Source organism: Xiphophorus hellerii, chromosome 20 (assembly GCF_003331165.1).
Source record: "Xiphophorus hellerii strain 12219 chromosome 20, Xiphophorus_hellerii-4.1, whole genome shotgun sequence".
NCBI lineage: Eukaryota > Metazoa > Chordata > Actinopteri > Cyprinodontiformes > Poeciliidae > Xiphophorus > Xiphophorus hellerii.
Window position 1 is genome coordinate 16,002,684 of NC_045691.1, and position 130,271 is coordinate 16,132,954.

At 36.9% G+C, this 130,271-nt stretch overlaps 3 protein-coding genes across 16 annotated transcripts; 1 reads left to right on the forward strand and 2 right to left on the reverse strand.

The window, feature by feature from the left end:
- Positions 1-811: 811 nt before the first annotated feature.
- Positions 812-92,939, reverse strand: cadpsb (Ca2+-dependent activator protein for secretion b). 14 transcript variants are annotated; one of them, XM_032549644.1, is made up of 32 exons: positions 92,318-92,930; positions 73,409-73,522; positions 71,029-71,361; positions 56,989-57,069; positions 56,462-56,695; positions 54,030-54,151; positions 48,850-48,961; positions 47,322-47,461; positions 46,876-46,942; positions 46,168-46,276; positions 45,867-46,079; positions 41,424-41,435; positions 35,341-35,477; positions 35,053-35,240; positions 33,585-33,686; positions 33,442-33,505; positions 33,225-33,348; positions 31,364-31,432; positions 25,696-25,802; positions 24,468-24,497; positions 23,931-23,939; positions 20,554-20,710; positions 20,317-20,458; positions 19,480-19,641; positions 17,009-17,164; positions 15,966-16,113; positions 15,784-15,858; positions 15,599-15,682; positions 14,532-14,564; positions 14,283-14,390; positions 2,219-2,323; positions 812-2,135 (listed from the first exon to the last, which is right to left on the reverse strand). In XM_032549644.1, exons 1-32 carry the CDS (start codon positions 92,648-92,650, stop codon positions 1,962-1,964), a joined length of 4,044 nt encoding a protein of 1,347 aa, XP_032405535.1. In that variant the 5' UTR covers positions 92,651-92,930; the 3' UTR covers positions 812-1,961. The 14 variants fall into 14 exon arrangements, with proteins under 14 accessions (XP_032405535.1, XP_032405538.1, XP_032405544.1 ...); XM_032549647.1 differs by lacking the exon at positions 31,364-31,432 and adding an exon at positions 30,509-30,541 and having other exon boundaries at positions 92,318-92,928; XM_032549653.1 differs by lacking the exon at positions 19,480-19,641 and having other exon boundaries at positions 92,318-92,939.
- Positions 92,940-104,562: 11,623 nt separating this feature from the next.
- Positions 104,563-109,436, forward strand: synprb (synaptoporin b). The gene is made up of 5 exons (XM_032548412.1): positions 104,563-104,663; positions 105,171-105,295; positions 106,411-106,609; positions 106,730-106,921; positions 106,991-109,436. Exons 1-5 carry the CDS (start codon positions 104,640-104,642, stop codon positions 107,360-107,362), a joined length of 912 nt encoding a protein of 303 aa, XP_032404303.1. The 5' UTR covers positions 104,563-104,639; the 3' UTR covers positions 107,363-109,436.
- Positions 109,437-113,178: 3,742 nt separating this feature from the next.
- On the reverse strand, positions 113,179-115,253 carry LOC116711173 (green-sensitive opsin). The gene is made up of 5 exons (XM_032550557.1): positions 114,778-115,253; positions 114,518-114,686; positions 114,192-114,357; positions 113,853-114,092; positions 113,179-113,766 (listed from the first exon to the last, which is right to left on the reverse strand). The coding sequence occupies exons 1-5, from the start codon at positions 115,160-115,162 to the stop codon at positions 113,668-113,670; spliced, it is 1,059 nt and encodes a 352-aa protein (XP_032406448.1). The 5' UTR covers positions 115,163-115,253; the 3' UTR covers positions 113,179-113,667.
- Positions 115,254-130,271: the final 15,018 nt, after the last annotated feature.

Consider the following 130,271-nt stretch of genomic DNA (forward strand, 5'->3'; position numbering starts at 1 on the left):
GTGCAGGATCCAAGCGTATCAATAAAAAGTTTAGTGGAAGTAAGAAGTGTTTCAGAAAATGGGGTTTCGAGCAAAATTAAGCTTGATGGACGTGTTATTTTTCTCCCGGTAGAAACTTGCATACACTGCCAAACATAATATACTGTATATACTACCTAGTTAATAACTTTGGTCATTAACTAACCTAAACTGACCTACTCTTTCAAAGGAAGATTAGAGACACAAACTTGACAGCTGCTATTAAAGCAACATGTGCTTTCTTACTTCAGCAGACATAAATGCTAATCACTTCCATGTCTTGTTGCACTGATACAGTAACTCATGAAAAAGCAGCCCCAAACTGTAGCATGATTTGCAGAATTTTTGTAAGCTGACATGTCTATTTAAAAAAGGCTGTAAAGTAGAAAGAAGTGCACAAGCAACAGGTAAAAGAATAACAGTCCTGATATGAATGTGAAGCAACCAAGTCTGTTATGTAATTAAAATGAATTTAAAAAAGTGTGGTTATTAAATTAAGCTTAATAATTTTACCAGTAACAATCTTAACCTAAAAAAATGTGTCCATCTCTATTAACTTTCTGTGATGGCTGGCAAAACTTGTTCAACTGTTGATAAATGCTTGGTGACAGAATAATTCCTGGGGCTGCAAATGTTCCCCAGCTGCACTCTGGACTCCCCACAAATGAGTTTCACTTTTTCAAATAAATTACTTTAAAAGATTCCATTTTCTCTCAAGCTATTCTAATGTACTGATGTACAACTGGTTCAGTCTGCAGTTGCGTTTGGCAAAGCTGTTAATCAGGACAGAAGATGCACATGTACAGTAATTTTTATTTAGAGGCCACAGCTCTTGCATATTACAACTGTTGGCTTTCATAAGGCAAAAAAGCAAGAATGAATCCACCAGCTAGTTCACACAGAAAACAGAAAGCATTTAGGGAGAGGGTAGGAACCCACAGGCATGCAGCGATGGCTCAGAATGCAATGTACAGCATTTTTATATTTATATATATTTATATAATATATACAAAACAACAGTGAGACCCAAACAAATGCCAGACATCTCATTCTACACAATTACAGAACAAAGACAGACCAACTTTTTTTTTTCAATAAAAAAAATTCTTTTTGCTCTTTTTTTGTCTGTAAAAGTGCAACTCAATTAAAATAGAACCTGTTTCCACGCCTTTTTTAAATGTTGAAATAAAAATAGAATCTTCCAAGTTATCAAAATGGATCTATGGGCATATTGCATCTCCTGAACACCCACTCGAAATTCAAGATTCCTGTCGGAGAGCGTCTAATTTAGTAATCGAGGTGAGACCACGTAGCGTCGACACGATAGGAAATGCAGGTCTGGACTTACTGTCGGAGGAGCAACAGTGAGCAGACGACACTTCATCTGGATCAGCCGTAAACAGATACAGTTTATTTTTTTTTTATTATTTTCAGTTCAAAGCAGTTGGCATTCACTTAAAAACGGACAAGACAAAGAAAAGGGTCCACACACTCATCATCACGACAATGTACCATTAATGAATGTAGAATACGACAAAGAAGCGCCATATAGGTTTGCATTGGACAGGGACACACCAATTAATCTCACTCAACATTGTCAAACAAATGGTTCTCCATATTGCTTAGTTAACACATAGAAATGAATTTAGAAATGAATGAAGACCAAAGATAGGTGCTATCTTTATTATGACACAGCTAAACTGCCAATCATGGTTATTTTTAACATTTTTATTTAGACTTTTTTTCTGTATAATTTCTATCTTTATATTTAATAGTTCCTTCAGAGGCAAGTCGAGCTGACAAAGAGGTCCTAGAGTGGCTATCTGAGTTGGTACATGCATCAGTAACCAGACTAAAGTCAAAAGTGTGAAAGGGAGGGGGGTGGAAGGGAGAGACGGGCGGTTTTGGACAGACAGACGGGCTTGGGGGTTGGTGCGCAGCCTCTAGTCCTCTTCATCCTCCTCGTCGCTGTCCTTCATCGAGATGCCCTGCATGCCTCCTTCCCTCACTGAAGCAGTGGCCTCCTCCACGGTCAGCCTGTTGCGCACCGTCTCGTACATCTTGCTGTTCAGGGTGGAGTCCAAGACACCCTGTAGACGGAAGTCTCTGTACTTTTTCTGCGGGGCGAAAAGAGATCCGTCAGCTCGGAGCGCCACTGATTTCCGGGCATTTGACCAACACTAGGTGTTTTTGGTCTCACCTTTGTGATCCTGATGAGGATCTTGAGCTGGTAGACGTGGAGCTGCTGATCCATGCGTTCGGTGAGCCAGGTCCCCAGCAGGTTCATAGTGGCAGTGTACCATTGCTGAAACACATAAACACAACACTCTCCAGCAAAACACACACCCACACACATGCTCAAGACACCATGATGACATAGAACTAACCTTTAAGACACATGGAAACATCTACAACTATACACATACAGTATACATTACAAGATTAATGGTCAAGTGCACACATTTTTATTTCTTAACATTTTTCTACATTGTGCCAAATTATAAGCACAAACTTCAATGTATTTTGTCTTGACTTTATAGATATGCCAACAATAACAAGCGGACAATTGTAAAGTGGAAGATAAAGTATAGTTTCAAAATTGTTTAGCTAAATTAAGATCTAGAAAGTGTTGCTTGCATTTGCATTCAGCTCCCACAACTCAATACTTTGTAGAACCAACATCAGTTGCAATTACAGCCCAAGGCGTTGGGGTGTGTTCCTAACAAATTTGCACTACTAATTTGTTGTTTGTCATTGTTGGTCATTTTTATTTGCAATTGTGCCAAGTGTTTAGCATCCGCTAACACTTTTAGCACAATCCATCTATTATCAACTTTGAGCAGCTTCCCTATCCCTGTTGAAGAAAAGCATCCCCAGAGCATGATGCTGCCTCCACTATGTTACACCATGGGGATGGTGCATTCATAAGGATGTGCAGTGTTATTTTTCTTCTGCACATGTATTCCAAAATGTTGAAGATTGGTTTCCTCAGACCAGAATTACCAGATCTTTACTGGGCTTCCCCTATGACTCAGGCAGAACCATGAGGTACATGGTGGTGGCTAAATCATGCTGTAGGGATGCTTTTCTTCAAATAATAAAATTATTCCAATACTTAAAATAGTAATAAAATACATTGAAGTATGTTGTAATGTGACAAAGTCTGAAAACGTTCAAAGGGTCTAAATACTTCTGCAGGCCACTTTATGTGTGATTTAATAAAACCTCAGACTGTAAATAGTGAAAAAACAAAAGAAGGGACTCTTACAAGAAATATACTCTCTCTGTTAATCTATTACCAAAAATATAAGACTTAAACCTTTACTATCTGAATTCACTTACATTTACATGAAAAGCTATGTTCTTGCTTTTAAGCTAATGCTAATTTAAGTAAAGATTGTTAATTTGAAAATAGAACAAACAATTTATGTAAATTTGCATATTTATTATGCCTGATTGGGGATAACTGTGTTTTTCTGACTCATGTACTTACAGAGTTTCCAGTCTGATTCTTGGTACATGTAGAATATGAACCAACAGACTTTAACACCACCTTGGCTGCATGAGGACTGGATGCAGTTTGAGGTGAATTTGCACAATATGCTTAACAGGTGATTCTAATGTTCACTTTTGGTAAAGATTATTGTTAGAGTTTATCCTGAGCTGCCTCTGTAGGCTGGTGGACATATTGCTCACATTGCCCATTTTGCTATGTTCTCCTCTTTATGCACATTATTTGATATTATTGCTGATTTTACATGTATTTCCTGGCTTTGCATAGAAGGCTCATCTATTGTAGTGTTTCTGTCCTCAGCTGTGACTTTCCTGACAGAAACCACTGAATAAAGCTGTTGCTACAATAAGCCATGATTACTCTCTTTGTTCCTCTTTATCAGAGAAAATACTATTTTCTCAGGCTGTTTGTGTTTTCCTTTCTCTGTTCAATCCTCCCTGACTGTAACCAGGCTTACTTAGCCTGTAACCAGGCTTACTTAGCCTTAGTTACAGGCTAAGGCTTACTTAGCCTGTAACTAAGCCTGGTTACTTAGTAAGCTAAGTAACCAGGCTTACTTAGCCTGGTTACAGTCAGGGAGGATTGTTAAACTTTCTGTACACTGAACAATGAGCTCAGTTTCACTTCAGAGTTTTATATATTTTTAAAGTTCCTTAATATCAAGGTTGAACGACATATTGCAAGCATCATCATCGCAATATCGAGGTGCAATATTCATATCACAAAGGATTGTTTGAAGTGCAATAATTGTTGTGTCGTATATTCCAACTGTTATATAATTTTATATTACATATTAATGTGAAACTTAGTCCAACTAAACTCAGTCTCATGGGAGCATAATGCTCACACTGGACACACGGACATTGAATAAAATGCTGAAGAGTGATAGAAGCACAGATTAGAAAGAGAGGAAAGAAGAAAATAGGCTTATTTCCACACCTGATATTGACATTGGTGAATTTACTAATATTATCTCCATTGCAAGATTTCTAATGTCCTGCAGCCCAACTTTAGAAAACAAATTGTTGTGAATTGGTGCTATGTGAATGAAGGAAACTGATTAGAAATTAGCCACAATTAGATGCAGCATTGTCATTACAAGAAGAAACCACAGAAAACTAAAAAACAACACATGCTAAAACTAAAGTAAATTACAAAAATTCGGGACAAATGGCATCTTGGAAAAAATGTAAAGAATCTCAAGAAGTTCAAGTTAGCTGCTGTGTCTCATTGTTGTCATCTTGACATCTTGTTGTCATGTTGAGAACATTTTTTTTCATAATCTGTTACTTTGTTCTCAGGGAGCTGGGCTTCAAAGCAGAATTAGTGGTTTATCCAGATAAAGTCAGGATTTTCAGTATTACAACACCATTGGTTCACCTCTTAGCTGGCTTTGTTACTATGGTAACTAAACTACTCTGGATCAGGGCAATTTAAATGTAATATAAGTCTGGATGGCAATAAAAATAACTAAAAGACAATGCACTTGCTTTTTGGACTGCTTTGGTTTTACCTTTGTTGATAATTTAAGTTAATTTATTTGGTAGAGACTATGCACATTAATTAACATTTTTTCTAAATAGGCCATAATTACCCAAAAGGTCATTTTTCATCTGTTGTCCCTGTGCAAAGAAGATTTAAAGCAGCCGGAATTAGTACGAGAATCACTCTTCATGTGTTCCCATTATGAATGGTGCATATGGGTAAGAATCATTCATAATATTCCTCTGTCAAAATGCTCCTTTTGCTGTGACATCACTGAGCCATTATTTTCTTTTTTTATTTAAAGATTAACTTTCTGTCCTAGAATAAATATCTGCAACTGGTCAGAAAATTCTTAACCAAATTGATGAAAAGGTAAATAAAGTTATCAGTTGTAATTCCACTTTCAAGCATCCAGCATGATGAAGTAAATTAATATTCATCAGCACAGACTGTGCATTTCTCTTGTCTTGTTCTTATTCAGGAGCGGCCGTGTAAATGCTGTGGCAAAGGTCCCACATGTGCGATGCAAATGACATGTCAGAGCTGCAATGTTTATGTGACAGAATCTTTTCAAAATATCCCAAAATATCTGTTGCAGCTCAGCTTCTGCAGTGACAAATGCCTGGTAAAGCAGTGACAGAGAATTATCATTTGAGTTGGTTTTGAGTTGCCAAAACCAACTCAAACATCATTTAATGTTTGAGTTGGTTTTGGCATATCTCTTTTAAAAAATTGAGATATGTTGAACCAACTTTGTAGTATAGGGTAAGTGTTATCTCCTATAGAAGATCAGCCATTTCTGTGGATCATCAAATTTTACCTAACTGCTAAACAAGATAGATTGATCTTATTCAGAGTTTGCAGAAACATCAAAAGGTTCTGCGTGGAGAGTTGCGCTAACGGCTAATCAGCGTACAGCTAGTTCCAGAACAGATTTCAGGTACCTTATGACAACTACAACTCATTTCAATGTTATGTTTATGTTCTGATCAAGGAATCCAGATTGATTCAAATTAAATTATATTCCAAAATGTCAGAAAATGATTTCTATCCAAGAAAACCAACATATTGGATCAAATATTAACTCTAGCGTAGGTAACATCATTTTCAGGCATAGAGCCAAAGTATACTGCAGGTAAGATGTTGCCTGCTGATTCTAAGTCTCAGATCAACGTCTGTCTCCATTTGCTATCAACATGGACAATTCCTAAAATCTGTTTATATGTATGACTTGTACTTATTTACTATCACTGCTGCAATGTTTGAGTAGTAAAGAAATTATTATTAAATGGACAGGGTAAAAATTCAGTGCATCTGCACATTGAGTGCTGGGTGCAGGAAACTGCTCACTTTGTACCAACAAGACAGAAATTTCTCAAGGAAACTGCTGAACCTACTCCATCTTTGTTGTAAACTTGAAGCACAGGATTAGCTGTATTTCAAGAAACAGCATGTTTGGTTCATTTTGATAAATTAGAAGATGCTGAAGCTCTGATCCCTGGTGCTTTTAGGTGGCTTAGTTTGAGCCCAGCTCTGCCCAAAAAGTAACAAAATCCTTCCAGAAGCTTGCAGTTTCTTTGATCCATTCCATACAGTCTCCAAGGAAGAAGCTCCAGATTGTTACTCAGAAATAGTTCAGCGCAGCAGTGATTACACAATAAGAGCTTACGGCCCAGTTGGAGGATTTGGTTACTGCTGGGTGGAGACAGATTGGCCATTTTCTTGTTTATGTATGTATGCTAAACTAAGCCAGTGTGTCCTGGATCCAGCCTCGGATATAAGACAGACAGAAGTCGAGGAGAGTATATATAATCCGGCTCAGAAATATGTGCATTTTAAAAATGTCAAAGTGATTCTTTCATGGAATCTTAAGTCTGATTGAGCAGCTACTGAAAATGATTTAACTGAAGATTTTAGCGAATACCAATGAAATTTAAAAACTAAAACATTGGAAAATGATACAGTCACAACGCCTGCCTACACTTATTGACACCTCTGGTAAGGATATGAATAGCAAACCTTAAAATGAATTCATCTTTAATTGCAGTATGATGATTTTATAATGAAAACACTTTAAACATTTAATTTGAGTACGGTAATTCACTTAGAAAATCCATCGTCATTTTAAAAAAACTGGTAGCACACTTATTAGCCTCCCTAATAATTCCTATCTAGTAAATGCAACTGAATTGTCAGTAATTTGGTCTTCACTTTATTTAGGTTTAAAAGAGAGTTTGAAATGGTTCATTAATAATTTTTACCATACTATTCAATTACACTGACATATTGCAGAATATTATGCAACCTAGCAAAGTTTCAAAATGGGAAAGACCAGAGAACATTCTATTTAAGTAAGACAGGTGTGTGTTGCTCACTGTGGGTCAGGAAATAATGACAAGAAATAAGACACTCATCCAAATGTGCCCTTTCCTACAGTTAGACCAATAATTAAAACATCTATAAACTGGAATGTGGCAAACAAGGCTGGACAAAAACCCAAATGTATCTTTCTGAAGCACACAATAAGCAGCAATGTAAAGGAGGTAAAGAAATCTTCAAATCTCATTATAGGAACACTAAAATCTCTTGCATGGAAAAGAAGAAAGTTAGTTTAGACTTTTAGAGGACACCTCCATAATAAGCCTTTCTGCTTTCTGTCAGTGGAGTCCCTTCGTTTGTATTACGGATACTTTAAGGTTTTCAAAACATAAAAATAAAATAAAATAAATAAATAACTTATTTTCATGTGGAACAGACAACCACCAAACAAGTACTGGTTTGTGTTCTGGTATGTTGAAACTGCAGCAAAGAGTGGCATCTTGAATTTACACAACCTCCATATACTATCCAAGTATCCAAACACTATTTCCATACTAACTATTGGATTGGTAAGCATGCCAAGAAACAATTCTCTTTGTCTGATCATTACAAACAAAACCATTTGGAGTTAGCTAAAAGCTACTTAGCTCACCAGGACACCAGGTCCTGATCTACCAGGTTCCTGGTAGATCAGGTTTGATCCAAAAGATGAAAATGTGTAAGCGAATCCCGTTCCCTTTGTTAAGCATGGACTGAGGATCTGTGATGCTGAGGGCCTGTTTACCTTCCAAAGTCTCTAGAGTCCATGGCATCATGAGCTCTTTGAAATGCCAGGAGAATTTAAATACAGTTCTGGTGGACTCTAACAGAAAAACTGAAAGCAGGTAATTATCGGGTAATTTACATTGCAGTGATCCAAATCATGATGAAAATGCTTCACCAGACATAAAATCAACCTTCTTCCTTAGCCTTTATTTTTCTTCAATCTTGTAGAAAAACAGTGAGACACAAGCTTAACAGCAGGTGCAGGCTGATGGTCATTCTAGTCAATTTGTAAAAAATAAATTTCTCCTTTATGGTCCCACCTTGTGAAATGTTACTGATGAAAAAAATAAACACCAGTGAAACATATTCATAGTGTATACATAATCTGATATTTTAAAAGAATTATGTTTCTTAATATAAGATTTATATTTCCATGTAGAGTAAAAGAACATTAAAATACTGCAATAAAAACCATATTTATTTAAAAGCTGATCTTCACATCTTTTCCAGGGTTGTCAACAACTGTAAAGAATGTTCTACGCCAACTGCAGACAACTTACAAAAAAACTCGACTGTCTATCAGCTGCTACTGCAAATAAAACTGGTTGTTCTAGTTATTATTTCCCAAAGAAACCCTCACAGATGACTCAGAAAGAGCTTCTTAAAGGTGCTCACTGATTCTGCACCTGCTGGAGGGAGCTAGTAAAACAAAAGCAAGTCATAAAGTGCTAAAAGAATTATGTGTTTTAAACTGCAATTACCTTTTGAACTCCTAGAAAATGTTGAAATCAATATTTAGTAAAAAAAAAAAAAAAAAATCTGCATGGCCCATCTATTACTGAAGGCAATTACTTAGCCTTTATTTATAATTTATTCAAGTGGAAACGCCCGACACAGCAGATACGAAACAACTGCGGGGGAAAATGAAATTATACTCGTGATAGGAGTTCATTAGCGAAAGAAAATAGGATGAGAGTGAGTAAATGGTTAGCAGGCAGAGGGGAGCAGGGTGCTGTTTTCTTGGAGCTTTTTTTCTGCGGTTTGCTTCGGCTCATTGCTTCCCAGAGAACAGCACACATCTCTGATAGAAACAGTAAATCATACCTTTAAGAAAAATCAACTTTAAACCTGTGAGTAGGCAGGAATGCAGGAGCGGAAAGGCCCAAATTAGAAGTGTGTGGAGTTAGCAGGTTGTCAGGTAGCATGTTTTTGTTTAGCTGAAGGTTTTGTTTAGATCAGGTGCAGATGCCTGTCCACTTCACAGTCGAGTTGAGCATGCAGTGCATGCAGACCTCGCAGAATACGTGCTAAGGAAGGCTGCTCTATGTGCAAATGAGGCAGAGCTCTGAGGAGGAGGGTCATGCTAGAAGATGTACACAGGAAGATTATTTGACTCTAAAAATCATGCCAACCAACATAATGTGATAAAACAACGCAACGCAACACTAGAGATAAGTGCCACTTTTTTTTTCCTTTACAGAAGGAGGCAGCAGGAATGGTGTTAATCAGAAAAGAGGAGATTAAAAAGGATTGAAATAAATTAGTGAAAGAAAGACAGATAAAGTAGAGCCTTTGCAGCAACAAGGAATGACTTTTCTGTGCATGCAGATGAATCGAGAGGCATGCATCTAATTCAAAAGAGGAGCAAAAAAAACAGAAAAGCTTAGTTAACATGCAGTTTAAATTTGCCATAACTGACATGTTCACAGCTTAGAGAAATCTTTTGACTCAACATGACAGTGCTCGGTGGGACTTCAGAGCACTCTGGGGCCACACAGAGGACACAAAGGGTAAAACGCCACATTTAAAGAAAACAGTGATGAAACACAGAGAGACATGGTAACCCCGTGGGGACCTCAAAGACGAAAAGCAGACCCACTTCACAACAGCTTTATGCCTTGTGCCAGGACAAAAAACAAAACACAACTAAAAAACAAAACAAAAACAAAAAAACTATCAAGTTTGTCTGGCACAGGACTCCTTCTTCTACAGCCAACACAGAAATAGAAAACCAAAGGGGGCCTTCTGAGCGTCTGTCAGACATTAAACGTCCACGCCACTGCCTCACAGAGAAAAGTGTCTACCCACAGAGCTGTCACACACCTGAGCAGACGCTGCTCTGTACAAACAGTCACTGAATGACATGAAGCACACACGTCACAGCAGTATGTGTCAACCAAAATCACACATGGAGGACACATTTCTGCCAATGTATCCCGTCAGGATTATGTTTGTTAAGACAGTGCTCTCTCTGCTAGACACTGGTTCCCAACTCTTTCGGCTTGTGTCGAGTTTCCATTGAACCTTCTCCACATTTTGTTACATAATAACAGCAAAGTTTGATTTATTTTATTAGATTTTAATGTGACGTACCATCACAATGTATTGCATGGCAGTGACATTATCATGCTCTGGGGATGTTTTTTTCAGCTGAGACAGATTGAATGCTCTAGTTAGGTGAAAGTAAAACATAACTTTTTGGCTGCTATGCAGAAGAAAGCTCTTGTCACTTTCTTTGTCGTTCTTCTTGCTGCTTTTCCATGAAGGCCAAAGTTGTGGAGTGCACTGTTGGCCTGCCAACAGATTCTCCCAGCTACGTACAGCTTTACAGTTGGTCCAAAACAATAAATCATCATTAGAAAAACATTAAGCTTTGAGACCATAGTGTGACAAATCGTGAAATAATTTAAGGCATAAAAACTTTTACAAGTTTTTATGCCTTGTAAAACAGAACAGAATAAGTCTGTTCTGTTTTATAATCTTTAATCTGAGTGTAGGTTCCTATTTCAAATGGCCTTAGTTTAATTTTAAAGCACAGCTGGGGGCCAGTGGGGCAATTTGTTCAAAACAACAGAAAAAAGTAATCTCTTTATATTTTCCCAGGGAGTCAGACTTTCATGTAATCTTATAAAGTGTTTAGGATCGATATTTCTTCTGGCTTTCTGAAAATCTTTCTGTTTGTCTTGAATAGCTCTCTGTTTTTTCGTATTTAGTTCAGCACCTGACCCTTTTATTTATTAAGGCACTTAACTCTGACCTATGAATCATTCAGGCATTAAAAGAAGAGCCAACATTTTGTCCACAGACAACCTCACAAAGAGTCAAGTTTAAATTGGATCTTTAGACTTTTAGTTAGCAGCAGCCTGTCACAAAGGCACACTTTATTCCCATTTCTTTAGTTGAATATATGAAGTAAACAAGTCTGACAGACATAATGGAGTATTTTAACACCAACAAGGTCGTTCTTAAATGCCACATTGGAAGAAATCTTGACAAATGACTGTGGAATGAAGAATATCTTTGCTGGAGATTTTTTATCTTATATATTTTTTTAAAGACATGCCCTTCAGATACTTTTCTTCTGCTTTAGCATTTATGCCTGACATATTTTCTTTTTGTTCTCCATTTGTCAGATTGTCTTATTCTTTTAAGCATGACATGCTGCCACATTCAGGTGCTTGGACTGTAAATCAGGGAAAGAGCTACCACAAAAAACTTTAAAGGAATCATAGCAAGAAGTTTTGGAAAAACAAACATAAATAAATAGTGGTCTAAAATGTTTGTGAAAACTGCATCTACCTGTACTCAACTAAAAAAAACAATTATTTTGATATTCTGCACTATAAAATATTAAAAATACCAAATAATGTAACAATAAAATTCACAATTAACTGGAAATGCTAAAAAATATTTCCATAGTTAGTTTTAGAGAAAAAGAGTAAAAATGTAGAACCGACTGACATCTCCTTACTGCACCAGGCATCCTGATGAATGGGCAAAACACAAGACTGCAGCTCCTAGAGGGCGGACTGAATTAACTACATACTTAAATATTTAAAGCACAGTTTCAGAAACTTAATTGTACCTATTAATAAACATGTCTATGTGCATGGATGGGCATATATTGCAGAATTTAAAATCTGGACATTCTTTCAGCAGATCAGGTTCAACTGGTTCTTAAATAAACATTTACAGTACATAAGCATGCTATATGGTCTTCCATATAGAAATATTTTCTCTTTGGAGCAACAGGTGTGTTTTTCTGTGTACACATAATTTATTCATTTGGAACCTGCAGGCGGTGAATAGGTGAGAGGCCAGCTGCTAAAACATAGAGGAGGGTTTTCAGCTCAGAGTGAGCTGACAAATGTAAAACAGAGAACTCTGGAAACTATTTTGTTGAACTTTAAATCGTGTTTATTCAGGGGAAGGCTGTATCAAATATCAAATCAAATATTTTGAGACGAACAGGAGTTCATCAAGAGTGTGTATCTTACTTTCTGTGTTGCATAAGATGCTTTTATTCATTAGTTCATTGTCTTTCATTGATGTTTTTGCAGTTACAGTTGGAGTAAGCATGACGGGTATCTAATATTTCACTCTGTCCACATAATAAATTGGATCAGGATGCCAATAAAGCCATTTTTAAATCTATCTATGTTGCCCCCTGGATTAACCTCAAAACCTGATGTTGGTGTATATATAGTCTTTGATTTTATGTCAGAAACACACACAGTGTTATTATGCTCAACTAACAGCTACATTTTGTGCAGCTAACATTTTAAAACCCCTATTTTTGTGTATACTGTTTACATACCTGTGCTGTAGAAGATATACATTTTAATCAAGCTGTGTTTTCCTTAAAAATAAAAAAACAACGAGTGTTCCTATATTTAGAGTGAAATAGAGACTGTGTAAACTGATGTATCTCCTCGCCTCTCAGGGTCATGAGATGGCTACCAATGTTTTCGTCGCACATCGTTCAGAGAAAAATGCTAAATTCATCAAGTAGAACAACATTTTCCTCATGTTTTTTCACAAACCATTAACAGGAACTGCACTGAAATATGTTTCAAGCCAAATTATTAATGAGTTGTCATAAAAAATGGATCAAGCACATCAGTATAACACCACATATGTTGTCTTTAATTGATGGCAATTTTGTTTGCTGATGTGTTTTCAAAAAACAAGATTTTATGAAGGAATGTGTTTTTAAAAGACAAGATTTTATGAAGGAACTCTTTAAGTTTGATAATAACTACAAATGTAGTCTTAATGGATGACCTTATGCTATGAATTCCTTACGTTTATTTTGTTTTTTGATGACAGGAACATTAAAATATCTAAGTAAGAGCAACTTCTGGAATTACAAGAACTTATGTAAACTAAGAAAACATAAACCAATTAAACTGATACGAAAAAGCTGGCAAAGACCAAGTAATTATTTTTTTTATTTCAACCCGAGTGAAATGAATTTAGAACTGATCCTTGTTAATGGTAAAAAGCATTTTTATGTTTGGAAACAAATCAAGAAGCTGTAAACTATTGATTTAAGTGGTGCATTGTCTGGACAGCAAAAGATTAAAATGTGCTGTCCAGAGATGACAGGATTAGAAATGTTATGGTAGAGTAATCTAGGTGCTGTAGAATTATAGCATAAATATAATAGATATAAAATTCACAAAATGTAGAGATTTTACTGCACTTTAAAGCTACTGAATCTTTAGACATTTATTATACATGGCACTGATTTCTATAAAGCCTCAGACTGGGACTCACTAGTACCCTGCATTCCTTTCTCCTGTATTTCCTGCTTTAATGACCATTTATATAATATATTTGGAGCCTCGGGTTGGGAACCATTGCTCTGACAGATAAAGGCTGCCAGATATGTTAGCCTCTGAATAGGCCACCATTATGTGAGACACCCTGCAGTGTCACCTAATATAATTCGTGCCATAATGTTTGAAACCTGGGAGTGTTGGAGTGAAAGAAAATCGTATCTATTAGTTGGTGTTCTGGCATTAGAGCACTAAAGAGAGTTCTGTTTTTTTTTCCCCACAGAGAGCACTGCTTCAGATAATCCTTTTTTAGATGATGCTTTTATGGACTCTTTGTAAGTAAAGATTTTTTTTCTTTTTTTTAAATACACAAAGGCCCAAAAGCACTGTGGCAATGCACATCAGAATGCAGAGGGCAGCTGTGATTTACAGAGAAAAGAGACAGAAAAAGAGAGAGAAGTAGAGAAGAGAAGTAGAGAGGATCAGAAAAAGCCTCTTCCACCAGGCTGAAGCACACTTCCTGGTCTCAAAATGGGACTTATCCCTCTCTGCCCTGTTGTTTTGCCACATTTTGGTAGGTCCCTCCCTTTACTGAGAGGAGGAGACGGCATCTTACTTACATCAAATAACCTTTCTATATACACCTCCTCATTGACCTTTTCACGGAGCATGTCCTGAGAGTGGCGCATAAAGGTCACGTAGCCATCTGCCACGTCCATCCCAGGTTTCTGTGAAAACAGAGGCACAACACTGTCATGACTCAGCAGACGACGCCACACTGAAACACAACGGGTGCCACTGGACGGTTTTCAGAGAGGCAGCAACAGCATAAACTTATAAACATAAAATGGTGATGCTACTGAACTTACAGGTACATCCACATATTTTGAGGCAGCTTTCACCTGAAATAAGAACAAAATGTGTCAGACTGTTGGCATTGAGAATGTTGGCATTATCGTTTGTGTTGCACTAGTTTGAAAACTATGAACATAGTTTTAACAAACCCTCCGTTCTCTAACAACAAATACCAGAGATCTTACAAATATCTTACACGTCCAAAGGTGCAAAAGGCAACAAATCTTATTTTAAGTGTTGGACAATTTGCAGAAAATTTGCACTTGGTCTCATTTACATAAATAAAAACACCTGTGGGCTTTTTCCAGAAGTTAGCAATTGATAACAGAGTCAGTTTCTTCAATTGACAAAACTAGAAGGAAGAATTGTGTGACTTTTTTTAATCTTTCCTGAAGAAATTACTGCTGGTGGAGTGTTTGTCTTTATTCTTGATTGAAATTCCTGCCAGGGCTACTGCTAAAATTAGGCTTGTGGATAATTTGTTTGTAAACATTTTTCCTCAATCAAAAATACTTTAGACACTGTTTCTGTTTAGATATGTCTCTTTCCTACATAGAGTCCATCACTTTGTGCATTTTCCCAAACAAATACTTCCCAAGTAGTTTTGCTAAACAGTCTTTCCTAGACTTTTAGTTTTTCTTAGCTTTGTGTTATGGTTTCTCTGCTTTCTCTCTTGCCGTCAGACCGTCAGTTCCCAAAACAACAGGAAAAAAAAACTCTTAAAAGCTTGTGGGGTCCAAATAACCCCATCTAAATTCAACTGAACAGCTTTTAATTTACTTCTATGGTGGCTTCATTACTTGTGAAATAATTTCCTGACTTGGTTCACTACTTGTTTTTCCACGTTAGGTTTGATGTATCCAGTTTAAAAACAACAACACTTAAAAAAACTAATAACTTTTGTTGTGCTTTACACTTCAGAGCAGGAAATAGTTTATTGACTACATGTTGGACATAACTTCTTGCATGTGATATGTGGTGCTTTTATCTTGCAAAATAAAATCAGGCGTCTATGTTTTCAATGTTATTCTTTGTGAGGAGTAAAACAGTTTGAAGTGTTGGAGATAGAGCCTCATCTCACCGTGAAAGAGAGGAAAGAAGAAAAAAGGGTTCCTTCATCATATCTGGAAATTTTGGCCAACACTCCCTCTAGAATAGCAACAAACTGACAAACAAAAAGAGAAGATTTACAAGCATTTTAAAATAAACTTTCTTAGTTTTTCTATATGCCCACATTGTTTACAAAATAATAAATGAATTCTGTACCTTTGCAACCAGAAGTTGGATCATGTCCTTCACACTCTCCTCAATCAATTCATCTATCTGGGAGTGTAATTGTTTCTACATAAAATAAAATACAAATAATAAAAAAATAATAATTAAAGTGGACTCAGAACACAGAACATGACCCTTCAACATCTCATGAATATATCAGTGGGAGGTTTTACCTCTTGGCCCATTTCCATGGCACATAGTTTGGCTGATTGGTCCTTAGCGTCCACCATCACATTGAACATGGTGCATAAAGATGGAGAAATACGGAAGTCTGTGGACTTACTACTCTTTGTCAGCTTGGACTCAAATGCCATCCTGGTCCTGAAATGCAAGCAAAAGACAACGTACTTGATTAATATGCTGATGTGTATAACTCAGTGCCTTGCAAACATGTTTAAATCCCTTTAGCACTTTTCCATTCTGTCACATTACAACCACAAAATTCTATCTCAAGTATTTTATATAGATTTTATGTGACCACAAATATACAATAAGAGTTACAACTGAATTGCTTAGAGCAAAGCATATTAATGTGTTAGAATGGCCCAGTCAAAGTCCCGACCTCAATGTGAACAAGAATCTATAGCAAGACTAGGGAAATGCTATTCACAGGTGCTCTCCAGCCAATCTGCCTGAACTTTAGTGATTCTTACTGTGGTATTTTCTGTATTTCTTCATTTTCTATGCTTTTGTATCATCATCCTTCATATTTGTGTGGTTTTTTTTTTTTTTGGGTGCCATTTGACTTTTTTGTCTGTGTCAGATTATAACTTCAGACATGGCTGAACGAACATAGGAAGTAATACTACCCTTAGAGAACTCCTGTGGCTTTAGCTCTCGGCATATTTCAGCAGTCAGTGTCAACTTGTTTGACTTTGGCTGTTTTTTTCACCACAGCTCAATTAAACTGTTCCTCAATCAATGCAAGGTGTCTCATGGGATTATCTAAGATGAGGGAAAATCATCATTAGAGCTAATTTGCAAAGAAAGTGCTAAGCTAGTATCAGACCTACAGCAAAAGTTGATTTTACACAATCTTTGCAAAGAGAGATCAAATAGAAATGCCAAAATATTCCAGAAATTATGCATAACTTTTGGTTTCACTTCATAGTTGTGAACTTTTTTGTTGTCCCATCCCATTAAATCCCAATAAAACTCACACTTTCGCTGTTAAATGAAAAAGCACATATTTATAAAGCATTGCAAGTCTTCTTACCTCTTGACGCAGTTCTCTATCATGTTGCTCGACATGAGCCTGATGCGGTTCTCGAGGTGTTTGGCAAACTCCTCCTCCGGCCAGTGCAAGTCTCTGATGAAAGTCTGAAGGGCGTCGAGCTTCCAGAAGAGATCCTCTGATGTCCCGGAGCCGTTACTGCCATCAAGCCAAACACACATCAGTCAGAAGGTAAAGGATGTGCTGCAGCAAGCGGCTCTAAAACTGACAAGCGGAAGGGGATTTGTTGTGGCAGGTGCAGAGGAGGATGCTGTTCCTGTACATCCAAAGATTTTACTCTCACCATACACCGACTGCTCCATCCAGATGTCTACGTCACCTTCTGCTGGCTCAGATGTGTTTGGACAGTCAGTGTATGGGTGAAAAGGTGTGGGTAGGGTTTACGGCAACAAATCAATAACCACACTGTACAGCATGATTATTGATTGATATATGAAGAGGTAACATGCAGGTAAAATCACTGCAGATACAGCCGCTGTTAACACTGTAAGACATAGAGGAAGGGAAATGTAGATGTGAGAGAGGGTAAGAAAATGTTCAGGAAAAAAAAAAAACTGAAGTTGTACTTATCAGAGGCCCTCTCTCAACATCCATTACCCTGGACTATTGATGCCCCTGAAACAAACCATGCAGACCTTTCTGTTCTGGAGCAGAACTGATTGGGAATCAGGAAACGTTTTGAGGCGAGAGGGAGATGTGATAAAATGGAGAGGTTTGAACTCTTGGCTCAGAGCCTCCCTGCTATATCATCTCCAATCAATGGCTAGGTCACTTCATCCCAATCAGACCACTAGCAGATGGTAAAGGTCAGAGATGGACCTATGGCCATGTTGCTGAGCATTGCTGTTATGCTCCTCTGCATCCCAGATGTGCCCCTGTTTGTGCTACAACCTGTCTTAACTGGCTGCAGTGGATAGTACTTTTTTTTAATTAAATACACATTTTAGTTGTATAAATTGTGCACCTGTTTAATTTTTACATAGCAGTCCATGAGCCATGTTGTAGCAGTCCTCAGGGGGGAATGTCTGTGGATGTCATTTTAGAGGAGAAATGTTGTTTGTAGAGTGGAGATTTAGACTTATTGTCTTTGGTATCTTTGTTTCTGCACTCATTGTAAATCCTGAATTTACAGCAACCTCCACATATAGACACATTACTAAAGATCTATAAAGAAACATAACCTTAAAAAATAATCTTTTGTTGCAGCTGATAAATGTGGAAAAGTCCAACCTTTGATTTGGGTCTATTTACTCAGCGGGCTAAAAATTCCCCCACAAAGAAACAGTTATTTTGTTTTGCTTAACAAAATAGATCTTTGAAAAATACTTACAAAAATAACAAACAATCCCAACTGTTCATCTTGCCACAATACTGAGTTTAACTGTCCACCACGCAAAGAGAATTATTAGAAAGGTAAAACAAACACAAAAAATCAGAAGTCTGGCTTTATGGCAGCAACATGTCAGGAAGGAAAAAATGAGTTTTTATTCTTTCACCACAAACTTAAAAATGTAAATTTTATGCTAGGGTTACAGGTGAGGTATGTGCTTACATTAGGTGAGTTTGAGCTTTCTGGCAACAAACAGTGGAAAATAAGGGATGCTGGAAAGCACCAGGACATTTAAAAAATATATTGTTTTCTCTGCCAGAGTACTGAAAATGACTCATCCCTGGGGTTTTCAACAGGATAATTATCCATAACACATGTGCAAATAAACACAGAATAGGCTCACCAGACAAAAAAAAAAACAACTTTTTATATCTCTACAAACATATTCTCATATTTTTTTAAATCTCTGCAAACAAGAAATCTTTGGAATGAGCTGAGTGAAGACACTATGAGAGGGAATCTTTTCATCTATTGAGGAATGGTCAAATATCCTTCTGCATTCTCCAGGTTCATAAAATATTATAGGTGAAGAGTAAGCACCTTCTTTTTTGGCACAAAGTAGTTGTGCAGTGTCATTATCAATAACTATGGTATATATCACTTAATGTAAAAAAATGCAATTCATATAGAAATACTTTGCCCCCACTAAGTAAATGAGCTCAGATTCAGCATATGCAACTGCAATAAAAGATCAATTTCTTTATGGCTTAATTAATCGTAACCAAGTGTGGTAATTGTGGACAGTGCTGCACATCTACATGTTTCTTTTTGTTTTCGTCTTTATCTCCACACCTCAGCTCAGCAGCATGCATGTTGAGACAAATGAGAGCCTTGCAGCCTCTCATTTCAGGAAGCAGAATCCCATCTACTCTAACTCAGAGGTACCTTGGCATGAACATGAACTTTATCGAAAAGAACTGACATCAAGGAAAACAGGTTTAATTTTTCATTTTGTGAATTTGATGCATATTGAAATATAATCGAGAAAAAAAAAAAGTCATCTTCATACCAAGTCGCTCTCTGCTTGCTCTACAAATCTAGAGTGAACTAGTTGAATACACACTCAGAGTCATATATAGCAGCCATCCATGACGGGGTTGAAAAGCTAGGCATTTGTGGAAGGTTAACTGATAGTCCTGCTACTGGCACTGGCAGATTTGGTACTTTGGGAATTTGGAGGTTCACATTTGGTAGATTCACATTGGGCAGATTACTTGTTAAACTCCTGCAGAAAAGACAGACAAAAAGAAACAAAAAAAAGAATCCATAACAGTGGTGTGGGAGCTTTAAAAAGCCATGTAACACTCATCATAAAAGTAAAATCTGAAAATAGGAGAAGGAAGAAAGTAGAACGCATAAACTAATATCAAAGAGACAATATACGGAAATACCCATGAGTCAAGAGAGCTGGACACAAACATGTGATGTAGTAAAAGTAAGAAAAAGAAAGGAAAAGTAAAAATATCTTATTTAATAATATTTGGCGTAAAGCGATAAAATGCAACATTTAACATGTTTAAGCCACGGCAAATAAATTATAACAGAAACAAAACAGACCGAAAAAGCACATATTATGAAGATTAGTTTACAGACAAAACAGAAATATTACATGTTGTTCTGATCCCAATGTGCTTGAAAAAAAAAAAAAGACTAATGGCACATGCATTAATCAAGAACTACTTCCAGAAATAAATAACCTATTTCTTTCAAAGAAAAAAATAGGTTTTTCAGCCCACTCTTGGCTCATTTTTTAACAGTGAACCTAAAGGAAGTCAGAGGGAACATTATAGCTGCTCTTTGAGATTTTTCAGCCTCCACACGGTCATTCTGTTGTCTGAATATAAAAGCGTTGCATGTGCAAGCATCCTACAGCCTTGCAATAAAGACACAGGCTCCTTACTTAACAGGCTCCCAGGACTCCCTCTCAAAGCCCTTATGGATAGACTGTGCGATGGAGGACTCCATCAGATCCACATATCTAACCACCAGAGGAGCATACAGATCCTGGAGGTGTTTGTGGAACTTTCCATTGCACAGATAATCTAAGACGAGGGAAATAAGATGCAACATAAGAGTATTAGGACCTTAAATTTAGATAAAAGTGTCTAAAGATAAATGAGCAAAGGCTGGAGCTCACAGTCTGTCCGTAGGAAATCATTGAGGAGTTGGAAAAGAGGAAAGCTGTCCCAGCTCTCAGGTGACTGGATCTCCAGGGCAGCATCCATGTCGATGCCATAGAGGGCCAGGAAGTTTTCAGCGTGCTCCACCATAAGGTCTGTCCACCATGCAAATGCCTAGAGACACAGCAGAAGGATGAGAAACATGGTGAATACAGCCTCTGAACGAGCTACAGGAGGAGGAACAAAGATTCTCAAGTGAAAACACCAGAGGTGTGTTAAAATATATGTGTATTCTCTGATTAAACTTGACATCACTGGGATTTCATTGAGCTTCCTTGCTTAGACCTGACACTTCTTTCACCTCTCTTCTTCAAATATGAAACTAAATCCAGCAGCTGGTTTGCTTGGCATAACATGGTTGTTCACTGTCAGCTCAGCTAACTTCTCCAGTTTTTATTGAACTTTTGTTAAGCTTAAAGAAACATGCTGAAATCTGGAAGCCCTTTAAACCTTGTTTCTGTTTAGTCATCTAGTAAAAGTTAGAGAAATTGTTTTAACTAAATGGGAAATTACTTTACCATTAAAATTAACATTAGAAGCCAATTCTTAAATAAAGTGTCCACTTGTTCTCTCAAAAATAATTAAACAATGTGTTAAATACAATGCAAATCTTTAAAATTTAAAGGTGCCACTTGGTGCGCACTTGACCAGCACCATTGTTTTTTATTTCTGAAGTAGATCCAAAATGCATTGGTTTGAGGCTTTCAAGCAAATTTGGAAATGTGTGGATACCTATTTTTGTACTTAATTGAACATAGAAAAAACACAGCTTTTATCTCAATATTAGCAAAGACCCTTACATAGCTGTGTTTCTATCAACAGCAAACATTGTCAAGTCTTATTTTCACTTATGCCAATGTTCTGGTTTTAGCAAATAAGCAACTAGAAACATATTAGCCAAAAAGTAGTTTACGCTTTATACGCAACTGTTACCAGCAGGTATTGCAAGTATTGACTAAAATACTATCACTAACTAAACGGTTAACAATATAAAGTTAAATACAACAAACAATGTGTACTCCTAAAGAAAAGCAATCTTTTAAAATAAGTGGTTTCATTCCATGCTAGTCTTAACCAGCTGTTCTCTGTGTTTTAAGTCTTAAAAGGCGCTAATAACAGTATGAAGCTAGGTTGGTGTAATTTGTTTTACATCTTACTGCATGAAAACCTTGCTTATTAAACCCTCATTCAATCTGTTGGCTTATGTGTGGTATATTGAGAATGCTTGTCATTACATATTGCAGTGAGTAATTCCAACATAACTGGTAGGAATTTATTGATGCAAAAATATTTGACAGATTTGCAAAGTTGTGTTGCATGAACAGTGCTTTGCAAAAGTATAAACACCACTTGAACACATTTTGTCATAATATAACCTCACACTTATCAAGATTTTTCAAAATCAGCCATTCACAAAGTAGTACAAACCTGATTAGTGGAAGGAAAGACACATGTTGTGTAACATTTGCTTTATATAAAGCTATGAAGAGGTTTGGGTAGAGCCTGTAAGTCTTTTAGGATCTTGACAGATTGACATTTCCCCACATTCTCCTTCACAAAATAACTCAATCTCGGGCAGATCAACAAAGAGCTATTTTTCAAGCCTTGCAACATATTCTTTACCTGGAGTTAGGTCTGGACTTTATCTGGGGCATTGTAACACTTAACTTGAAGCAAAATTTGTATGAGGACCTCATACAAATTTTGTATTTCTGTCAAGAGTGACTTTTGTCTTGCCACTTAATCAAAATAAGATTTGTAAACAGCTGGAGGTTGCATGTTATTCTGCAACCTCAAGCAAGAACACAACCTTGTGTTGTTTTTATGACTTTGTATTTTGGAGTGTTTATAATATAAAGCACTTTCAACTGCTTTGTTGCTTAAGTGCTATACAAATTAACTTAACTGATTTGATAGAATATTGCACATTAACAGCTGTTTTTAGTTTCACCAGAGTTACCACTCTTGCCTGCTTTCATGCTACTCTTGCCCAGCCTGTAAGCATATGCAGATGACCATGGCTTGATAGGTTAGCAGAAGTGCCATAAACAGTGTTAAAAGCTTGGGATGCTGTTTTATAATCTAATCCTGGTGTACACAAGTTTATCCCTGACAATTGAATCGAGTCAGTATTGAGTATTGAGGTAACTTCTGAGTACAATTTGTTACTCTGGATTTTTTTGAGTTGTATCATAGTAAAATGGCACTGAATGCAAATGGATGCCCTTTCAGATTAATAGTAAAAACATTACAGAACCATGTATCTTTTCCCCTCCACTTCACAGTCATGTCCAACTTTTTCTGGATCTGTCACAGAGTGACAGTAAAATAAGTTGAAGTTTGTGGTTTTAATGTGACAAAATGTCACGATGTTCAACAGGTATGACTACCTGTGCAAAGGACTGTGGTATGACTACCTGTGCAAAGGACTGTATGTATCTTATCTTCAGGACGGCTTCTATAGTATCAAAGGCAAAAGTGCTTTTCTCATGCAAACGTGGATCTCTCTGCATGCTTTTCTCTGAAGCTAAAAAAATGAGGGGGTCCACCATTCACATCAGCAACAGTCTCACAACCCACTAGATGTGAATGTGACTCATGCACATCTTTATATATAGGCACACCAAAGACTGCAGCCCACAGCATGTCTCCACTTGAAGAATGGCTTTTCCAATTAGTTAAGTAAAGTCTTTGAGATTCAGATGACAATTTTCTGGCATGGTCAGAATCTCCTCACCCTTTGACAGTAGTTGCTTAGCTGGCAGTCTTGGTTTATTTGCTTATCATTCAGGATAACATGTTGCCAAATTCAGAAGCTTAATCCTTTCAAATTGTTCTGCATGCTTTACTTTTAACATCTCACTGTAAAGGTAAAATTACCACCTGGAATAACGATGGCAGACAGACCCACTTACCCACCAACTTACCTGCCCATTCCTAGAATTAAAAAAAAGCATGAAAGCTCTATTGATTAGAAATAAAAAAAGGCAGCAAACAAGCCTTTCTCCACCACAGTCAAGGAAAAATACTCTCATGAAAGTTGAATGAGAGGATGGTCAAATTTGTGTCAGGTTAGGGAGAGAAAAACGCTGAAAGGTAGTGTAGCCTCCAGCCTTTGATAGTGGTTGAGAGACGCAAACAGGACTCTGAGAAGTCTATGTCATACTGAGAGTTCAGGCACAAGGACTGCAATCCTGTATCAGTCAAACAGTGTTAAAGGACCAGTCCAGAGGGGGGTGTATTGATGCTGAGGGGGTACGATATGTGGAATCATCTGCTTTGACATGCACAGAGCATTATGGGGGAGGGGCTCTCATTCAGCTTGGCTACATACCTCTTTTCCCTGCTCGGACAGTCACCAATCATTAGACAGTAAAAACACAGGAAGATGTACAGGACAATAATGTACTTTGAGTCATTTGTTTGAAAAGGTTTTATATGTTAAGAACAGATAGCAGAAAGGGATGGAGGAGGAGAAGCTGGAAAAGAAATGCTTGAACAAGTGTGGACTGTGAAATCAATTGTCAGATGGAGAGGGAACAAATGTTCACGGTGGATCAAACTTCAAAGGTTCATATGGAGCATACTTTGGGAAATTTTCTGGTTTGGCATGCTTGGAGAAAAAGGAAACCTCTTTATGGCCTGATGAGCATGCTTAATGATCACAATCATGTTGTGAAAGCTAATGTGCTTCTAGTTTTTAGATTTTTATACAAGCTTGCTCTCTTATCTTTGCCTTAAAACCCACCCAGAGCTACAGCAGCTATGAGTTCAATCTCTGCCTGGAACGTGCCTCTTGCCATAGTGGCTCATGCCATACAAGGGGGTTGTGATGGGGACTGAAGAGGAGAAAGAAATATAAATACTGTACCGATTGATCTCCAGAACTTGTGACTGCCGCCTGTCAAGCATATTCAGAGAGATACAATAAATCTGCTTTATCTGAATATTCTAAGACCATACTGGATCACCTGCAGATCTACACAGCTACACATAGTCATGTTGTTCTCTAGCAAATATTTTAGAGGAAAAAGTTGAACAATAATAGAGCTTATTCTATGTTTTAAAGCAATAATATTTATCTTATACTTAAAAATTACATTGAGAAATACTGCAATTTCTAATTAACTGTGTATTTTTCAAATATTTTTGCTTGTCAGATTAAAACTACCTCTAGTAAAGACAACCTATTATGCTGATCTTTATTGTATATAATTTGTGGAATAATAATCAGTGTTTATGATGAACATGGACAAAGCATGTGCAACTCAAATGCAACAATTTGTCATTCTACAGCCATCAGCTGGTAAGACAGGCCCACAAATTTAAGTTTGTTCTCAGAAGTACTCATTTATTAAATATATTTAGTTTTAATCAAATCCTCACTGCATAATATTAGTAGCCTAAATCCACACCACCAAAAATACAAAAGGTAACAAGTATTTATTAAAAACTTGGAACATAAAGAGATCAAATCTAAAAATGTGTTTTTATAGAAAAATTGATAAACAAAAAGCTTGATAAAAGGTCTGTAAACATTTTTTTATCCGCAAATTAGGCTGCATCAGAGTTTGAGAACCATTAATTTAAATGATTTTAGGAGTCCTAAACAAGACACAATCTCAAACAAAAAGTATAATTTATTCTTACTTAATGCTTCTTTGGATAAAAAATATGCTTAGTATTAATAATGATATCTTTTTTCTTTAAAAAGATACCGTAAAGAGCTAGAGCACTATAATTGGCATATTCAAAAGCAAAAAAATATATTTTTGTTAATTTTTTTATCAGCTACAATAATTACTGAGCAGCAATATATATATATATATATATATATATGACTAATCTACAGTACATCTAAACTTAAGCTATGATTTTTTTTTGTCTTATTCTGTTCAATGCTAATTAAAGCTTTCCTCTATTAAATTCATGCAGGATTTTTTTTTTTTTTGCTACCCATAGATGAAAGCAGCTTTATTTATAGCTGGCTGACTATTATGACACTAACTCTCTGAAGTGGGACGAGTGGGATAAGAGTGAGGAGTAAAGAGGGGGAAGTGCTTTGAGGAGAGGAGGAGGAGGAGAGGGTTCTCACTCACCTCCGCATGGTGTTCCTGGTTCTGCTGGAGGACCTCTATGACTAACTCCGCCAGGCGAATTGTTTCCTCCAGCTTTTTGGCAGGCGTGACTAAGCGGCCTGCGTTTTCTGAGACAAAAGGATGAGGGTGAGGGATGAGCGGTTAGTCAAGCAAAGAGAAGCATTCCAAGGGGGGTTTTATGACTATATGGGATAATTTTTTTCCCTTTATTTTATTCAATTTAGCAAAAAGCATAAACACAGTGTTTACACTGTGATGTTTACCCACTTATATCCCTTAAAGCAAGTAATGTATAGATTTTTTCATTTTACAGCACCCTAAACCCCTATTGTCTCCCCTAGTGAAGATGTGTGAAAAGCCTTAAACTATATTGTGATAAAGCAGCATAATCTCACACTAAATTTTGAAAAAAAATCTTACTTTTATATGTTGTAAGTTTATTTGTTCGAGGGAAAAATGTTTTTTTATGAAGATAATCAGTGCAACACTTATTGATACCCAGACAGGTCTTATGAAATTAATATTTTAAAGTATGTTTTACATTTTTTTTCTCTGATAACTATGAAACTTCCTGTTTTCTGGTTTACAGATATGGCACAAATCCCATTTGTCCTAGCTCCTCATCAAAACAAGAAGGATAAAATATGTCATTTAAAAAAGTAGATTTTCTGTACTTGGTAGCTTTTAAAAGAAAGTACAAGATGACAAACTTCCCTGCAAGAGAGATTTGTAGTGCACCGCTACAGTAAAAAGTGGCACTCCAGGGTCACAAAGTCTACAATATATGGCGTCTACTAAACTCTACTGGGACTTTAACTGGAATTGTGTGCTGGAGTCAGATTAAACCTTGACTGAGCTTTTGGCATCAAACACTCAAAGGTGGGCCTGGTGAGACTCAGAGAACAAGTCATAAATATCTGGAAAAGATCATCACGTCTTTCGTTAAGTACGGTGGATGATCTGTGTTGCTACGGGGCTGTTTCAATTCCACAAGTTTTGAGAACCTTGTTAGAGTGCTACTTGAAATCGTAGATTTCACCTAACAGTATTTTGTTGTATTTTATTGGGGCTTTAGTAGCATAATGGCCTCATCAAATACAAACATAGTTCACCAGACACAGACTGAATTACCAAAACTGTACAGAGATCCTGAGCCATGGGCTGAGGAGAAAACAGTATAAAGCAAAACCCAGGAAAAAGGGTGACCTGAAGATTTTGTGCAAAGAGGAATGGATTTTGTATCCTCTAAACTTGCGAAATCTTAAGAGAGAAGACTAAACACTGTCTTAGTAGCAGGAGGGGCTGGCAAGAAAGTAATAAAAACAGAGGTGTGAATTAGTGCGGCACCAGTGTTTGGTAAAAATATATATTTCTTCAGACTGATTTTTTTTTCAACTCAGAGTGAATGTCTTCCCATTTTAATGTGCGATTATGCTACTGCAATAAGAGCTTTTAAAACATCTTTACCAAGGGTACCAGCAAGTGTGGGATGCATGACATGGAGCAACAAAGCTGATGTGTTTGCAGGATAGTCAGAGTTATGTTGCAAGAGTATCAGACAAAAGAATAGTGGCACTGAGATGGAGGTGCAATGTGGCATCAAAAACATGCATTTTGTGAACAGGTTTAGAATAAGCCATTTGTATAAGGAGCTGTCGCACGGCTTACTTGAAAATACTCCATTAACACACTGTAAAAATGTTTCAGTACTCATAGAAGTTATCCATCAAGTAAAACAGGGTTTTTAGGCCAACATGTTCTACGCTAAATCTGTGAAATGTAAGGAACGGAATGCTTACTACGAATAATTACTGGAGTCGCTGTGACTGAAATGACATGGAAATAATAACATATATTTCTTTATAAACTTGAAAGCTTTTAAATAACTTTTATAGCTTTTTATTATTTTGTATCATTGCCCTTTTCTAATTGTTGCTGAATGTTATCCGATTTTGAGACTTTGGATTATTCTTCTTAACCTTAGTTTAAAATCCTGTAGCTGATTTAAATTGCTGCTCCTAGTTGCTTGATGAGGTTACTTCAGAGCTGTTTAACCAGTATTTTTACAGTGTGCTGGTGCTGGATTTGACAACAAATTAATGTTTCTTTGTGTTTAATTTTTTTATGTATCCCTTAGCTCATCAACCAGTAATCTTCAAAACACTTGAAGAAGGCACAAAATTGATGTACCTTTATTGGCAACATAGTCTAAAAAGACGGGTACAAGTCGTGAAATGGAAGTTTTAAAACAGCATAACAATGTTTGCTCAAATGGGTACAATTTCAACATGGGACTGGATGGTAACAGAAATCTTAAATCAAAAGCACATAAATGTGTAACTACATAAAACAGGAAGAGTTTTGTTGTAACAGTTTATTGGCTTGGGTCTGTGTTTTACAGAGCTGTTGCTTGTTCTGAGATGCAGTTAAACCCAAAGCTAATTATTTCTGTGGCGGCTCTAGGTTTAAAGCAACTTTTTAATTTATCCAACATGTTCTTTCTGACTCAAAGTAATATTAATGTTATAGATTAGCCTAGCCAGAGTGGAAGGAGCTAAAAATTAGAGTGATGGCAAAAGTTGTTGCAGTCTCTAAGACTTGGAGCTCATCATCAAATATAATAGTCAAAACACCAGAAGAAACATAAAAAAAAGCTGGTAAATTTAAGATTATGTTTTTTTATTTTCTGCTTTATTGTCAGTAAATATTTAAATCAATATTTTAGAGAAAGGTATAAATCATTTTTATCATGCCATTTTAAAAGTCAAATTTAGATATTTGCCTAAGCGTTCATATGCCGTTCCTATACTTATTTTATAGAAGGAATGTTTTCCTCTCTCCATCCCTCCCTCTTCGACATGCATACACCTACACATATAATGTAGAGTTGTACGTATTTCCAAATTCCAGAAATGGCAGCGTATTTTTCTGCCAACTGCTGAGTATCCTTCCCCAGGGCATTTCAGCTTTTAGACTGGAAAAGCTGAAGATCAAACAGCAACCAATCTATTTACTGAGCCACAGGCATTTTAAGATAACTGACAAAAGTGATAATTATCTGCAAATGGTTGGATGTTATGTGTGTTTTATTTTTAAATGTAGGTCTCACTTGAGAATGAGACAAATGGCTGCAGTGTGCGAGATAAACTTTGCTGAAGTTAGGCTGAAAATGTAATGAAACCATCTCAAGGCCTGGAGCAAGGTTTTATTTGCTTATATTGAGAATAACAGCTAATCTTCTACTACTTCTAAGTCACCAGCACATTCGACTTTAAAATATGACCAGAGTATTATATCATATGAAAACTATTTGTATTGTATTTTTTTTCAGATTTGCATTGAGAAAAGTGTATTGGAGATTGTATATAGTAAGACCTTTATTGAAAGTTTGTATTATGTTATGATTTTCATGGTTTCTCAGAATGATACCAAAATATTCATGTATTACTTTTGCTATAATCAGTGCATCTGTAGCCAAGATGCAGTTTATGAGAACAGGTTATGTGTCTTGGAAAGGTTCAGGCTTGAAATATAAAGTAGTACAATCACCATATTTGCTTAATAAAAAAGCATACTGATGTAAGCATACTAATGTTCGGATATTGTGAAGTACTACTGGAATGATGTGCTACAGATGAATGATTTGTCAACAAAGTGCTTCACTATTTCATTAAATATTTTACATGATTTGCATTACATTCAGAAATGTTTTGATCTTATAGGGAGGTATGTGATGAACCAACTCAAAACACATGTTTACCTATTCCTCTTCTCAAAGGATCTCAAGTTCAGTCAGATTGGAGCCACAGATTCCCAAACTGGACTTAGATCTAGACTTTGACTAGACCGATAGTGCCCAAGGTCGGTCCTCAAGGGCCGGCTTCCTGCATGTTTTAGTTCTCTCCCTGGTTTAGAGCACCTGGATCAAATGATGTCTCATTAGAAGGTCTAAGGAGAACATTGACCTGCTGAATAGGTTGTTACTACCACCAGGGAGAGAACTAAAACATGCAGGATGCTGGCCCTCGCGGACCGACTTTGGACTAGACCTTTCTAACAGTTGAATCTATTCTGACTTAAGCTGTCCTGTTTTCAAACCGGCAGTATTTTATAACTCAGCTAGATCGATAACCTACAGGCATTCTCAAGTCTTTAGCAGCTTGTAACTTCTTCGTGTTCAAGGATTCCTCTGTAATTAGTTTCTCCCACCAACTACTATCTTCCTATCAACTCTAGTTCCCATGACCTCCTTTAATAATCGCTTTACTCCTACTTTGACAAATCGCTATTGTGTCAAAATAGTCTCCAAAGTAGCTGTGAAACTCAACAGCTGCTCCAAAAATAATATCTTTCTTTGAAAAATGCCTCTTAGTATAGATAAACAGACAAGATTTGCAGTTTTGAAAAACTTTCAATCTCTTGATGATGGACTAAAAAGTTGCTTTAAACTTTTTTATAACTTTATTCCCAACCCACTGAACTACATTTACTAACTAGCTGACTCCTTAGGCAACTAGTCACATTAATTGTAATTTGGTGGGATCAGAGAAAGAGGGCTGAATACAAAAGAGTGCCACACTTTTCAGATATTAATTTGTAAGAAAAAATGTTGAAAAACATGCATCATTATCTACCGCAATTATAAACTACTATGTGTTGGTTTATCACATAGAATACATTGAGAATTCTTTGTTTTTCATGTGATAAAATAGTAAATAGTTCATGTGGAATGAAAATATATGTCTAAGAGAAGGGATTGTGTGTCTGTATTTGTGTGCATTGTAGCTAAACCACAAGCTAAACGTAGCATCACCTGGATCCTTCTGATCCTTTTGACCTTTCTCAACTTCGGCAAGAAAAAAAGGGGAGAGAAAAGATAAAAAGCAGATGTTTAGAGTCAGTACATCTCTGTGATTAGTTTCACGGTACTTTGGGACTCAGAGGTGTTGTTCTGCTCGGGTGGTTTCAGCTGCAGGAGGTGAGATTTCTGAGACGGACAGACGTCACACAGTTAAAAATAAATATAAAAAATAGAAACACAGAAAGCCTGTGGAAAACAGGAAATTAAAAAAAGTGGCAATATGCTTGTTAAACAGACAAAGCGTGAACTATTGTAAACAGACAGGACACATGTAAAAGTACTGTGATCACAGACAGGACACTTAAAGCAACTTGATATGATTGAAGTTAAGTTAAGATAAAAGTGAAGCTCTTGAATCCACACACTGGACTGTATTCCCCATTCGAAAGCTCAGTCGACAGACGCTCCTTCACTATAGCTGGTGCCACCGAGAGGAAATAAAAAAAGAAGCCTACCTGTTTGGCAAAAGCACTGACATGATCAGACCAAATGACTGCAGGAGATAACAATGTAAGCAGTCTAAAAATGCATTCAAGTCAAAGGAATGGGCGTCCAACCAAAAGAAAGAAGCTACACAGACCAGACTGCTCATTCATTTCCATCACAAACAGACGGTGCCTAAAAGAGGACCCCCGACCGATTCAAGCGCGGCACTTCACAGATTTCTGGACTGGTGTGCTCTCCACTCACTCCGACACATAAAGGCACAGATAAAAGCAAGCATGGCGGGAGGAGCAGCATCTTTGAAGGAGAAGAGGAGGCCGTAGAGGGATGAAAGAGCGGGGAGAGGATGATCAGGGTACTCACGGATGGTTAAATCCATCACTTGAGAGGCCAAGCAGAAGACAGGGTGCTCATACATTTCCCTCTTTTTCCCTATAAAAAACAGGATTGTAGCATGCAAGAGGCTAGGGTCAGAAGTGGGAGGGCTGGAGTTCAGAAGCCAATGGGAGGAGGGCTGTCCAGGTGAAACTGGCATTGTGCTGGGCAGCAAGCCCAGCAGTTAAATGAAACATCTGGTTTATTTTGAGCCAGGCGTCTCACAAGGAAAGGAGGGGAAGTAAATTCTCACAGCATGAAAAGATAGTAAGGATTGAAGCCTTAGTATCTTTAGCACCCTGGGGGATTTCTTTCAAGGTACAAACAATGTTAAAGTTTGACTTTTTATGTGTAAGTCAAATGTTTGACATGGGAAGAGACTGTAAGTCACCACTGTGCAAAAGTCTTAATTTGTCCTTTCTGCTTGTACATTTAATTTTCAAAAGGCTACAGTTTGCTTTCATGTGTAAAAAGGTATTTCTCACTTTACACATTTTCTCCATTTTTGCATATCAGATTATCAAACAAATTTCACATAGGTGAATAAGCAAATGTGCGTATCAGATAAAAAGGTAATTTTAGTAAATAAAAAAAGTAGACCACCAATATTTGTGGGAGTTACTAACCACATGAAATCCATAGAAAAATTTAGATAAACTTCTGGAAAACTTGAAGAACTACAGTTGAACAAGACTTCTATATATAACAAGAAAGCCAGTTTCTTTGGTAGGAGCATATAAAGAAATGAGGGGTGACATAATTTTTGCACAGCACTGATAAATTAAGCCTTAATGTTGTCTTTCTTCATAATAGCTCATGCCAATAAAGAAAGGTCACATTGTTATGTCTCAAAGCACATGCAGGTGGGTGATGCTGGTTTGGATAATGTTGTTCAAATGTTTGTAAACCCCTCATAAGTGTGTACATTTCTGCTTACATTTGACTTAAAACATTCAGAGTTTATACTTCAATAATTAAACTGAATATTCTAATTAAGAGATATTGTCCAGTTTTATATTTCTAAGAATGGCAAATAGAAAATCCAGATAATTTATGTATTTTTGGAAAACTCCTGCAGGGCTGACAAACTCTGAAACCACCACTTTTTCTGCAATCCCAGCATTTCTTTTAAATAAGCTAAATAAAACATGTTATTGTAGGTATTTAAAGCAATATCTGTGGAAGAAGAGAGAAAAGCATAGCAGACAGCAAAGGACAGAGAGCAGAAGATTGTGATCTTAAGCAGGATCATTGAACAAAGATGAAGGGGGGGGGGGAGGGACGCAAAATCAGCTTGAGGAATCATAGATATTAAGAGAGAAAGTGGGAGGGATGGGGAAGATGCATCGACTGGGAACTGGGAGTCAGAGTGGACACTAAGTCAAGCTGAGATACTGGTCCAGCCATCTAATATCAGGTTAGAATACTCAAGGCACAATGAGAAATCAGCACATCAACAGATTTCAGGGCTTTGGATTTGAATGCATTTTTACTCACACACCTCTACACAAAAGCCAACTTGACCTACAGAACAGCACAGAGCTAAAGAAGGCCTGAAACAAAGGAGAGAGTTATTGAACGGAGAGACAGAAAGTGATGGCACACTATTAAATAAAAATCATCAGCGTGCCATGAATCATTTGGAATATGGACTCAAAATGGCCATATATCAAGTGAATTCAACAAGTGTAAATAATATAGCTAGCAGTGACAGGAGGGTCTCAAAATGTAGTAAGAAAAAGGAAGATGAAGGGAATTAAACCATGTGTGTTCAATGTGTTTTTCTACTTTCTACTTCGTTTTCTCCAAAAGCCACTACGCTTTGCTCAAATATATTTTTTCTGGTTACCTTCAATTTTAGCATAGTCTTTGATCCGCTGGTAGTTGAGTTGAGCAGCCTGCTCCAAATTTTTGCGAATCACTCCTTTAACTTCTTCAGGTGGAACTGGAGTCACGATATCCTTCATCAGAACCTAAATGAGAAAGCAAATATTCAGCCCAGATACATCAATTACATAATAATTGTTATTTCTCAGTTATATGGTGATTTTTGTGTATCTACAAACCCTCTCCAGCAAAGACAAAGTGGCTTTCAGCGCACCCTCTGGACGACCAAAGGGGAAAAAATATCTGCAAGGCAAGACCAAATGTTAAATGAAAGCACAAAAAACATGTGTAGGTATTGTTCAATTGCTAAACGATTAATTACCTGAAATGTACAATGTGGTTCTCCAAAATGACGCGCAACTTTTCTTTAATGTCCTCAAAGCGCTCCTTCTCATCCACTTTCACTGTACTCAGTCCGTCCGGCCTGTGAGGATCACACCCATCCACTTTTACCCAGCTGAAGTGCTTAAGATGCTCCACTGATTAAGCATACTCTCATCTGACTTTAGTGATATAAAACTCTGGTGGACCACTACCAGCTCTCTAAAAGCCAACAGCAAAGCCTTTTGAGATGACTTTTCTCTCCAATCTCACCTTTTGTCGCTCTGAAAGGACTTCTTTCTTTGCTTAAACTTGAATATGCATGCTCGCCTAGCAGCAGCCTGAGGATCTGGGCTTTGGGCGATCTGTGGGGAAACCAGAGCCTCGTAGCCCAGCGGCCCCCAGTAACTGCTGCCCTCTCTGACTTTTACGGACGCATGGGAGGATGAATAATATGGACAGTGAGAGACTATGCAACAAAGGACAGAGAAGAAAGGAAAAACAAAGAAAATGGTAGAAAACAAGAATATATGTAGACACAAAATTGATAACATAAAATACATAAAATAAACAAAATAACTTAAATATAAGCAAACTTAAAGATGGCAAAAAAAATATACTAGAGGAAAAAAAAAGGTGAAGGTTTATCTCCGCTCATGTAGAGTAGCACCCCTCCCCCAGCTGTTGCTGTGTTTTGTGAGAAATTAACTGTTCTCCTTAAAACATTTTGTTGTTTGAAGAAAAAAACACAGATAGTAAAAGTTTTTATATCAAAGGGGCTTTGATATCAAAAGCCCCTTTTTGAAAGGGGAAAAAAAAATAACTAGTTAGCATTTTCTTTTGAGTTAAAGCAAATAATCATCTGATATATTTTTTATGTGCTGTCATTTTGAAATTTTAATATAATACTTGGAAAACATTTTTTTTTTGTCAGATCACGATAAGGAAATAAGTTCAAGGATTTATTTCTGTTGTTTTCTTCTTTTCTGACTTGATTCTAAAACATAAGAGGTTATACCAAAAGATTTAAGAGGCTGAGTGATTCAGCTGACCCAAAAACAGGATAGGTATTTGAAAGGATATGTTGATGAAATCCAAGCGGCGTGCATTGGCAGACGCAGGTGGAGGTCCAAACTCTTTACTCTGACTTTTTCTGTTTATCCAAACTAATATTTCTGAATGTTGGCAGGTAAGATATTGACTGGAGATAGAGAAGCCCATTCATAAAACTCTACCTTCTCCTACAAAATACCTTTGCATAATGAATAGTTCTATTTGAAACAAATGTGTTTCCAATATAGAAAGTACATATTTGGTTCATGATCCAGGAATCCAAAACCAGATTTGCTCAATTAAGCAAAAATATAATTCCAAGTTTTCATTTAGAAATACAAGAAAACATTCCTTTTTTTTTTTTTAAATGCCAAACTTGGTAAATGTGGCTTGCAGGTCAAAAGAAGAGTGCACACCTGTTCCCATGGACATGGGATGCACAAAAAGCAAAGCTGTAGTGCAGAAGAGTGGGGTCGATAATAGCCCCGTTTTCTGCCCGTTCCAGGAGATCGCGTAGGTAACAGAGATGTCGGTGACAACCTCGAACTCCGTTCCTTGCACAGTATTCATCCAGGACAAACACTTGCCCCGGGCTGAACCATCCCTGCAAAACACACAAGCATGTGGAGACTAAAAGACTACACAGCAGCAAACTTCCCCCCCCATTGTCATGTAAGCATGATACCTGACAGAGAGTCACTCACCAAGCAGCAGAAGGTGTCATTGAGCCTGTGGTCCAGTGTGAGCCGCTGCAACATCTCAAAAAGCGAGGCGTGGTCATAGCTACAGGGGTTAGCGGAGATAAACTCATCCATGCCATGTTTCTGAGCTCTGTCAGCGTCTATCCAGCCAAACGGCACAAGGAAAAACACACGGTTCAGAGGAGATGACATCAGTGAGGTGAAGGAAAACAGCGACACGTCAGTACAACTCTACAAGACTGTTCAGCTACTTCTAAGGGCAAATTATAACAATTACAGCTTACATTGTCAACTTGCATTGTGTTGGACAGCGTAAAGAGTGCATTAATGCCTACAATTTTTCTATTAGTGGATAAACCTATCAATCTGAAGCTAAGCTCAAAGGGATGGTGCTTCGACTATTTGTGCATGCATGCTGCTTTGTTACATTGCCTCTTGTTTTATAGAAGAAAGAAATCATTTAAGATTTAAAAGATGTTTGAAGAAATACTGGATGAAATTTAATAAACAATTTGTCTGTATGCATTCAATAGATTCTGCCATTCTCAAAGGTTGCCACCCAGGTCCTGACAAAAATGTGTGCTAGTGAAAAAAACCTCAACAAAAAGCCAGAAAGACTAATTATTTTAAGTTGTGGTATAACCAGAGAAACATTACAAGAGCAATATTTTTAAGAGTTCTACAAATCTAAAATTTGTTGTTTGTTCTGCATAATGGATTCATAAACTTGTCTTGCTGTTTTCAAGAGAAACATACACATTTTTAAAAATTGTGTTAGAAAAGGAAAAAAAGACCACTAAAACATTAAGCTTGGTCTGTGAAACCTAATAAATACAAAAACATTTTGAGATTGAAATGTGCTAAAAAAAAAGAAAAAAAAAAGATTATTTTTTTCAAAGTTTAAATGCTCCCTGAAAATTTCCACATTTTGGCACCTTACAATCACAATCTTTAATGTACTGAAATGTATGCGAAAAGTCAACACAAGAGAGCACACAATTGTGAACTAGAACCAAAAATAAAAAGAAATGGGTTTCAAAGTTTTTACAAATACCTGAAAGTTAGGTTGAGTAAATTGGATGCAGCTTAATCCCAGTATAAATATAACTGTTCTGTGAAGATCTCTGAGATAAGTTAAAGAACATTAGTGAAGAAACAGCATCATGAAAACCAAGTAAAACAGCAGACAGATCAGATGTAACGTTCTGAAGACGTTTAAAGCAAAATTAACCCCTTGAACACCTCATCAACTCAGTCTGTCATCATAAAAAGAAACATTATTGCACAACTACAAACCTACCAAGATATGGCCATCCACCTAAACTAACAGACTGTGCAAGGAGAATCAGATCGTTAATCAGAGAAACAGTAAAAAATGTGTCCATATGATATGATAACTCCCTATCACATTTCTAGCATTCATGAAAGACAAGATAGCCATTGTTGGAGAACAAGCTCAAGACGTCTTGTTTAAAATTTGCCACACAGTATGTAGGGGCACATCACAGAAGTGAGATAATTGGCTCTGGTCAAGACTTATTTTTTTCTGGCTAACATACAAATGCAAGGTGAGGCGGAAAACTGACGCCTCACATCACCCTGAACATACCGACCCTACAGTGAAACATGGTGGTGGCTGCATCATGCCTTAAGAATGCTTTTATTCTGCTAGGACAGGGAAGCTGTTCACACTTGATGAGATGAATGGAGCTAAATAAGTTCGAACAGAACAACTACCCTAAACATACAACCAGAAACACTTGTCAGAATGGCCTAGTCAAAGTCCAAGTAAAAATGTAATTCAAAATCCACAGTAAAGCTTGTACAATAATGTTCTCAATTCAGTCTGATTGAGTTTTCTGTACTTTGCAGACAAAATGGGCAAAAATCAGTTCAAGATGTGCAAAGCTGAGATAAACTCCAAGAGACAACAAGCTAACAAGATATAAGTACAGCATAGGATGGTTCAGCATAGTAGTGACTCCATGAACCTGAATAAGACAAATTTTACTTACTTTCCACTTCACAATCATGCACTACCTCATGTCAGTCCATTATACAAAATCAAAAGAAAATTCATTGAAGTTTGTGGCAAAATGTGAAAAGTTCAAGGAGTGTGAATACTTTTGCAAAGCATTGCAACTCAGTAAATTTGGAGAAATTAACCACTGGTGAGTTTGTTTACACTACTGCATTTACAAATAATATATATTTTTTATATTGTAAATATTGTAACAGGCTGAGAGACAATGATACAGTGATGGAGATCAGAGGTACAGTCATGTCCTCTGTGGGAGTGACAGGTTTCACATTCAGGAGACGCTGACAATGAGTGATGGCAATTCAGTGGAGGAATGTGGGAAGTGGAGACCTGATCTCGTCAGGACTGAGATACACAACAGGGCACAACTGTCACCCTAGGGGTCAGAGAGAGGGTGTCATCCTGGCTTGATATAAGAAGGAACCCTACAGAGTTACACTCATCTTTAAGTCATTTTCACTTCAGTCTGAGAAGGAAAACATGAGACAAGTAGAAACTGACGATGGCAGTAAGAGACAGAGGGAAAAAAAAGAAAAAAGCATAGTGAGTCATAATGTAAAAAGGAAATATCTGGACAGAAACACTTAATGCTTGTAAACACTGAAGAAGATGCATTGGAGGTGAGAAAGAGAATCTGGTTGGTTGGACAGGTTTTTTGAGGGGGACAGTGAGAAAGAAAAGAGTTGTTAAAGTGTGAAAGCAACAGTCACTTTAGGACAAGAGAATTGATCTTGTAGTGGAAGAATGAAATGATGAGAAAACATCAAAGAGGGTTATGAAAGTGTGTGCAAGGTTGAAATATGAGAGACATCAAATAGGATTCATTCTCTTTTAGTTTAGTTAAATGACATGTAAATCAAAAACATTGAACATAACTCACATAAATGTGTTCATAATAACTTCAACCACAAATAAATAAAACAAAAAAATCACCAAAGTGAATATGATATTACTTTTGCATACATTTATAGGTTCCAACATGCTGGAGTTCGGAGTTTTCAATACGCTTGTAATCGTCATGCACATCTGCAGACCCCTTTTGAAATTTGCATTTTATCTTCTTTTCTTTTTTAATTTGCATTCCCTTTTTTTCCTATTCTCTACGCATCTGCAAGTTGACAATACTTGAGTATGTTGCAGTGTATTCATGATCTCTAAGGAGCACACTAACAGGCATACCACTACCGGAGAACTCTAAAAGGGCAAAAGCATTACAATTTGGTGCAAGTACATGGGTAAATATAGCATGAAGCCGACAGAGGCAGAACTGTTATCATTCTCTGGGAGATGAGGGGGAGGAATGGATGAAAAATTCTCCGTTTTGTACAGAAGTATGGACACATGACACGGGTGTTGTCCTACATCAAGCAAAACAAGGGCAGTCAAAAGAAATCATAGTGATGCCTCTCCTTTTATGGGAAGCGTAACACCGGTCTAGCCTCTATGTCTACAGGCCCATCTACAGTAAGAGGGAGAAGGAAGGAGGGGGTCCGGAGTATTTTAACTGGAAGAAGGGGCGGCAGTGGCTACTCCTTGTCTTTGGCATTCAGAATACTCCGCATACATATTTGCCAACTCTCATCAAGGAAAGCTCAAAGAAAAAATAATTAAAAGTAATTGAGCCCTCAGAAATAAAGCATAAAAATGAACACTTACTATGCATCGGATACATTTTTCAAACAACACTGCATCTGTATTGCCTCTCCTCACATAAATAAATGTCCCCAAATAGTTTGGAAATATTATTTAAGACAATCATTTCTCACATACATTTAAACAAATGGGTTATGTTTTAATCAGATTTAGTCACCTTTACTTCTATTTCTTTTGCATTTTGTAAAGAAAATGCACAATGACAAAAGCAGCAAAGCTAAATGTGGGATGTGTAAAAGTCTCTTGCAATATTCTCCTGTTTTTAGTAGGATTAGATGATTGTTTTTCTAGGAAAAAGGAAAATCCTGCATAAATATCAGTCATTTGTAATAGTTAATTCATTTTACTTCAGTAACTCCAACAGCCCAAACAAGATCCATACAAAGTAGAGCTTTACTGAATATTAAATTTCAAAGGTTATTACTATTTTGATGTGAGCAATATCACAAAAGACTCATTTGATGAAAATTTTTGAAGGTTATAGTACTTCAAGAACAATGTATTAAAACCTCGCTGACCAATAACATACATCTGATATTGATCTAAGTTAGCAAGTTGATTATGATGAAAAACAGAAAAGATTGAGGAATCTTTTGCTGGTTAACCACGATAGAGATCACATCAGTCAGCAACAATATAGCAATTTCAGATTTTCCTCATATTGTGTAATCTTAACAGCCAGCGTGCCATGCCAATCTTTAACCAGCAGTTGCTGAATGTACCTGTGTTATTGCTCATTCACACATAAAGCAGACCTGAACCGTTCCTACAATTTCCTCCACTTCTGAACATAGTCTGTGATGATCCTGACTTTGTGGCTTTGGCATTTCCTGTCTTTTTCACTTTTAGACACTTTCTGGTCTTTTATATTTTATGTAAATTTTTTACTGTCATTTCTTTTCTCTTCCTGCTTCAGGGGAGAACTGTAGACTCTATTTAGAAAGTAATGCTACCCTTAAAAAACAACTGTGTCTCAAGTTCTCTGAATACGTTTTTCAAAATTAAATAGTTCTGTATGGTACCTATAAACAGTTCATACATGTAGAACTAGATTATTTCATGTGTAGGGTTAGAATATAAGGAAGATAAAGCTAGAACAACTCATTTGTCCCACATCCAGCCAATAAGATCTTCATTGGCTGCAGAATTTTATTGCGATTTCTCAGCGCATGAAGACTTTAGTTACTGATGGACAGGTTTTGAATTGACTGTAGGAAAGACATTTCCTCACACCATGACACTTCCTCATTGAAAGATGTCACACAATCAGTGTAGCAATTCTCCATGCCATCTCCATACTTTGAGTAGTTCATCACTTAATGTGACATTGCCTCACATTCTTTCTCTCGTTCCACTAGTAGTGCAGTTGTCATCCCTGCAAATAAGTCACATGATGAAAGGGCAGTTCTTGTTTTCCTAATCAGTGATGCTGTTGTACAAAATTTGAATGTGAATCTCAAGAACAAAGCTTACAGGTTTTTTTTCTAGCAGATGTAAAGGGACCAGTCTGTTTGGGCTTTTCCTTGGTTTCCCAACTCTAGGACGTCTGACTTTGACATGACCAGTCTCACAAAAGTTGGTCATAGGTAACAACTCCCAGTTGCCGTATTATTCTAAAGGTATAAACATAGCATGAAGCACACTCAAACTCAAAAAACGTCTGGTCCCATGAACTGATCAGTCAATAAGTTAGCAATGAAGTTGAACAAGAGTTAATACCAGTGATAGAATAATGCATTGGAATTTGCTATATTTTTGTGTTATGCTGCACCAACAATTACCTGTGTAGCTCATTTCACGGATGCATGATTGTTACAAGCTGTATCTTGTTGTAAAGGTGACTAATCAGATTTTACAATTATTGACCTAAAGAATATTTCCAGACTCTTTTTTGCTGAGTTTACATATAGATTTTGAATCGTTTTAATGGTACAATAGGATATATTTTTATGTTTTTGCTCGGCAAATAAATCTGCTTGTTTCCCCTTCCTCATAACCACAAAATAGCTTACCATCTAAACTTTGAATCAAGTTTTATTACAGGGTAGCTTTACTCTGAGGGATCCAGCCACCAATAAGAAAAAAGAGAGAAGGCAATTATGCAGAAACAGCTTTAATATAAACGTCAATCATTACTGAGTCAAATAATAAGTTCTTAGATATAAAATACATGCATCCTATACGGGCACGAATGGATGCTTCTACTTTGATCCTCAAGCTGAGGTTATTAAAAACAAAAAAATTAATCAGCTAATGTCTAAGACATGAAGCGAGACGTGAAAAAGGAGAAGAAGAGGAAGAAGAAGAGGGAGAGAAGAGAGAAAGAACGTTGCATTTGTCAGATAATCGCCGGGGATTATCTGAGCAGTGCCGGCTACAAGGAAGCACTTACCCTTGAGTCCAGCTAGAAGACAGCAGGGTAAGAAGGGACAAACCAGAATAACATAAAGACTAGCAACAAGGCTGGAGGAGAGCAAATCACGAGAGACCCTGACCTAGCAGCTGCAATTTACTAAAGAAGGGTCCAGGCAAAGCATGAAGAAGATAAAAACACAACTGAAAAAACAACAGCCTATAACTAACACGAGAGTGTGTTGGGCGGTGGTGTGTGAGCACATGTGAGGATGTGTGAACAACAGATGTCCAGGTATATTAAAAGAGACGAAGAGGAAGACAGGCAGAGAGAGAAGAAGAAGAGAGACAGAGAGTAGAAGACAGTTTACGATCCTCATCACTCCACTGCAGTTAGTTTCTTCTGGGAAAAAAGACGAGTACTTAAAGGAGCTGAGAGCTGTATGTTAAGTACTGTCAGTTTGATCAAACACAAATGTTACTGTAAAAAGGGAAACTGGCGAGAACACAAGAACATAAAGTATCAACAAAAGGTAGTCCTTTCCAGCTGTAGGAAGTACACCCCAAATGCACTAACACGCAAGGCTAGAATTACTGCTTTTCATATAAAAAACAACACAAAGTACTCAGAATATCCCAGTCCTACTTAAAGTACTGTGGGTATATGGAATCTCATACCTCTGACCTTTTCCAGCTCTGTAGGACACTGATTGAACTGGAGTCATTATTTATTCCACAGATTATGTTTTTGATACTTTCAAAAAGCAACCAGAAAGTAGTAATGAAAAAATATGTATTTAGATGTATGTCAATATTGGCCTCTATAATGCATGTCTTTAAGGCAATCAATGTTATTAGACTTGATTGAAACTTTCAAATGGTGTTATATGTTATTTTGTCTCCTGTGTCTCAATTAAAATGTACACTGCAATCTACTGCAATGTAGCAAATACTTGTTAAATTTCTCTTCTGGAGTTTTTTATTTTTATTTTACTTTTTTTTTTGTTACCAAAATATCCTACACCACATAGAAAAATTTTAAATATATGTATTTTTTAGATGATGCGTCGAAATGTTGGTAATTTTAATAAACCAAACTTCGCAAGATCACTGGAGGTATTTAGTTATTTATTTGTTTAGTGTTAAAAATAGTGCTTGTTACGCTGACCTTTAAGGCAGATACAGCATCTCCAATGACTCAGACATAAGGTCTAAATCAAGAAATCCTTACTACTTACTGTTCTATTTTAACAAAAGCACCTGGCATTTGTCTATCCTGGCACGCTCTGGTGGATCATAATATTTCATAAGCGGTGTGCCAACCAGCAGATTGGAAAAATGGATCGATAGAGCCTCTGCTACTGCAGCCAGTATCAGAGCTTTCATGTGAAATAATTTAACTGATAAATCTGTGTTTTTGAAGCGTATAACAGGACTGCCCTCGCTATTGCTGCTCTTAACGCAGCACATCCATTAGATATACTACCTAGCCTCACCCTTTCTAATGGAGAAAAGTCAGACGTTACAATCTGAATGAAACATTATGAAGAGAAATTAATTTCCTGAACTACTTGTTTATTCTATGTTTGAAAGTCAGTCATGATGCTGTCTAACTAGAACAACTCTGCGCCAAACTCTCACAGCAAACTGGGATCTTTTTGTAAACCCACTGAAAGGGCTGTGGCTTCTTGAACAGTATGAGCCAATAACGCCTACCTATAAGCATCTTATCTTATAGGTAGGATTTAAAGTGTCCCACTCCCGTCGTGTGACATATATCTCATGCAATTCAACTGAAAACAAACAAACGTGTTAGAAGAGAACATATACCAATTAAAAAAGGTGTAGTAAGCATCATTGATGGTGAATCTGGTAAAACTAAAGTAAGGTTTTGATTTCCCAGTAGGATTTTTCTGACACTTTCTCATGCATGCCCTGTAACTAAGGCTGCAGAGGTCTGTGAAGTGCATGGAAGGGATCAAAATAATCTCCTTGTGCAAAGGTATCAGAAGAAGCTGCTAAAGCGTCAAGAGGCCAATAGGAACACTGAAGGAGCTGCATGAATTTTCAACAAATTTTGGTTGTGTTGTACTGTAGATGTGACAGCAATTTGATGAGTTCTCCTTATGTCTGGATTAAGGAGTAAGGCTAGAAGACACAAGCCTTTTCCCTCAACAGAAAACCCCCAGCCTGCCTAAAATCTAATTAAACCTTGTGGGAGAATGTTTTATGGCTTGAAGGAACCAAACTGGAACTTGTCAACCCACAGTTCCAAAAAAGGTGTTCTTTAACCAGGAGTAATGCAGAGCATTACCAAAATAGTCCAAAGTCATCAAGGTGGATGGAATAGTAAGCAATCAGTCGAGTTCTGACCCAAAATTTTCAGGTCTCCATTAGAAAATGTAACATATGAGTGAAAACTTGGTTGCGAGTTATTTGCATTTAATGATCACATTTTTAGCACTTGCTAGTCCAAGTATGCATTTCAATTAACACAATAATAACTTCACCAGAAAAACAGTAATGTTTTCCAACATGAGTGCAATACTAAAACTGACAGAACATGTGTCAGCTCTTCTGAAAACTGAGTTCGACAAGAGATGTCTGCCTAATCTGAAAGATTTGGAGAACGTTTGTAAGATAAAATGTGCTTGTTATTTCAGTTGAATAGCTCAGAAATTGTGTCACATTAAACATACAAAAATGTTGGAAGATATGTTTTTATTTGTGCACACCGTTTAGAGCACAGGTGTCAAACTCCAGTTCTCAAGGGCCGCAGTCCTGCAGTTTTTAGATGTGACACAGGTACAAAACACTGGAATGAAATGGCTACATTACCCCCTCCTTGTGTAGATCAGTTTTCCAGAGCCTTGCTAATGACCTAATTATTCTATTCAGGTGTGGTGCAGCAGAGGCACGTCTAAAAGTTGCAGGGCACCGGCCCTTGAGGACTGGAGTTTGACACCCCTGGTTTAGAGGCACTAAACCAGAAACTAAATGTGGTCTGTTGCTATTGTTTATCTATATCAAACAAAAACTTTGCATCTTTGTTGCATTTGTTTAGTGTCTCCTTTAAATATATTTTCTCAACTGTATAAAAGAAAATTTAATTTATCCTATTAACTTTATAAATAACACTGTGTTATGCCATTGTGGTAAAAAGATGTAAATATTTTGTCAAAATTAGATTAAGAAAACAAACATTTCCCTTTTCTACAGATAAATTTTGATGTGCAATGTGCACCAGAAAATTGATAAATACAAATTGTGGAGTCTTCATATGACTCTCACTTCTTTATTTAGGTGTCCACTGCAGCAGGGTAAGGAGGGTTGTGCATGTAAAATGATCCCAGTGCCATTCAAGACCACCAGGGGGTGAAACATGTACGTGTGGTGGTATTGCCACAATGTTTCGGGAAGGAGGGGAGTCTGTGCCGCTGTGAGGAGGCTTTTTGAATGGCAGACAGCTGGCAGCAGAGGAATCAACTAACCACAACAAGGATCACGTACTGGACGAAAAATAAACAATGGAGAAACAACAGAGAATCTTACGTGACAGGATTTTGTGTAACTTAACTATTTTGAGTCTTATACAGTCAAAAACATTGGAATAAGCATGTTTTATTATTGTTACTACTAATATTAGTGCAAAACTTAGCCAATTATTTTTCTGCATTTCCTCTTGATAAAAATTGTATTTAATACATTTGAAAAAGAATGATGCACACAAAAAGATTTTTTTTTTTCTGAATAGCAGGATCTATTATTGGGGGATTGTTAATATGTATCATTAATTCTGATAGGTAGGAGGTCTGTTTAGTGCAGGTTATTGTGGGTTAGAATGATAAGAAAGCAATGAGTGCAAGGGTCAAAACCAACCTGAGTAAGCTGTAATCTATTTCAGGGAAGGAAATTGCTGCTGTTAAAATCGATTACCTTCTCAAATTGGGGTGAGGGTTGGGAGGACACAAGAGACATTTAAAACAAAAGTTGGTACAGACGGCACACTGTTTAGACAGCCTTACCTTCCCTTTGCTACCTGACCTGGAGACCGCTTAGGAATACAAGTACAGTCACAGATTTATTAGAATCTATTTCATGTCTGGAAAAAACTTGATTTAACCAGGGCGCTGGTCTGAATATTTGAATCCTATGTGTGATGACTCTACAGGTCATAGCCATAGCATCTGGATGCTGACTTCTCTTTCAGGTTGGTTGTTCCTAATGAACCGACTGATGGAGTAGCATGGAGGTGCGCCGTTAAACACGGAGGGAGTGGTGACAATGAGTGGAAGTCCATCAGATGCTGGAGGAAAACCCGTGAGAGATCAATGCATTTGTGCGCGTGCTTGTGTGTTAGCTCTACGGGAATGTTTTGTAGCTGCAGGAGGGGTGGGGAGCACATGGTGTGACACATTTATGGGTTAGAGCATTGGAAACTGCTTTCTGCCTAACCAAATATTTTGCGCAATGGGTTACTTACAGAACTGAGAAATGGGAGCATCCATTTGGGCTGAAGCCCCCCCTTTGGAGTTTAGTTTCTGGACCTGAGTGGGTGGGACGGGCTTGTGGGACTGGCCAGTAGCACGGTACATGGCCTGGACCCATAGGATGCGGTCCTGCTCGTCGTCACTGGCAAAGATCACAGTGTCGCCCTCCTTCACGGCGTTGAAGAAAGCCCTGCCTCCATCCAGGCCTTTGAGAAGTCAAAGAACATTAAAAATGAATAAAATACCTGTATGTTTGCTTGCAGTTTTATTCTATTTTCCCCTGTGCATTCTTACCAGGTTGGGGGTCACTGTAGTCCACAGTATACCCATCCAGCTGCAGAAGCTCCTGTGGTTCAGATTTTTTCTCTCTGTAGCTGCACATGGCAAAGGTATACTGACTCACCTAGAGACAAAGTTAAAGAGCTCACATTAAGCAGACAAAAAACAGGTAAATTTTTATTGTTATTTACACACTGGGTAACAACATCAAGAATGATTTTGACATTACTTATAACCAATTTATAAATCCAAAACTTAAATTTGTTTTTTATAGTTTCATAATCTTATATTGCAAAAAAAGTTGAAAATCCAACTTGTAAAACATTTATTTTTTTGTTATTCCACAAAATCCTAAAATATAAATGGAAAGAATTGATTTATTTAACATTTTATGTTAGTTAGATCAAAATGTCAAAGAACTAATTATTAATCCATATCTTCCTAATTCTATGTGGTATAAATATGACATAACACAGAGGTCTATTTCTTTTAGTTACTCCTCAAAAGGGGAAAGACAGTGAACATGCCATTCAAGTTAGACATAGGTCTGATGATGTCCATAGTTCAGGATATAGCTACAAGAAAATGGTATCTCTCCTAAGCTTACTCAAATCTACACTCAGAAAAGCAATATACAGTGTATATACTGTAGGTATATCAATGACAACAGCTTCAGTAATGACCATCAGGTTGACTAAACATAATTTTTCAGAAAGAGCCCACCTGCACAAGAACAAAGAAACGTTTCTTCCAGCGTTTCCACACGTTCTTCCCAAAAGCCCATAGATACCTGTGGCAGCAGTAAAGGTGATGACAGATCAGAACACACTTTGAACTTTGAACAAGCCTTTTAACATAGACCTTTAATACAACAAATCTGAATAACAAAAAATGAAAAAATTGGATAGTGATAAAAATTCTGTGCATTTTGCTCTGTTTACAAAAAAAATAAATAAAACAAACATACACATAGATAGATATCCATATATAAGCTACACACTGTCATCCACCAGGGGGAGTTGTATACTTCACAGTATTTTTCCACAGCACGTGAAAAGAAATGAGGCCAAGGAGCTGAGAAGGGTTGGAGTTTTACAGGAAAGGCACAGAAATTAAATCCTCATAAGAACATCCCTGTGTGTCTTATTTAGCTGCTGACTTTCTCTTACCCGCAGTGCTTCATGTTCTGTGGTTTGTCCATGCGAATAGCCAGCTTTATTTTAAGATCTTGGTCAGGGCAAGCCTTTGTCACAGTCATCTTATGGAGCTCAGACTGTTTGGGACTGTTAGGTGTTGGGTGGAGGACAACCTGCATACAAAGACACCACAAATGGCAAAAAAAAAAAAATTACTGATCTCTTCTGATTTTCTGCTGGAGAGTCTTTATTTTGTCTTTCTGTGCAGCATTCAGGAGCAACCGTTAGTCTTTGCAGAGGCTGGTGATTATGTGTGTTTGCCTCTAGTGAAATATTAAATTGCGATGCGGTGAAGCAACAGAAGAACACTGTTTCTCTGCCTCGAAGAAGAAGAAGAAAAAGAGGAGGCCTAATCTCTCTTTGCTGACTTAAAGAGCTTTGAGGAAGCCTGCTTTCCTGCCAACTCTCTTGCAGTAGGAGATCAAAGAACTCTGTCTCAGACAAGGTCACTGTCACTACAGGGACATCTGAGGCACCATTGGCCCAACACATACCAGCAAAACTACCTCTGTTAGGTACCTGTCACTTTTAGGCATGACAATACAAGGTAGTTTTACACATTCCTGTTTTCCTTCATGACATTTATATCAAATTGAGTCAAATGAGATTTAAATAAAATACATATTTGAATCCAGAATATTTCCTTTGTAAAAGCTATGATGGGCCACAACTTTCTACGTCTCTATGGAGCATAAAGTAATGCTGTCCCTCCTCTACCTGTTGCTGAGCACTCTGTCACTTCGCACAAAAAAGATATCACATCATATATGTATAAATTGATTATGGAGTAATGCAGTACTTCCCCTCTTCCACCACTTGCTGCTGCTGAAAATGTTTCTCTTGGTTACAAGAAACCAAATGAAACAGCTTGGACAGGAGTTTTTCCACTGCAAAATGAAGCATGGAGTAACACAGAGCTGCCCCTTACCCTCATGTCACTGCACAATGCTTTTCAGCTTGCTTTAAGAAAGCTTAATGAAATATGAATTTGGCTGTTTGAAAATATTTCTGGCAGCAAAAAACATGGACAGTTAAGGCATCAGCACCATTTATCAGTCGGGTTAAGCTAACATTGTTTTAAAATTACAACTGATAATATAGACATAGCAAATCATTGACAAATTCGACTGCAGGGTCTACTTGAGCTGATAGCTGAACCAACTAACATCTACAGTAATTATCCAACTAAGATACTATTTATTACTATGTTTCTGTGTAATACCAAAAAAAAAAAACAGTTAACCCAACTGCATCTATGAGAATATTTTGGAAGTTGTATGAATAACTCTCATCTTCCTGGTTGATAAATGTACTGAAAACCTTTGTTGTCAGTTATTGCATAAATAGTCTGTTATTGTGAAACCATGGTGTTTTTATTCAAGGTGATCGTACTCCAAGACTTTAAGCGTACTGTTGCATGTCTGTTTTCATTTTTGGTTATCACTGGCATGATCCTTGATCTTCTGTAATTGCTAAAATTGTCAGTAAACAGAGGTATTACCCTGCCCAGCTCTTTGTCTTCCAGCGCCAGCACGCCTGTACTCTCTGTAAACAGTTTCACCTTGACAGCAGGCAAAGGGTGTGTAGTGGTGAAGTCCCCCTGGGTTCCCCAGCTGAAAGACAAAACAGAAAACACTCAAGAGGTTATTTTCCATGACAGTATAACACAGTGATCTCATCTGTTGAACAGTCGATAAAAAAAGTAAGTCTTCATCCCATTGTTTGCCCCTGAATATTTACAACAGTTACAACAAGCTTGGGCATATCATTCCAAATTTTTGATTTTTATGTGAAACATATTTCTGTTATCATAGGAGAAAGACAGTTAAAGATTTAAACAGCTTAAAACACACAAATGATGATTCTTGAAATGCACTATTGCTGTTTTTATAACTCATGAGCAGGTCTTGGATTTCAAAACATGGTATTCATTTGTGTGGAAAGTGAGGCTTGCAGGGCTGAAGGGTTGGCTGAAGGACATTGACTGTAAACAAACAGCTTTCAGAAGAAGCAGGGAAACAACACTGTATTTTTTTATAAACAGAACTTCTCACAGTAATAATGACAGATGAGACACTCTTATAGATCACAGAAAAATAACAATATGGCTTCCTAAGACTAGTAGTTCCAGTTCTTGTGCTTGTATGGCATCTTATCAAGTCCGAGGATTCTAAAGAACTGCACACTATTTTCAATCATTCTCACACACACTGATGAGGTGAGCTACAATGTAGCCACAGCTGCCCTGGGGTAGACTGACACAAGCAAGGTTGCCATTCACTCACCACCACCAGCAGACAAGGTGGGTGGAGTGTTTGGATTATTTATCGGAATAAATAATCCATTGAGGCAGTTCTTAGCGATTGAAGTATTGCATATATATAATAATGAAAACTGCGATTCAAATTGCTGTGTTGTTATTGTACTTTATACAAACCAGTTTCTAAGGTCCTGAATTATAATTGAGAACATTATGCTTTCTCCTTTTAATTTTTCACAAATGATTCAAATCTTGAATTTCATTGGATTTTACCCTATAATGTCTAAAATATAATTTATAAAACCCATCTTTATTAGCGCCCTGTGATGGTCCAGGGTGTACCCCGCCTCTTGCCCGAAATGCCTCGTTGGAGCAATATAACTGTGTAATTTCTGTTACAGTTTTATATTCATATATTTGTATATGGATACAAAAAGGAAACTTTGGCAGAACAGGAAAACAACTGAGAAATCCAAGTAATGTTTAAATTGCAATGTTCTTGTCCTAAGAGGGCACATCTACACCCAGCACATTGGGTGTTGAAGCTGCTGCCCTCGAGCCGCAGAACCAGAGTCCTGAGGTCTCACACTGATGACTCAAGAACAGCTTTTACAATAGTTCTATAATTCTAATCAATATGTCGCCTCTTTGAAGGACATGTGCAATACAACTGTGTAATTTTTCATTTATTTGTTCTTATTTATGGCTCTACTATGAATGCACTCCATGTTTTATCCCAGCATTTCTCTTTGCACCTTGCATGGGTCAGTAGACTGATTTGTTGTACTGCTACACATTGTTTGTTGGTACAGTGAGGATGTATCAAACACTTTGAAAACATGTCTGTAAGACTTCTGTTCATTGCTACTAGCTTTCACAAACAGTTACTACTCATGTCCTACTCTAAGGAAACAGTTATGAGAGTCGTGACTCCATTAAATATCATCAACCAGCAGGCGGTTGCACACTATAATTTAGGTTTGATCAGAAGTCATAATCTGTAATTTTTCATTTGTCAACTAATCCAAACGGGATTTGATTCACAGCCATTAAAATTGGGCTCTTATGTAAAATATTCATGTATTCAAATATATAACTCTGAAGACAAATAAGCTGAAGCAAAAAAGGCAGTGATTGGGTAACGTAAATTTGGGTAAGTATTGGGAAATTGACTCAAATCCCATGTGGATACATATTTGATTGTTTTTTGTTTGCTATTTTGCCATTTTCTCTGAAAATTAGTAATCAATGCCATACTCTTAATGACTTGGTTCAAAGTCCTGCAACACAAGATCAATGTGTTTGTTGTGATTTCTTTTTTCACAAAAGTTTTATTTTACTGGTTTTATCCATTAATTAAAGTTTCCCTTTGATTTCCAAGATTTTAATCAGATGAAGGGAGAAAGACTAACAAGAGAAATAGTAGGAAGTGATGGTTGAGCTGCAAAACAGAACTGTGACTTTTTTCAGTAACTGGGCGAAAGCAAAAACCGATTCAGTGCTGTTATTGGTATTGATGCAAACATCACCAATGAAATTCCCTTTTCAATCATAATTAACATCGACTGATCATTCTTTAACAAAAATGACACAACAATATTCATGTTTTGTTGAAAATGTTTGCTTAAACCAAACTTTTATCCTATTTCTAAGCACTGGACCAGACAGAACAATCAACTGTCGTAAAATGACTGCCTCTACTTTTGGACATGAAGGAAGGAAACTATGCAGATTTTAATAACAAAGTGTGCATAGAAAGAAAAATTGACAACATATTTTGGCTCCAGGGGGACTCGAATGAAATCTCATAACCTATTTTATTAGAGTCAATTGAAATAAATAGCATTTTAAAAATGAACAAACAAACATAAAATCATAACACAATACCTGAGGGATTATGGAGTAGTAACAAAGAAATTTTCTAATAGACTAGCTCCTCAGATCCATTTAAAACACAGAAATACACAGAGAACAAGTTGAAATGTGCAATACTGTAGCCATGAGAGCTTAAGAGACAAGATTCTTTTTTAAATATTCAATATTAAGCTTCCAGTATTGTAATTCTAAACTTTTGCAGCCTTCACAGTTTGGTTAAATGCTTAAAATCTTGTCTTGTAAGGACAAATTAAAATTCTAACATGTTAATTTCTATCCAAAGAAAGAATTTTCCTCCCTCAAAATTTTTCATAATCAACTGCTGCTGCTCTTGAAAATTAGAGAGGGAGCAGAGAGACCGCTGACAGACAGCGGGTAGTCAGTGGTGAGTTGTGTTGGTTTCACGTGCAAATATCGTTCTGGCATGAAGGTGACCTTGTCGCTAAATGGAAGGTCTAATAATGGACGTGACAGCAGTTCTTGGAGCTCCTCCTGCAAAATGGGTCAAATCCTCTGCATGCTAAATCTGCTTGCAGTTGTACTGTATATACAAAAAAAAAAAAAATCAACCCTTCTATCAAGTCATCAAAGTTCAATGTTAATTCATAACAGTAATTTGAATGTCAGCCTGAGTGCACGGTGGCTGAGCACGCTTAATTAATGTTTGTGAATAACCAGCAGCAGTCTGAAGGGTAACATTCATCTTGTGTGACTTCATTTGTGTGTATGCAAGTGCATGTACGCTCTTTACATAGAAACACTCAACCCATCATGCAGCCTGTCAAGAAACTGTCATTCAAAGTTTGTAACATTTACTTTCCAAAGGCTGAACCTTAAATGCAGCGTAGATCCAAACTATTTTGCTACATCTTTCAATTCAGTAATTTAAGTTGGCGTAAAGCGGTTGTCTTAACAGAGTGTTCACTGACTTTTCTCTTCTAGATCCTGTCCTCATCGCTGTCTTAACCCTTCCTCAAAATTTATCTCTTGTATTAGCAGGATCAATAGAAGACGTTTGGGGGTAAAAATAGCTTATATTACTGTATATGAATATTTCATGGGTGGCTCTTTAATAGCTTGAGTTGTACGATTCTGGAATCTGAGATTAATGGAGAAGCTATTTTAAGGAGAGGATAGATTTATCTAAATTTGGACATTGCAGATGTGATGAATGAGGTCCAATGAGCTACATTAATAACCAGTACAGTCTCTTGCAAAACCTTTTTACATTTTATCACATCACATCCAGAAACATAGATGGAGAATTTTATAGACCAACACAATAAAATGCATAACTTTGATGTGAAAGGAGAATGACACAAGATTTTCAAACACTTTTACAAATCAAAATCTAAAAAGTGTGCATTTTTATTTAGGCTCCTTTAATAATCTTAAAGAAAATCGAGCCCAGTTACCTTTGGAAATCATCTTATTAAGACAAGTGCAGCTGTCCTTTGAGGGAATCCAATGTTTGTTAGTGAACAAATAGAATCATAAAGACCAACGGAGACAGCAGAAAGTTCAGGGTGGAGGTGTGAAAGTGTTTATAGCCAGGACACTTCCACACAGGGATATGTTACAATGTTCCTATTGTAAGATTGGAGAAATGATTGATATCTAGCATTACTGCTAATCTACGAAAACCTGTCCACTTACCTAAATTAACAGGCAGCATCATCATGCTCCTCCTTAAATAAACTTTACAATTATACACAACTTTATATTTCTTTTTATTTTATTCTTTTTAACACACAATTCCAGTTAAATAGAGTGATTATATTATGACAAAAGAGGAAAACGTAAAGAAACCGGAATACTTTTCCAATGTTGGACAGAGTTAAACAATCAATTTCCACTTCCTGATTAAAAATGACCAGGCTGAAATAGTTTGGTTCAGATAGAGAATCTCAGAAATTATAACAGCTTAAGCAAATCAGGGTCATTAAAGGGTTGTCTTTAAATATTTAGAAATTCCCACCTAAAACAACATTTTTAGTACCAGAATAATTAGGGTAAAACTAGATTATGTGTTTCAGTTACACCAGATTATTCTGCTTTGGACCAAATAATTAACAGATTTAAAGGAAATTAATAAAAAATAAAGTATTGTGCAAGTGCACAGTCCAATTTCTTTTAAATGTTGTAATTTACATGCAAAGTGCTTTTGAGAGGAAATGAGGCATCTGAGAGCCCCTGAAGAGCGCTGGAAATGTATCGCTGCAAGCTGAGAAACCACTGAGATGTGGGAGAGTTTGGCAACAGAGGCTTACTTTAAGTTTTAAGTGCATCTTAAAAGCCAATTCATTTAGATAAGTTTCTTCTAGGATCTTATTCACAAAACTGAAATGGTTTATTGAAAGAAAACAGCAATAGTCAGCAATTTAATTAGTTTTATCTTCCATGTAAATGGAGTTTGTTTTCTGCCCTAACAAACGGTTGTGAGTCTTGAAATGTAGAGGCAATATAAATAGCAGACTGTGTATTTTACAAACATCATTGTTTGTTAAATGCCTGTGGTAAACAAACATCCATGTGTGCTCACTCACGTCGGCTTGGATGCCTCTGCTTGGTCGGTCTGGAGCTTCTCGCCTCCCTCCACCTCCATGGTGCAGTAAACAATCCTGTTTGGAGCCAGAGACTTCAGCCCCACCACTTCCATGATCACCACCTGGGAAGAAGAATAGCCTTAGAGAAGATTGTCGAGAAGTGACTCATCTCTTTAGAGAGGTCAGAGAACAAGAGAGTCAAAAGCAGAGGAGCAGGCAGAAAATCCATCCAGAAATACTACTAGAGCAACAATGAGTGTTTACACTCACAGCTTCTGTCTTTGCTGTACAATAGATTCTGGGTGATTTTCCACTGAAATAGACTGTGAAAACTGCTACTATCCTCGAAGGAGCCTGCAACTCCCAATCCCTCAAAACTGCTTGCAGACATAATCTGCCACATAAAGTCTTATACCTCCTCTTTATAAGCTCAGTGCCTACATTGTAGCTCTGCCATGGCCGAGGGTAACTGTGATACTGCAACCATGAAATTCAGTGGGACAGCCTGAAGCGGAAAAATGTGCTGTCAGGATTGGAGTCAACTTTCAATAAAATATTCAGCTCAATACTGTCGATGTGATGCCTGCAAAGTTTGTTACCTGCTACTGAATATTATCCTGTTAAGCCATTCTACAGACATAACTGTGTGTGACAATAAGTCAAGTACATCATGGTAATATTTAATGTCTTTTAAGTGTCTTTCAAAACCATGAACGTTTGAATATATTACTTCAAGGAAATTCCACATTGATTCTGACACAAACATATAATTTTTCAAAAGGTTAGAGTAGAATATTCTTTTTTTTTTCGTTTAAATAAATGCAATCAGAAATTTAAATGTCACATTCTAAGTTACACAATTGTAAGAAATGTCTCATCAGTTAATGTCCTGGAGTTTTGTAAAAATAAATAGAAATAAAAATGAAAAGCAAATAAACATTTTCATATATTTCTGATGACTTCATTTAATCTATTAGCTCAAGAAAGGCTAACTGGGACCTGATGCAATTTGCTCCCATCAGGTGTATTTTTGCTCCAGCATGTATTTAGTGTAACGCACTTTGTGAATCCACTGCAGAATCCAAGCAAATAGCTCGTGCAAGGCAGCAGCAAAAAGAAAATGTTGGACTGCTTTGTGAATTTTCACCATGTTGGCATTAAAAGATGGGTTGAGAGCTACACAATATGTACTCTATAACACATACAGAGCAGGTCTGCTGCTATATGCATTTCATCACAGGTGAGACCCTTGGTTGTTGCTCATGGAGCTTTGCTTAGATGTCTGAGTAGTGCAAGATGTGGGCTGTAACCAACATTGCCCCAGGTCGGCCTGAAGGTTTTCAGCTGTTTTACATAGCTCTCCAACTTGGATCAAAACTTTGATAGATTTCGCTCACACAGTTTCTTGTCTCTGAATAATTTTTGGATGCATCAGGAAAGTACTCTGCAATAGAAAAGTTCTTGAAAACATTCACATTGCTGAAACTTGAATGCCTTTGTATTTGAGATTCAACAAATTACTGAATACATCTCTGAAGGTCTAGCATCAGAAATATTGTATAAATATTAAAAAGATAGTTTTTCAGAAAACAGTTATTATTCTGGCTCACTTATCAAGAATGAAATCTCAGGCTCTGTCTTAATTTAGATTTCCTTCTCAAAATGTTCAATTTTGCCAAATTTCTGCAACAATTTAAAGTTGATTTCACAACAGGGGAATGCACTTGGGCACATTTTGTCAATTTTTTGTGCATCAATTAACAGCTTTAACATACATTGGACTAATTTTGGTCAAGTTACACCAAGAAAACCATTTATAGAATAATATAATATTTTTTATATGCATCTAATACACCAGCTAGGTCTAAAGCCTGGCATGATGGTTTTAGAACCATAATTATTGAATATCTGCTTATGTCATTTATAAATCAAATAGATGTCAGCGCAAACCTGTCCACCAAATTTGGCAGGTGTTGTGAGGTTTAATGTTTTCTTTCATGTTATTAATGAATATTTATTTCAACATTGTACTGAAGTAAGTCTGAGGCCATTATGAACTCACTGACTGAAATAGCACTGCATCATAAGGAGGAGAGGTGTGATTGCTCTCTGTTCTGTGGTGATAACTCATCTGAGACAAGCTGATAACAAGATGAGTCACATTTCCCATTAAGGAGCAGGTAAATAGGTTTTTATGCACACGTGTGTGCGTCAGTCTGTTCTTCACACAGCGTCTGGTGGACCGTCTGAACAGGTGTGCTGTCTGTTTCTATTCTTAGTGTGGAGCAGGGAAGTGTTTCTCATCGGTTTTGATTTCTAGTCCCGCTGAGGCAGACTGTAGATTTGCATCCCTTTAAGATGTTTCATGAACATCTTAAAGGGGTAATATTTGTAGCACTTGGCTAAAGCTGGTAAACCAAAATATATAGTACCTCCAAAGTAAAAGAGAGAACCACATCAGACTTGGAGAGATTGTTCTCGTCCTCCTGGCCCATATCGATGATGGAGGTGTTGTGGCCTCGCTTCAGCTTCTGGAGTTTAAACTCTCCACCTTTGGACACAGGCATGCTTTCCAGGTTGGCCATAAGCTGATTCACGGAGGACTTGAGCTCCTCGATGTACATGGCCTCCATCTCTTTAGACACAAATTTAGGGAACTTGCCGCCCTGTTGGGGAGAACAGAAAAGAATCAGATATTTCTAAGCGTGAAATCAAAAGCTTGACAATTTAAAGCTTCTTAAGACCAGGTCATATAATTTCACTTCAAAAACACAAATTGCCCTTCGCAATCATCCACATCTACTGAAGTATAGAATACTCTTTCATTCATTTTTCCTTATTTGTGGCCTGAAGCTCACACCATGGTGTCCATACTAGTGACACCATATTTCTGAAATATTAACTATATAACAAAGCATATTAAAACCAATCTGAGTGCTCCCTGCAGAGTCTGACTCACCCTGGCAATCTGGTCTGCCATCTGAAGACGACCATCAAGCTCTCTTCTGATCTGTGCAGCCTGCTCGTCCAGATTGTCCAGCTATTGATAAACAAAGAGGAAGAGGTCATTCGAGTCATTTAAGGAGAATGAAATACTTTCTAATCCCAAGTTTTGTTCACACAGAAATAATGTCTGCATCAAATATGAAATAAAATCCTTATCTACACATATTGTTGATATAAAAATGTAGTAAATTTTGACTAAAAACAAAAGTTTATGTACTAAAATATGCACATAAACTTTTAGCTTCTTACACAAGGATTGTACAAAGTTGTGTAGTAACAATATTTTAATAGGATACTGCCTAAATCGATTTGTTTCACTAGTCACATTGTAGAAGTGCTTTTGTACCAAATTAATTCCATCTGCCCGGTAAAATATTGTGCACAAATGGACAAACCTAAAAGGTCTGCTCAGTACAGCAGATTTAAGGCAGATTTATTTTCTCTTCACTGTTTGAAGTTACAATCCACAGTGGTTTATACACTTTGGAGATGAAACTGAATTATGGTGTGTCAGAATTATTTGAGACAGCTTTTTTATATTGAATCACAAGTCCACAAAGACTTAATCTTGTATACACAATTAGAGCTGCTGTGGGTCTTGGGGGTATCCCATACTGAAATCCACATTGATGCATCCCCAAATCAGCAAGAACACAATCCTACACAAATTTCTCTACGCTACTCACATTTCATGAATAAGAATCAAAGTTTCACCTTATACAATAATACATAATACATCTGCAGCCTTGAAACCCATTTTTCTTTTTAAGTTGTTGAGCACTTACTATTAATCATTATTGTTTTTACTTTGATGCAAAATTGCATGCTGAGCAGAATAGAGTTATAATGGCTTTATAGAACTGAATTACAGAAAATAGGATTAGCAGCTAAAAATAAAAAACTGAGAGGACCAGTGAATCTCAGTGAATGTACAATAGTCTTTGGGAGCTTTTGAATGTTTAATGACGTAACCTTGATGTGGGCAATGTCTCCATAACCTCACTCATGTTTTCAGCTGCAGCTGCCGGCACCGGAATAAATTGAAGAAACTTCTGAACTCGTACAAGAGAAATAAGCCCTTCATCAAAAAAGCAATTAGTTCCTACATGAGTAACTCAATAGTTTTCCCCTCTTCATATTCAGTGTATCGCCTTTTTCCTTCCAGCAGCTGTGCAAATGATTCTGAATCAGTTATTCATGTGCTAGTTAATTATTCAAAGAAATCTTTCTGTTACTACATCTATAAAAATAATCTTTCTTTGTTTATTACGTTTATAACAACCAATTTTTTTTAATGCAAGAAAGGTCATGAAAACAGTCTTCATAAAACAATCTAATTTTGCTCACAATTATTTTTTAATTTCAGAATAGTGTTTTATTATTTCACATTCATCTTTCTTTTTCCAACACACCAAATAGGGACATGGGTAAATGATTTAACTAAAGGCTTTTTTGCAAATCTTATCCAAATGCTTGTTTGCAAGCTTGGTTCCTAAACAAATTAAATACAACACACAGATAGTATTCAGGGGAATAGCAAATATAGCTTTGTACAATGCTATGATTTTTTTGATTAACTTTTTTACACATCCATCCAACCATTATCTAAAACGCTTATCCCTAATGGAAAAGCTTGCCATCTACACAGCATTTGGATAAGAGTTGTCTTGTTTAAACTTCAAACCTTACTTGTTTGATGTTCTTCTGCCTCAGGCTCCCAGAAAGCATACTGTAGCATCTTGCTTGATGCTACAGTATGACAAAGGTTTAAAGACGAATTTGAAATAAGCCAGCCCACTGGAAAATAGTCTCCAAATGGAGGACCTTCATAACAATGGCAATCTGTCCAAACCTGGCAGTCCAAGAAAGTTCTCGCTGAAAGCAGACCATAGCATGCTAAAAACCTGACAAAAATCCAAAAATGTCATCATGGGACCTACAGTGAGCTCTTTTGGGTGTTTATATGAAAGTGCATGCCTTCATAATAAGAAAGAAACCTTCTAAATGTCACTTAGTGTAAAATGTTCAAATAGGAAAAGATCGTTCTCTTAATCAGAGAGAAGTCTGCCATAGAGAAAATAGACAGCAAAACAGATTTCTGGACTGATGTTCATGTACAGAATAGTCTGTACTGAATAATCTGGCCATCAGAACATAGGACAAGGCTGGCATAAACCAAATACAGTATTCCAGCAAAAGAATCTCCTAACAACTATGAAGAACTGAGGTGGAAATGTCATGGTTTGGGGATGCTTTGCTGCAGCAAGACCTTACCAGTTCACCATCATAAAATCTCCCTAAGTACTCAACAGACTCAGCAGATATAAATAACCAACACATTCTCACTCCCGACTCGTCATATATTGACGAGTCGGGACGATTTCTGACCATGCGTCACATATTGACGCGAAGGGATACCCTTCGCATCAATAGTTGACGACTTGGGCAGGGTCCTTCAGCGTCACATGTTGACGTTTTGGGTAGGTCACATGTTTTACGTGGATTATTGACACGAAGGGTTCTAGAAACCGCTGCCGAACCTTCAAAACCCGACGATTTGGTTAGGTTTAGGGCAAAAATTACAGTAAGGCATAGGGTAAAACCCCTCGCGTCACATATTGACACGAAAGGGGTACCCTGCGCGTCAATATGTGACGAGGACGGACCGTCCGATGCGTCAATATATGACAAGTTGGGAGTGAGAATGGGTTGAAATAACACTACAACCCTACTGTACAAACAAGTCTCACCTCAACATAAAGTGTGTGTCTATGTCTCGTGCATGTTTGACTATATGTTTTGTCCTCATTCAGTGAAGTAAATGGCCGGTATCTAGTCCAGAAGACTAGAACGCTAAGCTGCCACACACTGGCTCCACCAGGCCGTATGACCAACATCAGCAGGCAAAGCAGATTAAGTGTCTTGCCACAACAGATATAGACAGAGACAGAGGGGGGGTTGAACCAACAGCCAGATGAGCTCCTACCACCTGAGCCTACTTATAGAGAGCAGTGAATCCAGACGTTTTACTTAAATGAGAAGAATATCTCATAGTACTACTCAAGTAAAAGTAAAACATACACTGAAGCAAAATTACTCCTAAAAGTACATTTCTTTCCAAAAGTTACTACATGTAATTGAACAAATGTGACTTGTTACTACCACCTCTGTACATAAACAGTGTCTGCTGCAACTGCAGTGACAGGTGCAGAAATGCCTCTAATAGGATGGCATTTTCCCAAAGGATTTGATTTTGTTATTTTAAATATAAAAAGGAAATCCAATCAAAATGTAATCTCACATCCATTTTTGTAACACCAAGAAGAAAGATCGTTTGTATATTAATTGTTATTTTGTATTTTAAATGAAAATCAATAACTGTTTCATTTTTGGTTTTCATAGCTGGCTTCGGAGAAGAAAATACAACTACCAAGCATTCATGGATTCAAAGTCTCTGCAAGCTCTTTAATAAAGACTTTCTAACTTTACATTCAATTTAAAGTTTCAGATTTAAATGCTTCAGTCAAACTAGTCTTGTTACCAGTAGAAAAAAATATTAGTTGCAGGGTTTTTTTTCCAGCTGGCATTTTAACAGTGGCAACCTGGCTTTTTGCAACTAATGATTTAATGGCTTAAAAGGGTCCATTATAAAAGCATAGTGACTGGAATTACCGTCATCAAAATCACTGAAAAGCGGCGGTCAAGGTAAATATGATGTGCAGTCTTAAAGAGTCTCGCACAGATTAGCGGATATGAAAAATAGTGGAGCATGACTATAAAAAGACCAATCAGCACTCCAGTTTCTTTCCAACTGACTGCAATCACAGAAGCACGATGTGGCATCGCACATGAAAAGATCGAAATCAAAAGCGATTTCTGCCTTGGTGCATAGAAAATATGTTGCTATCACTGCAGGCAACCTGAAAGAACCACATAACTTTTCTGGGGATTTTTTTTTGGAAGTGTCCAGTGTTTTGAACTTTCCCTTTTCCTATTGGTTTCAATCAGCAGAGTTAAAAGCATTTTTCAATAATGGCAAAGCTCAAGCAACCACTAAAAATAAAACAAATGTCAATGACAAATATAAGAAAAGCTTTGACTTCAATTGGATTTGTGTTGAAGTCAGTGTTTATTAGATTTCTGTGTGCTAACTTAAAATTATTTTCTGTGGCACAATGTTTACTGATTTTTAGCTTAAAATCTTCACTCTGAAATTGAAATGTATTTTTCTCCACATCAATGATGAAAAAGTGTTTCAGATTAGCTGACAATGAACTAGTGGATGCCTGATGTCTGTGTTTTGCTCTACACTTCTCTATGTTTCGTATTTCTTCTGTTGTTCTCTCAGCCAAAACATCTCATTCCTGTCACATTTGATGCTGTGAGTCACCAGTCACCAACATGTTCTGTGTGAGATGATTAGGACAAATCTCCACCACAGTTGCACCTAAGGAGACATGGACCATTTCAGAGAGCAGCATGGTCTGAGTTCACACTAAAAAATAAATTGTGGCTTGTGTTAAAATTGTGAAATCATTTATATTTTTTGTTTTGTTATATTACCTGTAAAACAGTCAAAAAATTACCCTGATAGTGACGGTGATGACTTTTTTAAGTGTTATGGTGTATATTGATTAAATTCTTTCTCAAATGAAAGAACATAAGTAATGCAGGATAAGTTAAACCCTTTTCTGTGCTTTTAAATTTCTAGAACCATCAGCAAAGCTTGACAAAGGCCACTTTATGGCCATTCTATTCCAACATGACTGTTGACAAATGCACAAAACAAAGTTCCATAAAGACATGGATGACTGAGTTTGGCATGGGAAAAACATGACTAGCCTGCAGAGAGTGCTGACCTCTTACATATCACACATTTTATGTAGCTTTTGTAGTAAATATATAATGAATTGCTACTTTGAAATATTTCATTGGCATAAAAGCTCAAATAAAAGTTTGATACTCACAGGCTTTGCCCCCAGGCGGAAGTAGAGCAAACCTCAGACAAACAAACAGTGTTATAATGGAAGACATTTTTGCCTTATAAGCCAACACTGAGGCAAAGACACAGACAAAAAAATTCTCCAACAAGTCCTACATCAGGTCTGTAAAGTTGTTTGCGAAAAACAACAGAGAAGTCAGACGTTAAACGTCAATTACTAACCAGAGAAAAAAATGAGGGGCACAAAGTCTCATTGGATGCGAGAGTGAAAGCTGCGTCGGACGCATTTTGCACGTGCAAACCGGGTGAGTACTGACTTAAATAACACATGCTTGTGAAAATCCGCCTTCCGGAAAGTGCTTAAAAATATTTGCATAAAAAGTTGCTTAAATGTAAATACTACAGTTACTGCAGCCTATGTTATCATGCTGCCATAGAAATGCCATTGGAATTTACACACATAAAATCAAGTATTACTACGTCCACTTAATGAGCTATGATTTGACTATCAATACCTATCGTTATGAAAAAAATGGGATGTTTACTACCAGTTACCTTTGGGCAGATGCAAATGTGGTAGTTGCTGTTAAAGTTTCCTTAAACTGGACATGAGGTTGGCTGCAGGCCTTGATCTATTTCTTGCATTATTCCTGACTCTGTTTGGGTTTTGGAAATATAATAAATTGTTTTCCGCCCTCTACACGCTCTGGATTTTAGCTGTCGGGATTGCATGTTCCCTACAGACTTCCTATTTTCTTCAAAACCTTCATGACTGCAGCGCTTTAGCAATGACGAACCCCGGCTAAGGGGCGTGTACTTCGGGACAAATAGCAACCGCCGATTGGTCAGTTGCTGGCAAACCCTAGAATGACTGTCAGGTGGCGTCATGTCAAAACCTTTATGGTTTAATTTTATCTAACAGGTACATGAAGAGAAGTGCCAGCCTCCTCACAAAGAATGAAGGACATTATCTAAGATTCTTTTGCAGAATAATGCATTCCAGTCCCATAAAAAACACATAAAATAGTTTCTCTATTCTAAGCAACAAGTTAGGGGCAGCTGCTTAGAATACAGGGTGCCCACTCTCCACTGACTGCAATAGAACAAAAGCTACTGTAAATATGTTCAAGGTGCAACTACCAGATAGTTGTTTTTTTATATATATTGTATTTTTGCATCTTTTCTGATGTCATCTAGGGCAATTGTCCAAAAATCCCTAACCCAGTCCACTGACCTCTGGATTGCAACTATACGAACACGATAGTTCATATAGTTTGTGATAAAAAGAATTTATCACAAATTTAGAAACAACTGAAGACATGTAAAATAAAAATAAAAACTTCTTGCATTGTTCCTGCAGCTTAGCACCTGATTCTATTTTGAATGCAATGTACTCTAAACTCCTCTGGCCTCGTGCTGGTGGGACACATGCCAGAACTGACCTCCCTCAGCCTCTGGGTACTCCACCTATTCCTATTACATTAACAGGCCTTGTCTCTCAACCTTTACCATATTGATTTTCTGCCCATTCCAGCAATCCCTCTTAAGAGAGAATGAGCCAAAGTGCACATACAGTCAGGGGAGGAGTACAGTATGTTACAAACACAAGGGGAAAAAGTCAAACAGATGCAGTGTTGGATCTTATTGAAACTGGGCAAAATCAGATCATGTGCAACATTTGTTTTAGGTGAAAAGCAGAGAATCATGTTCTTATTGTCATCTTATCTACCACCTTGGGCTTGATTCTGTTCACTGGTCTGCAGAATATGAACTTATGTTAGCCAGATGCCTCTTAAATAAAGGACAGCAAGCATAGACAGTTAAGTCTAATGCGCTACCAGCACTGGCCACTAAACAGCCACCCTGCTATATAACCCAGAGTTCCTGTTTAGTAGAGCACATAATCAGACTTTGCCACCAGCAGCAGCAGCAGAATGTCTGCATTGGAAGCACAGTGGTATTCAGCACAGATCACAGATTGTTGCTTAAATAAAATATGGAAAAACAGAAAGAACGCAAAGACAAAATTATGCTGAAATAATGGGGCAAATTGAATTCCTGCCTCAGTTCTGCCTCAGCTGCCTATTTCCCACTGTTGTTAGCAATCTTATGTCAAAACAATGAGATAAAAGAACTCCACTGGACTATGGTGCAACTGACATCTGACATGTGCACTCCCATAAGAACTGTCAGTACCAAGTTTGGATATCAGCAGCTTGGCCTGTCAGCATCTGACAGTGCATTTTTACTGTCCCATCTGTGCACCTCCCTCTCCAGCAAACATGACAAACCTAAGACCATATGTCCAAGAAAACTTAAGACTGAAGTAGGTGGCAGGAGAAAAAACTGGTTCAGTGTAGTCACATCTATATCATAGCTCTTCAGCAAAATTTCTGAAATGAGAGTAATGAGTATGAAGTGTGAAATGTAAAGAGAAGTGTAGCCTGTTTCTATAGCTACAGTCTGAACGGAATCAAAAGTTAAATATTGTCCTTAGAATGACATAAACTTTCAGCCACGGAACCTCATAGTACCCTCTGAAACTGAAAGGTCAATGCTCTCTATAAGGGAACATTTTGGTGCCCACAATAACAAACTCAAAAACGTATTTAAAAATGTGCATTTATTACTGATTAGAGCTGCAGAAATGTAATGCAGGTTAGATTACTTTAGTGTTAGCCGAGATGACAGCAGGTTAGAGGCAGGTGGGTATTTAACAGCCCAGCTGATGACACATTCCCAGGTGGCTGCTGGGACATTAGCAGCAGACAGAAAACATGACTGGGGTGAGTTTTTCTGAAGAACACAGACCGGACAGCAGGGTATGATTTAACATGGAGGAGCTGAGGCAAAGAGCTATATTTAGATGTGCTGAGAGTGCATGTGTGTATGCTAAAATATGCAGTGTGGGATAGAAGATATATGTGTGAATGTAGCATCTCTGCATGGTCTTCTCAGTATGCATTTTAATTTCTCCACATCTTAATTTCTAACAGTTTAATGCTGCCTAAAATATCTCTTGATATAAAATGACAACTGATGCAATTACACAAAATCTAAGACAAAATCACTCACGCATTTCTCTTCATCTCTGTGGAGCACAAATATTTGATCACCTTCACTGCTCTATTTGCACTGCAGATTAAAATGCTATTTAAAGTGGAGTAGCAAAGGACTGAGCTTTTACATCAGTGTTTTGAGGCTGCCCTTAAACCAGACAGCCAAAAACCAAATACACAAAATCTTAATTTTCTCTTAAAGGGGCAGCATCATGTACTTTCCAGGCATAAAATTCCATTTTATAGCATAATAAAATGTCTATAAAAATGTTGTTATAAAAATGCTATATATATATATATCAAACATAAAGAAATTTGTCGTTTTGAAATTGGCCTCTATCTTGTTAAGAAGGTCTTGTTCTTCCTGACATTCTGCCTTTAGCATGTCATCTCAACAATGCTTCTTCCATTATGTAGTTTACATCTGTTCTTAGGAGCAATTTCCGATAATAAGCTCAGCAGACTGATTGCTGCTGGCTAGTCTAAAGGAAAAGAAAGGGGTTGGAGTCATTAGATGTGACACCAAAGTGACTCTCACACTTTCCTGTTCTTCTCCACCTTCAGCCTTTTCTGGCTCTCTTCCTTTTTAAGTCAGAGAAAAAGCAAAAGACTGAGCAGACTGTTCAACATGGCTTCCTTGTCCTGATTGTTGTATTGTATTTTTGTTCACTACAGATCGCCTGGTACTACTTTTTGGATTCTGGGACGACCCATTATAAGACGACCAGCCCACTAGAGCTGTTGCTCAATTATAATGGAAAACTACCTGAACTGTGTTGATAGTGATTTTTAATCATATTTGTAGAGGACTTCATTTACGGTACAGTGATCAAGGATACATTTCAGTTAAATGTTTATGACTGCAAACATTGTCCAGAGTCAGAGGCAGTTTCTCCATGCAGTGCAGCACCACGGCTCTTTCAGTGAAGAGGTAGTTCGGCAGGCATAGCAATGCCCTCATCCTCTCCCAATCCTCTGTGCAGTGAAGAGGCTCCATTACGCAATTATATCAGCTACAGGCTAAGCCAGGGAGAACTCAGGCCTCATTTCCCAACTAACAGTTGCTGACAAGACAAATTATAGAGGAAAAGGAGGAGCCTTCTTTCAGTGCTGATGGGAGGATGGTTTGCCAGTTAGGGATGTGCGACAGACCATGATTTATGGCTGTGCAGGGTGGAAAGCGTGATCCTGATGTGCTTGTGCTTTACTTTGACACTCAGGCTGGGGTAATACAATCACCCATTTGAGACTCAGGGAATAATTTTATGTGAGGAAGAGTCAAATGGGGTGACTAAATATCGCAAGTTGAAAAAAAATCAGAGAATAAAAATCTGAGAAGTGTTTACTGTGCTCATAGGAAAATGATTTCAAAGTTGGTTGAAATGAAATGCCTCTGCCATCGTGGTTCCTCATGGCTCATTGCTGATTGGTTTGGATTCGTGATTTTGTTTACTAGATCTGACAGTGAGCGAAAACATGACATGCTTTCTGATTATCATCAGGGGAAAAAAATATATATAATAATTATCAGTTCTGCAATGAGGGCTTCATTATTTCTCATTTCTTAAAGATGAAAGACATAGAAAAATAATACCAAAGCACTGTGAACATTTTAAATGTGCTGCTAAACACAGTCAGCAAATGCCACCACTGTTTTGTTACAGTATGACCTAAGAACAGAATGATCCTGCCCTCAGAGCTTTATCTACCCCCTTACCTTAACATGTGGTCCAAGCAACAAAGCTCCCATGACCCTTTTAGCATGAACTAAGAACATCCCTCAGTTATACACCATTATGCATTTACTGTAAAAGGAAAGGACATCAAAATGTCTCAACTTAGAGCCACTGAATTGCAAATAAACTTTAATAACATATACTTTGATACACACATGGGGATAATTTAATAATTAAACCACCAAACTCTTGAGTTGTAAATTTACAATTTACAGTCCTGTGTCCTGGGTTTAAATCTGTGGCAATTTTTGCTCTCAATTTTCTTGCACAGGTTTTCTAAAAGTACTCTGGCTTCATCCTAAAATCCAAATAAATACACTTTACGTGTAAGCGAGGATGCTAAATTGCCCTCAGGTGTGAGGGCAGGAATGACTGTCTGCACTGTTTGTCTCTGTGTTGGCTCTGTGATGGACTACTATCTGTATGCCTCTTGGCCATTGATCGGCAGAGACAGCCCACAACTCTGAATGGAATTAAGTGGGTAGGAAAAAAGGATACCTGAACCATTAATCTTAAAAGAGCAGCATTCCATTGAGAAGTCATTTAGTGAGCAGAGGAGTGACTTCGCTTTAAATCTGGCTGATAAGAAAAAAGCTATAAAATATGGTGAAAAAATACATTTTTCAGAGCAATATGGTTTAAAAAATTGTGAACAATAACAATTAAATATTTCTCTTTGCAGTAAGTAGAAGTAAATTGCGATATATTACAGTAAGAAGAGATAAAATGATATCTATATATATATATATATATATATAAAAACATAGACAATGGTGATGTTAGACTTTGCCAAAAACTCTGGATGTTGTTTATGGTGATAATGTCTCTACAGTCCTGGAGTAAACTCAAGGACACCTGTGAAGTAACAAACTGGGGGGGGCGGTCCCCCTTGTTTTTAATAAACAGCGAGAGTCTTTCAGTTACTAAAAAATCAGCATTAAACCTATTGCTGAACCTCAGATTAAGGAAAAGCTATGTAGTTTTTGTCCTGGTCTTGATACAATGGACTACATCTTCACTTTGGAGTTTGATTGTATGGTACACATGTTTTGAGGAACTACAGAAGGCTTATGAGCTACTCAACGAAGGCTGATAAACTTTAATGGTCAGATGTTAGAATTGTCAAACACATTGCCACAGATAATGAAAAAAAAAACACATCTCTCATGCACCATGTAAAAAAGCCCACTTTCACCAGTGCTATAGAATCTAATCAACTGTGCCTCAAACACTGCACCCAATAATCTCATGCTATACTGTGCAAACACTTCATTAATCATAGCAAGCTGGATGTTTGAAACTGGAAGTTGAAGCTTATAATTTTCTGATTGTTTTGGCTAATGACTCTCTGAAAACTTGTATTTATAAAGCATTACAATGTAACTTACATAAGGTCAATTGATATTTAAATGTGGAAAAGCATGAAACAGTGATGTCGCCACAGAGGAAGACATTCCATCCTGACATAGCTGAATATTATGAATTCCACATCCTCGATCCCAACATACATATACTATTCAGAATGAAAGCACACACAAATTTTAAAAGACATGGCAAGACTTCATGTTCAACAAAATCCCCCTAATTTCCTCACATATAACATATTTTTCAATTTGTCAGCAATCATGCCAACATAGGAAAACTGTGGGACATCATTTTGAGGATTTTCTAGATTTTTAAAAATGCATTTTGCTTTGAAATGTAATTTTAAAAGAACTGCTTCAAAAGTACATATTTTTGAGAAAAGAATTTCAGTGTATAAACATATTTTTACAGTTTTCTGCACCAAAAAGCAAGCAGTGGAGCCATCAGGGAGTAGCGGCTGGTTGGCACAGCAGCTGTCTCTACCAGTCTAATCAGTCTGTTAGTCATTTCCAGGGGTGATTTTACTTCAGCATGAGACAGAAATAGAACAGTGCTTCCTTCTGACAATTTAGGATGTAACTGCAAAAAATAGTAATTCCCCAGAGACAACATCTAAGAAAGTTGGCCTCTGAGTGAAAGCCAATCCAAGAACAGCTCGGTAGCATGCTGACTGGGATGTCACATGTCCTATATAAAGAGCATTTTATCACTGAGTTGAGACACCCATATATGACTAAATATATTATTTAAAGATATCATCACCAGTAAAGACTTGATATATTCATTACTGCAGCAAATTAAATTGAGATGATACATAGAACATTTGGAGAAGTACTACATGTAAAAAAGAAAGAAGGTCTCTACTTTCTCTTCTTTGAAATAAATGTGTTTCTTCTCACAGTCATGATCCATATTCCATTTCTTACACCACTGGGCAAATCACATAGCAAAACTTCACATACATTTTGCACCATATATAATGCATTATTCATTGCTCAGAGCATGGCATGTTCAGAGAAATGGTGTTGTGTTCTGCATCCAGATTCCTAACCTGTGGTAACACTTGCAGCCAGCATACAAAAGGAAGCAAAAAAAAAAAACTAGGTTAGGGAACCTCAAAGGACTGGGAGAAAAAATACACAATGGATATGAGGGCTGTGGTGATGTATTGCACCTCTGCATTAGAAGGTTCACACTAATGAACACTCATGCAGAACAGAACCTATATTGATTTTTGCCAACTGAGACATTCAAACAATACTGAACCATCTAATTTGTTTAACAGCAGCTTGTGCCATCCACCTCAATATAATCAGCTGCTGACAGGAAACAAGAAAAATCTGTGATTAAAAAACAAACAAACTAGGCCTTGGAATGTGTGTCAAGTGTTAAGGTGTCCGAGGTTTTCTCCGCATCCTGTTTGTATAAGAGTTTTAATCAATCTGTAGTAGTAAGATAACAGTAGGGCTGCTTTCAGCACACCCACAGAGAGCAGTAAAGACAGCAAGCGAAGGAGAGTTATGTCTGACACAAGCACCCCAGAGTCCACTATTATCTTCCAGTAATCTCAACATATGTCCCCCATGATAAAGTATTACTGGCCTGGTAGTAGGGGATGCATCTCAAGATACCAATTTGATTTTATAGTATCTCTGTTTAACATCACAGCCAAGATGGGAGAAAGAGTAAGGAATGTAATATGTAATACCGTAAATTAGAAACAGGACATAATAATGCAAACACTGGCCAGATTTGGGATCATTTGACTGGAGGTGAACCCGATTCATTTATTACTCGAAAAAGCGCTCATGTTGTCTTGCAAAAGTATTTATTTCTCCTACCTTTTTCACATTTTGTCATGTGAAAACTTCAATGGATCTTGCTGATCTTTTGGGTGATTAACACACCCAAGGCGGTACATAACTGAAGTTGCTGGAGAAAGAAGCATCTAAGAAAAAAATAAGTGTAGTGTACTTTTGTAGAACCACATTTTGATACAATTACATCTACAAGTCTGGAATGTCTTACTACCGTTACCCATCTAGACACTTAGGATGTTGTAACAATTATTTTGTAATTGAGTAATCTATCAATTATTCAGGCAATTAATTGAGGAGTTGAATAAAAATTTTGATCAAATGAAATACTGGTAAATACTGTCTAATATTTAGACAATATTTCATATCAGTGCATCACTAACAATTACTTTGCTGTTGCTTAGAAAACTTGTAATAATAATAGTTAATTTTTTAAGTCAACCTGGACCAAAATTTAAAAAACAAAATCTGAAATTATATTAAATTTAATAATAAATAATAAAGCAGCAGTTTTGGGCTGCAAGAAAGTCCTGGGTTCGATTTCCGACTTCTGATCTTTCTGCATGGAGTTTGTATGTTCTCCCTGTGGATGTGTGGGTTCTGTCCAGGTACTCCAGCTTCCTCACACAGTTAAAAAAAATGACTGCTAGCATAACGGTGCTACCACCATGTTTCACCATGATAGCATTTAGGGTGATGTAGAGTATTAGTTATTTACCACATGTAGTGTGCCAAATCAGTTGTGTCTCCTCTCACCAGAACAGAGTCTTCCACGTTTCATGTGCTCACCATACAAATGCTAAATCTGACTTCTTCTGGCTTTCTTTCAACAATAGCATAAAGGTTTGTTATAATATTTACTAATTAGGTGATTGATTGCTGTTGCTTGCACTGGATTTTACTTGGGACTGTTTAAAGTGGGTAGATACTTGCAACACTTTTCACATTATTTTAACATAAAATCCCTACAAAATACGTTGATGTTTGTGGTTGTAATGTGACAAAATACAAATAACTGCTTTGCATTGCACTGTAGGCCTGTAGGATGTGCCACATAGAACAGATAGAGCCTACCTGACAGGCTTGATAAAGCAGCTGATGCTCAAACTTCTTGATGCCAAGGATATTTTGGAACATCTCATATAGCTGGTCCTTGCTCAGGATTAGCTCAGAAGCGGCGCTGGCGGTCATGCGTTGCTGAGCCTTTCGTGGATCTTCGTCACCACGGTAGATGGTGTCAAATTTGGCCATCCAGGAGCTCAGAACTGTCTCCTTACTGAGACCGTCAATCTCCGGGAGGCTTCGCACTCGTTTCTCGATGTGCCTCTTGAAGACTTCCCTGAAATCGTTGGCTGAGAAGCCGCCACTCTGCACCATCTTAGCCACGCGGTCACTCTTCAGGAACACCTGGACATGTAAAAGACACATGTTAGACTTTAATATTTATCTTGCTGATATATGTAAATAAATGCTGGATTGTCTCTGAAGATGATCTCTGATTTGCATATTTAAAATTAATGTTTCAATAAACTTGGAGACAACACATCCCAAATTAAACATTTAGTGCAGAGGTGATATGGTATGGCAAAACGGACAAAGTATTTTATTAGATGATCATGTAGGCAAGTGTGTGTTTATGTGCATGTTGTGATTTAGTAAGAGGCGGAAAGCCTGTGGTAACAACAAGCTAACACGGACAGAGTCAGGCAAGACAATACTGTCACTGCATCAAGGGAAACAGCCATCCAAGCTGACAGCATTTGTCAATGTGACAGTCACATTTTGTTCTTCACTTCCATTCTGGTTACAAAGCAGCAGCTTCTGAAACATCACAGCACAGGAGTACATTATCATTGTTTTTTTTATGCATCTTTTCACTAAACAACAAAGGTTTGCTGTGTGAAACAGATGTTAAGTCAGCCGTTTTGGTTTTCTTTGTTATTAAGGTACTTTTTTTAAATAAAAAAACCCACACAAACACAAAAGTAGAAACGTTACTTTTTCAACAATAACGGTTTATTGTTTTTGGCATCATCGTGCTTATGACACTATGATGCCATCATAATTTGTCAAGTAATTTAATTAAAGTAATCTTAATGTATGCAAAATTTTGCATTTAAAGAAAGCATAAAAAATAATCTCTAATAATTAATCTCTCCCATTATTCTGGTATTTAACAAACAAGTAACTTTGGTTATGCCAACTGACATAAAACAGGCTACATTTACACTTAACTAATGCCATAATGTCATTACTTTGAATCTTTTATGCAGTGTATTTAGAAATCTGATTTTCCATGTATTGCGGGCAAGAATTATTGCACATGAAGAGTCCTACTTGTGAATATAAATGCAATTTAGCACTGCTTATAGTCTTTTTCAGCACCCACTTTCCCACGCCCACACCTGTAGATTTGTGGTGATTTCTAGATGTAATGGGGTTCTTGTACTGTGTAAAAGTAACCAAGAAACCACTACACTGTAATAAAAAAAATACATTATGTTACATTACGCAATGTCCTTTCTTTTAGATTTTTTCTAACTTTCAACCTTTGATGCAGTCGTGTTATGATCTGAAGTCAAGCAGTTATGTAACTGTGTGACTTTTGTTATCCCAAACACTGGGTTGTATTTGCAACTGATAGGATTCAGTACATTTCAGAGCTTCATGTTGATCGCTATATTTTAATTTTGTTTTTATCATATTTTCCAAGAAAGTGATCTCAAGAAGAAACCATGTTCAACCATGTAAAGAAATATATTTCCCTTTAAGTTTAATTTCAGGTTGATAGTGATTTAAAAATTTGCCATAAATCATATTAAACTGCAGGCATTATGTACTGTATGTCTCCTTTCTGGCTCCCTACTGCATCTCGTCTCACAATAACTTTAAATATTACAGGCAGGCTCCTGTTTAGTTGTCTTCTAAAAACAGAAACAATAACAGTGACCAGCTCTCATCATTTAGTTTAATACAGTGGCTTGTTTTTCTATCTTGTAATTAGCTGTTAAGGTTTTGAATGCCGTTCTTTTCAGTGTTGCATGCATGGCAGTAATGACTTTTGCAGATCAAATTGTGAGCCTGGAAAAAATGGCTGTGTCAACCACACGCTCTGACTCATAATCTGTGCAGTGAAAAGCTTCCGCCACCATTTTACCACACAACCCCTCTCAATTCAGGCATTTTGACAAGGAACAGCTGAAGGATGTGGAGTTCTGTCTGACATTTTTCATTCAACAATACTTTAACATTTACTAAGAAAATAAATCAAATATACAATACATTAACAATGGCTTAAAATATTAGAAAATTAGGTTTGTTTTATTGCAAAAGTGTAGAATGTTACATCAAAAGAGATGTGTAACAACAATGTAAAAACACAAAAACTCATTTTAAAGCATTAAGCTCCTGTGCTTCAATGAGTAGTTTTAAGTGGACTACCGTGTCTTACTACCTCAGAGTAGCTCTGAACGGCGTTGATGAATGCTTCATCAGCTACAATTTGCGTCTCTCCATTAAGGAAGGCCTGGAAGCGGTCCTTGGTCTGCTGGAGCTGCTGCTTGGAGATCTTTGGAAGCAAGGAGAAAACAGAACACAAAAATATGTCAGACTTATTCTCTTTAAAATAAAAATCCAACGTCATATTTAAAAGTGTTTAAAAAACAGCAAGTGGTTTCACTTTTTGTCCCTAAATGGGTTTCTATATATTAACCTTTTACATTTCATTTTAGATGATAATCATCCAGCATTTGAATAATGAATTGCCTTCAGCTATAAAATTGTGCAAAGTTTAGGAAGCTAATTTCAGGAGATTACAACCCCAAGACTCATTATTTTTAGTAATAAAAAAAATTATTTTTCATCCTTTGTCATTTATAAGGCAGAATTTACATATTGTCTTTTAATATAGACAGTCATACAATCAAGTTGCCTGAAATCGTCCATATGGGTGACCTCTTTAACTCTAGCCTGAACTAAGCAACTCAACAGTCTACACATATGATGCTCAGTTGAAAACAACTCTTTTGGGCATTTTATATCATGGTCCAATGAAGCTGAAAAAAAGCCACAAATAGAAGACATGCCACCCTAACATCACCCTACTGAAAACCTCCAGGCCTCAGTTGTACTTTGACTTTCTTCTCATGAGAACTGTAATCACAGGAAGTCAAGTCATGCTCAGCAGTCTCAACAAGAGAGAGAGAAGACCAAACACATCAAATACTTTGACTTTGTGAACTTATTCTATTCCTGCTGAGCCATTTTTTTTATTTAATCCACGTTTGCGGTTTATTCGATCTACTAGTTAGTAAAACTTAAATGATATACTTTTTGTAAAGATTTAATGTTCAAATTTTCAGTTTTTAAATCATAATTTAATATAAACGAGTTTCTGGCCCAACCTGGCCCTGTGTGAAAAATGAAAAATAACTGGTTGTGTGTACTTGGTGGTTTGCAAAAACTGGTAGGAGGAGGACCATTGGCCACTCTTTTTTGAAGAATTGTTTTAGTTCAGCCACATTAGAGGTTTGGAGAGTTTCCAGAAAGAACAGACTTTTATGGTCACATCATAACATCTTAAACAGAGTTAATTTATAATTTTAATTAGGCCAGCTCAAAGCCTTCAGTTTTTGCAGCCAGCCTGCTAGTATGTTCATAATTCAATAACAGTTGCAGTTACAAAAAGGACCAAGTTGTTTTGGGTCTAGTCAGTGGGTACTATGCAAATGTACACATAAAGGTAAAGCTATGCTCATAAATAATTAATGACTAGAAAAGCATATTTCTGAGGGGTGTTTTCCTAGATGTAGTAGCTTTTCATCCAATTTTACAAACATTTGCAACCCTTTCAGCTAAGTAGTTCACAGGAGCAGTGTGACAAATTACTATTATGTTTTGAAGTGGCCCTCAAACCTCACTTGAGGATTTTATAGATTGTTACTATATATAGATTTAGCAAGGGAGACTGGACACAAAACTAACAAATAGGGAGGGCTACATAAAGCATCTGGTTGGAAATGAAATTATGAAACCCAGAGTAACCATCAGGTGTGAAAGACCTGAAAGAAATAAGAGGAAAGAATGAGGGTGGGACAAGTCAAGTGTAAGCCTGCTTGCTGGCTGTCAGAGTAATGTGACCAAAAGGGTTCCCGTTTTTGAGTAAGGTAGATGATTAGTCTATGCAGAAAAATTTGAAAAATCCCACATCATTTTAATAGACAATAAAACTGTCCAGCTCCAACTTTAGCTCTACAGCTAGCGGACTTCTATAACCTCTATATTAACCTTGTTCACATGAAGGTGACAAATAACTACAAAACCGTGAGTCAAATCATGAAATAGATGGAACTTTGAGTTCCATCACTGACAGGATATATTTGTGTTTCATCAGCGAGTTTTACTATGAAAGGTCAAAACTATTAATAATTCGGATTCTGCTGACAGTTTCACTTGACCTAACTGACTTTATGTGACAACACAGCAAGCTGTTAAATGTGTGACTGTGTGAATGAGAGTTCAAGCAGCACATTGCAATGAGCCAGGTGGATACTGTGCACTTCCTCAACAAAGCACACTTCAAATGCATTAAGTATTTATGACTTTCAGCTTCAGTGCTTTTCATTTCACTGCTAATTAGAGAACTGTGGTGATTAGTAACCAAGGTGATAGATGAGGAAAAATGCCTTCATTTTCATCTGCGAAGTCAGACTCTGAGGACACACTTTCCTGCTTTGCTCATATTGATCGACTCTCTGAAGCTCTTATCAAGATTGCAGTGTTACGAAGTGATTCATTTGCCTGCAATGAAGTAGACATTAATCACCCTTCACATATCAATGGAGAAGCAATGCATATGTAGTGTAATTTCTTTTCAATTTAAACTATGAAAAGATAGTTTAAACTATGGATTTCAGTCTGCACCTTGCAGGTAGTAGTTTTCACATTAAATATTCTATTTATATATAGGACTTAACTTGTTAGAAATGTCATTCTAGCGAAGTCAGATGCCTTAAATTCCAGGCTTTATGGGTCTGGTGTCCTGAGGTCCATAAAGGGGCTGTTTCTGCTTCAACAAGCCTGAATTAAATAATTAATATCCTGAATGGAAGTTAAGGACATAATTCCTGTGATTCAGGTGCGTTAAACATCTAAAAGTTGCAGAACACCAGCTTATGAAACTTATGAAAGACTGAGACCTCTAGTTGCACTTCTATGAGGAGACCTCTGTGGCTTTGGATTAAAATGGAGATCAGTCAGCGTGCAGTCATAGTGTAAAAACACTATAAAAACAATCCCCTCTGACCAGTTTATTACCATACAGGTTAAAAAAAATTATTTAATTCCAATTATTGTATATGTGGAGGAATTTCACTATTTATAAAGAACTTTAAAAACAGCCAAAATGCTGTGCAATAAAACATGGTAATGAATTATTTACTATTTGAATTTTCTTTGTCTAGTAACATATGTATATTTTCTATTTATGCAGATATAATGCAGATGTATCAATTATATGTGTAACAGCACTTTAAGATGCTGCTTTTTGTTTCACTTTTTTTTTAAATTTGAAATAGTTTTTATTATTTTTCTTGGAAATGTAGGTTTTCTCATTTCTATAATTCCAACTGTTAGCTTTATTGGCTTTCAAATGTCCATTTTTCCAGTCGTTTTTGGCTGGATTAAAATTTTTGTGATGCCCTTTAGTTGACCTTTTATTATAAACAAGCTTTATCATAAAATTTGGTTACATTAAAAAAAGAAAACTTATTTTCTGTTGGCGTAGACAGCATTGTCATATCTCACATGACGTTCTAAACTGTTCTTGTGCAACTGCAAATCTCAGTGCATTTTATTGGGATTTTATGTGATACCTCCACACAAGTTGTCAATTGCAAGGAAAAGGATGCATGGTTTCCTAACTGGCCTATTGAAGTGCCAACCCAATAAAACAAACAGAAGTTTGTTGTAACCTCATATAATGTGCAAATGTTCAAGAGGTGTGGATACTGTCTCAAAGCCCTGTATGGTACAGTGTGATAAACAAAAAAGGTGCATAGTATGCTCAGCATCCCTTACCTTTTTCTACATCCCGAGTTGTGTTTAAACTGTTCTCTTCTCCATTATATCATGTTCCACATCCACAGCACTAAGCAGGGTAGCGAGGTGTTTTTACATTTCTAACAATATTTGAGTGCCACTTCATAATTATGTGCTGCTCATTGGCAGAATTCTTTTTCATATAAATAAACACCTGCATGACTCACAGGAATACATGCCTAAGTCTAAGGTGAGGGGTAGCTTGCTTTTACTGTTTTTGCCTGATAAGTCCTTCATAACACTGGCATGATTCATCACTCCAGAGAACATGTCTACGCTGCACTCTAGAGTCCATCGCTAGTGTGCGAAAACACCACTGCAAGCTGCTTGCCAAGGGAAACCAACTCCTTAAGCCTCTATACAGACTGTTCCTGAGCTAATATGAACGCCACATGCAATATGGTTTTTACCTTTTGACTGATTTTCTATTGTTCTCGATGGGTTTTTTTTTAACTTTATTATAATACCACATTTAACTGGGAAATATTAGACACAATGATTTCTCGCATTTTCTGTAATAGAAGTTTGTTTGCTATCCATTTATGCTTAAAATGCAAGCTTCAAACCACAGTGAAACGACACATTTTTTAAGCTAAAAGTACCGTATTTTCCAGACTATAGAGTGCACCATACTATAAGCCGCACTTACAATAAAAAAAACAAAACTGGAAAGGTACATATATAAGCCGCACCGGGCTATAAGTCGCTGATCTCTCCACTGCTCTCGGTTTTCCTAATAAATCTGCTGGAATTATTAAGGATGCATCCCTGCATCTCCAACGCCAAACCATGGATTCGTTCATGCTGAGCTCTATTTCCCTCCTGTACTGCCAGATCGGTAGCCTTCATCTTAAAAGCTGCATCATATGAGTTTTAAGAAGTTTCTCCGTCAGGACTGCTGCTAGCAGCATTTTCTTCTTTGATTTCTAATTTTGACTTCCAATGATTCACTTCCTGCTAAAGAGCCCCCTGGCGGTTGAAGAAAAATCCGCAGAAAAGCCGCACCGGGCTATAAGCCACATGGTTCAAAGTGAAAAAAGTGGCGGCTTATAGTTTGAAAAATGCAGTAATCATCATAGCAGTGATGAGATAATTTTTTAACAGGTTTCCCCTTCGCTGTGGAGCACAGCACGAAATGAATAATATCTACATGTCCAAGTTTGATTGAGTGAACGGAAATAGTCTTTTTGCCCTCCAGCGTCGTCCACATGCGCGCAATTTCCTTACATAAACAATAACATGCAGGGGGTCTATATTTGTAAATCTGAATATGATTAATTTTGACCAATAAATTCTTCAAGTGGCATGCACTTCTATCACTTTATCAGATGGCTTTTTTTGTGAGTAGTGAAATTTATGAAAAACTCTGAAAATTGTTTGACAGTGCACTGCAGCAATATCAATGAAGATCAGGTTTTAAGCTCACAAAATTTTAGTTTAGAGAAATTTAAACCTCAATTCTTATAATACAGATGTAAAGTGTGGTGCACAACTATACATTTCTGGATTGATTTGTAAATTAAAATGATCAAAAGGGCTTTCAAATTTTGCTTTTCTTTCTTGGTTTTGAATCCACATGTAATGAACCTGTGAGAAAGCGTTTCAGCTGCCCTTGCAGTGCTGTGAAGAGTAGAGTCATTAGCTAATTGAATGCAGCGTACAGGGAGCTGTAGCAACTGCATGTTGGTGCAGTAAAGCCTCTGCTGTGCTGACTCACACTTGAGGTTCTTCTGGAATTATATAAAGCTAAGAGGGTACGTTAAATTAGGTTGTTTTCCAAAATTAATGGTCTAGATGCTTGGGATTGGACTGGCAAATACAGCATTTACTGACTAATAGTAAAAAATATATATATATAAATATTCAAGGTAGAATTGGAGGTCAACCTCCACAATTTATTTAGGAGAACATTTACCATACTATCTGTATTAACATCATTGAAAGGGTATCTTACAAACCAACTGCTCCCATTGTGTGTAAATCAGTCTGCACCGGTGGTGTTCAGCAAACATGGTGTCATTGGATCGACAACACAAACAAATAGCATTTTATTGTAGACAATAGCAGAGGCCCACATCTGATTACACACTGAGTACCAGAACAAGTGCTGCATGGCAGCTGCAAAAAGTCCACCAGCAGCCAGTCTGTTCAAACAAACACAAAAAAACCCCACCAGGATTGTGGAGTGACTGCTTCTGCAATCTAGTATTGTATAAATACAGATGCACAAGCTATTATCCCCAGTCAAACTAGCATTCACAAAACACACAAACGCAATGAGAGCAAATACCTGTCCGTTTTGTTAATAAACAGCCAAGTGTATGTTTTGAGCAAAGCTTGATACACTGCAAGCATGGATAAAACAGAGAGACGCTGGCGCTTTACAACCAACCTTCACACTACTGTCATCGTTGTCACTGTGGCACCGCTGTTACATCCTGGAGAACACTGTGTTCATATCAAGCAAAGCGCCGTCTTATAACAGTCATCCATAATCACACCACCGACTTGCTGCCAGGAGCTCAGCGGCTTCCTCTCTATCAGCACTCAGTGACAGTGTGCAAAACAGAAAGAAGTTCATAGAGTTGTAGAATGAAAAGCTGCAGGAAATTTTGTACAAATTTGGTTCAAAACAGTAAAATCTGTCCTTTCTGTACCAAACCTGGCATATGCAAATGAAATGTTGTAGCCAGAACATTTTCTAGCACACATCCATGCACTGAGTGATTGCATGTGTAAAATAAATTTGCTCATCAAAGTAAAACTTGTTCATTTTATATACACAGCGATACATAGTATGTATTCATCTATATTACTTTTGAAGAATGTTGCTTACAGCTGATAAAAACCCAAAGTTCAATTTTTTGTTTTAAATTCGAGTATTACATTAAAAAAGCATATTTTAAATACAGAAACTTTATGTTATGAACATTTTATAAATAACACAAAGAAAGAGAAGATTTAGAAGACTGTTATCCCATGGAAAGTGACTGAAGCAATACGCAGTCACTGCTAGAGAAGCTGGCTGTGCAGAGAATGCTATATTGAAGCAGTTTAATAAAAATTAAGTTGAAGGAAAAAGTATATTTGAAAAAGGTTGCTATTTAAAAGGTTTTTGTGGCACTAGTTGGCCTTTGTTCAACAGTAGATGGACAGGAATACAGGCAGAAAGAAGGGAAAAACGTGCAGTAATAACTGGGAATCGAACCAGTGACAACTACATTGTGGACTGTAGCCTCTGTATATGATGTGCCTGATCCACCACTGAGCTATGCAGCACCCACACTTTACTCCAGTCCTTTTTTTTTTCTTTTGCTCTTTAATTCACGTGGATTTGAGGTTTTGCAGAAATGCCTGCAGATTTGAAAAGTTCAACTCCCGATATATGTAAGCAACTTTTAAAAGTGCAAGCATTACCAGCTAAATTCCCATAAGCAGCAAAGCCTTCAAGCAAACATCAGAAAATGTCTCAACATTTTGCTCCTTTGATAAAAAAGAAAAAGAGGACAGAACATTTCAGGAGTATACCGAGGATGAAACATCAACAGAGAAACTGCAGGAAACTGCCCCTGGTGCAAATATCAAGAATAAAAACAAGGAAACAAGCATACTATTCTTTCTTTTCCTGTGGCTCCTTCATTACAACTGAGTCAGTTCTGCTGGAAAGAAAGAATTTGGTCATTTTTCTGAATGCATAACATAGGAAAATTGCTTTTATATACATTTGATGAAAAAAAGTCACAGGTGAATGAACATTTTCTTAATGGGAAAAATAAATTAAACGTATCTTTGTTAGGATACTTAGGAGGCAACAGAATATATATAATTACTGAGCTATGTCAACTTTTTGATTTAATAACATTACTTCTTCTAGAAGAATCTTCCTAACAGCCCCTTGAAGAGTTTGCTTAATTTTGCATGAAACAAAAAGAATGATACCAGTGATATGACTGTATTTTTTAATAAAACATAAAGCTGACTCTGAGTTCTTGTTTCCATCGCTACCACATTACTCCATCCTCCCTTTTTTCACTTTTCTTTAAAATCCAATTGGTTTTCCATCTTTCCCCTCTTGTGCTCTCTGTTTTTATGCATGATTATCTCTAGTAGTTGCTGGATTGTGTGAAAAAGGTTCATGACTGAGTATTAAGAAGTGAGAGATCTGTTGAAAAAAGCTTTCTTTCTGACAGCAATAGACTTTTTTGGGAAACAGATTTATTTTTATTGATAACAAGAACTACATACTGAATATAAAACATTAAGACAATTTTATCCTGTGATAAAAAAGGCTGTAGTTTTCAAAACCATGACATTTAATCCTGTTCAGCAGTCCATAAATATGGACTGTAAAAGTGTAGCCTCTTAAATGTTTATGAAATCATAATCAGTGCTTGAGCTATTTCCCACTAACCACATATGGACAATATTAAGTCGCTCACTTTATGTTTTTGTGTGATTCAGAAGTTTCTCTATCACACAGTTAGCAGGACATTTCTACTCTTTATGGATTGTAAAAATCCATAAAGATAAAAAAGACAATGAACCTTTTTTTTTGGTGCATGTCTCATTTTGGGGGTTATGTAACTCTCTATTAAAGGTAATGCTGACATTTCAAAAGTAATGGTTCACAAAAACCATTAAATCTTACCAAAATCATAATTGCCAGCTATGTTAGGGTAAAATGACAACACAATCTGAATAATAATTCAAGCAATAGATTTACAGCTTTATTCTGTAAGAGAAATCTTCTTGATCTGATCTTTCTCTCTTCCTTTTTTCCCCATCATTATTCCTATGTGTTCTTGGACACATGTTTGGTCAATAGTATTTCCTCACCCAATGCTAGAGATCAAAGCTGTGAGCCTGAGTAAAATCAAAGTGCTTCTGAACTGGAACACTGTTATGTTAAAAGTCTGTCAGAGGCAGAGTGCTGCTTGGTGACTTTGTTCAAAGGAGTTGTGACACGAACATGTGAAGCTCAGGACAGATGACTCTTGCTGAGCGTCTACCTGACATTCAGCCTCGTGCCAGCTCGGCAGCCGCTCTTTGTGTTCTTCATGCCTCAGTGAGAGCCATCAGAGTGAGAGGCAGAGAGGATTGCAGTAATGGCCATGTCCCGGCTCCTCTGTCTTTAATGTGGAAAATCGCCACAACAAATCTCCCTCACAATCTCTTTCCTCTTTGTCCTCTACTTTCCATGCTTTAGGCAGCTTTTCTTTTGAATCAGTGTTCCATAACACTGCCCATGATCGCAAAAATAATTCTTGAGCCTTTAATTTCCCCTAAAAGGCAGTGAGATGAAATCAACTTGAAAGAGACATAAATTCCCAACAGATTCACGAGTTGTACCCAAACGTATCCATTAAGAAACAATTTGTTGAACGTGTTGAGCACAAGTGCTTTCCACTTTTTTTTTTTATCTGGCAAGTGTAAGCTCACTGTTTTGAAGTTAAATGACCTTCCTTTGGATAGCCAACACGTGTTGTAAAATGAGTCACTTTTGCATAAACTGAAACTCTTCCCAGAGTAGAAAATTGTTTAAAATTTCCTCTTAAAAACAGGTTCTGGTTGTCCTCTGTGTGCATGCCAAGGGTTTAGTCTGGCACACAAGCATCTCTGTGGACCACTAACTTTGTGGCATTGCATATTTTTCAGTCTAACATTAAGTTTGATGATGGACATTGAAAAATCAATTTCAATGACTTGTACCAAGCTGTTCCTGCATGGCAGGTTCGGCAAGCATCCTAATCGACTGTGGTCCATCCAGATCTCAGCATTCTGAGAAAAGAAGGGGGAAGTATGAAGAAAAATCTTGAGTTCTTCATTTCTAATTTATGTCTTGGACCTTTGTACATTTAAATACAGCTAAAGTATTGGGACACCTTATGTATTAGTTTAAATTTGTGCAAATGTAGTCAGCTGATGTGCTGAAAGGAGCTGGATTTTTTTAGGAAAGGGCATCACCCCCAAAATATTTAAAATGTTGTCTTAATAAGTCACTTTTACACACACACACACACACCCCCACACACCCCCACACGCCCACACACCTCCACAAACACATGCACACAATATCAGATGGTTTGTCCTTTCTAAAAAAAAAATGTGAATGATTAATAATGAATTCTTGAAAAAATAGAGTACATGTGCCCAGAAAAATATGAGTAACATATATGAAGTCAAACAACTATTACAAATTTGACAAAGTATAATTTAAATACAAATTAAATGAGTACAAACTGGATCCTTTTGAAGCTGTAAATAAAGTGAACTGTGAACATTAACTAATTCAGTGCTAACCTGTATCACATTTTGTGAGTAGGTTCTTGCAAAGTAGGATCTTGTGCAACAATACACACAAAGTACATGTGTAAGTGCTGTATTAATCAAAAATAATGAAAATGAGAAACCTGTGTATTACATTATGTGAACCAAAATACCACACTGCCCATATGAAAAGATAACATAATGTAGCCACTAGAGAAAAATTTAACATGATGCTAATTTAATTCTAATTAGCTTTTATTTGAAATATGGGTTTGCTTTTTTGCAGTTGAGTTTTGAATGTTCTGCATGTGCATATGTGGGTTCTCCAAAGGTACTCTGGCTTCCTCCCATAGTCCAAAAACATGAAGGTTAACTTTACTCGTCTCTCTAAATTTGCTCTTAAGTATGAATATGAGTGTGTGTGCATTTTTGTTTGTCCTGTATGTCTCTGATTTTCCCCATGACTGCCCAGGGCTTAACTTGCCTTTTACCCAGGTACCACTGAATATAGCCACCAATCACATAATGTGGACCATAAAGGATAAGGGTATGGTAGGTCTAATTATTAGTTTCAAGTATGCACAACTAATCCACCGTTGTCTTGACCCCATTCATATAAAAAGTAGTGTCTAAAACATGAATATCATCACTCTCAGACAAACTTTGTATCTCCAACAGTGTAATGTTTCATGAAGAGAATATCTTCTTCATATATCCAAATTCAAACAGTTTAGTGAAAGACAAAGTTACTTTAGGATACTTTTATTGGAAAAAGATTGTCATTTAAGTAGACAGATGTGAGGAGAGTTGATCAAGAGAGTTGATTTAAAAAAAAAAAAAGACTAATAATAGAAATGCAAGAAGTTTGCCCAATGACTACCAAATCATTCTACGTAGGATTCACATAACTATGAAATTTCCTGTTATGTAAACTTTGATGTGAAGCTAAATGTTTTTGTCAGAAAGTCCCCAACTAACAGGCAGAATCTATGTATTGCAGAATTAACTTTTCCTGCATTTAATAAATGCTAAATTATTAATCTTTTGCTCTTTCAGTTATTCTATTTACTTGACTAATATAAGGCCCCATCTCTTCAATACATGCCATTCGCCATTCACCAGCAGAGCTATCCATTTTTCATCTACTCACTATCAGCATCTGTTGAATCAGCAATCAAGTCTCCTCTGTGTTGTGTAAAGAGGAGTATTTTCCTTTCTCACTGTAAATCTCACTTTGGAAAGGAGCCCTCAAGTACTCAATGTAATTAAAAATGGACAAGAAAGGCGATCAGGAAACTCCTCGGTCTTTGAGGCCTTTGCTTGCTAAGCGAAGCTGTATGTTAAATAGATGGATACTTTCTCTTGGTCTTATCAAATGCTTTGGACTAGAGAAAATAGTAACAGGTATGGCACATTGCTTGTACACTTGTTGCCCATCCCAATCTGATCGTCCTGTTAAGCATTTTTGAGATAGGAGTTTTTACAGACTTAATTAGTAATCAATGGCTCTTTATTCTCCAAGAGCAGAGGTCCCCACCCCTGATCCTCATTGCCCACTGCTCTGCATGTTTTAGGAGTTCACCTGCTGCTGCACAGCAGAATTAAATGAATGGGTGAACAAGCCTCTGCAGCAACTGAAGACATGCTAAGAATGTATGCCCTTTGAGATTTCAATTTGATATAAAAAGGACATTACAAATAAAGTTTATTATTATATGACTATTACAGAAGTCATGCAATAGTTTGAATCAGTTGTGCTGGAGTGGACGCGGGACGATTGGTCCTGAGCACCAGGGTTGGGGACCACTGCCCTAGGCTATAATATGAGATAAAAAACATAAAAAGGAGGCCCAATTATTTGAGCTGCTCCTTTATCTTTCCAACATACAATGCGAGCAGGACACTAAAAGAGGTAATAAAATCTCCACAGCTCACTGTCAGTGAACCATAGCACAGAGAGACATCTTGTGGTTACCATGTCCACATAACAATCTTTAGATGCCTCAAAATATCTCTTAGGACTTTAATTTGGCTATCCATTATCTAACATTTTAATTTGAAGGGTCGCCAAGGAGGTTGGTGGCTATCTCCAATGGTCAACGGGCGAGAGGAAGGTTATATCCTCTACAGGTAGACTTGAATTTGGTTAAATTCAAATCTGTGCATTCCAGCTATTCAGTAACACTTAATTTAGCTGGATATGTGTGCTTTTGCCAAACAAGAACAAGATTAAGCTTCTCAGAAACCAACAATGGAGTCGTGAAACGATAAACTGTGCCAACAACCAAGTAAGGTGGAGGGTCTGCAATACTGTGGGCCAGTTCCTCCTCCAAAGACTCTTGGAAGCTTGTTTGAGTCAATGACATCATGAATCTTTTGTGCCAGAAAACTAAAAATCGGTTGTCATTTGGTCATTGGACACGATGATCAAAGGCATGTGGTTGAATAATGCAAAATTGGTTCACCAAAAGCAAAACTATTGTCTTTTCAACTAAATTTCTAGACCCAAATTCTTTTGAAAAAATGTAGGCTGAGGTGAGGAGAAGGAAGCGTAAAAGGAAATTCAGGACTAGATGGTCTAGTCTAGAGAGGTTATGCAAGACTGAATGGTCAAAAATCGTGTTGTATAAAGTATGATCTACACAGGTACCTGCCAGGATTTGAACCCAGGACTTTGTTGCTCCAAGGTAACAGTACTACCAAATGCACCACAGTGCAGCCAAAGCATGTCGCATAAATCCAAAATCTCATATGTAGGCTGATGTCTCTGAGATAATGAAGCTTTCTAATATTTGTTATTCATTTCTCAGACTGAATGTCTTTCATTACAGAAGTATATATCCCTAGTATGTGTTCAAATTTTTATGGTTTGGGATAGAAATTGTTCATAGTACATGTTCATAACTATCATCCACTTCACACTTGTGAAGTGGATGTGTGTGCAGAGTAGTCAGTGTAAAATCGATGGATGCAATTTTAGAAGGGTTCGTGCTGTTTTAAAAATTTAACATCTACTTTCAAGGAACCAGCCCTCATTTTGCTTCTCTTTAGTACTGCTGTAATGTGTGGCATGGGCAGCAGATATCATACTGTTTCTTATGAGGTAGTATAACATAAAATCATAAGACACAGTAGATCTATCTGTCTCAGCCACTGAAGGCAGTGTGAAGAAAACAACAACTGTTCTCAAGAAGATAAATCTGCTTCCCTTTCAAGGAGTGGTGATCTGCAGAAACACACTGGTGTGCAATTGTGTTTCGGTCTTTCATTTTATTTCTCATACTTGAGTAAATTTGTTTTTTCTGAATATCTGTGCAGGATTTTAAATAATTTCTAAACAACTCACCAGCAGAGATGACTCTGAAGGAAGTATTTTTATTTTTTATTTTTTTGCAGGGAACTGAATTCAGGTTTTTCAAAATCCTGATGCAACATAACATGAAGGTGTTTTTGCACTTGCTACTAAAATTAGACTACCAATGTGAAGTGAAGTTAATTATAAAAGTGCTCTGCGAGGACACGTGCTTTAGACTATATTAACACATTCTAATTAACACATACAATACAAATAACTCATTATTATTGCTTTCATCAGTAGATAAAATCCTTTCACAGTGCATCCAATACATTCCTGCACATTAACACAAAGGCTCGCTGTAATTTTTGCTTGTCAGTAGCTATTTCTGTGATCACTACATTGGCCAGAGAGAATCAAGCTACAACAGAATATTTTAATTAGTCTAACATAAATCAAATGGACCCAATATCCATTTATGTTTAAAGGAAAAACATTAACAATTTAATCTTGCAGCTTTCCCTTTTTAGCTGCTTCTGAGAGAGTGAAGGATGTGTAATTTGTGAAGCCGTGATATGTTTCAGGAGACTGCACAGATTGCTGGTGAGGGGGTACTTCACCTGCTGTTTTTCAGCTGTCACCCTTTTTGAATCCACTTTCATATCTGTAGCATTGTGGAACACCTTCACTTTTCAGTATTTATGCCATGCCATGAAAACAACCGCAACAAAAAAATTTGAACAGAATCGCCTGTGAAACAGTAGGGAACATTTTTCTGCACCGGTTGTCAGACGTTGACTGACATGTTTATTGTTAACTGAAAACCTGACTTTTACAAATGCTGGCACAGCATGCTTGGTTGATTCATTTTTTGAGGTACAACACCATTAAGACATCCTACAGTATATAATAATATAAATAATTTCAGTGTCACATTGTCCCTTGGCGTCAACAAATGCAGAACGGCCTGTTTCTGTCTCTTATATGTCATTTGATCCATTTACTTTTGATTTCTTTCAAAACCAATTCATAAATTCATGTGTGGAAAAGAGAGAGGTAATATGCATAAAGGCTGTAAAAGGTCAACATATGGGGCTGAATTTAGCATTATGTTTACATTGGTTTTTGTTAAAAAACAAAAAAACAAAACTTAAGCTCAATCAAATTAAATGGAGAACATCTGTGAACATCAATTTTCAAAATCAAAATTTTGTGCTTGTAAAATGACAAATATCAGAAAGTGAGCTACTGTACATTGCTTCACTAGATACTACAGATAATGTAACTGAGTTATCCATGAGAGCATCCTTCCTTCTCTATCTCTCTCTAAACAGCTAACGTAACAAGAACAGCTTCATCTGTTTTTGTCCACATTGTAATTTACAATTTATCTGTAAGCAGCAACTCATAGCACTTTTTGTTCTTACTCCAGATTTCCACTTTTACAGACCAAATGGCAATTTGGAGGTGAGAAAAATTTCCATATGGACAGGTCTGTTCCAAATGCAGCAGAGTCACAGCAGAGTGCATTGCAAAGCTGTTATCGGGCTTTAACATATTAATAAACAAAGGCCACTTTAAAGATGGAACTCACTAATTTCTCTGCCAACAGTATTAATTACATTAAGCCATTGATTCAACCTGCTGGCAGAGAAGTAGGTCAAATTATATTCTGAAAATTTGCTACATTGTAATTTATAAAACACATTGGTGTTATGGATCAGATTTAATTAATTAATAAAGTTTCTCTTTTACAGTGCTCACTTGCAAAAGTTAAATAAGGCTATGATAGCTCTACATTTAATTTTTAAATACATTACTCAAGAGAAAATCCCTAACTGCTTCAGTACTTAAGGTTGGGTGTCTTCACTCAAGAGATTTATAAAATAGCTTTTTACAATGGAAAAAACAAAAGACAAAATAAACAAAACATATTGAGACAAATGAGACTGTGCAAACATTTAAAAAACAAATTTAAAAAAGATCTCAGCATAAATCTTCAGAAATAATTCAGATTTTTTAAAATTCATCTCCTGTGAGTTTTTATATTTCTTTCTACTTCTGCTTCAGCTACTTAGGGAGGTTATTGTGATTGAATAAACTGTAGCCTCCTGCACAATCACAATGATTGCACTAACACAAATCTATACACGAGCAAAGAATCTCAATAATTTACTCTTTTTCACTGTGACTAGGGCATTAGTGTAAATATGCCCAAAGATGGTTAGCCTTGTGTTCAAACAAGCGTGCCACCAGTTAATTATGCATGAGCACTTATCCATCGTTTGGCGAACTGCTTCCTTCACGTTAAATAACAAAAACATTTTCCTTTGCCCTTCAAAAAGGAGGCAACAGTTCCTTACCCCCCAAACCCCCCTCCATGGCTTATCCTTCCACAAGGTTATGGCAATACATTTTAAGGAGCAGCATCAGCAGAGCTAGCATGGTTTGCAGCCTGGCCTGTTTCTGTGTGATAGCCCATCAATGGTGCGGTTTGTGTGCCAGAGCTTCTAATAAAGGATTATTGTGGAGCTGCTCCACATGTTTCACTGAGGCCCTTTAAGTCTTTTCATTACATAAATTGTTTCATCATATTTCTGTGACTAATCTATAATAGCCAAAATGGTAAAAAGGCCACATATTAAAGTGGGGATCCAATGCAGGGAGAATTTTATATGATGATTTGTTGCATAGAAACATCTGAAGAGCAGTAATGATGATTCTACAGGGTGAATGTTCGATTTTTAAAAAGCTGAACTGCATTATTATTGTTCTCATCACAACAAATTTATCAAGGTATTAAAAAGACTCAGAATCAAACAGAATCAAACGGTGCTGCGGATGCTTCAGCTGCCTTTTGCATCTTGCTGCAAACTGCCAGCCAGCTGGCTAAAAGAAAGCTACTACCCTTTCTCTTCAATTTCAAGACACATTTGACTGCTTGGACCTATTATTGTCACATTAAAACAGACACTAAGGGTGTGGAAGTGTGGAATATCATAACTATCACCCTTATACAGGTAACATTGGTTTAAAAATACAGTCGGCAAGCTATAAATTGCAAGTTACCATATTCTTCAGTTGTTTCGACGTTTATATTATTTTTATTGAGATGGAAGAGAAAGCTATTGTTTTCTCCGACTATGGCGTATGCAGCAAAACGTACAACTGTCCCCACCCCAAGCACACACACCTGCTCCTGTTCACTGCCAGTAAGCTAGCTGAAAGAAAAAAACCACTACAATAATCCATTACTCAGAGAAAAGACGAGTGGGGAAATGATTCTTGTCGCAAAAATCACAAATTGTGACATGATGGAAGAGTGCCACCCCTAACCCTTAAAAACTTAAAGCTCCTTTATGACTACAGTTGAAAAGCTAGGAACCTTAGATGAATATCTTTCAACTGATTTACATTAAAAACTGTATTTGACGGGATTGATTTATAAGACTGAATTTATAATAATAATAATAATAATAATACATTTTATTTCAAAGGCGCCTTTCTGGCACTCAAGGACACCGTACAAAGAGCAAAAGTAACAGAAACAATAAAATGTAGCAATTAAAAATAGATAGAATAAATACACAACAATGTATCTATATGGAATCTATATATAAATCTATGTAAAAAACCTATATAAAAAATCAAGCAAACCAATTTATGTAGTGATATGTCACAGTGAGGCTTCCGTAGCCTGGGGGCAAACCGATGACCATGCGCTGTACATCCAGTTGTTGTCAGTCACGCAGAGTAATAAAGTTGAGTTCTACAAGCTGCATAACTGGTCTATAACTGGTTCTTCATAAAAGATAGCCGTTCACAACAATTTATACATATCGTTTTAAATTTTAATCAGCCTGTATAATTGGTTTGTGATGGACTAATTTGATTTGACAATATAGTTCTGGATATGACTTGGATAACCAAATTAGGCAGATGTCTATATTTTTGTTGAAGTTTTATGATTAGTTAGATTTCAAACTAACCATAAATATTGTTCAAGGCAATATTATTGTGCCTGCAGTAATCACAGTTATGCTGTTTTAGAATGTAATCAACCTTCTCTTTGGTATATCAAAGCTAAAACTTATTAGGCTTACAGACATTTCATTGTTAGTACCATGAAAGTATTGCATTTTTACTGAAAACTATTCCATTTTAATTCAGGCACTGCATAATCATAAGATGAATACAAAACTAAGAGTGATATCTACACATTAGCTTTAAACTAAAAATGCAGACTGATATTGTGATGTAATTAACGCAAACTTTTTCTGTGAATTAAATCTTCCTTATTAACCTCATAACTCAAGCTCATTTCACCTTCATTGAAAAGGTTTTCTATATCTAATCATGTATAAAACTCCTCACAGTTTATCTCTAAGAGCTGATTTTGCATGCCTGTTTAGAGGCAAGGAGCAGACATCTTTTTGATTTACTGGTCTGACATGGAGCTTCAAATTGTTATCCACATTCTTGCTCATGCACAGCAGAGGACTGTCTGTTGGCCACCAGAAATCAGAGTGCATTACTAAGTAACCTACATGCTCAACTGGACCACAAACAAATAAATGGAAACGTGGTGGTTTCTGCTTCCCACGTGCAATTGCGTGTGAGTCAGCAGAAAATCCAGACCATATGGCTCAACAGTGTCTGGAGTAAGGGAAGGATGGTCTGCCGTTTGAGCAAAAAACAAGCAGCTTCAATTGCATTTATAATGATTCATAATAATAAACTATGTGAGGATAGACTTAGATACCCAAACTAATCTTTTTCAGGATTTATGTAGAAAATAACATTAGTTTTTGAGATATAAACCATGACATTAACTATCATGTATGCTTTTGTATTCAGCGCAGAAACAGGCATACTCCTATTCTGGTGTAAAAGTAAGAACAGTGACAATATATGGAAGGCTTCTCCCCTACAGTAAGGCCTGTGACTTTGACAGTAAGGACAACATGACCCAAAACTGGCTCCAGCATCCAGCATGGAGGAACTCAGCAGGAGTGTAAAACCAGGATGGGGGCTTTATCTCTTCTATCTAACTATGTTTTGCTTGGAAAACAGTATTAAAATATAAAGTGTGGAGTATTTTGAGGCAAATACATGACAGGATACCTTTTAGAAGTAAGGCTAATCCATAAAGGGAGAAGGCTAGTAAGGGGGCATCCTAAGAAGGTGTGTGCCTTAAAGTCACCTTGGGAGGCCAAATTAAAGGGACAAGCAAATAGCTCCGAAGTGTACGGGACAAGTAGCTTCTGTATGGACGCATTTGTAAGGGGAGATACAGGCCAAGTAGGACAAATGACAACGTCCTGCTGTAAATCGTCATCCAGCGAATTCCTGAACGCCCTTTCTGTTAATGAGCTTGCAGGGCTGGAGGAACATGAAGTGTAGTGAGTGTGCAGTTCTGCAGCACCACCAGACCCTTCACTATCCGGGGTTTTGCTTCCATGTTCCTGTCATGCTTCGAGAATGGCAAACATTTTTGTTGCGTCAAAAAAAACAAAAACAAAGTGTGCTTTCACTGGGACAGAGATGCCTTCACTCACTATCCGATGGGCCTTGTGGCCGTACCTCCCCCTCTGTTTCCCAGCTTATCTAGGTCATCAATGACAACATCTGCCGACTGGAAGAAGTCAATTCATCATCAAGTAGTTACAAATGCCACCTTCAGTAGTGACGGAGGGGCCTTACCTTCTGCTGTCGTCTTGCCATATCAGTCGGCTGCTTTGCATTGAAGGGGTATGCAATGCATCGCATGACAAAAACATAGAGCTGCAGCTTCTTTTTGCGCTCTTCCTCCTCTCTGTGCAGCTTCTCCAGGTCCTCTTTCTCCTCGCTGACGGCGGACGGGCTCGGGCTGGTCGGACGGGCGCTGCTGCGGCTGCTACTGGGTGCCAGTCCACCAGAGCTCTCGCTGGTCCTGCTGGGAGAAATGCGGGACCCGGCCTGAGGTGCCATCGCCTCTTTGCTTTCTTCTTCCACTATCCCATCAGACTCCTCTTCGCTGGACGACGGATCTAACATCTTGCTCTAGAAGGGATGCGTCCCTGCCACAACCTTGCAGACTGATCTCCCAGATGACAGTAGGTGTCACTTCCTTATGATCCCTTGCCCGAGATTTAAGGTGAAATGTTTCCGAAGTAGAGACAGAGATGAGGCCCCGATCGTACTTAGCTGAGAGATGTCAGCAGTACGAGTGGTGCTGGAGGAGGTTCAGTCTGCTCCACTGCTCAGCTTTCTCCGCCTGCGCCGAGCACTCGGTGCTTACGCGTTTGCCCTGTTTTATTGGTCGGTCGGTGCTGCGGATGTGAGAGGGGGAGGTGAGAAGGAAGCAGAGGGGAGGGGCAGGAGGGGAATTTAGTGTAGCTACAGATGAGGGAACTAGAGCTGCCTTTTCTCTGGTGAAAGCGGGAGATGGCCTCTCCCTCCAGAGACCGAGACTGCCGAGGAGCTGTCCGTGGTGCTGATCGGTGAAGAGGAGCAGAGAGACTGAATGAAGAATGCACCGCTGGTCAATGTACTGGAGATCATGTCATTCTGCGGTGGTACACCTAAGATGGCTGCCACAGGGTTTCTCATACACTGTCACTGACTGAATTCACTGGCTTGAATGGGGAAACGTTCTTGAAAGCAAGGACAGAACACAGCAGGGAAGAGCAAAGAGAGTAACATGTCAAAAATGATCCCTAAATGTTCCTGCCATGCAGTTTGTTGTTGAGGGGTGGGGTGTGTCTGAGTAGGTGCTAGTTGACAAAAATGTCAACTGTTGGTGCTACATTTTCCTGAAAACTGATTAGCCTTAATCTGAAAACCAGCGTATGAGGGACAGCTACATTTCCTGTTGTTTTCAGGATGTTCAATTGTTAATCAAAATGATACACATGGATTCATAATAGTTTGTACCTCTAGATTTTTTAAAAATATATATTTTAAAAATAAAATCAGAAACAGAGAACACATTGCAGTACATAATGATAAAAAAGGTGAATAACACTGCATAATTTTCGAAATTTTTACACAAAACTGAAACATTTGGGGTTTATGGACTGGAACTACATTTCAGAACTACATTTTTCTGAAGTGATGGATCCAAGTTTTTGCATGTGTCTCTACCAGCTTTGTAACTCTTAAAATTAAGAATTTTGTCATTTATTTTCTTTGTATAATTCTTTAAACATTAGCAGACTGAATGGAGAGTGTCTGTGAACATTATGTTCACCCTCTCCACTTTAACTGAGCTATTTCAATACACAAATGCTTCTTTAATTCATGATCTTCCTGCCTCGACTATTACTTTGGGTGGACTACTTTATCTTGGCAGGTTTGCTGTTTGGCCATTTTCTTTACATTTTCAGATGAATTATTGAACAACGCTCTGTGAGATGTTCAAAACTCCAGATGTTGCTTTATTACATAGCCCTGCCTTAAACCTTTCCACAAGCTTTATCCCCAAACTGTCTGTTGTGCTTCTTGGTCTTCGAGACGTATATTGCTCACTCATATTCTCTAACTAACTTGTAAACTCATTACAGGCAGCTGCATTTAACTTACACATTGATGAATTTATCTACTAGGTAACATCTAAAGGTAACTCTTTGCAGTGGATTTTAATTTGAGTATCAAAGTAGGAATACATATAAGCACACCACACTTTTTTATTTATCTTTATTAAAAGAAAAAAATCTAAGTTGTGCATATTTTTCTTTTGGATTTAATCGACAGAACAGCGATAAAAGAAAACACAATATTTTCCAACGCAGGTATCCATTCAAAATAAAGAGATCCCAAAACAACTTGGTTTATTTGGACACAGAACAAGCTACAAAGCAGATAAAGTTGTAAGAAAAATATTCAAAAACTTCAAAAAATTAAAAAAAGTCACAAACAGAATAACTACTGATCAAGATCACTGTCTCACTTTAAAGGTGGCAACAGGCATTGACTTCTTTAAATGATTAAAAAATGCCACCAGTCCTACAGAGATGACAGAAAACTGGAATAAATAGTTTCTAAAAATAAAACCCATGTATAAATGTTAAAAAGCATGACACTGTTGCTTCAAAGGGGAAAAACAGTGTGAACAGTGCGTTATGAGAGTCTTGCACAACATCTTTTTTTAAGAATCAGTAGTAAATGTGAAGTCTCATTGGTTTTCTGGAAGTAGAAAGCTCTCATTGTCTTGCTTGATACTGGATTTTTTGTATTCTGTTTTGTTTGAGTGCTCTGCAAATTTATTAAAAATAGGAAACCAATAAAATCACATTTACTGGTGACACTGTTAGAGCCTCAGCGTTCTCTGTGGAGAGCGGAGACATTTCCAGAAGGACAACTGTCTCTGCAGCAATCCACCAGTCAGGCCTGACTGGCCAGATGAAAGCCACTCCTTAATTAAATGCACATGTCAGGCCATCTGGAGATGGCCAAAAGGCACCTGAAGGATTCTCAGACCATGAGAAACACTGTGCTTTGGTCTGATGAGACAAACATTGAACCCTTTGTTTGAATGCCAGGCATCATGTTTGGAGGAAACTTTGCACAGCTCATCATTAGGCCAATGTCATACATAGCAGTGGCAGTATCATGCTATGGGGATTCTTTGCAGCAGCAGGGTCTGATAGACTAGAGGGAAAAAATGAATGCAGCAATTTAGAGGCATATTCGATGTAAAGAAGAATCTGCAGGACTTTCCAAATAGTCCTCACTGTACATGTGAGATAGAGAGTGTAATTATATATGTACTAAGTAGTCAAGTTAAGAGAAAGAAATAATTTCTTTCAAAGAAAACATCCATCTGTGGACAACAGATGCCCTGAAAATCAAAGTGATTGGGGGGCTTTTGCAACATAGATTAGATAGATATGATCAAGTCAAGATGTGGGATGCTGATAGACTTCAGCTAAAGGAGTTTATGCTCACATTGAATATAAAAGGGGTGTCATAGCAAAGCTTTAGTTTACAAGTCTGCATGCTTATGCATTTGTGTTACAGTGTCTTTTTTCCTATTTACACTTCTTACAAATTTATGTTTCAGTTGATAAATGTCACATTATGTTTGGAAATTGTTCATCCTACTCTCTATTTCTCTCAAACCAAGTACCTGGTGCTTTAACAGTTGGGTGGGTTGTTGTTTGTTCAAATAAAAGTAAAAATCAAGTCCAAATATCCCTTTTATTATTTAAATAACACCATAATCTCAACAGTATAGTTGATGTTTTGACTTTAGTATAATAAAGGTAACCCTGTAGTATTAATATACCACCAGCGTTTTTGGCAAGAAAACTCTTAACTTGATTTTTCTTTAGTTAAACTTCATCATATTTCTGATCTGGTGCTGCTTGTTTTCTCAGTCCACCATTATCTTGTCCCAACAGCTCAAGACAGACATTGTACAATGAACTACATATGCAGAGTGGATGAAGAGGCATGTATGCTTTACCTCTAAGATTAAATTGATTCTGACAGCTGGACTGACTTGGCTGCCACTCCAGATGTTCTTTTTCACACAGCCTGTTCTTGAGGATGTTTCTCGGGGGATTGTTTTGTTTTGTTTTTATGGAGGAGAATGAAGTATTTTTTCAGCTCCACAAAGTGCTTCATATCCTGCACCAAGATCAAACAAACTGAAAATAACAAAATAAAGCAAAGTACACAAAGGTAAAAAATAGTAAGAAAAGCTTTAAACTTTGTCTTGTATCTCTGTAGATGTTTTCTTTGGGACAATTTAATAGAACGATGTCTGTTGTTGTTTGATGATGTGGTTTGTTGATGGCATGTTTTATTTTTTTTCAGACTCACGCCATTTAGCTCCAATGGAGAGGACAAGCATTAATCCCTGCATCAGAGCTCCTTAAACCTTTTAAACATTAATAATTGACTGATCTTCTCTGCTCCTGCATCTCTGCTCAAAGTAGATTGTGTACACATTACATGTTGGTGCTCTTCATGGTACACATTGCAGACCAACACCCTGTAAGTCTGCATGAGTTTGCTTTGCTTGGGAAAATACAGAACTTGTAATGTGTAAGAATCTGTTTCATAGTTATATGAATCCCAGAAGTTAGGACAAAGCTATTTGATGCATTGTTTTCTGTTTTAAGTACATTCATGGCTGCATGGTAGGGGAGTTGTTTGCACAATGTGGTAACAGCTCAATTTCTGTACAGCAGAGACAATGTCCCACAGTAACATGTCCTAGATGACACCACCCAGTTGTTAGCAATCAATGCTAATTCTCCCCATTTGCTTTTGTCTCCACAATTTAAATTTCTTTCTGGACATATCACTAGAAAACTGGCCAGAGAGATGTTATAACATTGACCTATCCATGATCTTTGCCCATTGTGGTTGAAACAATTATTTCCTGTTTCCTTTTTCTACTGTTTCTGGGATTCCCTGTCTCAAGTTGGTTTTGTGTTTGTGCATTGTTGTTAATTTTCTGGTCTCTGTGTGATTACTTTCTGTTCTGCCTTCCATTTATTAGATCCCCTCTGTCTCTGTTGTCTGGTTTTCTAAGTCAGCAGCAGAAAACCCCACTGGGTGCCACTCAAGTCTGTGAAGAATCAGAAACTGAAGCAACAACAGGCATAACAAAAAATGGCTTGGTGAGTCTCGATTTCAGCCGCAATATTTAGATGGTAATGTCAGAATTTGATTGACATTACCAATGTACAGTAAGTACGTACCGCTGCTCCTTTACATTAATAGGTTAATCTGATTGTAATAGTATTTTAATATACTACTACAATCACCATTAGATGTTTCTTTGTGCACTGTTTAAACTCCACAATCTACCTGGTTATGACTCCTTTTGACGTTCTACTTTTGTGACTACAGCCTACCTGTCTTCTGTTGGCATCTTGCAGAAGGAAAATTTGCACTGTCACAAAGCTCAAAACATCTCAAATTGGTTTTGTGAACAGGGCAGCGGGTTATGTGTACTCAATGTCAAAGTCACAAGCTCTAAATCCAAAGGACAATAATCAAGATACGGCAGAGCAGGAGATTATTTTCATGGATATACACCAGACAAATTTGCAGTGATGCTGTCATATCAATATGGACAATAAAGGAATGTATTTAGCATTTGAAAATGTTGAATCTATGCTATGAAGAATTAATGCTAAATATAGTTCAGGCTCTGTGTACCTAATAAAGTGACCAGTCAATGTGTGCAACATTTATTGGAGGGAAAAACGTAAGTGTCCAATATGTCTGCTTCAGAGGGATTTTTCTGGTGATTAGACATCACACGCAGAGCTGGAAGGAGCTTAATAACTTCTTTAGATGTATGCACAAATTTAGACATAACTGTCACATGGACCTCAGAGGAAAGAAATTAGAAAACTGCACGAGAAGAAAAATGACTTCAAAGATGAGCTAAATGCTTTGAACTTCCTTTGACCTCTATGCTAGGAATTCATTTTTAATCACTCTTATACTCAGACAGAAATAGCTTATCTTAAGCCGATCTGAAAGTCTTTTTGACCTGATAATGCTCTTTTCATTACACCTTAGCTAATGGCAAAATGCAGATCAAAAGAACTAAGAAAATAAATAAAAGAAAATCTGGCACAACCTATAGGGTCAATGAGACACATTTATTGATTTAACATGCGCGCTACTACGAAGCTGTCTTAAATGCCAGAGAAACGCACCAAACAGCTGCAACATCACAGACTCTGCATAATAAGATATTCATGACTTCCCTCCATCACTTTCCCTCATTTATGAAGCCTCCTGGCTATTCTTTCTATTTACGGTTCCATGTTGGATATTTTCTCAGACTGCTGAAGCACAAGTGGGAGGGTGTGACAGAAAGGGTGCAAAGTTTTTTCCCAGTCACAGATTTATCTTTTGCACTTGAGATCAGGCCGTTTGGATCTATATTCCTCGTTATAGACAAGTGCTTGGTCTTCAGTCATCAGCAGTAAGCTGCAGGTTTAACTGCATCAAAGTGCTTGTCAGAAGAACAACACAGAAAGAGAGGGAGAGTGTCAGAGCCTCTCTGAAGTTTACTGGGGAGCTCTTTGAAATATTTAAATGCCGGGCGCGTTTTTAATGTGAGATTGATGGAACTAGGGTCAGTGTCAGCATTGCAGCTATTATGTAGCTGTCTTAGAAAAGGACTTCCCACCCAGCCAAGGATGACGTTTAACACTTTTCACCAGGAATTTGTTTGCATCCAGAGGGATCTGATACTTTGTGATATGTAACATGGAGCTATTGTTTATTTGTAAAAGCTTCAAAATGTATGGAGTCTTAGGGAATTAAAAAGAAAAGGTTCATAGATGGAAATAGGTTTATGTTGTGCATGGCTTCAGGAAAAATCTATTTTAAAGAATTTACAATCTACAAATCCTTTTATATAACCCGGTCTTATACACCCACACCCAACCATTTTTATATATATATATATATATTTTTTTTTATTTCATCATGTTTCCTTTTTGACAATAATCTCACATTGAATTTGAGGTAAAATCCCAAAAGACTCAGCAGGTTTTTCTCTATTCATAACAAAAAAAAAACCCACAACTATTTCTAAAGCCTATATGTAGGACATTCATGGGTGACTCCAGGCTACAAACATTGACTAATTGCAAACATATTCATAGCTAAACCTATTCATCTTTAGTCCTGGTTACATATTAGGAAAGAGTTCAAGTCCCATAAAGCAGGAAACAGAATCTACATCGGACAGTAAGACTGATATGTGGTACCAATGACTCTCATCAGATTTATGCTCATCTCTTCCCTACCAACAGTTTTCAGGGTAGAGAGGCGAGATGATGCCAGAAAAAGATTCATTAATAATGAATGCGGCGAGATGCTGGAGCCTCACCACTTTCACATGACAAAAAAAAAAAAAACATTCTCTCAGCTGTAGAAGAAGCACAGTATTCTGAGAAACTGCAGAATATGATTATCCATAGATGGAAGTCGACAGCTGGGTATTTAACTCATCCTGCATGTAGGACACTCATTTGTCAACCATACTCTGCAGCGAGGAGAAACATCAAATGCAGTGAGAAAGTAGGAAGAGAACATAGCTGTAGATTGATTAATTTTTTCTTATTCAGAACAGCTCAGTACTGCCCCCTGTTGGTGAAAACCCCGCACTAAACCACCGCTACAGAGTAATTAGGAAAGTACCGTGTTAATGTGATTCTTTGTGTGTGTACAAAGAAAAGGTAGGGCCAAAATCATACATTTAGTGCAAATTATTGTCCCTGTTAATTTTACTGGAAGAGTTTCCGGTGCCAGTCTGATAAAACATGCTGGTTTCTTATTCAGTGAAGTAACTCCAAGTTGGTGGAGGAGCCAGAAGTTGTAAGCTTTGAATTATTTTTAATTAATATTATGGACGTGCAACTGAAAAGTCTAGGTGAGGAGGAATCTCCCGTTTTCCCGCTGTGGAGAGTTAATTTATCAGGGGCCAAATGATACAAAATCTGAAATAAAACTGAAATTGTTTTATTATTTCCCTTTAGTTCCTTTTTATTGCTCCTCCTCTGAGTAAACAGTGTGGAACTTTCACTGGGTCCTTTTAATTAAAAATGAAAATTGTTATTCACTAGTGGCGATGGTGGTAGGAGTTTGTCTTGTAACTGGTGGGTTGCTGGTTCGAACCCTCGTTCTATCAGTGTCTGTTGTTGTGTCTGGTGAAAACACTTCACCCATCTTGATAAACTATTGTGTGACAGAACAATAATGGTAAGATAAGTACAGCAAATCTACAACTGATTGACAACAAGGAATGAGTTAAAATGGAATTATGTGAGAGACTTACAGAAGATGAACATATGAACTTATTGCTGCTAGAATTATCAGCTTGGATTTGGTACAAATTTCGTTGCTCTAGAGACCTCAGTAGAACAACAAGAAACATATAGCGGGGAAGAACACATGCAGTAAAGCACAATAGGTCTGGACTTTTTTGCACACTGAAGTAAACAAGATCGATGAAATAAAAATTGGGAAGATCCTTGTCCTGCAAAGAAGAAGATCAGATCATTCATATTTTTGGCCACACCTGGGGGTTGGCGGGGTTCATCTTTCATCTCATCAAGATTGCCACATCAGTTTAATGTCCCCGTTAGCCCCAAGCATTAAGAAATTGGGTATTAAAAGAGTTCTCATGTCATGTGTCTTCAGTTTCCTTCACTGGGTGTCTGTCAAGTCCATCAAGATTTTTAAACACATTCAATATGACATGTTGATAGGTCTCAGCCCGTTCTATCTCATTCCACAGAAAAACTCATCTATTTTACTTCTTCCAGGTTATTGTGCACATGGGTTTATATTGCTCAAAAATTTTAGATTGAAATTACTTTTAGATAACTGTGTACTAACATAGTTTAAAAGATAAAATAAAAGAATACTTGGTTTTAATTCTTTGATGTTCTTTACAGGTTTTAGTGCTGAAAGTAGGAAAAGCTAGAGGTATGTTGTTATCAAGCTATCATAATCAGCAAAAAGTAAGAGTTGGATTAATCAGAATAAGCTCTATTTGATGTATTGCCAGCCTGTATAGAAAGTAAATAGAAAATATATGCAAGTTAAGCTGAAATGATCTGCCAGAGTTAAACAGAACTGACCTTGGATTACAACACTTCAGGTTGGAGCTCAGATTGTTGCAACAGTTTGGGATTTATAAGGTTTGGTGATGACCTTTGGAGAAGAGCAGCATGCATCTTTAGCACTGTTTAATCAGGTTCAGTTATTGTGATGTGTTTTAAAGTTGTGAGCTCTTCACCCTGATGTGTTCTTTTGTAACCTTTTCTAGACTGATTAGCAGTAACATTCCTTGTTTTTCAGCGTTCCTGCCACAAACACCTCCACAGATCTATTTGCTTTAAATAACAGCGGGTATCCAGTCACATCTAATTACCATCACATCGATTGAAAACAATAAACCTAAATTTCATGTATAAATAGCCTGCTGATCCTGATGGTTACATAAGTTCATCCGTTCAAGTGTTTTGTCTCAGAACCTTCCTGTTTTATCCAAGTTAATAAAATGTAAAATGAATAAAATAATTCTTACCACATCAGGATATGAGCTGGATATGTCTTTAAAAGCTTTGTTTTTCTTCCATTTTTAATCAAATCCTGTGGTAATACTTGTAATTACTTTACCTTCACACTGGCACCTGTGATTAAACTGCTTCTGTCCTTACCTCCTCACCCTGCATCACCATAAATCAATCACAGAGAAATATAGATTTACAGTAAGTAATGAATATCAAAAGCACTTTGTAGATGTTGAAATTCCATTAAGACAAAACGCCAGATATTTTAGATCTTATGAATAGTCACATTTAATCTTAACATTATTCAGACTCCTGATATATTTTGATTTCAAATTATTCTCTTTAAATCAATGTTAGAAAATGAGACCAACATTTATCAAAAGTTAATAAAGCAATGCAAAGAGGACATGAATTTTGAAACACTTGTTACTGTATTGACTCTTTTTTGAATGGCATGAAAAATAATTATCTTTCATCTCTCATCTTTAGTGATGAGCTGCAAGTCTTTGAGGATAGAAGGTCTGTTTACCATCACTGTAATCTTTAGCTAACTCCACAGATTCTGTGTCAGACTCAAGGTTGTTCCACTTGAGACATCTGTCTTTTTACTAGTCAGAAAATGTTGGAGAAATTAAAAGAATTTAAATCTGCCAGCAGTATGAATTTTGGTCATAAATGTAAAACAATGAATAAAGTTTAGCAGACCATCATAGAGCTTCAAAATCAAGAAGGTCTTGTGTTTGATCTTTCTGCTTGAAGTTTGCATGTTGTCCTGTTTGTGTGTGGTTTCTTTCTGGGTTCTCCAGCTTCCTCATCCAGTCCAAAAACATAACTGTTGATTAGTCTCTTTAAATTATCCTTAGGTGTGAATGCCCATGGTTATTTGTCCTGTGTATCTCTGTGTTACCCTGTGGTGGACTGGCAACCTCACCTCTTACCCAGCTTGCCCCTGGAGAAGAGGTGATGGCCCTGCATGGACAAGTGGATACAGGGGAAAATGTATTAAAATGAAATGTATTTATTTATTTTATTTTAGTAGGAAAACCCTACTTTGATTTACAATCTCATTTGCAGGGGTTGACCTGGCCAAGACGTCCACACAAACAAGGCTCTACTAAGCAGTGCACACGTTTTATTAAAAAATATAACATATTTAACTCTAAAAGTGAACCGTAGTTGGTTTAATCTTCAGAATTAAAAAAAATGAAACATATAGGCCCATACGACTCATGGACTCTCTGGTTACAACCTTCTGGTTTTGGTGCTGTGCAGCCAGAAAGATTTTTACTTTTGTGCAACCATGGAACAGGGTATTGCTTTTACAACTGAGAGATGCTGATTAGCATCTCAAAATCTCAAATAATGTATGAACTATGACCCCAAATTCTAGAGGAGTACAAAAAGATACTTCATAGATGCAGAGCAGAACCAAAGAGCAGAAAGGGGCAGAGGAAGTTCAAATCATCTCCTCCATCCATCCTAATGGGGAAGAATCATATCCCAGACTTCAATGTCTCTCTGTCCAACCGTATGACCGGCCAGACAGAGATTTAAAGAAGATCAGATGAGGTGGACTGCCAACACTTAATGGTGTCATGCAGTACACATATTACTGTGAAATATTGCCTCTGTTGATCAGAAACTGAGCTGCCATATTTGTAAGATTCCATAGAGCAACAGTACTCAGATTCATCACAAGATTGACTGCTACAGGAAATATTTACTGCCAACAACATGACCACCCAAAACACATCTTTGAATGTGATGAGTCACAATCAGCATTTCATTTTTTTCGGAACAAAATGTAATATTTTTTTTGGTCTTAAACTGAATTGAAGTTGAACAGTATATCGTTCACCTGAAAAAAAAAGTCCTGTGCCTTTAAATCTTTTAAAATGTACTTAAATACATTAATTTAGATCTATTTATTACTCTTAGGTCAATTTGTGGTTTATTTATAAAAGAGAGAGGTTTGAAATGCTTTCTCACATAGATTTGTCCTGACTTTAGGTAATAATATTAAAAAATATGCCTGGGAGTAAAGCGAATACCCTTCAATAGAAAATGAAAAGTGGAAAAGGAAGGAGCAAATAGTACTTGTGAATTACCAAACATCATGTTCAGGCATCCTGGCTTAAGCTTTGGTTGAAATGCAGGCAAACGCTTAAACATGAATGTGTAATACAGATTTTTCACCAAAAGAGGTCAGCAAGATACTTTTTGACACACAATGCTGTTAGCATGAACTAATCATTATACAAGCACACCAAGACATTTTCTAGGAAAACATAGAGAAAACATTTATGGAATTTTAAAAAATGGTTGTAGGTTCGCATTTGATATGCAGTGGTAAACTGTGTTTGAAATATAAAATTGCAGCAAGCAACTTCTAAAGGGCTACCAATTAAAACTTCAGTTAACTTAATGCTAAATCTGACAACAAAACCATTTGTTTTGCATCAAAAATTACCATTAATTAATTACAGATACACAAGCATAACTGTTTTGATTATGAATCTCAAATATAGACCTCATGTTCACTGATCTCTATTTACACACACATCAGCTCTGTGCAGCCTGCAATAACTCTGTGACCACCCAAATTATTTATATAATCAAAATCTGTCCCAGATCCTCAATTTGTTTCATGTTGTAAATATAGCCTCACTTTTTTCTAGATTTTTCTACAGAGCTTCAAAAAAGAAGATTTTTGATTCTTTTTTTAGTCCAGATTAAAAAAAACAAACAAAAAAACCCCATTATATTTAGCAAATATTTGTCTGAAGTTGCAGTTAAGAGCATTGATGATTGAATGCAGAGTTTGACCTCATCTCCAGCTCCTCCTCGGGGGAGACTACCCCTGTCAGCCCACCCCTCTCTGCTGGAAGAGTGGCTTTGGTTTTCCTGTCTGCATCAGTTACATCTCAGCCTGATGACTACAGCTGCCGGCGCTGCATGGAGTAAGGCTCTTTGGTCTTTAAATGTGTATGGTTATATTTGCTCCGGTAAGTTCCCTTCCTTTATTCCTTTTCAAGTGTGTTCTGATTATTCACTGTAAATGTAATTATTTTTGCCTTAGGTTGCAAATTAATACATATTAATAAACACTTTCACATGATGATATTTTATTTTTATCAGATAGTTTGGCAAAGGTGATGAAAGGCATTTTTCTTGTTTAAAAGTAAAAAAAAAGTTGTTGACTCAGTAAGGCTGTCTTACTGATAGAGACCAGATTTGGTGCTACATAAACAAACAGATTCTGACTCTACCGCTGTGGGCTCCCTCTAGGGCACAGTACGCAGCTCTGTTAATTATCTTCCTTCCTTTAAATTATTCAGACTTTGTTTTCAAACTCATTTTGAACTGTAATAATCTCTCACTTGATTTATTGATGTGCATTCATTATGCAGCAAGCTCACACAATCAATTGGTGCTTCAGGAGAATTCATTCAAGGAAATCACCAACAGATGGTGACACTTTCAAAACTTTTTAAAACGTGTTCTTTTGATAGATTTTTGCCATTTGTGCATTTGCCACCTGTGGAGGATACCATGGCTATCTTCAGGTTAAAGTGGACTGCTCTGCCCGGAGACAGAACAACCTCAGCATCAATATTGATTTTGGCTATCCTTTCAGGTAAATAATTTTTTGTGACTCTTAAAATAGAGATTTATCTCGAAAACAGAGGATCTTAAAGTCGAGGAGACACAAAATTATTAATTGTATAACAAATTGTCTTAGATAAAATCAACCAAAAACTTAAAATATTTACATAATCTTAAGAATTTTAATCAACAGTGTCTAACTATAAAGTTTCGTGAAGAGACTAAAATTTAGTTGTCCAGTTTAGCAGAGCTGCTCTCTGTTGAAGCTCACCCAGTTTTAAACCAGGCTGAGTGGAGATGCCGACCCACTTTAACATCTCTAGGTTTTCAGTGTTACTTATATAACTGTGCTTGCAGTAAAAACAGTCCCCTCAGCTGGTCCCTCATGCATATTTTTAAGCACGTTGCCATTTTAATGCAAGAATTTTAGGCAATGGAAGATGGAAACTGAAGTAATGCTTTGACAACACAAGCTTCATAAATAAATAACTGATGGCAGCAGGGGGCAGATTAAGGAAGTTTGTTTAATAAAGCTAAAGTGATAAGGATTATGGTGCTTTTTTGTTGTTTTTTTTTGGTCAGGGGTGCATTTTTAAATAATATTTTATCTCAAATGTCACATTTCAAAACAGTCATTGTTGCACATGCACAATCTCCATTCTCCTTACCTTTCATGTACCCTTTTATGAGAGGTTGGAATGTGAGTGTGTTGCATTCAAACAAAATGGGTTCATCTGTGACTTGCTGATTCATTATTCTGGTATCCAATGAATATTCTGGTATTCATTATCTGTCTTACATCTTTGTTGTTGGTAGGACATTAAATAGTCATATTAGTCAAAGATGTGCAGATAATTTTTTCAGATTTTTTTTTCAGAATTTGTGGTTGACAAATGGGTGCATTTTTAAGATTAATCCATTTGTGGATATTAATACAAATATTAATATTTTTAATAATATTGTATTAGTAAAAATTTTTATTAAATTATAAATTTTTACATTTCTCTTAAGTATCCTAAGAGATCTTTTTTTTATCTTAATGAGTATGCTTCCAAAAGCCAATGAAATGTTGATAGACACATCCTCCCTACAGAGTTAATGACAACCTTTACTTGTTGCTCTCAACTGTCTCTTTATGTTTTGCAGATTGCAGCAGATCCACTTCAAAGCTCCCTTATGTGACGCAAGCAGAGAAGAAGTTGTTTTCCTCAATGGCGACTTCTCTGCTGCAGCTCAGTTTTTCGTAACTGTGGGTGTTTTGGCATTTCTGTACTCCTTCTTTGCAACATTTGTCTACGTTTTCTACCAGAACAAGTATCTGAAGAACAACAGAGGCCCTCTGGTGGTCAGTGACATTTGATTTCAATGATTAGTTAAATCAGGAGCATTGTGTTAAAATGACACTAATAAGTGACTTTTGTGACTTTCTTCTACTTGTGTGTTTCTGTCCTGAACAATGCAACAGGATTTTCTTGTCACTGTTACCTTTTCTCTAATGTGGCTGCTCAGCAGCTGCTGCTGGGCTAAAAGCCTCACTGATATCAAGGCAGCCACAAACCCAACAGAGGTACTCCTTCTCATTGCTTCCTGTAGAGAGAAGGAAAATAGATGTGCAACCACTCAGGAACCTCTCTGGTCTCGTCTAAACACTTCCACTGTAGGTATTTAATCAAAAATGAAACTGTCTGAATGTGATAATTCATTTACAATGGTTTCTTTTTTTCAGGTTTTTGGTTTTCTTAATGCAATCCTCTGGTCTGGAAACATTTGGTTTGTCTTTAAAGAGACAGGCTGGTACAAGACTGGCCAGAGATACCCAAGTAGGACTTCTTCCAGGAAACGATCCAGTGAAATGAGAGAGCGACTCTACAGCGAGTCCAGCTTTGACCAGCCAGATGACAGTTTTGGCCCCTTCAGACAGGACAGCTTCACTGAGTCAAGAGGGGACTACGACAAACAGTTCGAGAGACAAGCTAGCATCAACCAATCACAAGTAAGCTTCAGCTTACCAGAGACATATCTGGGCAAAGCAGTGATTTATGAGAGAGAGAATAAAGTAGCTTCTCAAGGACCTGTGATTTTTGTTAATGAGATGTGACCTTAACATAATGTGAGCTAAAATAGTGCTGTATTCTTATATTACTACTTACAAAGATAATTAGAAATCAGCAAATTTTACAGATGTAGGAGTTAAAATTTGTGTAATTCAAAAATATGCTTGGAAAAATGCTAGATTTAACAGTTGTCAGATTTCAAGGACAAGGTAAGATCACTAAGGACTGGGCTACACAGCTGTTTCTCTCTGCTTTCCTGAAAATCCACTAATACAGTAAACCCCTCCAGATAATAGAAAATAGCCATCTATACAGATAAAACGAAACTAAAAAGAATTAAAGTTAATCTCCATTACTCTTTCAAACAAAATAGTTCATTAACTTTTTTTCTTTGCATACACAATGTCATGAGACGATTTTAGGTACAAGATCTCTGTGAAAGCAATCATTTTGCCACAACTCTCCAAAAATACTAACATTTAAAAATAATTAAATAATGATAGTAGACCTGTCTCTTTACAGTCTTTAATGTCTTATATTAGGGATTAGCACTATTAATAGGGTTAGAGCTACTAATTGTAAGCATATGTCCCATGTATTTTCTCTTAGATAGAAAACTTTAATATTTCCCAATAAAAGTCCCAGTATTTTACAAGGAGCACCACTATATATGGTGATCATTGTTGTGGTAAAAATCATGAAATAAATCATAATTAAAAAAATTAAAAATACCTCAATGATACTTAAAATGGCTCAAAGAAGCTTTCTGATACTTCCACAATGAAGGGCGTTATAATTGATTATTATTATTATACCTTTTTATGGGACATTGACTAGAAAATAAGATAGTTTTAATGTTTGGTTTGGTCAGCAAGTGAAAGATTTTGTTAGTCAATCCCTAGTTAGCAGATGTGCTGTCTAATGAAACAAAATATTTTTTAACGCTAACTTTTTACTGAACTCGCAATAAGGCTTTTTAAAACTGTTTTCTTTTTTTTTTTTTTTTACAAACATTCAAATTACAACTTCCAAGTAATCTACTGTAGTTGTTTCAGATTTCTTTGAGTGTTTTCCAAAATCTTTAAATGTACCCTAGGTGTCATGTCTACAAAGTTCCCTCAATGTGCCCTGCTTTTTTGGGGATATTCTGAAGGGGTCTTGATTTATACTTTTCAGAACTTCTAAAAGGTAGTACAGATTTATGGTTCAAACCTGTTCGATTTTTTTATTTTTTACCACTTAGTTCTTAGTTCAGTTTATGTGAAAGCATTTTATTCTTCAAATGTTGCATTTTGGAGCCTATAAATGCCTGAATAGTTTATGTCAAACTCCAAAGTATTCCCCTAACAGAGGAAAGGAAAACAAAGCTAAAAAGGACTTTGAACAGACCATCAGAAAGTCTATTGAAATATTGATAAAGACTGGTTTTAAAGACTGTAAGAAAGTCTATCTTTTGGAGATTTAAAATACAAAGACATTAATGATCATTGTTTCATCACAATCTTTAGAACTGTGTTTTAAAAGTTGATATTCCTGGATGTTCCATTTGGATTTGTATTTTGGGTCATGAGTATGAAATGACGTGTATAAAAACTGCAGTATCAGTAGAAGAAAGTGTTTAATGTGTGATTGATATCTATGATATGGCATTGGAGTTTTGTTACATGGTTTTTTGTACTGGTGGATTTCTTAATATTCTAATTTGTGTATCTCCTCTGCGTCCTCAATTGGAGATCTGAGATGTTGTAGTTCTGTTGATTGCAAATCCTGTAGTTTTGTTTTGGTTTTCAAGTTAATTGAAGGTCAGAAGTAAACAGATAAACACTTGTGCAGTAACAAGAAGTCAGGATTTTTGTCTTTAAAAAAATACTGCAGTTTTTTATTTATTTGAAAAATTAAGAATAATTGTCATTTTATCTTGTTTTACATAGTCATTAAATACTTAACATTTAGATTCTAATTATATTTTGAAGCAGGTGTTACTGCTTTTTTCTTATTTGCTTTTATGTGAGAATGCATTGTTCCTCTTTAATTCTGTTGTAAATGAATCAAAACAGAGGAGATTTGATGTAAAGTCTTCTTAAATAATAAATGTGAGAAGTTTACATTTGAAAACCATAATGGACACTCATTTTCTTGGAGACTCCAACTTTTGTCAAAGGGTGTTTTGCAGAGCGTATTAGGATTATCTCGACTGCAAGGCCAGAGGGATAATCCCTCTTTGAATCTATTTTATCCTCGTTAAGTACGTTAAAATAATACAGGCCAAATACCTGAGTCCGCTTAGCTCATTGACTGTCATAGATCTAACTCTTTAAATGTGACAATGCACAAAATTAACACTGATATCTTGAAGTTTGGTTGAACTTCAAGACATCAAAATGATGCATAAACTGATCAAGTAGTCACAGATTGTTTGCAATTGTTATGTATTGCAAATTTTTTGCTCAGGTCCCTCTTGAAAATGAGATCTAGATCTCAATGGGGTTTACCTGATTAAATAAAGGAATATATATACAGACTACTCCCATAGTAGCATGTTTTCTATACAGAAGGACCAGAATCATGAAATAAACGGCTCAATAAATTTTTTCTTCTGTAGTGACTGATCCCTACCACAAATATAAGACACAAAGAGATTCTTAACATCTCTTGAAAATCTAATTTATTCAATTAAGATTCCTTACATTCTTTGCCAAATGCTTTCCCCCTCTCTCCTAACTCAGTTGCCTGTTTGACAACAGTAAAAGGCCAGTAGAGATGAGAAAACCTTTAAAAAATCAGATAATCAACTGCATAAACACAGCAAAACAAAAATTCAAACACAACTTACACTTAGGATTTCTAGGGGTGCAGAGTTCTCTAAATAACAAATGAACTTTAAAATTATTACCTAAGCTGATAAAGTTGAACTTTTATCAACTTTTTGGGCTCTCTCTGGATTTTAAAGAAAGGCCTTTGCACCTAATGTGGAGTTACAATGTCTAACTATAATGTAAGGTGGAGCATTTTGGGATGGAAAAAACTAAGAGAGATTCAAGGTTTTGAGGTTTCTCATATCAGAACCACGTTAGCAGAAGAAGAGTGCTTTGTTTTGATCCTTATTGCAAACAACTAATACTCTGGCATACAATAATTTGAACTGCAGTGAACCAAGCTGTTCAATAGAAAGGAGAGGGTTTGAAGAGACAAAGGTTCCTAAACATACCTAGGAAAGAAACAAAGTCCATATCAAAAGCTGTGAGGTTTTGCTGTGGCGGCATTGCAGCAAATCTCTGGAAGGAGAAAAACTTCTACCAACGTCCATTGAGAATGCAATGTATGCATTTTTGTACCACCTTTATATTCTGTTTTAAAACTGTAAGAAAAACCTTGTTAATTGTCACATAAAAACTTTATCCTTAACTTAAATGCTTTTTGAAATAAGGAAACTTAGACCCACTGAGCACTTTGTTTTCCTAGATTGACGTTTTTGGAGGGGTGCCCAAACTTTTAATTTGAAATTTGAACCTCTCTAAATTTGTAGTTACATAACCTCTCCTAAAACACTGCAAACCACGGAAAAATGCTGTAGCTACCAGAACAGTGATTTTTTTTCTATCCTGCCTCACAGTACTGATTTTGCCTAGAGATTTCCCTCCATGCATCCCAGAGTTTGTTATTATGGCCTCTGCATGCAGCCCATTCTGTCTGATCCAAGCAATTAGAACAAAGAAAGGCGACACTCGCCTCTGCCAGCCCCCTGACAGAGAGACTAAGCACACACAGGTGTCCAGAACAGGCTCTTTGAAGAAAATTACAGTGCATGTGGCCACAGCATGACAATTAGTATCGGGTTATCAGCTGGAAATAAAGGGGTACATCAAGATATAGATGGTTCACTGGGTAAGAAAGAAATGCATGTTTGAAAATAATTAAACCCTTTAGATCTGTTTCTCAGAGTAGACTGCTGTGTAGATTTTGTAGATAGTTGCTGCAGAGCATGAAGCAGCCATTACTGTTACTTTCAGATGTTCCATAATGTGAAACATATTCACCATAATAGTGCTGCCAAATGACATGTTTTCAGTTTTGGTGGGAACCTCCAGGGGGCACCATCTGGTTGATATATAAGCTGAAAGCCTTCCAACAGACATTGCACCAGTAAAGTTGCAAGTTGTGTAATTCTCTTTATATATTTAGTTGTAAAACCATGCCTCGTTTTTATTTATTTTATGTTGTTTATGATGTCATATTGTAAAGGTTTTATGTCAGCGTATAGCTGCACATTAACAGCTTAACCTCAGGGGGGGGATATAACACAGCATCCGATGGGAAACACATGGGCTTGGTACTTCAGGTCTCTCACAGCAAATTAACAATTAAAATAGCAAATTTATTTTACAGCATCCCATAGGCCTTTCTTCTAAATCCTCTCTTGTTCTTAATATCTCGCCAGACGTTAACCACAAAGAAAATGTTTATGAACTGAAACTTAATGAGATATTAATTCAGAATTTATAGGTAGAGACTTAAATTGAATTAGATTTATGAAAAAAAGTGCATGGTACTTATGACATACCTCTAAGTACTCAGTTGAGCAGTCTAAAGTCTTACATATAAGTTATTTTTGAGCAAGTCATTGCTTAACTACAGCATAAAACATGTTTCAAGGAACTTTTTTTTCTACTTTTAGCATTTACCCAAAGATTTGTCATTCCTCCAGCAAATTTTTATAGATGTTTAGAATGTTGCAGCAACACTTAGAATCAGTTTGGTCACAGTCTCGACTTGAATATGATAGATAATTTGTGGTGGGAACTAAATACAGTATTAGGATAGTGAATTGAGGTTATCCGATATCAAAAACTCGGAGGTCAACACCAACAACAAATCATCAAAAGAGTGAAAACATGTAAAAAAAAATAAAAACAAAAAAAATACAAACTGGTCAGCATTTAGAAGATTTTGATTGATAAAATGCGGGCAGAATTTCTTCCATTTATTATTAACAAGGATAAATATAATTTTCTACAATAAATGTGTCAATAAAAAGCCACCAGTGGTGCCATCAAAGTGGATCTGCAGGGGCAATGACCCATTATGTACATTTCCTTACCTCTTCCACTGACTCCCATTATCTTAATTGTATTTTGTTGTAGTTTTTGGTATACGTTTGAAAGGCAGGAGGACACACTTAGAAGAACAGCAATCCTTTCTGATTATCCTTTCTCTTTAGAATGCCCATCACTCTTTGCTCTGCCTTTCAGGGGCTTAATAAACACTCCTGAATTTCTTTTATGGCTGCTAGTTTTGATGTTTCACCCTAAGATTATTATCTGGCTGTATGTGCTCTAAGCAGCTCTTCTTTACATTTCTATTTTTGTATACCACAATCTATATTAACATTATGATGGAGGTCATAATGGAATGCCTGCCTATTTCTCTTGCCAGGTATTCATTGGCAAATGTTTTTTTTTATCTTTCCAAACTGGAGACTGTTAAAGCAGAAAAGCATCTCTGCTCTGTTTCTGGTAAAAATAAAATTAAAAAAAGACTTGATCCATTGCTTGCTCAAACTAGGATTGGCCTTTAAATGAGAACTTTTTTCTTAGATGGAGTTGGTTTTTGCAAGTGTCCTGTTTGAGATGGCTTTTTTTTTATTGTTTAGTCATGTTGTAAACTCTTATCACTCTTAATATAAATATTACCTGTTAGCACTGAAATGATTAAACTGAAATCAATAAGAAATTATTTTATGTTGCAATGCTTACAATTAAATAACTTTTATTTTCTGAAACATGTTTATGGTTTAGCTTAATAATGTTTTCTATTGTAAGAACCTCCAAAATCAGATTTCAATAAACACACCACAATGTTCATTTTGATGCATGTATTTATTATCTACTCAACACTATGTATTTTTTTGTTTGTTTTTCACAAAATACATAAAAATAATTCCACTGGTGCTCCAGTAAAACATGTTCCCTCACATAATTACAAGAAAACACCCCACACTTGCTTGAACATTCAGCAATGAAAGGTTTTCAGCGGTTCACAGCCTGTGTTTTGGTAGTTGAGGTGTACAGAGAGATCCAAGTTCAGCCACGCATACTCAAACATACGTGCTCACATATCATACACACAGTACATTCACACAGCTGCTGTACAAGATAAACTCCAAAGTAAAATTTACATTTGATGCTTTACATGCATAACCAGATGAGACAGAATTCCTTTGTCCACAGTTGTTAAATCCATAAATTTATTTGGCAAAAGTCTCTCTCTTTTGAGTGGACTATTGAAATCAGAAAGCAATTATTCAGGAACTTGTCCACAGACTTGAAGACGTGATTAAGACATATGGTCCTTAAGCAGCAGTTGAGACTTCTGTCTTGCTCGCTGAAACTGAGGTTTCGTCCTCCACCATGCCGCCCATTCCAATAGTGCTGAGCATGCAGTTACGGAACTGAAAGTCAGAGAAAGGAGAATATTTAAGAACTTGCATATAAATACATAAAAACATAGGTTGTGGTATCTGTAGAATATGCCAACCTGTTTGTTCATCAGGACATAGATAACAGGATTGTAAAGGGCTGAGCTCTTTGCAAAGAAAGCAGGCAGGGCTGCAGTCAGAGCCGTGAAAGCTGCTCCTTTATTCATAAAGATCCAGCCAGCGAAGGATGCATATGGCGTCCAAGCTACCAAGAAGCCCAACACCATCAAGACACACATACGCGTTACTTCTTTCTCAGCTTTCTGTGTAGAAGCCGAGTCCTGCTGCTGAGCTGCGGCCTACAGAGTTCAGTAGGGTAAAAGGTCATAAAACACTTGTGCAACTCTTTCAGTGAGTTCATAAGAAGTTGGAAGAAAACTTATGTAAACTTCACTTACAGCTTTGACTGTCATGACGAGGCTTCCATAGGTGAAGAAAATCAGGAAAACAGGAATGAAGAAATGAACAATAAACATATAGATGACATAAGATTCATTGTTGAATCCTGGAGCCAGGGTGTAGTAGTCAGGTCCACAGGAGCATTGCATGCCTTCTGGAATGTACCTGTACAACATATGAAACAATAAAATTAGGTTTTTATTTGAAGAAGACAGTAGTTAATATGTTTATTTACGGTGATTCACTTCTATTGTTATTTCATTTGTAGTAAATTAAGAGCTACAGAAATCTCGATTAAATCATTTTGAATCAAGCAAAGGTTTACCTTGACCATCCGAAAAGTGGAGGTGCTGCACAAGCAAGAGCCATGATCCATGTGGAAATAACTCCAGCAGCAGCATGAGTTCCAGTGAATTTGAAGCTGCCCATAGGTTTGCACACTACAATATATCTCTCAATAGCCAGAACAACCAGAGACCAGAGAGCAACTTCACCTGCAAAGACAAAAAAAGGTATTATATTACTAAGTGTAGACAAACCACTGTAGCATGATTCCTGATACATTTTTAGTTGCTTTCATCTTACCTCCGAGTGTTGCCATGAATCCCTCAATAGCACAGAAGGTGGGTCCAAGAATGAAGTAACCGTTAAGAGCAGATGTGATGGTGATGGTGAAACCGAAGGCGCACATGATGAGTCCGGCCACAGCCAAGTTCACCAGGATGTAGTTGAGAGGCTGGCGTAGCTTTTTGTTCTGAGCAGTTACAAACAGCGTCAGGCCATTGATGGGAGTTCCAGTGCAGATCAGGAAGAACATGTAGAAGGCTAGGAGCTTGTAGATCATTGGGTCCACCATGTAGTATTGCTGGTATTCGTAGGGACTTCTGACGATGCCAGTTTTGTTGGACATCGGGATGTAGAAGTTTTTTCCCTCCGTGCCATTGGGCTCATATCCGCCATCCCAAGCCATCTCTAGTTTCCTTATGAGTGGGAGATTTCGCTGATAGAAGTGCCAAAAGCTTCAGAGTGGTAAATGCCAACCCTACACTGGTAGTTAATGCGGACGTGGATGTTTTATACCTCCTCAGGGTTATCCCCACATTAGTAAAATTAGATTACAGGAGGATTGTGAGGAAGTGACCAGCTCAAATCTGATGGATAATTGACTTTAAGAAAGCACCGCAGGGTAATGACCTTAGGGTTAAATGTCTCTCTTCTGCTTGACATACAGCCTACATTTCCTGATAAATTACTGTCCTTCTTCTTCAGTCTTACTCATTCTTGGAAATTGTTGCTTTGCAATATATACCTTATTTCGAAGACCAGAAATTACATTTAAAAATGTAAACTAAAAATGCCACATAGACATGTTCTTTATTGATTTCATTTACACATGAATTTAAAATATGGCACACGTATCATTATAGGCCTACTATGAAGTTTGTTGTAAAATTCTTAAAGATGAAGCATGACTGATAAGTTTAATATTTTGACATAATTTGCAGAAAAGTTTATTGAACTTAGAAATTTTATTGACTTGCCGCATAAGTCATGTTCTTTGAGAGACAGTATTTAAGGGTTTTGGTAAAGGTTTTGTCTGAGTTGTGTAGCTGAGCTAACTAGCCATGACTTTGCATTTTTAATCCCCAGTGAGCACAAATGCAGGCAAGTCTGAGGGATCAGACAAAGTCCGGCTTCACCCAAACATTCGCTTCTCATCCGGTAATGAAGGAAGAGAACGTTTTGTCCAATGGTTTTATAAACTGTGTGCTACTTGTTTCTTATAACTAAGAAGATGTGATACATGCACATATTTATATAAGGGATTATATAAATATGTATATATAATCATATATAATCTAGGTCATTGACCTACATTTGTGCTTTGTTGTCATATAATATAGAACTGTAATTAAATCTTTAATTTAGGAGTGCTGAGTTCTCCATGTTTAATGATTTTGTGTGGCTAATTTATTACCTTTTAGAGGCAGAAGGAGGCTAAAGCATATCCTAGCTACAATGCCATGAAAAAGTGCCCCGGTACAAGGTTTCTTCTGTTGTACTTTTTTTGTCATATGTAAATGTTTCACATCTTCAAACTAAGTTGTAAATCAGACAAACTCAGACAAACCTGTTCAATTCCAATCAAGATCTTCTTTATCAAGATGAAAAGCTACTCAAACCAACCTGGCTTTTGTGACAAACTATTTTTCATCCTTTGGAAACACATCCATTGCTTGGATTATAATAAAATCTAAAACAGTAGAGGTTAAGTTGTACCCTAATAGACAATATTTAAACAACTGTGGTATGATTACATGCCCATCCAAGTTATTCACTTTACCACAGCATTGTGCACTGCACACAGACAGTAAGAACTGATTCCAAGACTTCATATTGTTTTTTTTGTGTTTCCCCTATACACAAGAAAACAAACGTGGGTACAAATATATTTAACCACCATCAATAACTCTTCATATAATATCAAGTTCAGTCAACTGGATGCTAATGAAAAAATTAAAAAAAATCTCAAAGTGACGTCTGTAGAATAAGTAGCCTTGAGCTTTGCGTATTGCAAATGCTGGATGGCAATTATTGCTAATAAGTGTGGTATAATGATTTACTAGAATCAATAGGGAATTTGTTTATTGCATAGGGCTGGGTTGGTATGAATAGATTTTTTTTCTCCCCATAGTACATGTATCATTATTTTAAAACTGCATTTCATATTTACTTTGAAATTAAAATTGGTTTGACAATCTGAAGAAATTAGAGGTAGCTTTGTCTGTTTATATATATATTCATATTTGAATATATTCATATTCAAATATGAATATATGAATATGACTTTGTAATTTCACATCTTACTCTCTGAAGGCAGAGACAGAGTCATTCTGTCTCTGCCTTCAGAAAGTCATCATACCATCACTCCTCTATTAACCCACTAGTGTTTTTTTACCAGCGTTGCACTGAGAAGTAGGCTTGTATAATGAGCTCAGCAGATGCATAGTTCCACCAGGTGTTTGCTAATTGCTGCTAGCTAGTCTGAAATAACTCAATGGGGGAGGGCTTCTGTTAGATGGAAGAATGGAGACTGCAGCTCCTTCTCGGAGCTGCATCTTGAAGGTGGCGCTGGGTTCACCCAGGCATTTCACACAGCCATATGGGTGCCCTGGCAGATTAAAGGATTTCTCAAACATGCATGAAAGAACTAAGTCAACACTGGAGGTATGTTTTTATGAGGGAATAACATTTTAACATGATGTAAAGCTAAAACAAAGTTGATTTTACATACATTCACCTATGTTACTTAATAGGTGAATGCACTGTTGAAAACTAATGGAAAACATAAACTGCATGTCAGCAATTCTACCATTATTTCATTGTCTATACCCGCTTTTCCCTGCAGCTATTGCAGGAAATCTGGTGTCTATCTCCAGCAGTTATCTTGTGATGGGTGACTGATCGCCAGTCGATCACTGGACAACACAGAAGTACACAAGACAAACAATGCTAGCACTCAACTGGAGTAACAATTTTACAGCAGCTGTTTTGGGACTGTGTAAGGATGCCACAGAAGACTCATGCATATATGGGTAGAACATACAAACTCGGAGGCACACAGGACAAATAACCATACACGCACACACTGACACTAAGGACAATCAGAATGACCAATTAACCTACAGTCTTGTTTTAGCTCCATGAAAGGAAGCCAGTATCCAGAGAGAACAGATATCAAGAGAGAAATGTAGAAAGATTTAAGGCCAAGATTTGAATCCAGGGCCTTCTTACTGCAAGGCAATTATGCTACCAACTGCACAATTGTTCAGTTTTATTATTTGATCAAATATTTTTTTGGGGGGAAAAAACCCCCAAAAAATATTGTGATAGGTGACTGATCGCCAGTCGATCACTGGACAACACAGAAGTACACAAGACAAACAATGCTAGCACTCAACTGGAGTAACAATTTTACAGCAGCTGTTTTGGGACTGTGTAAGGATGCCACAGAAGACTCATGCATATATGGGTAGAACATACAAACTTGGAGGCACACAGGACAAATAACTGATATTAATTTTTTAATATCACAATAAAAAATTTTGTGTTTACCTCTACATTGATGTACATTGATGTAGAGGTAAACACAAAATCACAGACACTTTTACCAAATGAACCTTGCACTTTACTTGCCACTTTAGCTGCCAAAGCAGTAAATTACTCAGCGTTACCAAACTGATCTCACAGTCTCTTTTCTCATTAAACATACGGTGACCAGGTAATAGGTGTTCTTAACCACTGGTGTGTTGATGTGCAAAACAAACTCCCAACTTCTTACAGTAAGCTTTTGATACATCATGGCAAGGCTATTGCAGGACAAGGGGATACTAAGGTTAATCCAATCAGGTCAGAGGCAGTTATAGTTTCTTCAAGCAGTGATGGACACTTAGAGTATGAATGGTTAAAAAAGACAACCATTAGATTATTACTAAGTAAATAAGATTATTACTAAATAAATGAATATATAAATATTCTTCTACAAACTTCTCACCTTAAAGGACAATCTAATGAGTTTTATTTGAAAGGGAAAAAAAGGTATTAATCGCTAATGAATCAATCAATATATTTACATGACAGTCATTCCAGCAGTCCTGAAATAGTGAACCTTTGTCTTCAGCATCACATCTTCTTAGAAAAGCAAATCAACCATAATTGTTCCTGTCTCTTTAAATTTCTTCATCATCATCAGTGTACAGTTGCACAATATTAGTAAAATTTATGTTACATTATTTTTAACAAGTACTTATGTATCTAATAAAATGTACCTATTGAATTTGTTTGACGACTGTTAATAACACTGAAATCTGCATATTAAGTCCAGTATTTGATGCACAAATGTTAAATATTTTGACTCATAAATACAATTTCTTAGATATTATTTACACATAGGAATATATAGCATTTTCTATTGCTTTATTACCTCTTCTGGGCATGAAGTTTCTTTTGTAAAAGCAATGAAAGTAAGCTATGAAGCAACTAACTCAATAAGTTGCATTTCTAATATATAGGCAAGACCGGGGATTGATGTCACAGTTCAGATATTTCAGTTTGTAGCTTGGAGCTCTTGTAAGCCAGTGCAGTCACAATTTAATGCAAAGTACTTACATGTCTCCTCTGCTGTTAAGTGGTAGAGCTATTTTTTCTGCAACAAAAATAGTAATTATATAGTCTGATTTCAAACACGAAGAGCGAACTGTTGCAATTAACTCTGTACTCCGGGTTAGTTGTAACATACCCTGAGGTGAGGTGTGGAACAATAAAGTAAGAATACTGACAAACACTTGACATTTAGGTGCCACGTTCATCTGTTGAAAGATTTTGAGGCAAGATTAACCCAAATTGGGAATGTTCAACCTTCACCATTCAGGATGGAGAATGATTCCTGGGTACAATTGGCAAAATGTTTTGGATTGAAGTGTGTGTATCAGCTCCAGAACAAAAGCAAAAGACCTTGAGAAGATTCTGGTGGAAGCTGGTAAGAGAGTTTTCACCCTTGAAACAAATCTTGTAGTCCAAGCAGACATAAATATTTGCAAGTGCAAACAGAAACAGATGTTTTGTATTATGTTTTTAGCACCACATGACTGACTTTTTTGATAAAACAATGGTGAGTCCATTTCAAGTACTGTAGCTTCTGACAAGCTTAATAAACTAAAGTGCTGTTATGCAAATAATGACTTTCTCATTAATGACCACTGCAGCTGCAAAGGCGAGTAAAGTTGTCTACATTACAATTCTTTATTCACTTCTTAAATACTCTTTAGTCATGTTGCTGTGTTGTCAACAGGGAAATGGTCATGGTACAGTAAGAGCCGATAACCTCACAATGTAAAGGGAAAAAAGCTAACTGTAAAAAAAGCTGTAACTGTAAGGCTTAATTCCCTTTTTGTCCGATAAGAGATTGATCAGAATTTATTTTTAAAGTAACTTGAAATGTCTGTTTTGCATGAGGAATTTAATTTATGTACCTGTGCTTCTACTTGTGATCTCTCTCTCAGCACAGTATTTAAGGTACTCCAGTAAATATTTTGATGTTACAAAAAAACATGGTTTTGCATCTGACCAGCAGGGGGTGTCACTTCCCACACAACATACTCCAGAATCAGGCCATCTGCTCAAACAAGTCTGAACACAAACCTGAGAAATCTAAAGCTAGATCAAGATAATCCACTTATCAGAGGAAAACACTATCTTACTGGAATCCCTACATGAGACAAACATTCCTTAGACACTTGCTTAGTTATTTTTGAGTATTTTATTGAGGGTTAGTCAACATCATGTGATTTGGTGGAAATGTTTGAAAATACAGAACAAGGTTGTCATAAACAAGTAGTCATAAATAAAATCATGAAATTCTGAAGATCATTTTTTCCTATCTCTACTTTATCTACTCAGCAGGGTGTACGAGGCATGTCCACTAATATCATAATGTCTTTTTGAAATATGACGAACTTTAGTCAAAAATATTTCTTGTCATATTCACAATGGCAGTCAGTATAGCACTCTGTTTTAAACATGAGGATGTGGTTACAGATTGTAAATCAAAGCACTCTCCAATTAGGCTATAAGGCAGCTTTCGTTTCTGTAATCAACCTCAGCCACCCATTCTGCTTTGCTCCAATAGACTGAAGCTCCATGAAGACATGACAGGCCCATCTAGGAGAGGCGATAACTTCAGCTACCTGTGATGCAACAAGTGTCTTTAGAGGTTTTCTAACCTTCTAAAAGGAAAGTAGAAGTTTAGCCACATAATAACAGTTAGGGGGAAAATAATTAATGGTTTTACATCATATTTCAAATCTCTGATAATGTTGCTTAAAAATAATAGTATGCCAGGTCTGAAACTGGCGTACCAAAATAAAGCCAGAAAATGACAGCCTTTTGCCATAAATCATCTTGAGAAAATTAATAACCTCTCCATAATATGTAGATTAAATAATGACAACAAATAAACTAGGAGGTTTACTCTGTCTTGCCTTGATCCATATATAGGCTCCTTTCAATTTAACAGGAAGGAAAACTAAAAGTCTAGTCCGGTGTGTAAAGAGAATTGTGCTTATATTTGTGAATTTCCCATTAGACCGATGTTGCTGGGATCAAGCATAGATGATGTCTGGAGGTGCTTTTGCAAAAACAAGGAACGAAACAGTAAACCGACTAGCAAAAAGGCACGTTCAAGGAACACACAGTAAACAGAATGCTTCTGTTTACGAGTTTTAACAAATATATAAAAGTACTTTTTTTTAATAAAGGTTACACTGCAGCTTTAAGTAGTGAATATGTTAATACTTCTTTGTGTATTTATCTCAAAAATATTAGTACTGCAGACTAAGGCAGGAGATAGAAATAAAAAACTAGGTTCTGAAAAAACTAACAAACTACAATGAAAAAATGAAGTTATTATAAAAACCAAAACAAACTGGGTGGAGTACCTGTGAACAATAAATTACAAACAGTAACAGTATATTCATATGTGACCCTGACTGTAATAAATTCGGTGTCTCTCACACAGAGACCTTTGCAATCACCACTCCAGTCTTTTACGACGACAAGTGTGTGTGACATGCACTCCAGGTTGCTGTAACGGGCAAAAACCGTGATACCAGGGTTCATTTGGTTGAATATTTTTATGACACCTATGGTAAATGCATCCAATATACCAGTAATAATTTAGGTGACTTGTTATCAACCGTATATTGCATATTCACCTGGAATCACAGAGCTTTACATGTGACAGCGTAGCTCAACTAAATTTAAATCCCTGTCACTTGGAATATTCACAATTCAATTCATGTCTGTTTGAACAGGCAAAAAGATGCTTGACACTTTTTTGGTTAAAAAATACCTGATTTTTTTCTTTAGCACTGATTTTATTTTTGGAGACTTGTGAAATAATTGTTCTTGTTCTTCTCAGCCAGCAGCAGGTGCTGCAACCAGCTCTTCCACTGCAAATGATCTTTTTGTTATGCAGCAGTCCCTCCTATCTGCAAATTAAGAGCACAAAACTGAAAGCAGCAAGGTTTCCAGAGTGCCAGCTTGACAGACAATATCACATAAACCAACATGAATGTTGTTTGCCTTTCTGCTCTGAAATACTTTTAGACCTCATAGTTCATAGTTTTTTTTGTTTGTTTTTAATGGGTTTTCCTTTTCTCTATCCCTCTGTATCAGATGTGCACATTTAAATTGTATGTCTTACAGGCCAAAGACACTTATGCTAATGCCAAAATCCTTAATTTTCCAGCTTTAGCTTTTCCAAAGTGCTCTATAAGATAAAAATAACATCAGAAGAGAAAAGGGAAGCAGATGTGTATGACAACTTGATTCAACGGTGGAGGTATGCATCTACGAAGGAGGGTAATTGTGGTTTTAAATGTTCAGTGTGACTTAAAGACAAATCCAATTAGCAGGAGTAATAAGTCTATTAGACTGAGAACATGACAGACCATTGAGGTTCTTAAGACAGGCTTGCAGAAAGAATGAAACGATCTGTGGAATAAAAATAAAAACAACACTTTGTTAAGGTCTGGTAAGGCAAATTAGGTTAGTAAATTTAACTTTGCTATTTTTTTTAATCTTGTTTAGGAAAATATATAACTAAGCTACAGCACAAGAAGGAGCATAGATGCATGAAAGTTTACAGCATGTGGATTTAAACTGAACTCTAAAAATAAAGAACACAAAAGATCATTAAAATACATCTAAGCTTGTTCCTAATCTGCATACATGAATCTACAGCCTGCATTGGGGTTAAAAGCTCTTTTACTGTTCCAAGAAATATCGATGTGTCATTATCTAAAATTTGTGAAGGAATAGGAGAAAGTTTGAAGCATAAAGCATTTCAAAATAACACAATGTCTATACGGAAGTCAATTTAAGTACGGGATTTAGTCATAGTACAGAGAAAGGTTTCCTCTTTATATTCTCAATTGGTTGTCTTAAGTTGTCTATTTTTAAGATTTTACTTGGTAGCAATGGTAGAATTTCTGATATGTATTTTGCACACTTGAAGATATATTCAAATATTTTAAATTTGATGGCTGTGATGCTACTTTCTCTTTCTGTGAGTCTTTCCAGGTTTAAATGGTATACTTGCAGGAAAGTGATGTAATGGACTTGATTGACTGTACACTGACAAGCAAGTACTGTTTTTTGTTGTCCATTATGTAATGATTGATTGGCAGAGTTCGCACTCTTGGTTGCCAGTTGTGCTGTCTAAAGGCAATATTTGCTTTTGTTTAATATTTTAAATGTTTTGGCATAAATAGTGCCTTTTGCTAACAAAATGAGTCATTTTGACCATGATTGCCACTGTTTAGGCATTTGTGTTAACTGTTTTGAAAATGTGGAGTTTGAGTTGACAACTGCATCGAAGTAATCAAGAAAAGCTGTAAGCGTAATCTTTTGTATATGTCTTTGCATGCAAATGCTTGAACAAGTTGTTATAATATGTCAAGAATATTTCTATAAATTTGAATTAGCCTTTTTCTAAATCTGTCCTGAATTGGTAAATTGGTCCAGTTGAATCCTGATTTTTTCCACTGAAGGCAAACGTGTGAAACATTATATTAACCAATGGTCAACTAGTTTTTTTTAAATGGCTCAAAGGTGTACACTGTTATCCTTTGCTGTATTTTCTACAGTTAAATACCACAAAATGCCCAGTAAAACTACCATAAGACATCTTTACAAGTAGTTACTGTAATTTGCATTGCATTATGGGTATAGTACATAGTATTACAGTAACTTACTGTATGTTTTGAATTTGCAGTAATTTACTGTTTACACATTACAGTAGTGGTACTGTACTTATAATATACAGTAAGAATTATATTTGATTCCCAACGGTCATCATACACTGTTAGCCTTTGCTGTATTTTTTACAGTTAAATACCACAAAATGCCCAGTAAAACTACCATAAATAGGGTGACCATATTTTCAGTTGGGAAAACCAGGACACGTTGTAGCGAGGGGGGTGGGGGGGTCTGAAAACGGGGAAACTCTTTTGTAAATAGTAGGTAAACATACATTTGCGCTTTCGTATGTTGTTTTCGTACTGACAGCCACGCTATCTATCTTCTGATCAAGAACAGGGCTGCCCGCACTGACGCGGCTCAGGGATTACGTCACACGCAGGGCCGTGCGCAGTGCCCTAGTGCCTGTAAATATAATGGTCCAATGAAGGTAATTTAAAAAACAGGACATTTCCTCACTTTCTAAAAAAACCCCGGGACGCCCGGGACAGGACGTGAAATACGGACATGTCCCGGGAAATACGGACGTTTGGTCACCCTACCATAAGACATCTTTACAAGTAGTTACTGTAGTTTGCATTGCATTATGGGTATAGTACATAGTATTACAGTAATTTACTGTATGTTTTGAATTTGCAGTAATTTACTGTTTACACATTACAGTAGTGGTGCTGTACTTATAATATACAGTAAGAATTATATTTGATTTCCAACGGTCATCATAGCTGCTTCATCGTGGTTCCCTGTTTCTGTATTTTTACTCCTTTAGTGGTTAACATATTTTTAAGGCAGAAAGAGAGCATGTACTTTTGTTTTTTTCACATCCTAGCTAACATTAATATGCAGTTTATCTAGCTACGTCATCAAGCGTGGCTTCGCTTCCAACTGTTTTCTGATGACGTTTGTTTTAAACTCCGAAGCTTTTTCTCTCCAAGTGCAAGTGCAGCTCTGTCTCCGTGCTGTGGGCTCACACTGCTTCAGCTCTTCAAGACAGGTAAAAAACCACTTCTTAGAAAACTGTTTGAAGCCAAAGCCTAGTCTGGAAATGTACATTTTAGATGGAGTTAACGTAACTTATAGCATCATGCTATAATGCTATAACTTAGCATTATAGCATGAGCTCGTTTGTGCTGGTTAGCCTGGTAAAATAACGTTACCTTTACTAACTCTGGTGTTTTATATAACTGGCATATTGCAACCTTATAAGTTACGTGTCTGTAAATGAGGTGAAATATAGGAAAATATGATGGTGTTATTTTTTGAGCTGGTTCGGAATTAACGTTAGCTAAGGTGCTAATTTTACCGCTGAAGGTTTTAGCTTGACTTTTACCGCTTAATCTTCCTCGGGCGGCTTTGGGTTGAGATGAGCTCAGTGCTGAGTGTCTGTTAGCATTGTTGCTACATCCTTTGTCGAACAATATAACCTTAACTGATAATTGATCCCCCCCCTTCTCTTTTTTTTTTTTTTTACATCTAATGACTGTTCATTTGTTTAAACCATGATCTTGCAGATGTTAAAAGTGCAGATTAGCTATGTAGGTCAGCAAGGATGAATTTCTAACTTTGTTCTTTTTTTTCTTTTCTTCAGATGACCTTTTTATTTAACTCCTAAGCTTTTTCCCTCCAAGTGGCTGTGCAGTTCTGTCCTGCTGACTGCTAACATAGCTTCAACTCTTCAAAAGACAAGACAACAGGTAAAAAGACAGCTCTTCAAACATATTTGAAGCCACAAAATAGTCTGGAAATGTAGAGGAGCAGCTAACCTAATCTATAACTTTGAGCTTGCTACAGCTGGTTAGCCTGCTAAAGTACCATTACATCTCCAACATAGTGTATAAGAGTCTGTAAATGAGGACAAAGGTGAAAAACATTAAAGTAGTTTCTGTTATTTTTTGAGTTGGTTCAGCCACAGTGGCAGGTGGACAAAAAAGTTAATTTCCAACCCTGGTTACACCTAAGGACTGTTCACATGTTTAAACCATGCTCCTGTAAATTTAAAGTTAAGTCAGTACTAACAGGTGCAACTATGTACAGGTGTAAATTCTGCAGCATTTGTACTTCAGAATTTACAGAATTTTGTAGTCATGTGAAGAAACATCAACACACAGCTAATTATCGGTTTGCATGTGGAATAGAGCAATGTCCTGCTTCCTTCAGAACATTTTCTGCATTCAGGTCCCACATGCACAGGAGTCACCGCCATTGTAGAAGTCAGACTGAACACTTGTGGAATGTAATGCTTTAAAAAATGCATTTAGCCCCACAAACTGTCATTCACATCCGCTGTTTCAGAGTGGTAGCAGGATGTAGGGGTAAAATCTAGTCTAGTCTCCGGGATGAGGTTCTCAAAAACCTGTTGTAATCTGAGTGAACTGGCCCTTTAAATATAAATTACTACCAGTAATTCATATTTAAGAGAGTTTTCCTTTTATGTTTTAAAGGTATCTTCCACCAAGATGTCTGTTGAAATGGAAATGACCTTACCCACTACACCAAGGGTAATCATGCTTGGTAAGAGGAATATTTTCTATCACTATAATTTTTTCGTAGCAATGTATGTAATTGTTATGGTAGTCTGTACTTTTACTCACTAGCGTTAGCCTGACAAGGGTTTGTCTATTTTAGGAAATAGCTTGATGTCTGCAACCCGGTGGATGGTCAGTATGGAGGAGAAGGTATTTTTCCAGCCTGAGCAACTACATGACTTTGCCAGCGTCCTTGCTGTCTTTTTTGGGTCATATTCTGTCTTCAATCTGGAGTATCAGGAGTCAGCATCCACCACGCTGGAGATGATACAATGGCAAGTACTCTACACCAAGCCATTTATGAATTAAATTTAATGACAGTTTGACTGATGATGAAGAACCATAGCTGATTGCTGTATTGTACGTCTTCATTAAAAATTACAATTAATATATTTTATTTCTGTTAAAAGATTCTTTGTGAGGATCAATCCAGATGTTGGTACCAAATGCACAGCCAAAGTCGGTACAAGCTGCAAGACGGGAAGTCTTGTCAAGAGGAAAGTAGTCAGTGTCAACTCCCAGATCACCACCTTCTTCCAACAACTTGCTGAATTTGAATGGAGGACTTCCAACTAGGTAAGTATTTTACCAAATGTAAATGTTTATTATTTTGTTGTCTTTTCCTCCTATCTTGCATGCTCTGACTTTACTTTAGCCTTTTTAATATGATTTTAATGATTATTTATAAATGCCATGTGATTCCTACACAATAGCCCTTTAGAGTAGCCTACATCTTTTCTGTGTCCGTGGTAAAAAGTGGATGTCGCTGCATCTCTTAATAAATCACAGAAATGTATAAGTGTGTAGTCGTTTAAGTGTGGTGTATTTTTATACTATGCAGTTTTCAGTTTATTAGGCACACCTTTGCAGTAATCCGTCAGCACCAACAAAATGACTAAAAAGATTGTTGTACTTCATCGTCCCCTTGGGGACATTTGTAGTACGCAATCTTTTGAATTACTGAAGACTGACTGACTGCTTTTGCCATAAACAATCCAAAAACCTGAAGTGAAGCCAGTCCTGCTCATTCTTTATGCAGCTTCTATTATCACTTCAGTCCAATTGATTTTTTTAAAACAAATTATCAACTTAATGCTGCTTTATGACAAAGATTTTATGCATTTGAACATTGTCACTTCAGCTTAATTTGTCAACCTTCCTGTCGATTTGAAAATGTAGATAACTTCCTGACCATCTCATGACCTCCCACATTGTCTGTCTTATTCTTTACAGTTCAGCTTCCACAAGATGGATCCCACTGATTTTGTTTGACGAATGGAATAAAAGTTCTTCTGATGTAGGAAATGTGTTCTATGGTTTTGTTGTTTTACAGCACATTATATTGTATTGTGACATTGTTTTTTATGACATTGCGAATATGTAAATGGATTTTATTTCTACAAATCTGCTGAAAATAAATACCTGTTATTCACAGTACTTGGACTAAAATTTCTTTTATGAAATTTTTCGGTTTATGGTAAAATATTCTTATCTTAAAGAAATGTAAACTTTAATTTACAGTAAAACTCTGACATTATGTTGTGAAACAAGTTTACAGTAGACCAGCTTTACTATAAAATACAATTACTGTATTATACTAGAAACTACATTTACAGTAATGCAGTTATAACTGTAAAGCACACTCTCAGTAAAAATTAACTGTGAAATATCATAACAGTAAAGGTACTGTAGAATGGTAATTACAGTAACTTACTGGCAACACTGTTGCCAGTAAGGGTACTGTTGCCAGTAAGAGTACTGTAGAATGGTAATTACAGTAACTTACTGGCAACAGTGTTGCCAGTAAGGGTACTGTTGCCTTACTGGCAACACTGTTGCCAGTAAGAGTACTGTAGAATGGTAATTACAGTAACTTACTGGCAACAGTGTTGCCAGTAAGGGTACTGTTGCCTTACTGGCAACAGTGTTGCCAGTAAGAGTACTGTAGAATGGTAATTACAGTAACTTACTGGCAACACTGTTGCCAGTAAAGGTACTGTAGAATGGTAATTACAGTAACTTGCTGGCAACAGTGTTGCCAGTAAGTTACTGTAAAATTACAATAAAAGGTCTAACAGTGTATGTCATGAACTATTAACTGGCAAGCAGCTAATAGATGCTATTAACTGCAACTGGTTATAGACACTATAACTCTGGTTATAGCATATATCACCAGAGCACAGCATGATGTTACATTTCTGACAGTGGAAGGACAAAGATTTGGAAAGGGTCAACAGCCAGTGAGAAGAAGATGATGAAGAGGAGTGAGGCTCTGGCAGAGGAATTAGGAGGCTAAACAGATGCAGAGGCAGAGTGACATCAGTTTCATCGCTCCAACATCATCAGGCAATGCTTTACGACCCACAACAGGATGCTGGTGGACTTCCGTTCAACCTACTATTCAATCTTTTCTGACCCCATTGCGGAATTTTTTTTGTCCTCATGGAGTTAAAAAGTATCATCAGCCACATATACTTTATGGTCCTACTATGTGCCATGGTGCAGAGGGTGATGAATTCAGATGCCTGCAGAGGCTGAAAAGGCACTGAGAGATTCTTTTCACACCATATCACAAGAGAAGATATTTGTTGTGATGTGAATGAGAGTTTGTGGGCCAACGGGCACAAAAAGCCAGGAGGTGTAGGAAGACTGCACTGTAATTCCTACAGCACTGCATGTGCTTTAAGGAGATTGTCTTATGTTCCTATTTCTACTTTTCTTTTTTTTATGCTCTGAAGTGCTGTATTTTCCTTTCCTGTCCCAATAGGATGGTCTGCCAATAAATTGCAGTAAAAGGGTAAATATGAATATTGTCCAATCTCTTGCCATTGAGCTCCCACAATTACAATTTACTAAACATGTCATCAAAACTGTAGCCATAGTTTACAACAGAACACCCCTCAAGAGTTCACTATTATATTAACAACATGCCAAATTAATTTGACTGTCTTATAAATACATGGTGACACAACGACTTGTCATACTGAGGCTCTGACATGTTTATTGAAACAGATATCCACTTTCAAGAGATCAACTAAGGATTTTGAGAAAGAGACTGGCCTTTGATGGTAGTTCGTGATATTTTTCTATTTGTAGCAATTGTTTTGAGAAACGCACTTACTGTTGCAAATGTTGAGAAAAACTCAACTGAGAAAAACTGTTGTGTGCTTGTGCAATACAACCATTAATGTTATATATCTGCTTATCCCTGCAAAATGGAGGGAAAGGCTGGTGCCTACTTTCAGCAGTTTTTGGGTGAGAAGGAGGTACACCCTGAACGGGTTGTCTGTCTGTCAAAGGCAACATATACATACAGGACAAATAACCATTGTCAGAGTTTTGCAAATAGTTATCTCATGAATAAGTTTGTCTCTCTACTCGAAGCTGGAAACAAGGTGAGGTGGACCATGCTGTTCTTGGAGAAACCAGTTTCAACTAGTTCAGAGAGACCCCTCTACTCCTTATCTTTAAGTTTCTGTTGTATTACCGACCCCCACCCTGCTTTCAATAAAACCAGGCTGCTGCAGGGGGACAAGTTGGAGTTGTACTGAGGCACCACTGAGACTCTCCCCCTTTGCAAAGGCTGAAATGATACTACTCTCTGTGTGGTTCTTTATATGTACAGGTTAAAATACCCAACAACTATGCACTCACACACTCACATTTAAGAACAGTTTAGAGACCAATTAATCATGTTTTTAGCATGTGAGACGAATGCATAGGGAGAACATGCAA

Coding starts and splice junctions, on each gene's coding strand:
- cadpsb (XM_032549644.1), bottom strand. CDS start 92,650: ATGTTAGATCCGTCGTCCAGCGAAGAGGAGTCTGATGGGATAGTGGAA. Junction 57,070..71,028: donor TGCTTTATCAAGCCTGTCAG/GTAGGCTCTATC, acceptor GTTTATCAATAG/CTGGACAATCTGGACGAGCA. Junction 47,462..48,849: donor AAGACAAAGAGCTGGGCAGG/GTAATACCTCTG, acceptor CTTTGTATGCAG/GTTGTCCTCCACCCAACACC.
- synprb (XM_032548412.1), top strand. CDS start 104,640: ATGTGTATGGTTATATTTGCTCCG. Junction 104,664..105,170: donor GTATGGTTATATTTGCTCCG/GTAAGTTCCCTT, acceptor TTCTTTTGATAG/ATTTTTGCCATTTGTGCATT. Junction 106,610..106,729: donor ACAACAGAGGCCCTCTGGTG/GTCAGTGACATT, acceptor ACAATGCAACAG/GATTTTCTTGTCACTGTTAC.
- LOC116711173 (XM_032550557.1), bottom strand. CDS start 115,162: ATGGCTTGGGATGGCGGATATGAGCCCAATGGCACGGAGGGAAAAAAC. Junction 114,358..114,517: donor CCACTTTTCGGATGGTCAAG/GTAAACCTTTGC, acceptor TATGTTGTACAG/GTACATTCCAGAAGGCATGC. Junction 114,093..114,191: donor TCGTCATGACAGTCAAAGCT/GTAAGTGAAGTT, acceptor TGAACTCTGTAG/GCCGCAGCTCAGCAGCAGGA.